Raw genomic sequence first — 144,179 nt, forward strand, 5'->3', positions numbered from 1 at the left:
CAGGAACCAAGATGCTAAACTCCTAGACATTACCAGGTCATTAGTCTTTATATAGCCATGTATTAATTACAACAATGGCTTCTGTGCGTGTACCAGCAAAGCAAAGTTCTATGCAGAAGCAGTGTACATCTGATCCTGCCCTCAGACACTTCTCCTGTGTTTCACAGATGTGTAAATGTTTACTGTAATTAACTAATCAGTCCTACAACTGATGTAGCATTGGTAAGTGCAAAAGATCAACATTTTCATTTACAGATTTTTATAAGACTTGCCTATCTACTTAAATGTTTGTGTTCTTTGGTCTTTTTGGTTTTGTGGAATTTTTTTCCCCTCTGGACAAGTTAACAATAACTGCCTTCCCATGTATAATAGTTTTTATAATTCTCCCCTTAAACCATCATCCATTTTGGGAACTCTATACAAGATCTTTGAGTGAAGATGAACAAAACACATTCAGGGACTACACCCATCCCCTCAGAGTAGCTCTTCACCCATATCTGGCCCTGAAGGTAAAGACAGGCACCTTTTGTTGTCTACAGAACCACAAGGGTCAGAATGGTCACCAAAGTGCCTTCATCGATTAGGGAAGAGGCCTCTGGGCTGCTCTACGCAAAAGCAAAATTCTTTACAGTGAGCTAAAATAGTCAGGTTTTATTATATACAGATTTTTAATCTTCAAAACCTCCATGAGCAGAACTTGAATCCACCTTGACAGCAAAAAAACGGTCAAACTTAACTTGTGTGGAATGAGTGAGTAACACAGCAAATACACCTAAACAGCCTAAATAGAGAAAACATGTGAAAACTAACATGCAGTGTTATGATATCCTGTAGTGTAGTTTCACGTCGATGCAAATTACCTATCAACTAAATCACTTGTATGCATTAATCATGAAATTAGCACTGGTCTTTGTACAACATACTTCTTTCCCACAGACTCAGCATCAGGTCTTGCCTGTAGATGCAGGGTGCACAATGGCCTACCACCCACTAGCAGCTATGAGTTCAAGTCACAGCTTAGTATAATGGGAATACTTTTGTATCGGCATAACAGTGCTTAAAAAGGCATTTTGATTATATCTTTCTGGAATGAAGGGTAGCCTGTTATGGTATTAACAAGAGATTGTGAAAGAACTGTTTAGCGTAAGTGCAACTATACAATATAATACCTCCAACTGAAGCAGTTTTACTGCTGTAAACCCCATGCGTGGATCAAGACAGATTTTCTAACTGTTCCATGAAAGAGAAGTATTTAGTATTTTAGAATAGAAAAATGCTGTACAAAGGCTAGAACAAGAGCTAAATATTGCATGATTTTTCTGTCTGCCCAAGAAATGTGTTACGTTCCTATCACAACACACACTGACTATGGTGAATCCCTTACTCACTTAGAATTAGACTGTCTTTCTATGTCATGTGCTTAACATGCCTGTGACGTGTATGATAGGCATTATATAAACTTTCTGTTGTGCATCTAAATTTTACTTGTTTTTCAGTCATTTATTATGTTGCAGTCTTGATGCCACACATTATGTCAGGAATTATTTTAACTCAAGTGTTTTGTATGCTCCTATTTATACAAATGACAGAAATGACAGAGACCATGATATTGGAGAGAACACTGTATTTTAGTAAATGTCGATTTCCAGTGAATTTTTGCTCTCTGTAATAAAGACATATTGTACTGATTAGGTATGTGACATCCAAAGCTGTCAAGCTATCTGTTTGCAAAAGTAACAAAATATAAAAATGATTTTGCAATTAACAGGGAAAAGAAGGCCTTCATCAAAATGACTCTGAGATAATGTCTTTTCATTTTGATTGTCTCAAGTTATGATGAAATTAGGTTCCAAACCCTTTAGATTTAGCTGGTGCCTTGACTGACAAGTGGTGCATATTGCTTTTACCCTTAACCATTTGTATTCCCTTCAGAAGAATCTTCAAAGTGTCCACAGCCCTCTCTTCCCCTGTTTCCCTATGAGACACTGGAAGGATAGACCTGACTCTAGAAACTACATTCATTTGCCTTTAACTGGGAGCTGGGGAGAAGCATTATATCTGGAGAATAAGAGAAGTCCATGTGGGAAACTGTGCAGCTACTATTAGTCTGCATGAAGACAGACACTTTTTCATATTCCTCCTTCATGCCAGCCCCATTCTAGTTTGTATGACTGAAATATGAAGGGTCACAGCTGGACTTTGGGAGGCAAAGGCCTCTCAATACCAACAGACACACGCTGTTGAAACAGCAGATATATTTAGGTCCCTATTATTTCCACTGGTTTAAACAATTTTGTTACAGACTGATGAAAAGATTCAGAAAAAGGAACGTCTATATTCCCAATATTTTTCTACAGATACATACAGTTGTTATAGACCACTCCAGAAAAGAAAAAGCCACATTTTAACAGGAGAATGGACATGATAAGTGCTGTAGTTCCAATACAACAGATATCAGGAAACACAGAGGCAGTCATAAGTTTTGCATGTTTTTTCTAATTCTGTGTAAAAAAATCAAGTATTTGGCAGACAGACTACAAGGCATTTTTTTCTTTTTTTACAATGATCATTAACATTTTACTATAACATTATTCAAAACTTAGAGAATATATTCACCATTCCATTAAAGTTGGTAATTTTATGAAAGCAGAATACAATTAGGCTTATAGTCACAGCCTGAGTTTAACTAACTGGAAACTACTTAGAGAGCCCTTAAAAATAAAAGAAAAAGAAAAAAAGTAAAATTGCAAGACAGTTATCAATTTATTCCATTTGGAAAGAAGCCTCCTTGTGAAATAAGCCCAGTTTGTAATTCACATTTAAATCTGCCTCATTGGTATTAGTTTCGGTGAAACCTAGCAAAAAAAAAGGAAAAAAAAAACCACAACTGTGTCATACAGATAAGATCTAGCAGTACAACCCACCATTCACTTCCACCTGTATCAACTGTATACCACCAAAGACTAGAGACACTGTACTTGCTTAACCTGCCATATTTGCAGTATGCCAGAGATAAAAACGACTACAACTAAATTTTCTGATGCAAGATTACGAGCTATGTGTGGTGCTAGTATCTAGACTCTAAACTGCATTTATTTTGAGATAGATTATTGGTGTAAGAATGCAAGGATATTAAACTTGGGAAGATGAACCTGCACATGCCCCCTACACAGTCTTCTGAGCACGAACAGTCAATCAAGTTTTGAAACATGCATGTTTGCAGGGGAAATGCAATCAAAGTTATGCATATACAATAAACACTCTGCAGCTACTGTGTATGGATACATTTGATGGGATTATTTGTTTGATGATGATATATTACAATATCAAATTTATATTTCTTATTTTTTAAAGTCTTTCTTCCAGTCACATTCAATTTTATTTGTTTAATGATTATATAGTTAATTAATTTCAATTTTGCTTTTCTTAAAAAAACTTGTATTTTTCCATTCACATTATTTTTTGTGTAAGGATACACTTATGTACTCTATTGTTTTAATTCATTCACTCACAAAATTCATTTAATGATATTATAAATGTACAACAGACCAAAAAAAAGTAAGCCTAAATAGGAAGGTCAATGAGGAAAGAAGGTGTAAATAGGAACAATACAGAGAAGACTTTGTAGAGCAGCAGTTGTTAGTATTTGCTTGAACTCTCACTCCAGGTCTACACAAACTCCTTGAGGAACAGGTCTCCACAGAAGATCCAAGCCTCTTTAATTATTTCCTGTTCTCAGGCCAATGCCCCAGGATGAAGATCAGAAATAACTTGTGATCTTACTCTTTCAGGATGAAAAACAGTTTTGTGGAAAACCTGGCCCCTAGTTGATTAATGTGTCCCATGGAAGCATCATCTACTGCATCCTCCTGCCTCCTTAACCCATCTTTTTCAGGTAACAGTACTCAAGAAGCTAACTCATGAAAGAATAACATATAAGTGCCTTTTCAAGCATTAGTGCCTCTTTTAGAGATATGGGGCTGTATTTTCTATACCATTTAGATTTCTATGTGATCTTTCCTCCAGCCACTGTGTATCATCATTTATAACCTCATGAAGATACCACATTGGAAAAGTTAGTTCTTGAAGACAGTGTTTACTGTATCACATGCTAATGGAAGTTTTTCAGTGGATGGCAACAATTAACTGATTTTTTTCAAAGTTGTGACTGAACTAGAAATAACAGGTACAGTGTATCAGCATTCCTGGATTAGTTCCAGAAAGGCTTCAACATTTGAGTCCAAGTTACTATGGCGCCTCACTTTGTTTGGGCCTAATTGCACCACAGCCAGGGATGGTTTCATTGAAACAAAGCTAAACACTGGAGGTTGAAGAAAGAAACACTAAAATCTGTGTTCTGAAAACAACAACAAAGGCAATTACTGGACAGACTTCTACTTTTTCTGATTATGTAGATTTCAGTACCATCAAAACATCAAGCGTTTCACATTTGATGAGCACATTACACTAAATGTGGTGTCTGCACATCTGATGCTAACAGCTGTCATTTGTGTGTACCACTATCCACCTCAGATGGGTCTGATGCCCATGAGCCTATTGTGCCATTAAGTCTGGCCAACATAATGGAAGTAGTGAGAGCCCAGCACCAATCAGAACTGGACCCAAATGCAACTTTTGCTCTAGCTAAAATGTGATTAAATAAGCAGAAAAAAATGCCACTGTAACAAAACGGATGGTTTGTGCTGGGAAAACAAGGAATAATCTTGTAGAAAGCATTTCAGGACCCCCTGAGTCTACAGCTTTGACTCACTAGAGTCAATCCAGTATTACCCTGCGCTAAGAGCACAGCATTTATAATGCAGACCACATTCACAGTGCATAGCTTCAGAGTTGCTACTTTCTTATGATACCTCCTAAGCAACACATTCTTAATACTATTTCTCTTACAGGAAGAACATCTTATCTTGGACGCTTCAAATACTTCGCTAATGTTGGACAGGTAGATGTTCTGGGAGGAGCTGTGCATGTCCTGTACATGGCCTCTCAACTGGCAAGAAGATGCCTGGGCTCTGGGGCTTGTTGAATCTGTGATTCCCAACCCGAAAATACTCTTTTCAGCTACACAAACAGACTTATGTTTATTTCATTGATTTTCTATGTAGTGAACATCCTTCAGGTTGTGATTCTGAATAAGGCAGAATTCTGTTAAGTCTGATTGAACTTAACAAGTAAGCAATAGCAAGCTACTGCTCAAAATTTTAAAATGAGACCCTAAAAAAAAAAAAAAAAAAAAAAAAAAAAAAAAGTGTGTTTGCTAAATTTATAAAAGTTGTTAACACCTATTTTTTTCATTTCGGAGACATGCAATCCACAATTCTAACATCAAATACATACATATATACTTGATACAAAAATCTCTTCTTAATGGTTTTTGAAGCAGGCGTGATTGATAAGCAAAAAAAAAAAAAAAAAAACAAAAACACAACATCCATTTAAAATCAACTTAATCTTGCAACAGCCTCAAAAGAAAATGTTCCTCAAAGGAAAATGTTCTTCCATAAAATAAAATCTATATCCTGTATCACTTTGAACTCAGTGGTTGTACTTGGACACACAATTCCTTTTTAAACATACACTAGCCTTTACAGATGCTTTTTCTATACTGCATTTTATCTTTAAAGAATATTTTGAAAAAAGCAAGCTTTAAGATTAAGGAAAAATAAAGGTTGTGGTGACTTATTTGTGACTTATCCTGATTATTTTTATAATTAAATACACCTGCAAAAGTATGTTCTGTCATGGTCTCATGAATGGTCAAAGGCAGTACAAGCCCAAACAGATTGCCTGCCAAGGTGATCTGTATGATAGGCTACAGCAAATCTTATTTAAGCATGCAAGATAAGCCAACATTTTGTCTTCACAGCACAGTAAAATAAAGAGCAGATTGTTTATTTTTTAAATTATGCCAGTCTATAATGAAGATTGTTGACTCTACATCATGTTTCCTTCAACATTTTGTTTTGTAAATGTTCTTTAGGAGATGTTTTTCCAAGTAAGTAAACAGGCTGTGAAATGGAATTGTATAGTCAAATGGGTCTCAAATACCACCATATAGCCTATAAAGTTCTCCTCTCCAAAGAGGATTTGTCTGCATGGAGTGAGGTAGTCACATATAAAAATACAGTCATCTCTTAAAAATCTCATTTCTAGTGAACACAGAGAGACATTTGTTTTAGTTCAGATCATACACTGTATCTACTGAAAAAAAGTTACTAGAAAAACAGGCCAGCTCCTCATTTTCCTCTGATTAGTTCTGTTTCAAACTAGGAAAATATATGATCCTGCTTTTACTGCGACAATACAATATCAGTAAAGCTCCTGTCACTGATATAAATAAACAAACACAAGATGTCTTATTCGGTGAACATAAAAAATCACAACTGTTACTCTTGCAAGAAAGCCTGAGGCAGAGTTTTGAGATGTAAAAAAAAAGAACTAAGGATGCTGCAGTCTGAATAACTGCCCATCACTGTGCTCAAATTCCTGTTTTCTGAAACTCAAAACTAAGTAAAGAACCTGCAGTTGTTTGCTGTATGTGAAACTCAGGCCATCAAGGGTCCAGTATTATTACACAACAGCAATCCAGTCTTCCTGTCAAAGATTTCAAAAGATTTGGTAAAGATTTCAGTGACAGCAGGACTAGGACACTATGGCCTGGAAACATTCTTTACAGGATGAGGGGGGAAAAAGAAAGAAAAGGCAAGTGTGCTTCCCTTCCACAGGTTTAATAAACAAATAATTGAGGTTCATGTCATGCTTTCAGCCTGCAGTGGTGTAGGGACTGCGGGCACTTTTGTAAGGAGCCATCAGTAAATCATGCTGACACATGCATGTGCTCTGGCAGAGGTACACGCTTTGCAAACAAGCATTGCTTTCCAAGCATTTATGCAAGACACTGCTTTCAAGACAAGTACATGTTAATGCATAAACCAAGAAGCATCTACATTTTTCATGCCCAGAGCTCGTGATTTCATGCATGACTGTGGCAGCAAAACAAAGCAGACTGTGCTGGAGTTTGCTTTCTGGAGAGCTAGGAAATGGTGCCTGTGACGGGTCCCTTCCTGACCTTAGACAGACATATCCCAGGGAGCCAGACAGTTCCAGTACCTCTCATCAACTCCTAACTTCAGGTTACACTAAAGATTTGAAGTTTATATCACTCCTTTGTAACATTTCCAGGAAAGCTCCAAGGAACAGTGGGTGGTGTTAATCTTTTCTTTGAACCTAATTGTCTTGCCCTATCATACCTGCTGCAAAGCTTAAGGCATAGCCCATTATTTTAACCATATCACTTCTTTCACTGAATTCTTTGTTTGCTTCTGCCTTTAGCATAGGCAGCTTGCCTTTACTTTGGGAAACACCACTTAATTGAATAGGTATCTCTAGGTTATCTCAACCAAAAAAACCCCAGATCCTTTCGAACCAGCAGGTTTGGAACAAATGCATAGTGTCTTCTGAGAACATAAGTCCTCCCCTGTAGTTTACATCTATTTAAATGCTTACTTAAACATTGCACCTTCAAATTAATCAAGAAGTTACTCCCCAAATTAAATACAAAAGAACAAAACAAAGTGACTGACTGTGATACATGCAAACCTACAAAGTTCAGTTTTATGTTTTATTTCTGGATGCTAGCTGCTTGACAGGCAGATCAGCCCAAGAAAAAAAAGTCCTGACACTATCAAAGTTCTAAAATACTGGAAATTTTTTACTAGATCAGAGTAAGAAGCTGAATGAATAATTTCATTTCCACACAGAACTGCTGGATATGGAAGGCTGTTTCCAATTTAAATAAAAAAATAACGACTTCCCTAAAATATTACATGGAAAGTTAGTAACCTAGTGTAGTTAGGTTCAGCAAAGCGATTCTGTAGCAGCTTCCTGCACTCTGCAGTTGCAGGCCACTAGTCTTAATCCAACATCTTTTTCTAGATAATTAAAGCTACTTTCAGCAGTGAAGAGACCTTTATTTTAAATATCTAAGGAGAAAAATACACAATCATATTTAGTTACCAGAAATGGTCTCTTATGGACACAGGAAATAAATGACATTTCACAGGTTCATTGCTCAGAAAGTTTATTTACTATCAAGAATATACTCAAAGTCTGAATAAAAAACTGTTGCATATACTAAATGCTCTGAAGTCTGTCAATTAGCTGCCATAACCATACCATGAAATTCTGTAAAAAGGAATATTTTACTTCATGACTAAATATTTCTGGACTGTTTTTATAGTATGGTTTGTACACTGTCATACTTGCTTGCCCTTGTCAAAGAAGGGTTGAACTGCCCCAAAAGACTTCACAACTGAAGAAAAAATTTTGAAATATTGATGTAGGGACAGGCCAAGAAAAAACTGTATTATCAGCCACCCATGCATTCAGTACACCCTGTAGAAGACAGGGGCTTGCTGGATTAATGCAGATCAAAAGTTCCATTTCTACAAGGCAGTCTTAGAGTAGTTCATTGATTGGCACTACTAAAACAGAGGGGACAATTGTAGTCGTTCCTGTCAAGAAGACTCACAACTCCATCTAAAGATGGCATGGAAACTTACCTACAGAGAGTTAAGCGAACTAACATATACAATGAAAAAATATATATTTATCCATCTCTCAGAGATGAATCAGCTCCCATATTCAAAGCATGGAAGTTTCCTTTCCACTTGTCTTTTTACTTTTAGTTATTTCTCCATCTTTCCTGGTTTTCCTAGCTTCTAATGCTTCTGACATCATCACACTATATCAGCCCCAAATTATCTTTCTTGTAAATCCCACAGTAATCTATTCAGTTCTCACCTATAAAGATGAAACTTACTTCAACTACAAGCCTTCATGTGATAAGTATTTGTGGAGAATATTTGTTCTGATCCCAAACTGTACTGGTTTGTAAAATTACTTACTGCGAAGTCACAGCCAGTGCTTTTCTTGATATCATCTACTGTCAGTCCTTCCCAGATTTCTATGAGGGTCAATCCCTTCTTCTTGTCCACATCAAACACTGCCTGTTCAATTCAACAAGCACATAATTATTTTATTATTAAAAGAGAAAATGAGGATATAAATGCAGTAACATACAAAATGGTGTGCTGAAGTAGATAGCACTCCTTCAGTAACATAAGATGCCACTTCTCACTTTCATGACTGACCAATATTCTGCTGCACTTATTTGTACCAAGAAAGAGAATCTAGAATATGTTAGAATATCTAGAATCTAGTATGTGTTCTTTTTGTGGGGAAAAATACAACTGTGCATCACTGCAGGAAATCTGGACTCTGCCTGCTGCTCCAATCTGGTGACAATGGGAGGTTCAAAGGAGAGAGTTGAGATGTTCTTTGCTGCAAGACAATGTCCACCAAGAGACCACAAAAGAAACAGGGTAAGAGAATGTCTTCTTCATTCTTTTGTACTGGCCATACTGGCCACTTAATGGCCAGTAGAGAGATCATCTTTGGCTGACTATAAGTTTCTCCAACAGCTACTGCATACCCAATGCAAATGCTAGAATTTTTAGAAGCTAGCAGTGAAAGACAAGATTCCCTGCAGTATTTTTAAAAGAAAGCCTGAGAGGAAGGGGCTGAATAAGCAAAGACTGTTCTATCTGATGTCTTCATAAGATATGTACTCCACCTCTGAGACTTAAAGTGCATCAAATAAAGATACCTGTAAAACAATGTGCACTTTAATAGTGCCTACCAGAGGGAGATACACAGGTTGCAAGCTAGTTGCCAGGGAAACCATAAGGTCTAAAGTAATTTTCCTCTAAAAATAAAAGTTTAGAAACAGAAGACCAGTGAAACTTGAATTCGAAATGGAAGTGAAGTCACAAGTTCATCACAGAAGTGTCCTGAAGTCTAGTTGTCCTTTGGGCACATGAAACTGCTTTTTATGGGACTGGAAGAGGACAGCTTCTTTAAGCCTTCAAAAGTGGGCATAAAGAACATTCCAGGATGCTACTGAGGAAAAAGAATTTGCAACACTATCTAAATTTTGTTGCACATTTGTATAATTTCCTAATAAAGCCACAAGACCTGGTAATTGATTAATATCAGAGACATTTCTACTTGTTTATTTTCTATTAGTTCTTGTTCCCTCTCATTTTCTTTGTACCTTACATTTGTATGTTGCCAGTTGGGAGAAGACTAATTAAAAAACCAGAAAACATCCAGATTTTAATATATTTTCCCCTTGTGAAGAAAAATTCTTTAAATGTAGCAATATCCCACCATGAGAAAGCGAATTCTTCATCAACACCTTTGATGCATTCTACTTGGCATGGTAGATAGCTCACAGAAAGACTACTCTAAGTCCTTAGAAATGTAAACATCAAAAATAAAATTATGAGTATGATTACAGCAAAAAACTTAAGTCACTTATCCCTTCCTGAAAAGATCGACTAATGTACTTTGAGAAGCAGCAGTATGAGATGCTCACATGTGCTTCCACTGGAGAATAAATTGCTTCACAAATGGAATCAAGTAAGGACAAAAGAACTGAAGCTCTGCTACAACCACAGGTTTCTTTGAAACAGTATGTAGCATACATGAAAGATGCCAATTCTCCAACCTATGTGTGCTCTGCTGGGAAAAAAGACTGAAACAAAACAAAAGGATAAAAGCAAACAAACAAACAGAAGAACCTACCAGAAGCAAACCCCTTTGCCTCCCAAGGTGTGGTTACAGCAGTGTTTGAAAATCTGTATGTCACAGCAAATTTTCAGAAATATTTCACAGGAAAACAAGGAGATACACATTTTTCATGTCTGTCATACGTGGCACCTTTGTTCTGAAGGCATCTAAGCATACAGTTCAGTATACTAGATGTCAAAACTTTAAAAGGGAAGAAATGAGTTCCAAGACTTCTGCACCTAAACTCCAAGGCCATCTTTTCCCTTCAGTGGTAACAGATGCTGAACATATTCTTCATTTTTACTAAGCTTCGCTATTGTTACTAGGGATAGAGGACAAAATTATTAACGAGGAGTCAAGAAAAATACTTTACCTTTTCTGTAATGATGCGGTCAACACATTGTTTCCCAGTAAGTGGTAAACTGCATTTTTCCAAGATTTTATGGACATTGCCCTGTGTTTAACGATATACAAATACCATTTTTTAAAAAACTCAAACATGTTCATGAAAATTACAGCTGTAGCCATTCAGTGTTATTTAAATATTCAGTGTGCTTAGAACACTTTTCAAATTCACTTCTGTGGCTGACTAGTAAGAATCTTACTGTACCACTGAGTGGACTCCTGAGTTTATAAGTCCTGCATATTGCTGCATAATAATCTGCCCTTCCTGCTACAGTGTGAGGACAAGAAATATGTGGAACCTCATTGATGACACAGGAAGGACAAAAATTAGGGAACAACATTATTGGCAATGTATTTCCCTGTCTTATCCTTTATCATAAATGGTATATGCAGGATCAGCCATACACACAGAGGAACTTCAAATCCCCAGAGTTCAAGTGAACAGTCATGCTCTCGAAACAGTAAATCCAGTTTATTTACCCATATTGTCTCTGGGGAAGTCCTTGTCTTTTTTTCCCTTCTTTTTCTTAATTTTTAAAAATAATAGTTCAAAAATGGCTCTAGATCATACTAAGTCAACGTAGGCTGCAAGAGCTCTGAAGCGATATAAGGCAGATGGATCATTACTTTTTTCATCAGTATTTATAAGTGTTTCACAGAAGTAGCATTAAGTACACACTTCTCCCATTACCTCATGCTTTTATTTTTTGTCTATTTTTCAATTTTCACTTATTTCAAAACTCTCAGAGTATAACAAGTCTCATTCAACCACTTAGAATCAGCAGTTTACCTTAAGGCTTAATCAGGGGCCATCTCACAGCCAGTTTGACTCCTGAGTGATAACAAAATGAGTAATCCATGTGCTTTTGATTCTATCTTTCCCTGTGAGGAAGTATTTCTTCATTCTAGTTACTTTCAATTGACCTACTTATACCTTGTTCAACTTGAGAATGTCCTTGTGCAATCTGCCTAAGAGCCAAGACTAATCTGTGCTATTTGTAATATCTTCAGTAACATATCGGATACAGTTTTCAGCCCTGTGAAATGTAGTGTCTGGTTGTGGTACCCAACTGAGACTGAAACACATGGACATACAGAGGTGATAGCTTGAATGGCTCCTGTGATCCTGAGAACTGATTCATTTGAGCTTCTTAACACTTGATCTGAAGATTATTGTATTACCAGCTAGCCTTAAAGATGAAATGCATTTCCTGATCTTTTCAAAGATCGGACTCAAAATGATCTTAGAAGCCTTTTTCAACCTAAATGATTCTATGACTTTTGGAAGACACCCATCAGGCCACTGTAAGAGAGCAATTTAAATGGAACCGCATGATTTTTACCATCTGAATTTATTCAGATTTATTCAGGATTTGTTCAGATAAAGAAAAAGGCTATTGTGTAGACACATAAAGCCTTAGGTGTTCCAGCCTGCTTTAAATAAAAAATTCTGTTGTTGAAGAACAAATGTCCTTAGTCTTCCACATCACATTAAAATCAGAACTTTTCACAGTATGAGAAAGGAGTTTTCAATTCAGTGCTCCATGTTTCAACCATGCCCAAATCAAGTACTTTAAACCACCATCATTCTGTTTTTCTGAACAGGGTAGACAACTCATTTCACAACATGGAACAATTACCAGCCCTTACTTTACTGTGTTTTACAAAACATGTCAATGATGGTATGGGGGTAAGAACTTGAATTTTAATTCTTTCACACAGTATTTAGCAAAATACACACAAATGCACAGGGACTGTTTCGACATTAAATATCAAGCTTATATTCTATTATTCTTTTATTTGTGGCTATGAAAGAAGAGGTAATTTAGCAAAAAATACATCAAGAAAAACTAATGAATTTGACATAAGGTCTATTTGCCAAGTGTCTCTCAGTATAGAAAAGCATATAGAAAATAAATTGAAATATCTTTCTGCAGGTGTGCTTTCTTGGTTCCTAATGTGCTGTAATGCACAGATTTCCTGAGGCAGAGACTGCTTTCAGGCAGCTGTATTTAATTGGCATTGATGAACTCAACCTCATAAAATAGTTTAGTCTCTTCTATATGAACTTAATTCCTTGAGATTTTTGCAACATTCTGCTATCATCCGCAGCTTCATTAGCTAGCTCTGGAAAGTGTTTCTTCTTGTTTCAACTAATTGCAGTCAGTTATCCCTACTTTGTTCATGAGGCAGTGGGAATTCTGCATCCACCTTCTCCAGCCGTCATCATTTTGTGCACTTGTCTGCTACCCTTCCTCAAGAGCAGTTCTTAAGCTGAAGATTCCTCTACAAAGCTCATTTCATGTTGTCTCATCTATCTTCTGTACCTTTTGGTATTCATTAGATGTGGAAACTTAAGTAATTAAAAATGTTATTAACCTGGGACTGAGCACATTTGTTTGTATTTGTAACATACTGCATATCAGAGTTTTAAAAAAGTTAAGTTCCTTGAGTATTTATTTGAGTGGTAAGACAGTTACTAGTTTCACCATCATAATTTAGTGTAAATTATATTCTGCCAGGGCTGCAAGGACTCAGGCTATTTCTATGTTTAAAAACTGCAACATGCATACTGAAAGGAGAAAAGCTGTTAAACTCTTAGAAAATTTACTTTAATGTTTAATAACCCATCACTATTATTAAAAGAAAACAAAAAAACAAACTTGAAAAGGATTAGAAGATCTGTCACAAGATCATAACTCAGACAAAACTAGCACAACAACTAACTCTTGCAGCACCTCTTGAACATGTCCATTGAAGGCACTACCCGTACCCCATTTCTTCCACTGTATTTCCATTCATCAGATCTTGACTGCTATTGATTTGCAGGAAATTTTAATGTCTGATGGTAGACTTATCTATTTGGAGAATATGATTACAGAAACGTCCCTTTGTTAAAGAGCCAGCAGACACAAAAGACTGTCTCAGTATATGTGGACCATTCTTTCACTCTGTAACACATTGGGCTTTGAGCAGGGTGAAGGACTACTCTGGTGAGACATTCAGATGCAGTAAGTTTTCGATAAAATATTTGGTGAAAAGAATTGAAAAGCCATGAATAGAAAATCAACTGTGGAAGATACAGTCACCGTCAGTTTTGATTCCTAAACACTAAATATCTACATGACATCATCTTCACATCTGACCAAGCAAGAAGCATTGATATGAAGACCCTAGAAAGTAACTAGGTAAGAGGAAAAAGTGTGATTTAAAACTAAGAATAAAATAAAAATACTATATATTGTTAATCTGGCAGTGCCTTCGCACAAATGCAGAAGAAATAGTTAATGAAAACATGTAACTGGCTCTCCAGAAGTGCACATCAGGTGCACCATGCACGAAAGTCCCCGAAGTAGGTATATATGTGCCAAAATAAATAATTCTATGCCTGACCTGCTCATAACAGTGAACCTATCTCTGCTTTAATTCTTTTCCTGTTTCAGTACTCCTACAGAAAAAAACCAAAACAACCCAGCAAACAAGTGCCAAATATTGTAGCAATATTACCTTTAGGAGAAAAACCAGATTAAATAATTATATTGTGTATGAAATCTAAGCCTCAACCAAATTCCACAGTAAGTAGACAGCATATATATTTATTCAGATCATACTAATACCTGAAGTGTGTGTTTGGGCAAATGGATAACTCCCTAAGTTACTACATTTTTTGGGAGGCTGTGTGATAGTGAAGCAAGTCATAAAAATGAATTCATTTTATACTTTCATTTATTTATTAACGCATATAAACATGAAAACTATCAGGTTAAACTGAGACCTGTTACTCAAAACATGCCCCTTGAGATCACAGTTTAGTTAAAGCTGTGAAACTAGTATATTTTTCAATATATATTTGTTCCTATTTTCAAGTGAAAATTATTTCTTCAAATCTCATTAAAAAACATACAGCTGTTAATATATTAACTCTCATATTTACATATTCACTATAGTTTGCCATGCAAATTCTGACAAGGGATATTAATTCTTGTTGCAGACATATAATAAATATGGAATAACAGAAACACAAAAATTAAACAAAAAAAAATTTTAAACATTCGGGATAGAAATTCTTCTCCTCCAGTAAATTTTTTCTCCTGCGTTAGAAGCTTCAAATGAAAAGCTTCCTATGGTCTTCTGGGGGGGACTTCTATCTATAGCATATACCTGCACCACTGCCCCCACCAAGAAGTCTCTAGATTAACTGCTTACACATAATGATGTAAGGCAGCCTGTGTCTCATAATGACAAAACCATATATTCTATTAAGCTGTCGGTACTAATTTGACTGGAAACTTCAAAGGTAAATATCTTACCATCATAACAAGTATTTAACCATGGGAAACCTCATTTTTCAAATTATTCTGAGGCAAAGAGTAGAGCAGCATCCACTACAGCTTTGTCAATGGCCACCCCATTAAATTTGCATGAAGTAGCTAAAAAATACGTGCAGCTTTTAAACATGAAGTTAATATTTCATTTTTTCCCCATGGTGAATGGTTCACTGACAAGAGCAAAGGAACCATATTAACCTGGCCTCCGGTTGCATCACCATAATAACTAACAGCAAAACTGTCAAATCCTCACAAAGTAGCAGAATGAATATGTCTTTTTTTCCTGTTTATTTTTGTCTTTTGTGCAGCACAAAACACTGATTTAGAAAGAAGTGGCAGAGCCTTACCTTGGCTGAGTGCTCCATGGTGACAACCACTTTGGTCTGCGCACTGGATACAAGGTCCATGGCACCCCCCATTCCTTTCACCATCTTACCCTAAAATTAATTTTTAAATGGAAATGTTATTATTATTATTATTATTATTATTATTATTATTATTATTATTATTATTATTATATATTGTGGCTGCAAGTGACAGCACAAGATAGTCAACTTTCCCTGCATCGAAAGCCCACCTATTTCATAACCATACTATTCAAACACCAACAGAGTGAAAAGAGCTGTCTCATTCTCAGCTCTATACAACACAAATAGGAGAAGAGTGATGAGTAGAATAAGGAGAAGCCACTGCCATGGCTGTTTCGCTGGGGTGTAACCGAAATCTGAGGTGTATCATTGCCTTAGCGGAAGCACTGACACTGAGGAGCAATGAATTTAGTTCCAGTAGTTTTGTCCCTTAAAAAGCAAAGTGTATATCCTCTGGTTGATGGAAATGTCACTGCTTCCCCAAAAGAAATCTCTACTTATGAAATGCAGCAACAAAAACATCTGAACACTGTACATCTATCTGACAGTTTAGAAAGTCTCTTGGCACTTCAGAAAGCCATACCTTGTATCACTATATCAACACAAATCAATCCTTTTTTTTCGATATTCCAGATGTCTGTAGAGGTCATTTCAGTGTATGGGCAAATATATAAATGTAGCTCAGTACTCACTTCTGTTTGTCCCTCAAAACAAGAAATGCTTTCAGCCTCTGGACTCATCCTTCTCCTTAAAGTGTGTTACAATTGCACATGCTATCACAGCAGGTGTCTTACAACTTCGTGTTCCGCTACCTCTATTTTTACTTTCCATAATGCTATGGCATTCAATCCTGCCTGCTTCCATTACCTTAAACTGGATGCATCTGATCTTGGAAAACAAAGAGGCCCAGACCAGAGACATTACTGACAGGAAATGATCAGAAGTACAAAGTTGTATTGAGTATGAGCAGAGCAATCACTCTTCAACAAGCACTAGACTCCAATAACCAAAGATGGCACATACCAATCCAGAGTTGCCAAACAGGAAAGAAAGGGGAGTGGAAGAGAGGTTACTAGGAAACATGACACAAGGAGGGTAATGAGGATGGTGAAGGGCCTTGAGGGGAAGCCATATGAGGAGTGGCTGAGATGAGGTCAGCCTGGAGAATAAGGGGGGAGACCTCACTGCAGTTACAGCTTCCTTCAAAAGGGGAAACGGAGGGGCAGGCACTGATGTCTTTTTTGCGGTGACCAGTGACAGGATCTGAGGGAAAGGCCTGAAGCTGTGTCAGGGGAGGTTTAGGTTGGATATAAGAAAAGAGTTTTTCAGCTGGAGGGTGCTTTTCACCCAGGGCACTTCAACAGGCTCCCCAGGGCAGTAGTAACAGCACCAGCCTGACAGAGCTCAAGAAGCATTTGGACAATGCTCTCAGGCACATACTGTGACTCCTGGGGGTGGTGCTGTGCAGAGCCAGGAGTTGGACTTTGATGATACTTGCAGGGCCCTTAGAACCCAGAATATTCAGATTCTGTGATTCTGTCAATTTTACGGATTAAAATAAATTAATTTCTGCCTCAAATGGTTTGCATTTGCTCTTGAGTGGTTATATAGATAGTAATACAACATTTACTACTACAGATTTAAAACCCAAAAGTTTATTATTAAATGCCTGAAAAACTTCCTAGTACAAAGGTTTTCTCTTGTGCTCCCTTTTATCAACTATGTGATCCAATACCTCACAAGTATCAGTAACTATGATCCATGATAAAAAATGTATGGCAGAGACTTGTATCATTAAACTGCCAGGCCAGCTACTTGTTAGTCTCTAGATCATTATGGTCTCTTATTAATGAAGGCAGTTGTATTGTTTTGGCACAGCCTCGTTTCTGGTATAAGTGGGGCCACAGATGTTGCTATGTGAGGAGCTGCTAGAAGCTTCCACCACGTCCAGCAGAGTCAAACCCTGATGGCTCTGGAGATGGACATGCTGCTGGCCAAAACTGGGCCGATGAGAGAGGCTGGTAGCGCCTCTGTCATGACATAGTTAGGAAGAAAATCAAAACAAAGCCAGAAGGTTTTGCTTCTTGTCCAAGGGAGAGGAGGTGAGAACATGTGAGGGGAAACGACATGGAGACACCAAGATCAGTGGAGAAGGAGGGGAAGGAGGTGCTCCACGCTCCAGAGCTGAAATTCCTCTGCAGGCCATGGTGAGACCATGGTGAAGCAGCTGTGCCCCTGCAGCCCCTGGGGATCCATGGGGGACGCAGAGATCCACCCACAGCTTGTGGGATCCATGGAGGATGCAGAGATCCACCCACAGCCCGTGGGGATCCAAAGGGGATGCAGAGATCCATTCACAGCCTGTGGAGATCCACAGGGGATGCAGAGATCCAGCCACAGCCTGTGGGGATCCATGGGGGATGCAGAGATCCATGGACAGACCGTGGGGATCCATGGGGGATGCAGAGATCCAGCCACAGCCCGTGGGGATCCAAAGGGGATGTAGAGATCCATGGACAGACCTGTGGGAGAGGTGCCCATGCTGGAGCCTGGTGGATGCCTGGAGGAGGCTGTGAGCCCATGGGAGACCCTGTGGAGTGAGGGGGCCCTGCTTCCAGGCTGGAGCAGCCTGTCCCTGGAGGACTGCACCCCCTGCGATGAGAGCCATGTAGGAGCAGTTTTGGGAGGGCTGTGTGGCCAGGGAGAGACTCACATTTGCAGCAGGTGTGGTTTGGCTGCTGCTTGTGAGAGTGGACCCACGCTGGAGAAGTTCACAGAGAGCTGTCTCCCGTGGGAGGGACCCCACGGCCTCACAGGAGAAGGACTCCTCTCCTGGAGCAGCAGAAGAAAATCTCAGTGGTGGACTGACCCAAACCCCCATGCCCTGTATCCCACTGTCAGTGGGAAGGAGGGAGGGGCTGGGGGGATTAAGTGTTTTAAGGGCCTATTTTACTTCTCATTATCCTCTGATTCTGTTAGTAACAAAATTTCACTTTCCAACTGAAGTTGAGCCTGTTATGCCCTTGAAATATTTCTCCCAGTCCTTGTCTCATTCATGAAGCATTTGTTAATTAATTTTTTTTGCCTTCTCCCTCCTCTGCCCAGCTGTAGCAGGGGAGGATGAGTGAGCAAGTCTTGTGGGTGCCTGGTGTTTGGCCAGTGTCAAGCCACAACAGCAGAATTCACATACACACACACACATACACAAATATTCCTATTTTCCTACTGTTGGCATAGTGAAGAATAAATTGCATCTTCCTAAATCTATAAACAAGCCCTTTGGCATTGTTCAGTCAGACTAATATTTAAAATTTACCACATAAATTATCATTACTACTAAATATTTCTTTGCAAATACAAATGTGAAGAGGATTTATCTCTGTCCTTAACTTCCTGGTACTGCCCAGATCATTCTCCATCCTGCCTGGAAAAACAGCTCTAACAGAGACTGCAGTGACCTGCTTGCCAGAGACTGCAGTGACCTGCCTGCCAGAAACTCCATGACAAGAAAACGCAGAGTAGCTCTAGATGACATATTATCTCCACAGTAACTCAGAATATGTTTGCATTGAGGATCAGGCTATCAATACATCTATCCTGATAATGCCATTAACTCATTTTCCAGGTCTTTTCATTCTATTAACTACAAAAGACCTGCGGGAACAAGTAAATTCCTGTGGAACTAAGTGCTGATGAAGATCATCAACAAATGTACTGCTGAAGAAACTGGCATACATAACTGAGAGAAGAGACATCACCCCTTTGTATGTGAAGAAAGAGGAAAATGCAAGCTGAAGAGAAGGACTTAGGGATTTTAAATTGCTTCATCTGCTCCTCCTCTTTAGGAAAACATATTCATCACTATAGGGTGGTGCCTTGTAAAGCAAATCAATTCAGCATTAAATGCAACTAGCCAAGTAACTACAAGCTTTTACTTTGAGGAATATCCAACGCATAAGAGACATTGCTCTCAGAGCACCTACCAAACTACCACAACTTGCATTTTCCCCTACACTATACTGGAAAAGGGGACAGCTGCATGCTAATTTGAATTAAAATATTCAAGATTAAAAGATGATACCAAAAAGAAATTTTTGCCCTACCCTTCATTTATTTGCTCCCTCATTTTATTTGCTCCCTCATTTTATTTGCTCCTTCATTTGCTCCCTTCATTTATTTATTTAAAATTATTTTTGTTAGTTCTTAATTACAATGGTGCCGCTAGCTTAAGAAACTTTTCAGAAGGAAAGATTTAGTGTGGTGGTGGAGCACTGGTAATTCGAAGCACTGTTATAAAAACCATTTCATTGGACAGAGCTTGAAGTAAGAATAAAAGATTTTTGAAATAGCCATGGGAGGTCCAGTGTTGGCAGTTATTTATCAAAGAGCTGCGTAGAGGACAGACATAAGCTTACAATTTCCTTGCAACTTCTCCGTTATAATACAAGGTGGGAATTATCCTTTTCCCACTGGGCTTTAATCAGCTGTTTTTTCTAAGTCTCAGTCCAAATAATACTGGAGTGCAAGACATGGAAATTTTGGACCTGATGCTTTAGGTTTTCTTAACTGAGATCATCAGCTCTCCTGCTTCTTTGTGTAGGTCATATACCTACACACTACTAGTGTAGTGAACTTCTTTGAATGAAGTTCATTCAAAGAAGTTCATTATGAACTTCTCATAATGCCTACTTATTGCAAAAGGAATTATTTCGTTATTATGGTAATGGGGCATCTTTAAGAAAAAATGATAGAAGAGTATGTATCTTCTGATCTAATGTGTCTATATCTGAACATTATTTGAGTGGTCAAAATACAACATGAAAGAGCCTGAGGAATTAATTTAGCTTCATAGTAATTCCTAAACAGGAAAGTTCATGTTTATTTGGTCACATGTGGCACCCAAGACAATCTGGCATTCCAGTGGAAACTTGTGAGTACTCCAGCGTGGGCCAGACAGTCAAGATATTTTTCAAGAGAATATGACATTTTGCCTAAGCAGTATTTCAAGCAAGCTAGAAAGGTGCTATAGCAAGCAGGAAACAATTTATAAGCAAATCCAAGCAGATAAACAGACAAAGAAGTGATAGCTGAGAAAAAAAGAGAAAAATTCAGGAGCCTTCTAACACTATTAGGGTCTTGAATCCATGCTGGTGCCTTAAAACCTTCCTCCATATTCCCAAGAGGAAGAACTTTTCTTCTGTAACTAACTGAATTTTATAACTATTCCAAACATCATACAAAAAAATGCACCTGAACTGTTCTGCTTCAGTTAAAATAACATGATCTTTTGAGATTAACGGGTATTGCATCAACAGTACAGCAGAGCTGATGCTAATGATAAGTTCAAGAAACAATGAGAACTTGTCAGTAGTAAATGCATCTTGAATTATTCCACTGAAAACTGAATATCAAAGCACAGGCAAGGTGAAAATATACACCTGCTTGGAAAGGAATCAAGTCACTTCCCTCCTAAGAGTCCTCGCCCATGTTCCCAGCTGCCCTAATACTGTATTAAAGAAATAGCATTCAGTCTAAAATTTCTCTCTTTTTCCATTAGATAAAAGAATACACATGCCTCACATTATGCTTAAAATTAGCGAAACTGCAGTTCCAAAAAGTCTTACAGAAGATAACAAGGGCTTCTACTTTAAACTGCAAACTTCCCATTCAACCTCAATTTCCAGGCATACCCCTGAAGACTGTGAACAAGATGCTAGCATGAGAGCAAAGAATTTAAAGATGCCAGCATTGTCTCTCATGGCCAAAGAAACAGATGAGGTGTCAGGTATGAAAGGAAAAATGGTATGAAAGATGTCCTTATGAAAGGAAATTATTGTATCATGCCACGAACAGACACTAAAATTCAGAGCAACTGGAACAGTATGAGCTTCATAGAAAAAAGCAGAAGCTAAGGTAATGCAGTGGATACAAGGTAATCCCATCACAACCATCAATGGTGCTAATGCTGCAGTCAAAAGGATAAACTGAGGGCCCCTTCAAAGGTCTCTGCTCTACCCCTTTCTGCAGTACTGCTAGCACACATCAGTCACACCTCTTCCTCTCTGTATAGACACTGCCACCACATGTGGGTCAGCATCAAACAGCACAGTATAATGAAGGAGATCATCAGATCCATACATAACAATCTCATTGGTTGCTGTGGGGTAACACCTGGTTGGTTTGGGAAAGTGCATATTAGCTCAAAACTTTGTTTTAGGACCGCCCCCTTCCCCCCCCCCCCCCCCAATAATGAGATAATATTTTAAAAATACAAATGCATAAAGCTACTCTAACTTCATAAAAACATAGATATGTCCTTTGCCCCTTGCTAACAGTCTTGTCCTGTATTTAAAGGACAGGTATATTTTTAGTTGATTCTAAAATGAAAGTCACAACTCTTCCAGAATTCACTTTCCATTTCCACTTTCCAGTGTAAAAGACTGAATGAAGATTGTATCAAAAAGGATGGATAAAGTTCAAGTATTCTGAACTGTACTTCCTTTTTCTATTTTACACTGATTTTATGTCCTTACATATGTCCCACTTACAGAATTATTGTAATTATACTGTCAACTAGGACAGCTAGATTAGATTTTACTCTGAGAAAAAAAAAAAAAAAGTGGGAAGTCATTAACAGGATTTTTCAATCAGGAGAGTGGGTAATGTAACAATACAACAAAAAGCTAATACTGGCAGAATACAACAAAACTCCACATGCACAACAGGGTAAATGTATTTTTTAAAATATACAAAAAATCCCTAGTTGTGTGGTTTAGCCATACAAGAAATGTTTTTGAAGAATGTGAATCAGGTATCTCCTAAGACACACACAAACACATAGAGAAAAGCAAAATTTAAAAGTAAGTCTAATACCTGAAAGAATGGAGTATAAGTTCTTGAATTACTTCTTTTTTTGGGGCAAAATCTAATAAGAACTTCCTTAAAATTTAACACACACAAATATGTTATATTTACATTTTTATTTTCCATAATCAGAAAATTAGGGCTGCATGAAACACATGCAAAGAAAGTTGGGCAAATTTCATTCCTTTATTCTCCCATGAGCCTAACTAGAAATAACCATTGGCAACACATTTGAATGACAGAGTAAAATTCAAATGAACACACTGAGAAGCTGTATCTCAAGAGCAATGCAAAACAGTCTGTAACATGCTTCATTGAAATGGATTTGCTTTACAGTGATGAATGTTATTTCAGTGTAATGGGACAATTAAGCTGTCCATTTACCTTTGCATACCATTTCCAAAACACACAGCATAGCATGCAATAATTAAATTTTACTGCCAACATAATACTAGTCTCACTTGAAAGTGATGGTTCCATATCGTAGTAACAGTTCTCACCACTAACCCACAGATCAGAAGTCCTTTGACATATGCTTCATATGCTTGTATTTTTGAGACAGGCAGAATTTCTTCAGCTGCTCTCATTATACAGAAAGCAGAGCTGCCACTTCCCACACTTAAAATTTAAAAGTATTAATAAAATACCAATAGGGAGCTCCTACATTCCTTCCATGCAGTCTGAACAGAAATAAACATGAAGAAAATTGATAGAAAAAGCCCTCAAAAAGGTGGAAGAAGTAGAGCCAACACAATACACTTAGTTTCCCCTCTTTGGCTGCAGGACTTTTGCAATAGTGATAATTTTGTCTTTCAAAGGTTCTGCAGGGCTTTCAGGCACAGGTTTCTTGGGAGATAAGCAGTAAGCTAATATATTACTGTAGGCAAAATTTCAAGATGTGTGTCTGGAAAAACGTAATACATCATACTAAACCAATGTCCCACTGAAAAGCAGATTTCCAAGAAGATTCTGGGTAACTACAAGTCCCATCCTTCTCCTCTGCTGAACTACTGATGTAGCCCTTCTCATGTCCTAGACATCAGACAACTTGACATTATTACTGAGAAAAACCCAGTCATTAAGCATATTTAACCTGCATATTTTCTATTTGCACAGATTTTAACCCATCTGTAGTCCTTCACACATTTTCTAGTTAATAGGTAAAATACTTCTATTGCAATGCTGTACAGCTTGAAACAAAACACTGAGTTTAATGCATTCAGTGCCACAGATATACTAGGAGAACTAGGAGAGTAACTAGACAATGTGCTTGGATTTAAAACGAAAATATGCCTTGCACAAAGACACTCCTACCCAAGCAAAGTGACAAACAGGTTGCAGTAGGGCTTCTCAGAGAAGACTTACAGCGCTCTCAGGCATTCAGGAATGCATTCAGGGATATATGTCCTTTCTTCCATCATTAAAAATTATAATTTTCAATAAGAATAACTCTTGGTGTGGAGACCTCCATTTCCAGGTTTGGCGCTACAAATAACTAAAGGCAAAAATAAAACAAAAACCCCTTATGGAGACACAGCATAGGCTGGTCTCTGCCAATTTACCTTTATGTTAAAAATGTTTTTACTAATGAGGTCAAAAGTATCCAAAACTGTGCAAAATATGGACTTTGAAGCCCTGTAGAAAAGCTACCAAAAATATATATAAAATTATATTTCCAATGCCTTAGGTTATACTAAACTCTACAGACTGTAAATTAAAAGACTTATTTTTGAATTTGAATGGGTTTCCGCATTTCTTCTTTTCATATAATCTTCTTTTATAAAGCATGGATTTATTTTTTTGTAATTTTATTTAAGTCTAAATGTTTTAATCCCTTAGGTTTGGCTAGTCCAAGCTAGAGCATTAAAATTGCAGGCTGCTGAATCTAAAACATAAGGATTTTTTTTTTTCAAGGAATGATACAGATTTCTGTATCCAAACTGCATCTCCTGCACAAATTACATCATACTCTTCTTCTCTAAGTGCTAACTGCACTATCTTAGCAATATAAATATGAATTTTAGACTCCATTTGAAGAATATACAAAGCTAAAGTTTATTTTCTAAGTTGCATTGTTTCTAGAGAATAGGGATGCTAAATCGTGTCAGGTCCTCTATCATCTCTGAGGCTGCTGCTTCTTAACTTCTGGACACTAGGCTTTGAGTCTACTGCCTTAGGAAATGGCCAGCTTCTATGGTACCTTTGGATGTATCCTGTCTGCCCTTGTGAACTTACACAAATCCAGTTTATTAATCCGTCCTCTTTGATGGTGGGTACTAAGTGCTATATCTACACATCTTCTAAATACCTCCAGGGATGCTGACTCCACCACTTCCCTGCAGAGTCTGGACCAATGCTTGACAACTTTTTTGGTGAGGAAAGTGCTCCTACTGTTCAATCTAAACCTGCCCTGAAAAAAATTGAGGCTGTTTCCTCTTGTACTATCAGTTATTGGGAGAAGAGGCTGAACCCCTGGCTACAACCTCCTTTCAGGGAGATGCAGAGAGTGGTAAGGTGTTCCCTGAGCCTCCTTTTCTCCAGGCTAAACACCCCCAACTCCCTCAGCTGCTTCTCACAGCACTTGTCCTACAGACCCTTCACCAGTTTTGTTGCTCTTTTGTGAACAAGCTCCAGCACTGCAAAGTTTTTCCTGGGCAGCTTTCCAGCCACTCTGCCCCAGCCTGTGGCCCTGCCTGGGGTTGTTGTGACCCAAGGGCAGGACCCAGCCCTGGGCCTTGTTGAACTTCAGATGACTGGTCTCAGCCCATGATCCAGCCTGTCCACATCCCTCTGCAGAGCCTTCCTGCCCTCCAGCAGATACCACCCAGCTCTCTGTCACCTGCAAACTGACTGAAGTACACTCAATGCCCTTGTCCAGACCATCAATAAAGATATTAATCAGGGTTGGCTCCCATACTGAGCCCTGAGGAACTCTACTGGTGACTGGCCCCAGATGGATTTAACTCCATTCAGCACCACTCCCTGGATCCAGCCATCCACAGTTCTTTACCCACCCAACTGTCCCCGCATCCAAGCCATGAGCAGCCAGTTTTTCCAGAACAGTGTTATGGGAAATGATGTCAAAAGCTTTACTGAAGTCCAGGCAGACAACATATACAGCCTTTCCCCCATTCACTAAGCCAGACACCTTGTCATGGAAGAAGATCAGGTTCTCAAGCAGGAACTGCCTTTCCTAAACCCATCTATCTGATCCCCTGTTTGTCCTGTATGCCCTGCATGATGGCACTCAGGATGAACTATTCCACGACCTTCCCTAACACTGAGGTCAGGCTCAGACCTGCAATTCCCCGGATATTCCTTCTGGTCCTTCACCTCCCAGATTAATCAGGTCTGCTGCAAAATGATGGAAAGTGTCTCAGTGAGCACATTCACCAGTTCCCTCAGTATCTTGGGGTGGCTCCCATCTGGTCCTACAGACTTGCATGTGTAAGTAGCGTGGCAGGTTGGTGACCAGTTCCCCCGAAATGTGGAGGCTTTATTCTGCTGCCTGTCCCCGTTTTCCAGCTCAGAGGGCTCAGTCCCTGGGGAAAAACTGGTGTTACAATAAAAGACTAAGGCAAAAAAGGTATTAGGTACTTCAGCCTTTTCCATGTCTTTTGTCACTGTGTTTCCCCCTGCATCCTGTAAGATCAGTCAGGATGTTGACTGGACGGTAAGAAGCAATCTCTCATGAGTCCAGGGCAGCTCTTGAAACATGAGGCCTATTGCTTAGGTTGTGGCTGCAAGAGCTCTGCTTAAGCTACCAAGCACAGCTATAAGCATGCCCGAAAGAGAGAGTGAGAGAGAGTGGGAGAGAGAATGGGATAGGGGGAGAGGGGGAGCAAGAGAAGGAGCTAAGAGAGAGGGGGTGTGCCAAGAGGGCAAGAGCAAGAGAGAGGGAGCAAAAGAGGGATAAGTTCTTGTTACAATACACTATATCTCTTTCTGTGGTGAATATTCTAATTTACACTAACCAACCACTACAAGACACAATCCTATAGAATCTACATACAGCCTGTAAGAACTAATACATTATCATGCTGTGTTACATTTTAAACTCTAAAAGCTATTCTTTAGACTATTTTCTTGTTGCATTGACCTTTGAATCTGTCAGCTAGCAGGAGGGTATTGTTCAATCAAAACGGATTCTCCTTCAGCTGGCTAGACTATTGTTTTCAGGTTATATAGTAACTAAAGCTCAGTATCCTACAACTCAAAGCTAGCTTTCATTTCTACTTCAATTATAGGTTTCATATTTTCAGAATCTTTTGCCAAGCAATCATATTTATAAGGTTTCCCTGTTTCATCTTCCCCAACAGCCTCCAATAAGGACGGAGAACTTCCCTAGCCCTTCTTTTGTTACTGATGTATTTATAGGAGCACTTCTTACTGTCTTCTATGGCAGTAGCTGAATTAAGCTGGCCTTTGGCTTTTCTGATACTCTCCCTACATAACCTCATGACATCCTTGTAGTCCTCTTGAGTACGTCATCATCTCATAAATTATTTACTACACAATTATATTTTTGACGTGTTAGATACATTTTGATATATATCTGATGTCATGGACATTTCATCCATTTTATGCTTTCAGATTCATCAACTTCCAGCTGCAGAGACCCTCCACTATTGTTTCAATACTTCTTCTGCTGGTACAGCATGTCAGCTGTATAAGTAGTCATATGAGGATTGTTTAATGTCATGGGTTGTTCAGAAATGCGTATTAAAAAGACAGAGGCCTTGGTGCCACAGGGCAACATGGCAGAAGTTCTGGTGTTTTGTTTTGACCTATGCCCAGCCTCTGATACACATCACAACAACCATCATAGTTATGTGCCTTCTCTTAGGAAGGATGGGGAAAATAAAGGACTGCTCTGTGCAAGCTGCAGCTGTAGTACTTTTTAGTAGATGTGGCCCTTGCATAAGGGCAGCAGAAACTGTTTCATAAAAGCTTCTATTATTAGGGTTTCTAAAAGACACTAGTTGAAAGGAACTGAAAGCAAGTACATGCAGAGATATGTGCAGCCAATCACACGTGTGACAACTAATGTTATTGCTCTGTACACGCTGGGAAGCTGCCCTGCTGGCAACAATTTCTGATACTAACTTCAGACACATAGATACGTTACAAATGTCCTGCACTCATTAAATGAAATGATGAAATGTGGCTCCATCCAGTAGCAACCAGCAGCCATGGGTTACCTGTTCTGGCCTATCTGCCCCACTCCATGGTCTTGACCTCTGTGCTTCTCTTCAACCTCTCTTGGCCAGCTTCTCACAACAGCATTCTCTTCCCAGGGGATACATAGAAATTTGCCTCCTTCTCCTTTCCCTCCTCAGAAACCCTCTTGTTAGTTGGAGAAATACCAAAGTAAGGAAGACAAAAGGCCACTAAGTTGTAGCACTTAATGGAACAAAATTACCAATAAATGTCAGTATTTAGGAAGTAACTTCTGGCTAAGCAAACAGCACTGTTTACTGCATGTGCTAAAATATTCACACTCTCTTCTTCTTTTACTCATGGGGTTTTTCTCTCCATTAAAAGTCAGGAGATAAGAGGAAAGAAAGGGCTGTAATTGCTGCAATGAGACTTCCTCAGCTCAGTTCCTAGTAATAAGTGCAAGTAAATACACACATGTACACACTAGGGCCCAAGTGTTATCAGGCTCTTATGGGACAGAAAGGACTGATTCATCATGGTACTTACTCAAAACATATAGAGCTATTACTTGCCTTTGAAATAATGGCTAATAACATCAATACAAGAATCCAAATGCTACAGTGTATAAGAAATATTTAACCGAAATGAAATGAAAAGTGAAAAATCTCAGAACAAAATACAGCTTGAAGTTTCCTTATGCTATAAGTTTTCAGCAAAGTCAATCTTTGTATCATCCACACACAAATCTTGTGACTAAAAAAGAAACACATCTTGGTCATAATTACATTAAATTGACAATATTGTATCATCTTATTTACAGGAAAAGCAGGAAGATCTGTATATCTATGGGCTGGTTAATAGCATTTAAAAAATCTGTACTGTAGAACAGTAGTAACACATCAATAAAGTAGATTAAGAATCATCCATCCAACAGATCTCCATAGAAGTAACCAAAGAGAAATTATTGCTGCTTGGAAAGGGTCCTGGCTGGATTTATGAAGTGTCATTGGCATATTTACTCATGAGTAAATACAAACTCACTGCAGAGGAAATCTGCAAACAGCCAAAGGTTAGTAAGAGTGGAAAATGACAACAGCAAAAAGTAACAAGGATCCATCTGATGCATACTGTAGTAATGTAGCGACAATGTACATGTCAAAGGTAACAAAAAGTCAAAGAGTATGGGAAGTCGTATTTTATACTTTCCTGTTTTGAAAACTGTGGAGGCCCAGGGACCTGCCACCAAGGTTATTGTGCCTCAGCCATGGAGGGGCTAATGCAGATGAGAAACAACCCTCGAGACTAGGGTGAGGGAAACCTTCCTCCCGTGGGCCTTTGCAGCCACGTTAATATCTCTTAGGTTTCATTGTTCTATTGGTTTTTTACGTTTATGTCACCCTGTTCAGCCCTCATTCACCAGACATGCACCCCTCCTAGAATGTTCTTCATTCCTTTGAACCACACTGGTTCTGCCTTGGCGCAGTACCCCACCCGTTACCCTGTTGGGTCCCCCTCCGGTTCCTGTTAACCCCCCTGTATCCCTACTGGACCTTGATCCTCAGATTCATCCCATTCATCTTGTTTATAACTTTGTGCCCTCAGCCCCCTCCTCATTCTCCTCCCTGATTCTGTTCGAAGCTGTTCTTGTCCCTGAACCTCTATTCTGCCTCCCTGGATGCCTTTGCTACTCCTGTCTGTGTTTCTGCATAAACAGATATTCAAATATCTGTTGAACAGATATTCAGATATTCAAACAGATATTCAGATATTCAAACAAGAATCCATCTTTGCCACTTTATCAGCACTATTACAGTTGTGCCCTTACAATCTGTTCTGGGTTCTGGGTTGAGCTGCCTCCTATCCCATACATCCATCCCATATCTTGGATATGTTGTTATGTCTCGCAGCTGAATCCCGCCCTCTTGGGCGGGAGCCTGCAGTTCCTGCCTCCTTTTTCCTTCTTGGCTGCTTTCGGCTCTTGCTTCAGCTGGCTCGGCTGCTTTTGCCTTCTTTGCTTCGCTTTGCTTCGCTCTGCTCTCCAGCTGCCCCTGCTGCCGTTTTTCTTCCCCCCCCCGCTGCTTCTGTTTGGTTTTTTTTCCCTCCTTCCTTTCTCCCCCCCGCCGCCCCCCCAAGGTCTGAACCGGCTCCGGACCTGACCTGACCTGAGAAGTTGGAGAAGACCTGGGCCAGACAGAGACGCGTCAGCACTCTCCCCATCGTCACAGTAACCCATCTTTTCCCACTATTCGGTGTTGGGGAGTGTATTTTTGTCAATAAACCGGTTTTTCCACTTTCCTCCGAGGTATTTTCCTTCCCGAACCCAGGGCTGGGGGGGGAAGGGGTGGTGGAGGTTTGGTTTAGGGGACTCCTTTTGGAGGTTCTTCCCTAATTTACTCCAAACCAGGACACAATCCCACAACCCCGGGTTCAGAGACACAAAGTCACTCTTTAGGACCCTGTGATTACCTGCATGCAGTAACAGAAAACATACCTGTCATTCATGTATTTGGGGTTGAACAGAACTGAGAGGCAACTTCATAGGTAAAATAAGCAATACCAGATATAAAAAATAATCTTCTCAATATATATGAATGAAAAACTAAAATCAGTTATCTTTTAGATAACATAAAGCACCGAGAGAAGAACATATAAATCTGCATCATTTTGAGAAAGATTACAATCCATCTTAGCTTCAATGTTTCATGAAATGCATGTGTAAATGGATCTTTTTATTAGTACAAAATGCTATCTTCATCTTTTGATAGTTCAGATCTTGAAAGGCACATTTCAATCTAGCCATAACCCTTCTCACTGCCCACAACTACTCACACAGACACCCGGACTAGCCCTTCACATAACCCTTTCTCCCACATCTACTTGTGTGGCTCCAGCGTCAGCCTGTCCCCTGTCAATTAAAGCTCGAGCCACTGCTCCATGACTTCTGTGCTCAAAGGTCTGCTGTAGGTCCCTCTGCTGGGTTGAACTAATGCTTCTCCAAGAGACAAGGACATTCATTTGGGTTTTTGTCCTCCTCTAATCATCTTCCAGTTTCCCAAGGCCTTTAACACTCCTCAGGCAGACAGAAATACATCTCATTACTTTAAACAAGGTTAATAAGAAAATTTGCTTCTAGACATCTCTGATACAAACCATATCTGAAAGTACTATATTGAAATCTATTGAAAATATCAAACTTGCCAACAGTATGAAAGTTACTAATGTTGTCTGATGTTAGAACATAAAGTTCAAAGAATGGCTTAATGTTATCAGCTGCTTAAATAATGCTGGAATTACCCTATATTTCTATCCTTGAAACCTGAAGGTGTGTTTGGCTAAATACAGTATTATTGCTTTTTTCTTAATGTATTTGAAAGGGTAATGCTGCAAACTTTTGACAGGAACACAGAAAAATAATGCAGACTTTTATTATAATTAACTACACACTGGTTTACACTTTCCTTCAACTTACTGCTCCAGGTAGAACCATACAAGAGTCATCACTGTCAAGAAAAAGCATGATTCCTCAGCCAAAAAAAAAAGAGTGTCATTTGAATGGCATGGATATAAAACGCAGGAAAAAGGCTTGCATAAAAAATGTTTTGCTTTTCATGATGTGCAATATACTTTAAGAAGGCTGACTTCTGATAACAGATTGCTTTGTGCCAGCAGTATGCAGGAAAAAATACACATATCTTCTATTTTAACACTTTTAGTTTCACAACCCCCATTGTACTTCTGCCCTTTTCTCCTTTGACTGGTCCTCAGCTATATTTGTGTTATCCTAAACACTGAGAGTAGTTCAAAAACCTACTTACAGGAATCATCCAGTTTGCCAGGTCACCGTACTTAGACACCTGCATAGCTCCAAGCATTGTCAAATCAACATGGCCTCTGGTAACAGAAAGTGTGTAATTAGCGTATCATGTTCAAGTAACGGCCCACAAATCTTAACAAGCTTTTATTCATTCTCATTACATCAATTTAAAAAATATGGCATATGAAAAAGGTAGAAACCATTTGTGACACATGTATTTGGGGTTTTTTCCCCCTCGATGTATCACTGATGCAAATGTTTTTTTTATGTCTATTGAGCCTCAAAAATGTTCCTACTTTTGTCTGGTTTGGTTAATTGCATGCACAGTCAATAATCTCTGAACTCATACTTTTTAGTGCACTCCTTAACATATTTACATGCACCCATTATCTTTTCAGAGCCATTAGGATTTAGTGTTTGTTTGCATCCAACCTGCTTTCTGAAAAATAAACAAAAAACAGGTGCAGACATTGAATTTCCATTAAGGAGGTGGAATAAGGATCACAGTTACAAGCTGAGCAAAGAAAATATACTGAGTGCAAGTACAGATTAGATACTTGGAAAGGACCAAAAAATAGTTGTTAAAACATCATTATAAATGTGTTTATAGATGGCCAGGTGGTGGTTGGCACAAACATCACCATGGTATCTGTTAGTTTAGTGGTTTTTTATTTCCAATAGCTAGATCTACCCTCTGTAAACCATCACTGATTAAGTCCATGATAATTTTACAGGTTGTTAAATGCTAACCCCATTTGGAAGAAATACTAATGAGTTCAGTCACTGACGCAGTTTATTCTTTTCCTGTTTCAAAAAGATCAGAATTTGTGTTGTTACATACCCTCTTATCATCGCAAATGATTCATCGCTAGAGAAATAGGAAGAACCTGGCAGAACAGTGACTGTCTCCTTACCTGTAAAAGAAATAAGCTACAGTATGCATTGTTTCTTTGACAAATGAAGTCACAGCTATTTACCAAGAAATAGGAGGTTTTTATCAAATTCCTTTGGATTCAGTACAACTACAGACCTGATTACAGTTGCTACATCACATGTAAAACTCATCTATCCTATTGAATTGTGAAGCAGTTTGTTAGAGTTTATAATGGTAGGATTGCCTGCCATTTGACCACCAGCACTTCCAGGCAAGCTATCACAAACATCAGACTGTATGAAATATCTATGGACTTTAGCTTTCTGCTCCACTCACAGAAAAAGCGAGAAGTAACTGTCTTTTTAAACAAAGAAAGATAAACAGAGAGACTGCGAAGAAAAGCAAGCAGATTGGATTGAACAGTTTATACTGCTAATGATGAAAAATACAAAAAATAAATGACAGGTGTAGCCTATTCGTGCTTTTTAAAAGGGCACAAGAAAATGTGCTGTACTGTTCTCTGAACAATGCTTGAGTCAAGCAATGAAGCACACCTGGAAGTGTTTTATCTTGACTTTGTTCAGGGCCCTTTACTTCCTCTTCTGCAAGCTCTTTGAATCAGTCTAAGCAACAAATATTTACACAGGCTGCCTCTGAAAAGGCAGAAGAAACACAGATGAAGATGAAATTATTAAAAAAAAATTGTAAACTTCAGAGAAAAAAACCCAAATCAAAATATTTTATCAATATGTGACATAGTGAAGAAACAGAGTAGCAACAAAGGGGAAGGGGAATGATGCATCACTACATGGTTTCCATGAAAACAGAGGAAAAAAGACAATGAGTTTAAATAAGAGAATGCAAAAAGGAAAAGAAACAGTGCATAAAACTTAAAATAGAAATCTAAGATGTGTGCTTTAATTATTGAACTCATCTGAGGTATATTTTATGCCATTTGTAGGGAAATTAAATAGAATAGTATAGAATTAATATCATACAAGTGCACCCTTCTCAAGAATTCACCATGCTAACACCCAGACCTGCTGAGATAGCATGAATAATCCTTCTCTACAGGGCACCCACCCAAGGCAGTGAGAGGGAAAACAGGGGTTGCATGCAGCAGCATGGAGAGAAACCTGGGATAAAGTAACAATGATGAGAAAAAAGACACACAGGCTTAGGACCACAGATTAGCGTAAATAGAGTATCACTTCTTAAAATGCTCTCAGGAGGTCAGTATTTCTATCTCTGCTGTATTACAGTAGTCTACCTTTCAGTCAAGATACACTTCAAGAGAGACATTAAGAAAACAGGACAAACAGAAAAACACATACAATATTTCAGAGCAATACAATTACATTTGCAGAAAGAAATTTGGTAAAAGCCCAAACCAGATATATGTTTTAAACTGGACTTCGAGGCTGATACTGGATCACTCCAGTTAATGAATGAGAACAAGATTAATTTCTATTCCTCTGCAATCCAGCTTCTGTTTTCTTGACATGATTTTACAAATTTGATTGGAAAGCACCTAGAATAGTCCTAATCCAACCTAATCAAATGACATGAATGTTTCAGCAATTATAGCAATAATTATTTTGGTTGTAGGTCTCATGTTTGTCTATCCCATGTCCTGTTTACTGCAGCTTCAGAGGACATGTGAAGCTTCTTAACACTGAATTAACAATACTACAATAATCTAATTTTCATGTTGCATTCTGACCTTTTATGTTAGCTTCATCCCTTTCAGATTAACTCTTAAAAATATTTATCAACTATAAACAACAATTCAAGATCATGTTGATTTTCATGTTAAAGTACGATTTTTTCAGAGAATTTATGAAGTTATTGGATTTTTTCACTGTCATTTTGTTAATATGTTCATTTTTCATACACACCAATAATAAAATTAAAGTTCTAGTGTGCATGCATATAATTTCTCTCATAGTATTTTTTCTTCTAAATATTTTTTTCTTCCAGTAACTCCCCTGACATATTCCTTCATGCAGTTCTCAAAGCAATTACATAAATACTGGTGAAATGCTGGACTCAATTTCTTAAATAATTTTTAATTTCAAATCAGAAAATGGCCTCAAATAACACCACATTTAAAATATAGTAATAATGGCAATTACACAGCACTGTGATAAGTATCATTTAGCTGAGCCAAGCAGCAAACATTTCAAGTCAGTGAACAATTTGTGGACTGAAAAATAAATTAAAATTATATGTCATTGGTTTATCTCTTTAACTTTTCAGAGTTTAACTGTACTTGCTAGCAGCTCCTGAGAAAGGTACTGTCTGTATAGATACATATGTAGACACCCATATATGTATTTGTATGTATGTATGTATGTGTATATTTGAATAAAAAATATGAAATGTGTATATTTTCCATATGAAAAAAGAAGTGTCAGGTCGATAACCTATACCATTAATATCAATAACAAAGTTAACAAGTCCTACTTCTGTTTATCACAATGCAATATTCAGGCGTATTTTTACATGGAGACAGAGAATGTACACAGGCACAACTTTTCCATGAAAAAACCAGAAATCAGACAGGTGCACTAAATCTTAAGAAACTTACATTTTTACATTGAATAGCATCTTCTGAGGTGAAATGCCCCAAAATAGCTGGGCAACAACAGTATGTGAAAACTTACATTCCCTGCTAAAAGTGGCAAAAGCAGCCACTCACAGCAGTGCCCTCAGTGTGCCAGGTCCCAGCTGGGCAGCTCTTTCCCCCTGCCTTGGTTACCACTCCCTCTCTGAATGCAAATGAGTATACTCCTGGCTAGGAATAAACGAGGCCATTATACACAGGATGTTTTAAAACATGTCCCAAGCATACTGAAAACAATTTTCTAGAAGACTCAAGGTGAAAAGCAGCAGAAAAACAAACCCATATTCCCCTACAGGCTGCACAAAACAATCTCACTTCTGAAAAGGATGATTTCACCATTTAGTGACGGGCCTGGAAGAGAGTCTCTCCCTGTAGAAGAAGACTGTCACTTAAAAAAAGGCAAATACATTAATATTTATTATGAAATAAAACATGACTCTAGGTTCAAATACTGAATCAAAAGAATTTTTTTAAATTAACATGGTTATTCATTTTCCATTAATTAAATTTAATTAAAGCATTTACCTGCATTAATCAGATCTGGATCTACTTCATTTTCAAGTGGATAAGGACCCTGACAACAATACAGATGTGTGTCAAGCTTTATAATAAAATACCTTTAAAATATAATTAATAATTGCCATATTATTTCTAACGCTTATTATCAAAACCAGACCATGGCAGACATGTATTTTTTAATCTTTTTTTTAACCAGAATTCTATTTTTTATCAGAAAAGATTCCTGACATTACAAGCCAGTTTATATCAAGTATAAATGGATAGCCTGATGGAATATTTTTCAAGGATGTTAAAATTATTAAACAACCATGAAGCAAGAGGTTTGTTTGAGTTTCTTTTTGTTCTTAACCAAAGTGACAGACTTTTTAAAAAAAAGGTTGTAACTGCAACTTCATAAAGCCATTCAGCAGTAAAAATAATATTCAGTTTAAGCTTTATTTAAAATTATGCTTGCTAAGGTTTACAGTGCTTGGTCTTGCAAATTCCTGAGGGTTTTGTGTCCAGAAACATATGTACTTAAGGACATCCTTAGCAAAGTAGCACCACAATCATAAAATGAGCATTTTCTTAAAAACTTCCCTGCAGCACAGTGAGAATTTTATGATGACATAATATAGCACATATATTTTTAGTAATATTATAATCAAGCTGGACCAGGAAATAAAACCCAGCAACAGGGAAAATAAAAACACTATAATGACTGACCAAGATATACTCTTACCAAACCCAGGACTCCATTTTCACTCTGTAAGTGAACAGTTATGTCTGGACTGATGAAGTTACTGGCCAATAGTGGGATTCCAATACCCAGATTAGCTGAAAAGAAGTGGTTAAGGCAGAAACACTTATTGCAAACTAGTAAATTTTAAAGAATTACTATTATAATAAGAGTAGATTAGAACTGTTCCCTTCACAAGCACATTTGTTCCTTCACAAGCACATTTGTTTTTACATAGATACCTCTTATTTGTGATGAATTATTTTGCCATTTGGACTGTCTAACTGCATTCTGTCCAATCCTTTACATGAAAAAAATTGACAGTGCAAATAAAACTTCTTTTCCAACTTTTTCAAGAAATTCTCTAACACATTCAACTGCTAACAGAGCCACCAGACATAAAAATCCCGAGTATTTTATGTCTTAGCATCCCCTCTATTTCAATTGCGTATTAATAAAATGAGAGAATCACAGGGTCTGCTAAAGACAATGAGCAGTTAATCAACCTGTTCTAAGCAAACCAGATGGGTTTCTTATTCTAGTCAGCAATCACTTTAACCTGTAGCACAGCTGAAGGATACCATACATGCCATCCTCAAACTCTAAAGCAGCCCGTTTGATGATCCTCTCCCTCACATTGTCTCCTTTTTTTTGTTTGGCTGTTGAGTCTCCAGGCTTTCGGATTGATAAGCGCTGCAAAATAAGAAGTAATCCTAAGTAAAGATTAGAATCCAGATTCTTGCTTCTCAAGACACAAAAGCTTGATTTGTGATTGCACTTGGTCTAAGAATAAAGTTATTTTTTCATCTTCGACAAAAAAATGACCTTTTATTTTATGCATTCAAGCTTAGCTAAGCAAATGGAGTCATCAAATACCGCCAACGACAGCCTTAGTGCAAAATATTATTTCTTTGTCTGTACTGCTAAGCCTGATACATAGAGAACTGGTGAAGAAGGCACCAAGCAGTAGTGCAAATACTAGCAAGCCTGAGATTCATTACCCCAGAATTACTTAAATAGATTTGTAAAATGTCAGCTAAAAATACAAATACTGCTCTCTTTCTGCATTCATCCAATTCAATGATCTATTCTAGATTGGTAAGGATGAGATAGACAAATGCCATTCATCTAAAAATACCAGGAGCTATAAATCAAAATTTTCAAACTTAACTCTATAATCTTGCACACCTCATGAAGTTGTTTCCTGGTATTTTCTCATCTTAAGTTCATGTTTTGTAAATCACGTGTATGTGAAAATGCCATGACATTCAAGAAGTTCGTAACATTTCTTTTAAATTATTGTCTACTTAGATTATGTTCTTTGCACATCTCTCCTATGCATATCAACTTCCTCTGGGCAACATCATGTCCTGCACGCCCATATGTCTTCATATCCTCTCCTTCTTCAGGCTACAATTAACACATCAGAAAAAATTATCCTGTTACTTTTCATCACCACAAAAGAATTTTTGCAGAGTCACTTTCCCCTTAGGCAGTCAGAAACAGTCAGTATCAATCCTCTTGAATTTCCCATCAATTTCCTTTTTATGCCTTGGCTATTTTCCCTAGAATTGCTTCACTTGTGGATGATGCATAAAGTAAGAAGAATTAGAGAGGGTTTCTACACAGCAAAGAGAAGGCTGGATAGAAATTATAGCTGGTGCTAGAAAGACCACTTCTCAGCCATATCAGGCAGGAACTGCTATTTAAAGCCAGTAAGAATTATGACAGACTAGCTTCTCTTTATTTCTTATATTCTTCATCTTCTCTCATCACTTACCATATTCAGTGCTTTTATGTGTACAGAAATTTATAAAATTTAACAGAAGAGTAAAGAAATCTGCCTTTTCCTTCCTGTACCTATACCTAGTGAGATGTGCCACTGCCAGAATTACAAAATTGCATAATAGAACTTAATCTCCACTAAAATTTTGCTTGGCAGTTTATAGTCACTTTCTCCCTCACCCTGCCCCACTTTTTTTCTGAAGTATTTAGGGAAGGAGGCAGATGACTAGGTGGGTATTCACCAGGTATTCAGGATTAAATAGGTGTTCACTTCTGCAGCTGAGATGCAGTAATAGTTTAATAAATTAAAAAAATATTTCTGTCATAAAAGGTAAAGAGCTTTTCTGGGAGATAATGCAGCCATTTAGAAGAAGAAAACAGGCCATTAATTGCAATCTAACCAACATAACCAGAGGAAAAGGAAAAAAAAAGGTTTGACACATCTGTTTGCAGTCAGTTACTCAACAACATGCAATATGCTTTTGCAGAATGAACAGATGGAATTAAAAAAAGGCCTCTTAACCTTAGAATTCATAGAAGAGAATGCTTGGAGAAAAGGCCTCGTACGACTTCCTAGGACTTTGAGACTTGATCTTAATAACAGAAGTTTAATTATTACAACTCCTTTCTGCACTTTTTTCTCACAGATTTTTTTTTTCCTTCTGTCATATATCTTCCCTTCTACCAGCTTTTCTGATGACATTTTGAACAATTCCCACCTCCAGAGCATGGAGACACAGAAGAAATAGAGACTTTTCAACTGCACTTCAAAAGCATTGTCACATCACCAAAATGAACATAGGTATGTAGTCTGAGTGTGGCAAAGCCACAGAAACAACAAAGAACAATTACATAATCATAATTTTCTTGCATGTTTTCAGTAGTGGAATGTTATTGCTGCAATTTCATTAGGTATTGACATTTATTCAGACCAGAAAGTCCACTTGTTAAAAAACTTCCTGATTAAAGAAAAGGGAAGAAAGGTTTCCAGGACCTTTGCAATATAACATAATTCAGTACATGGCACAAAAGGGACTGAGGCTGGCCCTATGTGCCCACATTAAAAGCTGTCCAGTGGAGAAGAACTTATCTACTTATCTAAGTCAGATCCTTGTCTAGGTGTTTCTTGTTGCATCTACAGCAGGTGAACAGAGAGAGGGAAGGAGAATTTAGTAGCATTTTCCACTAGATTTTCAACTGCAGTAAAGTCATTCAGGGCTACAGGCAGTTGACCTAAATTATTCAGGGACTGAACCATAGAGTCTGAGGTATAAGAAGGAAGGTTCAATCCTCAGGCCCCCACGTAACTACGTAAGTACCTACCTAAGCTCCAGGTTTTAGCAAAACTGGACAAGCCTGTTCCACACTATTTTTTTCATTGCTAAGATTTCATGGCTAGACTAAAAACCATGCAAATTTTAAATACACCCCAAGCTGAAGTATGTTGTGACTGACAAGTTCAACTACTTACTTCAATTCTCTTCTCGAACTTCTCTCCTTGTAACAGACGATCAACATAGATTTTGGGAACGTGAATGTCTTCTGGGGCAAATGCTCCTATATCAACAATTTCCTCTACCTACAGAATGAAAAGGAAAAGCGAAAATATTTAGAAAGAATAATTCAATGAGAGGTTTTAACACCAATGAAGTTTTGAATTGAAACATTAAATATATAGCAGATCATGTCAAGAAAACCAAGGAATGGACAAAATAGATAGTCTTTAAACCAGGTTAACTTAGGTGCTTATCTGTCCTCTTCTTTCAAAGTAAATTTCTTCATACAAATTGAGGATAATTTATGTTTTAACTGGCCCATTTTTTTGGCCAACTTGAAGAAATATAATGTGTACAGTTATATCAGAGTTGTCTGTAAATACAAAAAATTTCTCCCCAAACAGAGGAAAGCAATATGCTAGTAACAAAATACCAAAATATAAGGCAGAAGTATTAATTCAGAGGATAAAAACACAGAAAGTGAATCAAAAGTTTTACATAGTGTACCCAAAACAAAAATAGAAAACATTTCAACAGTAATAATGGCTTGCAAGAAAGAAGATAAAATACTAAGATCTAGAAGTCTTTATAGTTAGTGAAACAGAGATGTTTCTCAGCCGAAAATGACACTCATCCATACACAGTAGATTTGAAATGTCATCCATCAGGATGACCACAGACAATAGGGGTTTCTTTCTTTCCAGCCCTGATTTGAGAGTGATCTAGTTAGACCCCCTGCTATAGACAGGTATCTGCCCCACAGACTCTCAGCCACGGATGGTGCTTTCACAGCAAGTCAGAGATACACAGAGCATATCTCATTCTGCCACAAAACAGGCACTAATGTTAGTGTTGTTTGCAGTTGTATCCAATCACAGAGAAAACATATAATGTTAGAGCAACAGTCAAAGATAACATACAACAATCTACTACACAGGACATACCAATGCACTCAAAGATTAAAAGACAGTTTCCGAACTGCTTTATCACCAGGGATACGTTGCACTCTTAGGAATGTCCGAAGCCTAACCCCAAAACAAGACCAAGGTATGGTAAAGGTAAATCTCTTCACAGCTGCCACCAGTGAAGCAACATTGAAGAGTTTAAAACTCAATTTGACATCCTACTGGACAATATGATCAATACTAAAATCTATAGTACATGTGATAGACAATTACTTTCCTACTGTGCCTTGAAATGTGACAATAAACAAAGAAACCAACCAACCCACCTAAAAAGCAGGAGAAGGAGAAGAAAAATTTAAAAAATACCCTAAAGATCACAGGATCACAGGTTCAAATGATCCCTAAAAAAAAGCCCTGGGTTAAAGAGACAGAGGGGTTGTGAAATCTGCAAGGCAAACATCCTAAGCAAAAGGCAGTAACAGCTACAGCAACACCAGGCTCAGTGCTCATGGACAGTAGAGCCCCACAACCAGAAAGCCCTTACCCACAAGATAAGGAGAGGCAATCAATTCAGTATCTTGAAAATTCTGATTTGAGTATTCATGAAAAAGTGCTACATTTTCATTCATCTCACTTTCTAAATTTATACACTCATTTTAAGATTAATATGGAAACCAGGTCAAACACAGGGTAAAAAAAAAATCCTGAAGCTCACAGCTGAAACACTGCACTTTTCATGCAGTGACTATTGTCAGAACATCCTCAAAAGGGAGGAGAAGCAGGAGACAAGCTTTTCCAATGAAGCAACAGGCAAGCAGATTATTTGCTTGCTACCAGTAGAATTCCCAAATTCACCCTTTCTAATTAAATTTATCTTCACTTATCAGATGAAAAACTAGGCCTGGGGAATACTAATTGCTCCTGATTTGAACTTTCTTGCAGAATAACTACATTTATTTGCTGGAGCAGCTGAGATTATAAAACCAAAATCTTGGCACAATTCAACAAACTCAAACAGAATTATGCTGTCAGAAAACTTTGACACACTGAGCCTCTTCCCCCATGGAATACACAGAATAAATTATTCATCCAACAATAAATTGTTGGATTTTGTTATCAGTCATGCCATTCTGCTAATTGGTTTGTATTTTGCCTCTTGGGACACAGCAGTCAGCCTGATAGCTTTTCCTCTATTATTTCCAAACATCATCCTAAATGAACATAACACTGCAAACTGTATTTTGTCCTAGGGATTTCAGACAAGCCTAAGGATCCCCAACAACTGGAACACCTTTCCATGTTCTACCATTATGTGGAATAAGCATCAAATGTAACTAAAAATTAAATATGTCCAAATATCTCCACAGCAGTAAAGAGGAATTTTGAAAAAGGATTAAGAGTTTGCATGTGATGCATGAAAAACTAACAGTCTTCCAGTTCTGCAAGTGAAAGAATCAAGAAAAAGGGAGAATTCACACAGAGGAAGTACAAACACATCTGAGTGCTCCAGCCCTCTCACCCAGGGAACTGGATGATGAGGCACCATACATGGGCTGCCTGCCATCAGCACTGCCAGAGATGAAGTTGTGCCAGCTGAAGTGACACCAGGAAATCTTACAGCTATGGGAATCAGCACCTTAGTGCCTGTGGCCACCACAAGGCAATGCCTGAGTATCTTCCTAGACAAGAATGATATTGCAAATTTAATAGTCCCATCAATGAGCATATTAACTTCCCTTTCAGGTTTCCTATTTCTTTATGAGTCGGCTCGGCAACACCGAAGCCTCAAAGAGAAAGGCAGGAGTATATCCACATTAATAATTCAAAGGATATGTGTGAGTTTTTCTCCTGCTCTGCTCTCATTTTACCTATGCTTCTGTTCTTTCATTTCTGTACTCACCCCGCCTCAGGCTTTATTTTGTAATGTACAGAAGAATCTTTGTAAACATCAAAAATCATTATGTGTCATCCCACCCAAGAGACACCACGTCTGGCAAAGCATAGAGAGGGATAATCAGGGCAGACCACGTCCTGTACTCTTTCTAGTTAGAAAGTCAAAATCCTCTGGCACCTTTAAGATGGCCCTGATCACATGCATTCATCTTAAATCCTCATCAACATGCAAAAAGACAGAAAATATTTATATATTTGTTAAAAGTAGCTGCAGGAGACCATGAGGGCTGACTTCCCTCTTCAGGAAGGCTCTGAAGACTGACTCAAAAATCCTTTCAATTGTTTCAAGAGTTTTGCACTATTGGAGTTTTTTTCCTGGGGACAGCTTTCTTGCAAATCTTCTCTGATTGCTGACAATGGAAGGAGGATGAATTAATTCAGTCCTTTCTGAACACTAGTTTATCTCTAAGTACACGCAGAACATAAAAGCTGTTCTCCACTATGATTCACAAGAGCCTTCTGCCATTCCATGTGGTATCAGCACTCAACGAGGCAGTGGTCATTTGCTTCACAATATCACTTCCTTCTCTAATTTAGATTTACTTTTCCTTTGTAAAGCAATCTCAATTCCTTTCCTTACAGAAATTCAGCTATTCTTCTAGTTTAATTTCAGAATTTCTGAAGGCTTCCAGAGAGAAAAAGGGAACCTCGATAGTTATTGATTTCTAGTTAGAAAAATGAAAAACTATGGTTCCTTACCAAAATTTGTAAGAAAATAACAGTGACAAACTATTTATGCCAAAACAGTCAAAAATAAAAAGGCCTTTGATTCGCGTATGCTCTTTATATGTTTTTCTGCAGCCTAATTATGTATTTTATGAAATGTTAAATGTTTTCAGCTGGTTTAGTTTTAAATCTCAGTTTTCATAACTAGAATATAACTAGAAATTTCAATATAATTTCTTATTGCAGAAAAAAAAATCAAAAATGTGCACATGAAAGAAACAGAGGGAGGAGAATCAGAGCCTAACAAACCTATGCACTTTTAAGTAGCTTATTTTTACACTAACTTTATTAAATCTATCACTATTTTAATTATCTTAGGTCACTTCAGTTCTTCAAACTGAAATAATGATCATTCCTAGCAAAACGTAAGTAAAATAAAACATTACAATTGGTTAAATGTCCAAAACAACAAGAGGAATGAAATAAAATTTAGCCACTTAGATGCTCAAGAAAAACTCATCATTACACATTTTCAGTTCACTACTGTAAAAGTCAGAATGTCACATTCATTATAACATTTTTAAAATCTTAAAATTAAAAAACTTAAAATACCTAAGGGCTATAAGAATAAATTCTATGTGTCTGCATTCAAGATCACCATTCATTATGTTTAATGGCAAACAGGAGGGGGAAAAAAGTTAATATTATATGTTTAGACTGATTTTCACAAAAAGCTTTGATATTTTAAAACTATGAAATACACTCTGAAAACAGTTCACTAGAAATTAAAAACACACTATACAAACTTTCTTAATTACAGAAAAAGCAAAGCAGCATATTACTGAATTCTGCAAGCAGGGAGATAAAACAGAGGATCTTCTAAGTTCAGTTCTTTCCTTTTATAAGTTCAGACAGACCATGAAATTTCTACTCCTGTCAAAATCTGACAGTAATGGAATGACAGCCAGTCAATATCCATCCTGAAAGAGACTTTTATAACTTTAAAATCAAGCAACTACCAAACAGCCTTATAAAGGTACATCTTGTTCAACAATTATCACATAATGGTCACATCAGACTTCAAATACATGTTTTCATAAGCATACTGTGGGGCAGGGAACAGTAAAAACCTGTGAATTTCATACTTGTTTGAGAACCTTTCACACAATGTGCATACTCTGGAACCACACTGCAGATCCACTTAGCCAAATAGTCCTTTTTCTTATCAACAGGATCTCAAAAGGCAGTGTGGTACTTCTGGTTATAGTCTCCCAGCTGCTAGCGTTGTGTCAGTTGCAGGAAGGATGTCCTCAGTCAGAGGCTGGATATACACCACCTTCTTCATAGCTTCTGATGAGCCAGGAACTAATTGTTTTCTTAGAACTCAAGAGACTCTACTGATGCATTTCTTAAATTTAACTACTCTGAAAAACATTTCTTATTACCTCCTGTAATTTCACTGTGTGCTCCCTTCTCTGTGCCATACAGGAACAGCACACATCAGCTCTTTATTTGTCTGGTTCATGCTGTTGAAGATCTTATGTACTTTTAGGTGTTTTCTTTCTTTCTAGTAGATTGTTATCCTCTATCATCACCACAGAGAAAAGCAGTGAAATCTGTTGCCAGTAGGTTGTATCTGATGATTAGGAAAGCAAAACTGACATAAATCTCCTACATTTGTCTCCAGATTTTTTGTCACGTGGCTACAGATCCTCCTAAATCAGAAGCCCCTGCTAGAATATACTCAATTCACTTTTGTTTTCTCTGTTCTAAATCTCCTGAATTACCACCTCCACTTGTAGTTGCCTCAGGCATAATCTCCTTTCACACTTCTCTGCACCTGCTGCCTGTTTTCTTCAATGGCCCCTTTCCATTCCACACATTTGACATCTTCCTCCATGCTGACAGCAGAGGAGAAAACAGAGAGCAGTATATTACCTGCTCTAGGTACTCACACACAACAGCTCCAGGATAAATACCACAAAGAAAAGAGGATGCATACTTGATTATCTGCAAAAATTATGTATATGTAAAGCTGTGTGCATGCACGGAAGAATATGAAAAATGTAACCACCAGTCTCTGAGGAGGTTCTACCATATACATAGAACTACACTTCAGAAATTTTTAAGCTAGTCACATATTAGCACAGCAAGCATACACAATAGTCTTAAGTTTCAGGAATATGTTCGAAGTCTGAAGATACCAGCATTGCTCAAAGAAGTTCCTCCATTAAATTGATGGACTTACTTGTTTGATGACTTGCATTAGTATGTCTATATAATTCTGTATCCACTAAAAAGTGAAAGTGAAGATAGTTGTTTCATATCTCTTTGAATTCATTCCTTTGGATTTTACCCTATTATTTTAAGGTAAAATTACCTGAATTGAAAGCATGAGAGATTACTTTAAGATCCAGCAGTCCAGCAGCCCCAGCATTACCAATCAAACCAGCTTCCTAGAGCAGGCACACCTAGGGAGTGATTCCTTCTGAAACCCTGTGGTTGCTCTGATATAAGTCATCAGTGAACTCCTGCTGGCTGTGATCACATTTTGTGACTTCTGCTTTCTTGATGAAATGAGGTGATAAAGAATCCAATTTGTATTCAATACCTAGGTTCTTAACACAAAATAAAACATAACCATCCATGTGTGATTTATACTGAATCATCTCCTCACATCTGGATATGGAAATTTGGAAAAAAAAGTTTATTTAGATTACATGATGTAATTATTTTTAAACATAGAATTAAATAATGGGAGAAGAGCCAGAAGACAACAAACAAAACTCCCATAGCTAGTGAATATAGTCTTCATTTGCTAAGTTAATAGCAGAAAAAAAAGCAGTTCATAGCAGAAAATCCTGTTTAATCCGTACTGTGCTGAATAACGGGATTGATCACATCCCAAATGCTTCCACTCCAGAACAAAATAGCTGCTAAGAATATTATCTCCACTGGAATATAATTTAACATTTTTGCAAACAAAACATACCTTGCTTTAAATACATTATTGCTGAATTCTGTTACTTAATTTCAAATTGCTTTAGATTGAAAGCCTTTGAACTTATTAGAAGGCAATAATAAACAACTGACTTTTTAAATGAAAATTGTTCACATTTTACCAGCAATAATTAAACACACAAAAAACCCAAAACATAATCTCAACAAAGGATTTTATTTTCTTACTCACATCAGAGAAATGACAAATGAAAAGAGACTAGAAGACTTCTCATATCCTACGCATTCCAAGAAATGTAACTTAAAGGTCAGGAGATAAATTTAAACTTTACTCTCAAAAATTAACTAAATGGAATTTAAATACTGAAGTGAAAAGTAGAAAAATAAAATGAAAATTAAAAAAAATAAAAAAACCAAGCAACAAAACAACAGAGATTTAATTGCACAATTGCACTATCCAGGAGGTGATTTTTGTACTTTACAGTCTATCCAAGTGCAACAAACCATCCCTCAGATTCAAGGAATATCTCTAACTAAGGATCAGACCAGAACATGCTCAGCAGAAGATACATAGCAAGGTAGTGACAGTAAAACAATGTATTAGCAGCTGGTTTGTAGCCAATTAGGTTGCTGGTTCTCTCCGGTAAGAAAAAGAAATCCTGCAGGTATTTCAATAGGTATTTCAAAGGTATTGCAATAAAGGTAAATAAAAGGTAATTTCATCTCAAAATGGTATGTTCTATGCATACATCTGTTAGTTCTCCTTATTTCAGATGCTCCTTAGAGACAGTGGTAATTTACAAAAAGTTCTGAAAAATATTTGATGTGCTACCACTTTGTTTCTCAACAAGGAATTAGTATGGTCCATTTCACCTTCAGAATCATAGCAGATATCCCAAACCCCCAAAATATTCAAGATAAATAAATCTCTCCACAGTTTTGAGGAACAAGGTAGTCAGGGTACCTTTAAAGGAAAAGTTTGAAAGAAAGAAAATTGATGTGGCTTAAACACTTTCAACAGACCACAGAAATGTGGGTATAAAGAGATTGTCAGTAACAATTTTTAAGAAGAATTAAAGTTTTCTTGCACTTAATCATTATCCTTTCTAAATCTGCCTGGAAAAGACAGCAATAGACATATATGGAAATTAAACCCCAGGGAAAAAAACACCAAGAAAAAAGTGTTTTATAAAAGAACTTGATTATTATTGGAATATGGCACAAAAATTTGAATCAGTCCTTCAAACTATAAAAAGGGAATTTTTGGCTTATCATAGCCTAACAAGATTCACTAGAAATGCTGAAACATTGTCTTGAGCACAAGTGCTCCTTATCCCACTGTTTACACAGCCAGTTGTCTACATACATCCCTCATTCTAATTAGGATTATTTCACAGTATCATCTGAATTCGAAGGGACCCACAAGTATCATGGAACGAAACTCATAAGTAAGTGACCCATATGGGGATCAAACCAACAACTTTGGCATTACCAGCACCATGCTCTGACCAACTGAGGTAATCTGCTCATGCTTTTTGCCTTTCTCCACTCCTTTCAACATGAAGAAAACTGAAAAAAAAAACATTTGACTTATTCCAAAAGTTAACAGTAAGGAGGTGTGCTTGCATCTCTATAATAAAACAGAACAGGCAATATATGTTCAAATGTGAAGCTGCTTTAAGATCTGTTTAGTTACTGCCTTCTCCAGACGAATCAGAGGTAGAAAACTAAGGATCTGAGTATCTAATTCATGGGAATATAAAATGGGAGTGCATTTCTACACACTTTCTCACATATCCTCAGTGCGAGTTCTTTGTAACAGAATTTAAAAAAGTTTTGGGAACAGAACAAAACAAGAAAACAAACAAACAAAAAAGAAGACTAGGAAACTGTTTGGGACGCAGAAAAGGAAAACTACTTCGATGTCCTTGTTCATTCTTTCACCATTGTCTGCATGATTTACCAAAATCAGCATGATTTAAGTCAAATCAATCTTGGTATCTCAATCTATTCCTTCTCTTTAAATATTCACTTTTTTTACTGAGTAATTCAATCACATTTGCAGGGGAGGGATGCTACAAGAGCTAAAAGGATGCTGCTAAAATCTGAGCTACTAATTCAATTACTGAAAAAATTCCACTCCAGCAACAGTTACGAGGCTGCAGCTTTTCAAATCTCATATATTGCTCACCTGCAAAGATACATTTGCTTCATGTCAGAAGGTAATTTTTTAAAAGATTTTTTAGTTTGGATGTTAAATCTTTCTCATTCTATACTAAAAATCTTCATCAGAGATATTAATAGTGCAGAAAACAAATTCATGCTTTAAGATACCAGGATATATGCTTGTAAATTCCTAGAATCATGCCTAAAACTCCCATCTTTTCAGTGTTATATAATAATGCATGATTTTAAATGCAATGTCAGGTAAGTCATTGATTGATTTACACATCTTATACACAAACCAGAGCTGAAAAGTTAAATTTAGAGTATTGTAAATTTAATTTTCAAAATCTCATGACAGAAGACATGAGTACTATTAGTGAAATAAACTTCAAATGTACAGTCTATGAGGCTTTCTATAAAATGTTATGAAAATCCCTCTGAATTCAGTTTTAGGAGCAACTAGAGGCTCTCCATCAGTTTCTCCAGCACACGGACTTCCTGACAATCTGCAGTATCTACTGATCAATGATGAGCTTGCTTTTTCTTGTTCTTTTTCAATGTCATTTTTGTTCTTAACATATACGACAAAGATAAATGGAATTTTTTTCCTTGAAGAATATATTCACATCTGCAATGAACTTATAAAGCTGAATGCTGAGAAAACTCATGATATGCGCTCAAGAAAGTATCATTTAGAAAGTAATAAAAGAAAAGAGACAGTTAAAAAAAAAAACAAATTGAAATCTTCCAGCAGTATATTATGAGTAGGTAAAACTACCTGAACAGCTGTCAGCAACAATTTCATCTGCCATGAATTTTAACTACTTAATATTCACTATGTGAGCAATGAAGTTGCCAAATCTGAAGCCATTTAATTAGATGTTATATGTGAAAGAAAAGAAAGTGTAGGGAAAAACAAACAAACAACAAAAAAACCAAACAAGAACAACAACCAGGAAATAGAAGGACAACAGTAAAAAAAAAACAACAAAAACTCCCATCCAAACAAAAAACATCAACAACCCCCAGATAGCAAAATTAACTATTAAAGAAGTTTATTCCCCTGAAAAATCACAGAATAGAACAGAGTCACAGAATGGAATATGTTGTGTTGGAAAGGACCCATTAGGGTCATCAAGTCCAACTCCTGGCCTGGCAGAGGACACCCCAATAATCAAACTATGGATCAGAAGCATGTTAACTAAATACGACAAGAACTACCATATGAACTCTCTTCTAGCCCAGTACTACTTATATTCCAGTACTTTTCTAATAATTTTAAGGTGGTCTGCATCACAGCCATAGAAATGCTTTGGTTTTCTATTCTGTTTTTCATAAGCACATGCACACACAGAAGCAAGGAATCAGATACAATGAAGGGAAATAAAACCAAGAAAAGTGTATTCAAGTCTTGGGGTGGCATTCTTTTCAGGAAACTAAAATAATTGTGGCAATGGTATGAAAATGTTTCTAGGAGCTGCTTTTCCAAAACAATACTAGTAGTCCCTGAATTTCAACTCCAATCCTTCTCTGATGTGCTCCCTAACTTTCTGACTGGCATCATTATAGCCACCAAACTCGATGCTAACTTTGCTCAGTACTGTATGAGAAAAAGCATTAAACACTTCAGCCTTTGTTGTAATCTGCACTGACAATTTTAGTCCCTTCATTGAGTAGTGAAGTATTCTTTGTCTCCCAGTCCACTATATATATATTCTTAAAAAGATTTCCTGCTACTTTCAAGTAATCTTTATTTTTTTTCTGGGCTGGATATTTCTTAGAAGAAAGCTTTTTGGTTTGCTTTGGCTTTGTAATGCTTAGATTCAGACATCTGACCTAAGTTCTCACTTTCCATCATGTTTCTTTCCTGTGTTTGAGACTACAATGCTGATCAAGGTCAAACTCCTACTGCTCTTCCAATACTTCCTACATGTTGGAAAATTTTATTCTCAAGCTCATTAATGCAGTCTTTCCCTAACCTAATTTCTTCTTTCCCTTCTATACTTTCTAAGAATCATAAGCTTATATTTCAAAGTTGCTCTCCCGTAAGGGTTCAGTCAAATCTTTCAAGTAAGACCCTCTGGATAAAGTTATTTTAATGTCTATACACTATATTTGGGTTATCTAAATTCAGATCCATAGGTATCTCTGACTCAGGATTTAGCCAAGGCCTAGGCATGTAAATATACTTGTGCAGTCGAAAGCCCCAACTAACCATCTACATATTTAAGATACAAAGTTTTCTATACTTACTATACATATACATATATAAAAATGCATTATATAAGCATACTATGGCAACTAGAATTCTACCACTTGTGCCAAAAGCAGCTGGTACTATGGCAGGTCTAAGAAGTTCAGTGTCCATCCTGTAACAAATACAATTCTCAAAAAAAAGCCTTTCCCCTGCCGTAGATCCATGAGACACACCCTCACAGCCACTGCCTAAGCACACACAGACTCATGAGTGAGCAATTAAGTAATACCAACAAAAGCTACAGCAAAAACAAAAGCTCAGTGGCTACAGCATTTGCACAGAAGGACTCCGATTCTATGTCCTTCATCCTGATCTGAGGTTTCACAGAAACACACATTAATGTAAAGTCTCTGCCTGTCCCAAAGCCATCCTCTAGCAGGGGTCACTTTGGAGTTCAAGGCTGGAGCATCCAGGTGACAAAAAGATTCTATTAGATGATTGTTTCACTTTAAATTGGTACTTACAGGCTTTTTATAGTAAACTGTCACTATGTAAAAATCCTGAAGAATTCCTCAGAACAGAGATGTTTTGAGCAAAGTTTTGCCAGTTAAAGCATTTGGAGGAATAGACATACACACACAAAACCAGTTCATTTCCAGTTTCCTCAATAAAACCAAATGTCATGATTTAGCACAGATAACAGGATACAAATAGCTTATTTCAGTCTGATTCTGTCCCTTAGTGACACATAGTTCATTGTACCTGAGAAAATGGTGCTCACTGATGTGACTGTGTTGTTACTAGGCAACCAGAGATAAAATGCAGGCCTTAATGATTTTTATTTAATGCATTTTTATGAGAAAGTACACTCTCTTTTTTTCCCTCTCTTGATATTATTTGAGGTGTAAATGCTATTTACCCAGGGAGATATATTTAGCCATCTTCTGTGATCTGAACAAGGAAATTATTCAAACTGGATATTCAAACAGCCAGTCAATAAATATTTCTAAACATATTGACCATTACCACTACCAAACACTTTCATGGCAGCAGTGGCTGAGATCTCAAACCACTTCACCAGGGAAAAACCTTCACTAGGTCTCACAGCAGAGATTAACAAGAAAACAAATAAGAGCTCAGGGTCATTTGGGACATGTTACAGACATTTATGTACTCTTCTGCGGCAGAAAGCTAGAGCCCAAGCCTATATCACCTTTTCCCATGCTGTCATGACACCGATCTGGCAAGGTCACACCATGTTTTCTCCTGTGGCCTCGAGTAGCCCCAATTCCCTACAAAAAAGAGGTGTCATGACCAAAAGCCCCAGTGGGGCTCTGCTCAGAGGCATCTCTACAGGAAGATGCACATTTAAGAAGCACCCTGTTACCATGGCCCTTGCTCTAGGAGTCTAGGCACATATCCAAGAGGCCTCACTGCAACTCCTAGCTGCCTCGCAGTTCATTTCCTATCACAAAATTCAATGGCTCTGTTGAGGGTCCTGTAAGCAGTGACACCTCCTCAATTCAGCTTGACCATCACTGAATGGTGTTGGAAGTGTTACCACATCAGTACCACCACACAACCTCTCAAATTTCTTCACATGCTATGCTCTTCCTTTTAATCTTTACAAGGGCTCGTGGCTTGTATGTAACTTCTGACCATTGAGTTTCTTTTGTATCAGCCAATTTCTCAACTGTCCAATCTTTGCTACAGGAGCAGGAAAGTGTTTATAGATCTGAAAAAAACCTGAAAGCCTCAGGCTGAGTGTGTGCTTGAGAGCTCAGGTTCAAACAAAGCTACAGGTCTGACTTGCATGCTTAACTTATGCAAGCTGAAGTGAGGAGATGAACTCCCTGCATCACTTCGCCTTTATGTATAACTCCAAAATAACATTATTTAGTATTTGTCTCTGTAAAGGTTGACTTCCAAATAACAGGAATCATGCAATTCAGCTGAAAATTTGATTTTGACCTTTAATAATGGGTCACCTTCAAATTAGAAATTCCATTAGACTTGGCAAAGTTAGATTTCTACAGACAGTTATCTGTTCCTCGGATAACCCATCCTTATTATCTTCATAGCAGGTTCTACTCCCTCTCATGTAGACAAAAGAGATGCATACAAGAGTTCAAAAAATTTGTGCAGATTTTGTGCAGTAAGCACTTGTTGCATTTCATTAGAAGCTTACAATCAATGTGTTTCTGAACCCAAAATGAGTACTGAATGGCTACTTATGACCATTTCCTCATTCAAAATAAACAAGGCTGAAAACTTAATCTGATTTTAAAAATCAGTAATTCTTCACTGTGTGTCCCAAACATAACAGGTTTGGGAAAGTCTGACTTTCCTCCTTCTTCAGATCCCTCTATGCACAGTCATTCTCGCTTCTCACAATTCAGGACAATTTTTAAGCAAACAATAGCTATCAGTCTGTGAGTTTGAGAAGTGAGAGATTTTTATCTCATCTTTTTTTTTTTTTCTCTTATCCTTCACATCCACAAAATTTCTCTGCCTCTGAATGGTTACAATTATTAAGTGTCAGTCTGTACTTCAGATAAGAGTATGTAAAACACCACACAGACTAAAACTAGAGAACAGCAGCATTAAGTAAAGAAAAAAAGTCTTCCATTGTGTATGCATGCCAGATTTCACAGCTCCTCAGGTTAACTTAGCAAGACACGTTAACAAATGTAATTGATCTCCAGTTAACTTCCTATTTTCAACAAGTTCACAGATACATTGAGATTGGATTTCCAGTAGTTTTTATTTCCAGTATTTTTATTAGTATCTTACTATGCCAAATGCCACTCCATACTTCTATCAATGATCAGAAACTAAAGTAAATCTCAGAAAAGTGGGAAACAATCCTGAAAACCCCAGTTAATCACTTTATCTTTGAAGGCAAGCCTGACCTGTAGCTATTTTGATGAAAAGGAGTGGGGTTGGCTTCAAATCTCTACTCTCAGAGACTAAAACTGTCTGCTTAAATTCAATTAAATGTTCGGTCAGTGAAAAACAGAAACAGAGCCAGGAAAAAAAACACCAGAATTTAGAAATCACTGCTGCCAAGACAGTATGTGAATTATTACCCTAAACAAATCCCTGTAAATGGGATTGAGAATTTCAATCTTCAGCCTTGAACAACATTAACTAAGGAGTTAGGCAAAACTCAAATTTTTAGTTGCCTCAGTTCCCTATTGATGAGCTAAGACAGCTTATAGTGCTCAGTACAAAAGATGTACTAGACACCATATAGAGGTACCTCTTTCTGATTCCCTGGGTTTTAACTCTTAAACCCAAACACAGCATTCTGAATTCCACTTTGAAAGAATGGCATTTAGATGTTAAGTCAAGGATGGTTCAAAGTATTTGTCCTAAATCTCTGGGTTTGCATCTTCATCTAATTTGTCCACAAAAAAACAGAATTGTGAAGTAATATTAATAATACATTTTGCAAAAGATTTAGAGTTTTATAAATGGTATTGAAAATGCAGTAAGACTCAAAATGGACACAGTATACAGATCTACTAGCAACTGATAAATGGAATTACAGCAAAAACGATGTTGCATCAGTTGCTCACTGACAAGAAAATTCTACCCTATCATACATGGATAGAAGAGCAGAAAGAGAGAATGAGATGGAATGTAGGTGGAAGGCTTTGATCTACTTAAATTCTTTAAATGCCAGACTGAACAAGGTGTGAAGGACAAGTATCTAGAAGGAAAAATTCTTTATTTAATTTTTAAAGAGAAAAATACTTGAAACCTTTCTTAAAAACAAAACATGAAAATGTTTTGCTGTATTCTTATTGTAAGTCATGTGGCAAATACCATCGTATTTTTGTGATAGTTCTGTAAGGCACATAGAAATAACTGAAGTTCCCAAATGTATTATCCAGAGATGCTTATATAACAAATATATTTTCCAAATAACATCTTACAAACAAACAAACCCCAAAGCCAACCCCCAAACAAAATAAACAAAAAACCCTGAAGAAATGAAAGCCTCTTCTATAAACCATTTAGTAGAAATAGTCTAGAAGAGTTTGTCTTGATCTTACTGCCAAACTGTATTTAGCTTTTATTAGGCATATTAAAAAATTTACCAGAGTCAAAAAAACCCTAATAGAGCAGCCTATCTTTTATATATTACTATGCTTTAGCAACTCTCCAGGCACCAATATTTTTCTAGTGTAGGCTGCTTCATGTTTTTAAATATTATCATTTCAGACAAAGAAAAACGGCAAAAAGATTGGAAGAAAATTCTAGATCATCTAGTCCATCCTCTTTCTCAAGACACAGAAAAATATCTGTATCTCACTATGGACTGCTATTTATGTAATTTATTGAATTTTAGAGACACCAATTGTGGTAGCTCTATAGTTTGCCTAATCTATGTTGTTACATACTTGATTTTATTTTCAAGAAGTTTTGCATAAAGTCTTATGTGAATCTTCTCAAGCCCACCCTAAGCCTCTTTTTCTCTTTCATCCACACATTACTTTATTTAACAAATCTGAAGACTCTTGCTTTGTTTCCCTTTCAAAGGCTGATCACAGCGAACATGAAGTCCTAGTCAGCATCAGATGTACAGCAACAAAGGAATTAATCACCAAAGCAGAGCATAGTGTCAGGAGAAGGCAATCTAAGGAGAGAGGTTAGACCACTGTCCCTGATTTGAAATCCTGCAGTGATCTGTAATCCCCCCAGCCTGTCTCCAGAACACCATGTAAGATAAAGGGGTATGTTGACTGTATCAGTATAGGGCTTAATATTTTTCAATTTCCTACCTCTACTACAGTTGTCTTTGCAGCTTTGCACATAGGTTGGTTGAAGTTTCTTGCAGTTTTCCTGAAAAAAACAAAACGAAAATTAATAAATATTAAAGGCCGCAACAGTACAATGAAAGACTGTTCAGAGGTAAGCCAATAGAGGAATGTCTGTATTTTACGCATCACAAAGATTTTTGCCAAATACCTGGAGAACTAATTAAAAAAAAAGTACAAGAGAGAAAAAAGTATTATGGAATTACACAAGATGCATCTGAAATGAAATTATATTTTCTACATTAGAAAATATTTATCACAGCTCTTTTACTTTTAATCAGCACACTGTTTAATTGAAATTAGGTATGTTACTGATATCTTCATTTATTGGATCCAAAAGCAGCAGCAAGCTGGACTTTGTACAATGCCTTTATTTCACTGCACAAAGAATGAAATTAATCTCCACAGGGGACCAGCACCAAGCCTAACAATCTCTAAAGTACGCTTTCCTAACTCAGACTAGGACTTGGGATAGCACTTTACCCAGTAGTAAATGCAATCCAATTCTCTTAATTAAACATAAATAAATAAATAAATAGATAATAAATAAACAAAACCCCTATGTAAGTTTCGGCACTTAATGTAAGACTCTAGCATTCACCTTAAGCATTCCCACAAAGCATTTCTGTACCAAGGAAATAGAACTCCTAGAGAATAACAGCAACACTTGACTGTTGGGAACCTATGTATACTGCGTTGGGAACTGCACTAAGATCCTAACAGGCACAGGGGAAACAAGTGACCTGTGTCAGCCGCTCTACATATTTTTCAGAAACCCCCCAAAAAACTGTGTGGTACGTTTAATAATTAAGAAGTACTATGAAAGTTTAAGTGGTGTTCCACTGCTGGCTTTTCATGGTCTTTCTCTATTAAAAAGCAGAATTCTTGAAAATTTTTCATCAAAATCCATGAAACTAGGTTTCAAGGTAAGACCTCCTTTCCCACACCGTTTTTCCACAGAAGCATTTTTCCCCCTGACCATCCTTATTTCACAGACTCACAGAATCATTCAAGCTGGGAAAATTCTCTAAGACGATGGAGTCCAACAGCCGACCTGCAAGGTGCTCTCCCCTCTCCCTCCTTCCCTGGGCGCCGCAGCCGCTCCGAGCCTCGGGGCGCTGCTGCCACCGCGTGGACAAAGCCCGACACCAACAGGCAGCTCGGGCAGGACTCCGGGACACATACCGACACCATCAGAGCTACGCCCAAAGACGCCTATCTTGGGGAAACGCCGTTTTACTGGCAACATACAGAAGCTGTAAAGCCTTTGACAAAGGGTCAGCCCTGTCCTGGAGGCATCAGGCCCAGCACGGCCAGCCGGGCAAGGGAGGGATTGTCCTGCTCTGCACCGCACTGGGGCAGCTTCACCTGAGTGCTGGGGGCAGCTTTGGGTGCCACAACACAAAAAAGATACTAAACTATTAGAGATTGTCCAAGGAGGGTCTCAAGGATGATGAAGGGCATTAAGAGGAAGCCAAATCAGGAGCGGCTGTGGTGACTTGCTGCTCTGTTCAGCCTGAGGGAGACTTGGGGAAGACCACACTGCAGCTACTACTTCTTGAAAGGGAAAGAAGACGGGCAGGCACTGATCTCTTCTCTGTGGTGGCCAGTGACAGGACCCGAGGGAATGGCCTGAAGCTGCGTCAGGAGAGGTTTAAGCTGAACATCTGAAAAAGGTTTTTCACCCAGAGGGTGGCTGGGCACTGGAACAGGCTCCCCAGGGCAGTGGTCACAGCACCAAACATGACAGAGCTCAAGAAGCATTTGGACAATGGTCTCAGGCACATACTGTGACTCCTGGGAATGGTGCTGTGCAGGGCCAGGGGATGGACTTTGATGATCCTTGTGCGTCCCTTCCAACTCAACAAATTCTATGATTCTATTAATAACTTCTGCGCATGGGTCTTCTTGGTAGCTATACAAACCCAAAAGAAGCTTATAACAGTAAGAAATAAAAGAAAAACACTCCAGAACATGAATTTATGCTCTCCTGTGAGAGACGAATATAACACAAGTTAATAGTGATTCAGGAAAAGCTACCCTAAATTAGGCAGAGTAGCAAATGAGATGAAAAACAAGAGTTATAAAAGCAGAAATAAAATAGCTGAGAAATGGATAGCTGAGAAAGGAAGATGACAAAACTAACAATTCAATATTGTATCCCATGTAACTACTTTTCTGACCCAAAGACTTTCCCAAGACTGTAGCGGCTACTCTGCCAGTAAAAAAACCTGAAATAAAATTATTTTTACATAAGGAAAAAACTACCAGAAAGCATTTCAATGCTAATTTGACATTAAGAAGAGCTAATGGTCTCTAATCTGACACAATTTATAAAAGCTTCTGCCATTTGAACTGTTGAGTTAGTAAAGTTGTTTCAGAAGCAGCAGTCTTTTACAGGATCAAAGGCTTTATTTCTAAAGAACACACCACCCGGAAGTTTTACAGGATCAAAGGCCTTATTTCTAAAAAGCAAATCATCTAAAAGGAAAAAAAACCCAGAAGCATTACATTTCTTTTCCAACACAGAATAATGTTAAGGGGTTAGCATCAGGAAATTCAAAAATTTGCTAGACATTTTTATTTTATTAGCTTTTTTATTTTAAGAAATTTTCCTGAGACCTAGACTCAGCTCCACAAAGTTCTACTGTTCCACTGGATTTCTAAGCTGACTGAAAGGCATGACATCTTTTCTCCCAGAGGCAAAAGATACCAAACTAGTTCATAGGAGACTAAACCAACAAACTACATCCACTACGTACCTAATGATACGAAGGTGCAGAGACATCTCAGGTATGAACTGAATGTATGTTTTGCAGAACCAGTTGAAGCATGAAGAGATGAACTGACATGACTGTGACAGAAGAGGTTCCGACTCAAGTTATCCCTTCAACATTTCTGTTTCTTTGTCAATAGTCTATTTTCATCAGCAACAAGCCACATATTTGCTTGTAAAGTCAAAGTACACTGGGCTGGAACAACCAGCAGAATGGTACCAGATGAAAAGGGCAGGGAGCCAAAGGAGGCAGACAAATCACTCTCCATGATATTTGAAAAGTCATGGCAGTCAGGTGAAGTACCAGGTGACTGGAAAGAGGGAAAGATGGTTCTCATCTTTAAAAATTATATAAACGAGGGTCCCAGGAACTACTGACCTGTCAGCCTCACTTCTCTGCTTGGAAATATCATGGCGCACACTCCTGGAAGATGTGTGAAGTCACAGGGAGGACAGGGAGGTGATTCAGGATAGCCAGCAAAACTTCACATTGGTTAGGCAAGTCCTGCCTAGCCAATATAGTAGTCTTCTGTGATGGAGTGACTACATCAGTGGATGGGAAATAGCTATAGATGTCATTTCTCTGCACTTCTGTAAAGCCTTTCACATGGCTTTGCAGCCCCACAACATTATTGTCTCTAATTTGGAGATGGATTTGATTGCATAGACTGGTAGATGAGGAATTGGTTCAACAGTCACATACAAAGGTTAATGTTCAATGGCTCAGAGTCTCAACGGATATCAATGACAAATTATGTCCCTCAGGGGTCTGTACTGAGTGTTGTTGTTATCTTCATTAATGACATAAATGAAAGAATCAAGTGCACCCTCAGCAAATTACAGATGACACCAAGCTGAGTGGTTGAGTGTTGACACTTCTGAAGGGTAGGATGCCATCCAGAGAGACTTGGACAAGCTCAAGAAGTGACCCTTGGGAATCTGATGAGGTTTAACAAGGCCAAGTGCTGGTGCTGCACCTGGGTAGGGAGAACTCCTGGTGTCAGCACAGGCTGGGCATGAAGAGCCAGAGCAGCCCTGCCCAGAAGGACTTGGGGGTGCTGGTGGGTGAGAGGCTGGACATGCCCCGGCCATGGCACTGACAGCCCAGAGAGCCAAACGTGTCCTGGGCTGCATCCAGAGCCCCGTGGGCAGCAGGGGAGGAAGGGGATTCTGCCCCTCTGCTCTGCTCTGGTGACATCCACCTGGAGCTCTGCACCCAGAGCTGGGGTCCCAGCATATGGGAAGGACATGGACCTGTTGCAGCCAGTCCAGAGGCTACCAAGATGATCAGAGGTCTGTAGAACCTCTCCTACAAGGAAAGGCTGAGAGAATTTGAATTGTAAAGCCTGGAAAAGAGAAGACTTTAGCGTGACCAAATTACAACCTTCCAGTACCTGAAGGGAGTACTCAACATAGATGGACTTTGCACAAGGGCATGTGGTGACAAAACAAGGGAGAATGGCTTCAAATTGAAAGAGAGGAGGTTTAGATTTGATATTAGGGAGAAGTTCTTTACTGAGGGTGGTGAGGAACTGAAACAGGTTGACAAGAGAAGTTTTGAATGCCCTATCCCCAAAAGCGTTCAAGGCCAGGCTGGATGGAGCTCTAAACAACCCAACCCAGTGAAGGGTGTTCCTGCCCACAGCCAGAGGCTAGAACAGGATGATATTTACATTCCCTTCCAAACCAGCCCATTCTGGGATTCTCTGACTATCCACAGAAGCAGCGGCACTCCCTGATGCTGTCAATAATGAGCAAAGTTCCAAGGGAGGTTAAGATCTTTGTTAGACAAAAGCTCACCACTGCGAAGTGGCACAGAATAGTCCACTGAGCATGAAGATGCCTAACATGAAAGCCACCACAACATGCTGTATGGAACAAAAGATCTAAGGCTCATGAAGTATAACTTTTAAAAAACCAAAACAGTTTTAAAAACAGCTTTCTGAAGAAGTTGGTGCCATTCTGAATTCCATGAAAACAGTATAGCTTGATGCATGAGAATAGGGAAAAAAAAAAAAAAAGCCTGTGGTCCAACTATGTGTACCTAAAATACATCCTCTAAATTTATAAAAACTCTTAGCTTGAGGGTGATTAACATCTTGGCAGACACCTACACCATTGCTACTGGCTTCAGAGAGTCACAGGAAACACACTATAAATAGTACCACACTGCTGTGAAGTGGTAGCAGATGGCAAGTTATAAGATGACCCTATGTTTCTCTGTTCTGTGTTATCAGATAATCATGTCTCATCCAGAAACAGAATAGGTCACTGCTTATCATAAGTGAAATCCTTTGAACTAGCAATATTCTATATGGTGTAGGACACCAGATGATGATTAGCTTCCATCTTCAATCAGTAACAGTTGAAGGGAGGAGTCAAAATTTTTAGGTCTTCACCCCAGATGGAAGTAGTATCTGTTATCAGCTGCATTTTTGTGAATGTAGGAGACATAATGAAGACTTCTGAAAGGAACAGAAAGAAGGAAAGGCATAGAGAACAACAGGACATAAAGGAAGAGGGTAAAAGGAGAACACAACCAGTCTGTTTCTGTGGAGAATGAAAACTTTTGAGAGATATCTACTATGCATCACTAGAAAGATACAGGATAAAAGCTCAGGATCAAACAAAGACAAGGCCAAGGGGGAAGAGTGTTTCCTGTATTCAATGTACCAGAGCCTAAGGAAGAGCAGTTTAGCAGCCATCAAATTCATCTGCACACACACAAAGAAGTTAAGCTTTTAACCAGAAACCATACTGTCTTACCAGTAGACAAGTCAGGATGTCAAGAATTGGGCAAAATAAAAACTTATTTCTTACTTTTCAAGTATTTTAATTTAGTATTAATTATGTGGATATATAAATATATATACACATGCACACACATACATACATACATAAAGAAAAGTGTTACTTTACAGGTATTATTTTATACACATATTTTTCAGTTGCTTTTCCAACTCCTTGTTTGTTCTAATACAAAGACTCTCAGTCAGCATGTGCTTGAAATAAACTGGAAGTGATAACTGCAACACTTACCTTTTCATCTGATAGCCATAAGACAAACAAATAAAAACCAGGCATTAAACATAAGCAAACCTCTCTCCTGCTTCAGTTCAGAACTAACCAGAACACAAACACAGCAACTTGTATAAAAGATTTTCTCAGTAGTGCAACATGAAATTTTTCATTGCAAAGATGTTTAAATTCATATGATGCCTTTCCCTACACCACTGAGATGAAACCAACTTTAAACACAGTTTTCTCTACACAGAATCAGTTTTCCTATCACTGACTGGCCAGAAGACTGGCTCAATTCCCTTCTGTTGTACATGGACCTGTACTTCTTGGGTCAGCCTTTAATTGCTCAAGAAAAAGGACACAAACAAACATGAAAATTGAAAGAAAGAGAGTGTCATTAAATTTCTCAACAGTCGTCATAACAAGTCTGTTGTGTCTCATTTTTAACTATGAGTGCTTTATTTCATAGCTATGTTTGAATTCTCAAAAGTCATTAGAAAAAGCAATTATATTTTGGTGTTTTATAGCAGTGTAATTTGACAGTAGGGAAAGGCAATATGAAAGAATGTGAAATCAGTAAAACATTATTTTGCCATAACACAGGAGACAGGATTCTTCTCAGTCATCACCTAAACTGTAAAATAATCTTTCCCACCAGTAAACAAGCCATACCTGAAAATTATGTTTCCTGCACGATCAGCCTTCCATGCCTTCACAAGAGCAAAATCTCCTGTAATCGATTTTTCCAGAATGAAATGACGGCCATCGAACTCCCTCACCTACAGGAAAAAGTAAAAAATTGAGATTTAGGTTTCTTCCAACAGATTTCATGTGTAATACTTATTTTAGGGGTCAATTTTGAAGGCTATTATATTTCAATTTCTTTCTGTACTCCATAAAATTTTAACTGAAAAACTGTATGACAACAGAGAGGCACAGAAAGCCATATAAACCCTAGTTTTATCATAGTGTCACGGTGAAACATCATGAGAATCTATATTCCTCCTGCTCCATCTACTGAAATGAGACATGCTTTGTCCTGCACATCTACCAGCTAACCAAAAACCAAAGTGCTAAACTAGAATTACTGAAAAAGTTCATAAGACCTGCCCATCATCAGAAACCCCAAATCCAAAATGAAGTCAATTCAAGACAAACTACTCAAATTATGTCATCTAACACACTGCCTTTTCATTTGGTTTTCCATGCATTTTTGATCAGTATTTGGAATGAGTGATACTGTGCCTAAAGCCGCATTATGGAACAGGGACAGAGCTAGTCTTTTAATACAGTAAAGAGAGATGAAAGATCGCCTATCTTTGCAATGTAGCAGGTAAGAGTATACACAAATATTACTTGGGAGCTTTTTAAAATTGCTGAAAGCGGAAGGAAGTATGAGAAAAGTGTATCAGACGTCACTTTGCCAGTACCATAAAAGGAGATCTGATCCTTTAAAAAATGATGCTTCTATGCAAAATGGATGTGGAGAATGGAATCGAACAAATCATGCTAGTCATGTTATTAGCACCCCACAGTTAATACACGGCGGAGAGTAAGAGAGATTTTCCCACAAATGTCAAAAGAAAAACAAACGAAGAAAAATGTTATTAAATTATAAGCTTGTTAATGAACAAAACATTCCTCCAAGTGGTAAAACATCATAATGCAGTAAAAAAAATTAAGGGAATATAAAATACTAAGACAATGTCTAGGTACTGCAAATAGTAATGTATAAAATACATGAAAACCATAGGTTAGGGTGGAATTATCTTTACCCCAGAAATGTTCTTGAGGTGAAAGTTTATGTTGTATGCAGCATAACTGGAATACACAATATTAGCCCCACCCATTTCTTCAAGAAAAATTATGGTAGCAAGATATCTCTTCCCTTTCCTACAACCAATTTCAAAATGAAACCCTTGTTTCTCCCTTGAAAGCCACAGTCTTTTTATTTCTTCACAGTTTTAAAAACTGAAACTAAAATGCATTTCAAATGTAGAGAAATGCATTTCCTGAAATTTGTGACAATTGAGCTCTTCCCAGTTTTACATGAGAATGCCCCATTTCTTCTAAGGCTGAAGCTCATGTACAGCTGCAGGGCTGCTTACTGCATAGTAATATATTTAAAGAGCACCTGCCCCACTAACACAAGATAGCTCTATGTTCTACAGTGGCATGGTACAAAATTTTGTTTGAATACACAGCAAACATGGGCAAAGAATGGTCAAGTGAAGAGTAACTCAGCAAGGCAGGCTTTCCTTTGGACCAGGTCTTGATGCTAAATCACTCTAGAACTGTAAAAACTTTACATCACCGAAGACAGCAGTAAGCAGTGGAAGCAAAGCTAATGTGTCTGGTACCACAGACATCTAGTCAACTGAATACAGTGAAGTTAAACTTAACTCCTTCTTAAACTCCTGTTTGTCTTGTAAATATTTTAGAAATTAATTTTTCAATAGCGAAGGCTTCCTAATGGCAATCAGACCTCTTACCTCTCTTGGCTGGCTGGCAATGGCAATGGTGCCATCTGTGTTGTACTTGATGGGTGCACCTCCTTCTTGCACCAGCGTCCCATAGCCAGTACTGGTGTAAAATGCTGGGATTCCTGCTCCTCCTGCTCTAATACGTTCAGCAAGAGTACCCTATGGGAAAACACATTTAAGAAATCATCATCTGGGAACAACAAATCCAACTTTCGATGAATGGCTTGCATTAACTTTATTTTATATCCTGTAATTTGTAGCTTTTCCTTCTGTACACAGTAGACAGATGTGATAATCTATTTCTTCCTCACATTTTAACTTTCCTGTATGGGACTACTACTGGATATGGCAAGAAATGCTTGACACACAGCAATTAACTGCTCAAGATGACACTGTCATACACCTACCTGCTGAATACCAGGGCCCAGCACTTGGCTACTTCTCCTCTCCTTCAGTTTCCCAACCCATTATTCTTGAGAACAGCAGAGTTCTTTTTTCTTTCCCACCTGGCTACGTACACTAGAAGGCTTTTCTTCTCTGACAGTCCTGAACATTGACATTCATTCTTCAACATTCTAAGAAAAACTTCAGAACCCACTCCTAGTTGAAACAGCCAAGCATGGCATATGGACAAAGGAAGACAGAGTCCAGTTATCTGGGTTGCCTGTGCCAAGAATACCAAAAAGCTAACAGAGCAGGTTTTATACTCTCTTTGACCACCCTGTCTGCACTTTTCCCCATGTCCAGCTATAGTGCAGGATAATAACCACAAAAATTCCTCATTCGCCTTAATTATGGACTTTTGGACAAAGACGTGTGTTTGCTTTTCATTATTGTCATTTCCGGGATTTTTTTTAATGTTCTCCTCTATTCAAAGCAACACAAGAACATCATGGTAAATCATCTAGTTTAACAGCCTCTAGAACACAGATTTGATTTTCCCCAGTTATCCTGGAAGTAGCACAATGGCTTCTGGTTTTCAAAATGGTAGCAAGAAGCAGATGCAAACCATGCAACAATACAGAGTCCTGTGTTCCAAGAAGCCTTAGCATTTCAAGATCTCACTGTAGCCTCTTCCTTACTGTGGAACAATAATACAAAAGTCTCCCACTTTGCGTAAGGTTATACCAAACTATTTTAGGAAAGACTATTTTTCTTGACACAAATATTTCAAATCCCCACATCCCCTAGCTAGTAATTAATTCACCTTACTGTTTCCCATTATATACTGTAGACCATTATTTCCATGCTGAATCTACATAGCTCATCTGTAATCCACAGAGCCAACTACATGTCTAAGGAGTTCATGGTCCTCTAGGTGAAAGGACTGAACATTAGCTAGGAAGGAAAAAATGCATTGTGAGATTTGTGACATTTGAGACATCAGACATGACAAGTGTCTGGCTATTTTCAGGTCTGCTGGCTGGCCATAAAAGGAACTTTTCCGCTCACATCTGTAATTCTAAGAAATATTCTCTCACAGCATCCTCATAGGCAAGCTCAGGAAGAGTGGACTGTATGAGATGGTAGTGAGATGGATTGAGAACCGTCTGAATGGCAGGTCTCAGAGGGCTGTAATCAGTGGCACAGGATGTAGTTAGAGGCCTGTCACCAGTGGTGCCCTCCAGGGGTCAATACCAGGCCCAGTATTGTTTAACTTATTCATCAGTGGCTTGGAGGAAGGGCAGATGCCTCCTCAGCACACTCACTGGTGACACCAAGCTGGGAGCAGTGGCTGATACCCGAGAGAGCTGTGTCCCCCTTCAGAGGGACCTTGGCAGGCTGGAGTGGTGGGCAAAGAAAAATCCGAAATTCATCAAGGGAAAAACCAGGGTCCTGCAGAGAAGCAATGATCCCTTGCACCTGTACAGGGACTGACCTGCTGGGAAGCTGCTTGGTGAGGAAGGAGCTGGGGGTCCTAGTGGGCAACAATCTGACCATGTGTCGTTGAAGCCAAGGCCAGCGGTATCCTGGAGTGCATCAGGAAGAACATCTACAACAGGTTCATGGGAGCTAACCCTGCCCCTCAACTGAGCCCTGATGAAGCCATGTCTGGACTGCTGTGTCCAGTTCTGGGCTCCTCAGGACAAGGAAGACATGGAACTCCTGGAGTGAGTCCTGGAGTGAAAAGTAACAAAGATGCTTAAGGAATGGGAGCATGTCTCTTACAAGGAAAGGCTGAGGGAGTGGACCTGTTCAGCCTTGAGCAGCAGTGACTGAGACGGGACCTTATCAATGCCTGTAAGTGTCTGAAGAAGTGGTGCCAAGACGAGACAGTTGGACTCTGTCCAGGGGTCCTGAGCAACAGGACAAGAGGCAATGGGCAGAAACTGATGCACAGAAGTTTCACTTGAACATAACGAAGAACTCCTTTACTGTGACACTGGCCACACACTGGAACAGGCTGCCCAGAGAGGTTGTGGAGTGTCCCTCACTGGAGATAACCAAGCACCATCTGGACACAATCCGCTGCCATGTGCTCTGGGATGACCCTGCTTGAGCAAAGAGGTTGGACCAGATGACCCACTGTGGCTCCTTCCAACCTGACCCATACTGTGACTCTGTGACTCACAATAGAGGGAGCTCAAGATACTATTCTTAAAAACTTAACACAGTCGTTTTTCCCAGAAACTTATATAAATATCTGGTTAAAGCTCAAATTTTATATGTCACTTCTGAAAATGGCGCACGCTAACATGCTATAGGCTTTAAAGTTGGAGCACCAACTTCAGAGAAGTTGATCTCAATAGAACATAACTGATACCGGGATTTTAGGATCCAATTGCATTCATGCTATTTGGGTAGCTTGGCAGTGCTAAAATAATTAAAAATACAGTGCTAAAAGGTCAAGCTTTAAATTTGCTCTTAACAGTATCCACAGATTAATTTTGTTAAGTTAATGAACAAGCCCAAAAAGGTTTTGTCTCACAATGAACAAAATCTCCGAATTTGATTCCTCCCCACTAGATAGCAGGCAATGCACATGCAATGTCCCCAAAACCCGCCACCAAGATGGGAAGAGAGCCGATCCTTGACTTCCTTCCCTTTTTATAAAGGGCCACAGTATACTTTAACTACTACTCTTCTGCCTTATGCAACTGAGAATGCTTTAAGCATTTTTCTACCGTCTTCAAAAAATAGTCTTCCGATTAATACAATCTGTTATTAATTAATAATTTTATTAAAAGAATTCACACAAATAACAGTCAGTTCTTAACAGATGCATGGCCCTAAGATGTATTGGCTTTACAAGGTTTTGGTAGCTAGAGGGGTGGTTTCTGTGAGAATATGCCAGAAGCTCCCCAGTGTCCACAGAACAAGCGCCAGCTGGTTCCAAGGCCGAGCACATCAGCAACAGTGGTAGTGCCTTTGGGACAGCATATTGAAGAAGGACAGCCTCCTTCCTGCACAGACGTAAGTGCATCCAAAGCAGAGAGGAGTGAGAACATGTGAGAGGAATAGCTCTGCAGACACCAAGGTCAGTGAAGGAGGAGGGGGAGGACATGCTCCAGGTGGCAGAGCAGAGATTCCCCTGCAGCCCATGGCAAGAACATAGTGAGGCAGCTGTATCCCTGCAGCCCATGGTGGGCCACGTGGGAGCATGAATCCATCTCCAGTCCCTGGAGGACCCAAGCCCAAGCAGGTAAATGCCTCAAAGAAAGCTGTGACAACATGGGAAGCCTGTGCTGGAGCAGGCTCCTGGCAGGACATATGGCCCCATGGAAAGAGGAGCCTACACTGGAGCCTGTTTGCTGGCAGGACTTGAGACCCCACAAGGGATCTACGCTGGAGCAGCCTGCTCCTGATGGACTGCACTCTGTGGAAGGCACCTGTGCTGAAGCAGTCTGACCCTGTGTAAGGAACCCACACTGGATGGCAGAAGAGCATGAAGGGTCCTCCTGAACAGAAAGGAGCCACACAACATGTGATGGACCACAACCCTCTATTCCCTCCTCCCCCTGTGCCACTAGTAGGGAGTAGGTAAACTGTGAATAAAGTTACAGCCAGGAAGAAGGGAGGGTTGGGGTAAAGTGTGTATAGGGGAAGGGGGTGTTAAGATTTGGTTTTACTTCTCTTAGCCTACTCCAATTTGATTGGTATAAACTAAATTAAGTTCCCCAAGCTGAGTCTATGGTGTCCATGATCATAACTGGTGAGTGATCTCTCCCTTTACTTATTTCAGTAAGTCTTTTGTTATATTTTCTCTCTCCTGTCCAGCTGACGGGAGTTGAGAGTGAGGCTTTGGTGGGCACCTACAGTCCAGTCAGGGTCAGTCCATTACGGATGGCAAGTGCCTTTTGCACACAAGCAAAACATTTGGATTGCAAAACAATTTTATAAATGCACTTAAGCATCTTAGAGACACTCCTTACCTGTGGTGTAAGTTCAACTTCAAGCTCACCAGACAAATACTGGCGTTCAAATTCAGCGTTCTCTCCAACATACGATGACACCATGCGTTTTATCTGCTTTGTCTGAAGCAGAAGACCAAGTCCAAAATTGTCGACACTGCATAGAAAATCCCAAAAAATAGTTTTGTTGTAAACAAAGGACTTGATAAGCTGTAATGACTTAACAAGAAGAAATAAAGTTATCTCCCCCTCACATAAGGATTTCAAGACAAAAATGAAATTTCAGCTTTTACAGGGTAAAGCATCAAAGGTACAATTGAAATTTAAGATTTCAGTGTTCAGACCTCATCTCTTCCAAGGCACAGAATACATCCAAAACTTCCATTTAAAGTCATTTCACATGTTACCAGCTAAAAATACCAGCTTGACAAGTGGCTTTATTTTACATATCTGCTCTTTTAAAAAGTCTTACCAAATTAATAAAAAGTCAGGCATGGCTTTGTAAATGAAGTCATATTTTTGTTCACACTCCTGTTCACTGGGAAAATGACAAGTAATTGCTTAGCAGCCCAAGGAGAAAGGTACATTGATATTTATAATACTAGCTTACTAAATACAGAATGTATTTAAATTTTCTTATTGTAGTAAATAATTTCACCTCTTACTAAATAATTGCCTACTCCAACAAAGGATTTTGGCACTACAAACAAGATTTTCTTTTCTATTTCAGCTGAAACCAAATGCCAGAGATGTTATACAATCTTCTTCTTGTGCCAGTGCTTCTAGAATTCTAATATTCTTCATGATATTTGTCATGCTATATTGTGTACTATTGGATTAGGAACATTTTTCAGGAGTTTCTGCAACCAAGGTTGCTCTGTAAAAAATGCTACTTCAATTCAAAGAAATATGAGGTCAATAAATAAATATGGAAATAAACATAGATGATATTATAAAGACGTTTCTTTCACGTTTACAGCACATTATGCAAGATGTCAGCAGACTGGTATATGTGCGTGAAGCTTCTCCACATTTGTGTTGGTCTCTGCATCATATAAGCAGAGAACTCAGACCTTTCAGTCCCTCTGCAAAAAAGATGCCATGATCCAGAACTCCCTCACAAAAAATTATGTATATCTGCCATGAGTTAGCTCAATTCAATATGACTTAATTATCCCCACAATGGCTTATCCTGAAATTTCAGGATAAGAATTACAAAAAATGTTAAAATACTCCTTTAAGATATCAATCACTCAGCACTTCGTAATTAACACACATGCTTACAATATATGAATCCTGTTAAAAACACTCTTCCTGAAGAAAAGCTCCAAAAAAATACCAGATTAAAAGGCTTCACTATTATGCAATATTAATTTTCAAATATAAAAGTGATAATGCTTGCCAATCATAGCACAAGCTCTTCATCTCCACCCACAACACTCTGAGCATGGCATGGACAGACATGCAGTCCCAATGCCTTTGCAACTGCTTGCATCATGAGCACTATTTTAAGGTCAGGAATATTTTAAGGAGATGGCCCACTTCAGTGCATACTCAAGCATTTTGGAAACTGGATGAGAGGAAGTGAAACAAGCTTCTCTGATCTGGTTCTCTGAATTTATTCCATGTTCTCTGGATACAAAAGAATGTGAATTATTATAAAAGCTTGCTCCACTCTCCAACTATGACCCATTAAAAAAGTGATGCAACTTCCAAAGTGTTCTGATGCCAATGCCTTAGGACTAAAATATGTGTTACCTAGAAACAACCCATGTTTCTAATTCCCCACAAGAAAAAATCCTCCCGTTACAAACTAGAAAAGCTGAAAATAGAGAAGAAGAGTCTTCTGGGCAAAAGAGATTACAAAAGGAATTTCCTGTATAGATTAATTCAAAGCAGGGCAATTCCTCTCACATGAAAACCATCAAACCTGGACCTCTCAGTATAAAAGGCAGCAAACAAATGTAAAAGACGGGCCAACATCTCCTGGCAATTAAACAGGTTGGTGTAACTATGTACTGTGTGGCAGAAGTACAGAATTTAAACAAAACTGTGCAGTGCTTTCTAGTGCAAGAACAACAGGAAGCTTTCTGAACTGCTTGCAAACCAGAATTTGCAATTTCTGTGTATCATTCAGGTGGATAATATTGTTCTTATCATTACAAAACTTGGAAGTTAGCAAATAGAAACAATCACTTCTGCATGAAGACAACTAAATACTGTGTGTATTGATGTAAGAAAGGACGGCAAGTCAGGAGCAGATTTGTAATGGTTAAAGAAATTTCTGCTTCATTTCACTAAGATCCATAATTCTTCCTCCTACATTCTCAGAAGCAGCTACTGAAGCGTATTGTCCTTAACAGGATTTTGCATATCATCCTGCAGGGTTCCATGCAGATACACTTGATTCCCTGATCTACTACTGTGAGGTATCTTCTATGAAATGTAACTTAGCAGTTACAAAGAAATTTAGCAGAAAGTTTCACAAAGGTTATTCTGCAAAGTTGTTCTTCACTTCTTAAGTCACTCTTCCTTTCTCTTCTCCTCAAATGTAGCCAATTTGTTCAAAAACAAAATTGTTGTGAGGATCTGTTACTGAGCAGACAAGTCACACACATTATATAAGAACAGGAATTTCACCTTTCAAAAGTCATGCACCAGGAGGCTCTACCAGCCTGGAAACACAAAATTACTTCAACTACCCCATGCATTTAATCTTCAGAGCAGATAATAAAATCCTGCTTCCATTACTCATATAGGGTTTTTCAGATTTACATTTCCTTAAAGAAAATACAGTGTCATCCATCTCTTTTCAGGATGCAATCTGTATTCAGGTTTCCAGCTAAAATACCCTTTTGCTTTCACATGCATCAGTTTTCATTTCCCTCCAAAAATCTATTTTGAGCACTTCAGCCTATTTTATGTTTCCTGTGTTTTCCTCTTACATATCAGTGTCTCAAGAAACACGCATTTCACACAGAAAACTCTGTTCTCACTCCTATTTTCTCTACCCTTTTATTTTCATGTGAATCTCTATCCCAGATTACAAATTTCAAAACCTGTCTGGTTTATTGAGATTTCTTTTAATATAACAGTTCTACGGCAATTTTAAGTTATTAATTCTCCCTTTCTGTATTTTTATTTGTTTTCTCGATTGTTTTGTTTTAAGCACAAGTGCCTTTTGAACTTTTCAGATTTAATTATGTTTACCCTCAAAATGTTACCCATAAAATATTTGCCTTGCAGGCAATGCTCCACCTATCAAACAGCAACCATAAAAAGAAAAAAAGAACCCTTACTGAGTGCATGAAAAGAACATACCCCATACACCTTTTTCAAAAGCTGGACCCAGTGCTTCAAAAATTAAAACAAAGTTATGCAATAAAAATATGTTGCCCTAGATAGGAAGAAAGAAGGTGGCAGAAGTTGATATATTTGTTATGTGTGCAGTCAGAAAAGGAAAAGTACACATTAGTGGTAGACAGTGAATGCATTCTTTTACCCTCAGAAGTGTTTGGACTTCTAGAAGTTTCCTCATTATGTATTAAGATGAAAAATAAATCAACAGAATACATTAAACACATATAGGAAAAGAGATCTAACTAGGCATTCATGAAGGACATTGGTGACCCCAGATCCCCAAGCTGTTGATGCAGACAAGAAAAATTAAGGATCTCTGATTGTCTAGCAATGCATATATTCCTGTTTTGTCCCTCTCAGACCTACAGAAACTTACTGCCAAAAACTATGTCTGCCTTTTCTAATTTAAAATAATTAGCCAAATATGACTGGCAGGCAGATCTAGCCCACATGCCTCCAGTACACCAGAAGTAGTCAAAGGCAACATGTCAGTATTTCACTGCAGATAAACTATAATCTGCTGGTCTCAGCCCTTCTCCTTTGGTGGCACATTCTACAGCATCATAGGGAAGAAAAGATTACCTAAATTTCCAAACTGATAAAAGCCTCACACACTAACAAGCCCTACAAAGCCTGATGAAACAGGAAATAGAAAATTTGCATTCTTATGCAGAAAAAACCGGCTACTTGGAATGTCACACACTTTGGCATAAAACATACAATGCCTTATTGTTGGGGAGGGGTGGGGTTAAAGGAGACATCACAAGACAATTACAACTCTCCTCTCTCTCTGCCTTTGTAAAGATAATTATTTGTTTCTAAAAAATGTGGGTGTGGTCAGAACAGACTGGCTGCCCTTACTGGATGGAAAGCTGCATCAATTACAGTGAGAGTCTCCTCCTAGATTTCTTAAAGAGATTCCTCTACTAATTGTTCAAAGCTGATACTCCTGGGAGATTACAGATGACCAGAAATCATTACTTATGCAATATTAACATGAATATCTTGAGTTTTGTAGAATTAAAACATGTTGGCCAAGGAGCTAACATAATACACCAGCTGATCTTTCTCCTCTAATAGTTTGGGGACTGGAAAAATATGAGGGTAAAACTACATCACCTCTGAAAACTACAGATTGAGAAGGAAAAGCATGCAATAAGAATGCTGGGGCAAGGCTCCACCTCAGGCAGAAGCTAAAGCTTCTACAACTAGCTGCTGCTGCAAAAAAAATGCACATAAATGGTTGGTTCTACTCCTGGAAAACATTTTATGTGAAGACACCAGTCAGCTTCTGGAGATAGACAAGCAGCCTTTTTAGGCATCCATCAGCTCCAAGTGTTACATAACAAAGCATGAAACCTGGTAACAGATGGACTTGTTCTAGAGCTAGAAATTTTCTTGCCAACAGGCTAGGAGTGGGAAAAGTAAACTATTTCCTCTGAATTCCTCTGCAAGTCTCCATGTAGACAGAGGCCGATTTTATTTGCAACATCAGCTTTTCAGTCTTCAAAATTATTTGCTCCAAGTTACATGCAATTATGCCTTCTGACAGATCCATAATTCCTAAGGAAGACCAGATATGCTTCCCAGCTAAAAGGAATGCATCAACACTACCTGTGCGCCATTTCTTAGAAGCAGAGATCTAAGCTTTCAGGCTCACCAGGGTGTACAAAAGTACAGGCACACCCAGGGCAAAATTAATGTAGATGGTCATATAACAGTTCTGTATAACTCATCTTCCCCAGTCTTACAGCTGGCTTATAACAAGACTAAGTCCCACATTAATTTCCCCATGTGTTACACTGTAACATTACTAAAGAGCCAGCTCAGATGATACTGTGTTTCTCCTTCTCTGTCTCTCACTTCCAGAAGAGTACCAAGAATGTGAGAACAGGGGAGGGGAGGGGAGGGGAGGGGAGGGGAGGGGAGGGGAGGGGAGGGGAGGGGAGGGGAGGGGAGGGGAGGGGAGGGGAGGGGAGGGGAGGGGAGGGGAGGGGAGGGGAGGGGAGGGGAGGGGAGGGGAGGGGAGGGGATAAGCACTTAAGATCTTCACTGTGACTTTTCTATTTTTAGTGCAAGTGAAAACCTTTTGTTCAACACTACTGCATTCAACCGTGGGAGGAAGCCTATGGTTGTGGAAAATCACAGAAGATTGTGTGCAAACTGGTGTTCATGAGCCCTCCTCTCCCTCTACTCCTTCTCTGCAGTGTCTGCACTTGTCCTTCTGCTACTGAAATATTCTCACAGGAACTCTGGCATCCCTGCTCTCATAACTTTATCAAGAGTCTCACAGCAAAATGGAAGCACTGCTCCTCCACCATCCTCCTCCAAAAATGATGCTCTTGTCCTGTCACAATAAGGGGTGCAGGCATGTCACAATGATGGTCACAGTTTCTGAAGAGAAGAAATACTGTACATTGCATGGTTACATCAGCAGCAAAGTCTCCTCTCTTCACGTTCCTTTCTGGTACGGAATGGTGTTCTGTGTTTTTATAACAAGTAAAACAACTCTATTCAGAACTTTTTAAATGTACCATATTTTTTCTTCACAGAGAAGTTATATGGTACAGAAGTAATCTGATAAATGTTAATTTCATCATGAATGCATCACACTTCTAAAGTCACCCAGCCAAAAGGTATGTTTAACTTCCATTGTTGCTTTTCTATAACCAATTCCTCAGTCATGGTGCGTTCTTTATCTATTTTTTTCTCCCTTGTCATCACAACCAGAAAGTTATCTCCACAGCTGATTTCTCAATAGTTCCGTGTAGTACAAAGTTAGTACAATTTGCCCTTCCAAAATCCTAAATGACCTCCACACTAAAATTAGCTAGATGACCTTAGGCAGATTTTCAGGGATTTGCAGTTCACAGTGCCAGCAATTTAACAGCTGTAATAAAGCATCTGATTAGATTATTTATTAAAAAATGTAGACAAATTAAAAATATCAAATTCAAATAACAAAATCACTGAAAATATATAATCTCCCAATTTTGGCAATTTGCCATGTGTAGTATTTTACATAACTCCGTTCTTTTCTCTCTACCAAGAGAGCTAAGAGTCACTGGTGACCTTGTTTTTCATTTCTGAAAGTGTATTTAATTTGGGATATTTGAAGAATATACAAAAATTACACACATGATGTAAGACACTCTGAGAGTCACCTTGATCCCATCTCTATGTACATAGAAGCCTCCACGCCAGTACCTCAGACATTTTAAGTTACATTTTAACTTCCTGAATCAAAAGATTATCAAATTCATTCCACTAAAACCACTTAATACCTAATACTACATGGAAAAACTTCACAACCTTCCGTAAATTTAAAATGCAATTTCCACATAATAGGTTTTTTTAATATACACATTCACATTTGAATGCGTTTTTAGTAAGTGTAAGTAATATAGACAGACAGATATTTTAATAACAATAACAGTGCAATTAAGCCATATGAGTTACATGCAAGAAAAAACAGGGAATCTATAGCAAAGGTAGCAGACAAATTCTGGTTTTAACAGAAACATACCATTCAAAGAAATTACTGAAAAATTAGATAACCTTCAACTTTAACTTACAGAACATTTATTGAACAGAAACATACCATTCAAAGAAATTACTGAAAAATTAGATAACCTTCAACTTTAACTTACAGAACATTTATTGAACACATTTTAAATCCGAATTATTTTATTGCTAAGAATATAAAGATACATTTTGTGCTTTAGAATATGGGGTGCAGTGAATTTACCACTGCATCTGATCCCATAGAGTACTGCCTTTTGAGGACTTGGGAACTACAAATAGCCAAACCCATCAGGAAAACAAGAGTATTATGCTTAACAGAGCTAAGTAATGGCACTCAGTCATTATGCCTAGAAGTGCAAATGCTTATCTCAAAGTCACATTCTCCTTCCCAATGTATAACATTGTAACATTAAAAGACCTTCAAAAAGAATACAGAGACCAAAGGTTCAAAGAGCTGGTTATGTCTTATAAGAACAGAGTCTGAACCAGTGATAATCTGACAGATGCTGTCAATCTCCTTTCAGATGACCACCCAGGTGATAAGCAATTAAGATCTTCACTGTGACTTCTCTATTTTTAGTGCAAATGAAAACCTTTTGTTCAACACTACTGCATTCAAAAAGGATGCATTTTTAAACCTCAAAAGTAGACAAACCCCCAATTCAATAAAACAATCAGACCACACACAAATAATGGGCTTCATTCTCACTCTGCAAAATTCACCCTATTCAGCTGGTAGATACAATGAAAATGTTGATTTCAGTATGTGATTACAGACAAAATTATTTATCCATATTATTAAGCACAATTAATTAAAAATAATAATTTCATGCAGATTTTTTAAACTTTTTTTTTAAATATTTGGCTATGTTGATAGTTTTTGTTGCAATACAGGTCCTGAAACAACATGTAGCCTGCATTAGGAAAGTCTTAGCATAGGCTGAGCCAAAACATCCAAGTACCAAGTAACTTGAAATTAGTTTGCAACAGAATACCGTGAAGTTACATGGGGAAGAGTAAACAGCTAAAAAGGTACAGTATACTAATCCTAGCTATGTTGGGAATTTACTGAATTGATGTTTAAAACAAGACTTTGAATTTTTATTTATTGATTGATTCATTAATTCATTTTCATTTGATTTTTATGCACTTTTATCAATTTTAATACTGGCAAACGTAGAACGAACCAAATTAAAACAAGAATGAAGAAAATCTGTAATAAAATGGATTTTGGTAGCCAAGACAGAATACTGTCAATTTAAAGGGCTTACAAAAACAGTGTAAATGAAGTGTTTACGGTATGAACAATGTAAGCCAAACAAGTTATAAGAGAAAGTATGAAAGACTGTTTTAGAAGCATACCTATCTATCGCAGTTATCTTGCACTATTGCCCTGGTTCACAAGCTTCAGCTTCCTCTGCAGCAAGTTGTGTAAATACCAGAGGTACTGGGTATTTGAACTGCTTCACTTTCAAACACTTTGCCTTGTTTAGCTTGGCAAAAGAGTAACTGCTCTTAAAGGTGCTGTTTCACTGGCTAGCACACAGCATGAGCACGAGCACAGTGTGCAGCAGCAGACAGTAAGGTGAGCAGTGTGACAAAGAGCACCCCATGCACTACTGTACAAGCTGTCATTGAAAAGCCTTAAACAGGTCGAAAGCAGGACTTCACCTGCCAGCAATTACATGATTTGAACAAATTTTTGCAGAAGAAATCTCCTGCCAATTACACTGCAGCACAGAACAGTAAGTAGGATGTGAACTTGTGAACATCCTAGCCAAGTTGTTTCCAGAGACTGCCAAGCATTTCTAGGCTCTGCTGAAGCTTGTTTCCAGCTAGAAATGTTGGCAAGAATGCTTCACGACTTTCTAATCACTGCTTTCCCGTAGATGTAAGTGAAACGCTGTCTCCGTTGCTATTTTTGCTACAAACAGACAGCTCTGTAACATTCAGTGGCTCTGCATATTGAAAAACATGTGACTTAATCCATGTAGCTGCACTGCTCTCCAGAATAGGCTGTCTGTGCACTTGGCTCCTTTGCTCCAATTACAAGATGCCTGCTAACCCCCACAGAAGGAGAAAACCTGACCACAGCTAATTATCTCCTACTTGCTGAAAGAGCTGGAGAAAAAAAAGCAACTGCACTCAAGAAACTGAAACACATCCAGGCATCAACTGCAGCAGAAGGTAACCACAGAAAAGCACACTAAACCTAATGGCAATTCGAAAGTGGCAAATTACTCATCCCACAAAGTGCCTGACACCTCAACATTACAGGAACAACTCACCCTTTGAATGCAACTGCTGTAGGGTATATGATTGCTGTGATACTTCAATTGTAAAGGCATTTATTAGTGTTGAAATATTTGATAAAACCACTGTATTTTGGATATGGTATTAGAAGATGCTAAGAAGATGCATGGTACTATAAGAGCATGCTTTTTGACAGGCTAATTATAAGATTTGGAACTGTATCAGTTGCTGTGATGAGAATTCTGACTTTATTTCTGATGACAGATGTGTTTTAACCTGGTTCCCAAACACTACTAAGCAGGCTAAGTTCCACACAGTAATAATACAGTAAATAAAAAGAGAGATGAAACAGTTATTTTATTAATTTAATTTCAAAATTAATCACAAGAGTAAAACTTGTATTTTTACAAACTAGACTTTTAGGAAAAAACTCTAGATGCCCTTGGGCATTTTCAAATTGTTACACTGTTCTGTGAGGAACTCTCCAGGCTTCAATTAATGTTCATGAAAAACTAGTTTCAAGAAAACACGCATTAAATTTTGCTTTCCTGCCAGCAGCCTAAAGTTTTACAGAAATCACTTCCGCCTCAAAATCCAAAGAACTTGCAGGAAAGTTAACATTATTTCAACAAAAATTAATTCTAACCTATAACAATCACCAACGATACTCAGAATACAATACAAAATGTCTTCTTTTTCATCCCATTCCACAGTGCTCCTCTTTCTACTTTTTCTCATATTCAGACTTTAACCTGCCCTTCAGGAACACCTGTGCCATCTCTCTATCTGCAAATACATGTGTGTTATTCAAAAATAAGACTATGAGGAAAGTTTATGATCTCTACTCTAGTGCTTGATCTTTCCACTCAAAATTATTTCTGTCTCTTTCTTTCTCCTTTTTATCATCCAGCAGAAATTGTTTCTAAGATTCTCAAGATTCTAAGGAGCTTAAGTTTGACTGTGTATGTACCAAATACCAATACAAATCATCTGTTATCCAATGAATGTGCAAATAATATTTTGCGTATTACTATTTTTATTTAATTTCATTTATATTTTTATCAATGCACCTCAACAGAAGTGATTGTAATTATTTCTCTATATGGAGATCATTAGGTATTGCAGAGTTTACCACAGTGAACAGTTTGTGTAAAAATCAGCCTGAATGAGAATATGAGAAACGTACATGAAAGAACTATTCTCTGTTTCAACCCTATATGAATTTCTAAAGGGGCAAACATTTAAAAAAGTAAATCAAAAATCTGAAGACCTATTAAAAAGACTCCATTCTTTAACCTTAGACATTCTGCAATGCTTTTGAGTTGCTTTGAGTTTTTTTAAAGTAATGGAAATACAGTAAGAGGGTCAGAAAGCACCAAACTGAGTTTAAAAAATATATCCCTATTTGGAACTTCACAAAACCACACACATATTCACAAAATCACTGATACTACATTTAAAGCCTCTAAGTTAGACTTTCCAGCTACAGTCAACGAGTTAAATATACATCAATTTAAATATAAATATTTATAGCAATATAATTGCAACTCTCTACAGCATGACAATTGGTCTCTGACAAAGTCGAGTACACATATAGTACTGAACTTCCTGGGGTCTTTCCAAAAATAACACTTTCAAACCAAGCTGTCTAGTTAATATGAAAATTATGTTGGTGAAAACAAAGATTTTTTTCATATATATCTCCATTTTCACATAATTGGAATCTTTAGCGTGTACTTATTAAACCATGGACATATGAATACCTACCCTGCATTGTTACTGACTGCTGTTATTCCTTTTACTCCAGTCTTCAGTAAACCCCCAATGAGGTTTTCAGGAATCCCACACAAACCAAAACCTACACAAAAAAAGAGAAAACTGATTATGTAACAAGTGTTTGAAAGAACATAAAATGTTCAGAAGTATGGGAATTAAAAAATCTGTTCTGAGTAGATCAAGCTCCTTAGTCAACTAAATAAATCAACATTTCCAGAAATAGTTGCCCCCTAGTACTAGGCTCTCTCACTTACTAGACACTTCCCAGTTTGGATGAAAGCTCTTTACCCATCAGAGTGGGCCTTTAGGGATGCACAAGAGCCATGCCTCTTGTTATGTGTGTCCTCAATCCTGTACTCATTATTCCTCCTTCTCTTTCTACCCACTTAACCTTCCTATCTTTGCTGCACATCCCATAGCTTAGCCTGTAATTAGGTGATAAAACTCTGTGAGTCTGAACACTCTTGGGAGGATATCTGTCTGGAATCACAGTAATCTAGATCTCCACCAAGGCACAAGAGCCTCACACTCTCACCTATTATGCAAGATCCCAGTGCATCTAAAATAAAATACCCTATCACACTAAAACAACCTTTTCACAGACACACAGAGTCAATTAAGTTCTAAAAGACCCCTGAGATCATCAAGGCCAAGGTATCTCACGCTCAAATATTATTATCTTCACGAAATACTAACAACAAGAACAAACAAACAAACAAAATTCCTGCAAAAGGAATTTTGCCTCATTACATATCTCCATAGAAATGTTATACATTACATCCATTACTTCTGCAATATTAAAACAACCTAAGAAACAAATAAATCACTTTTTGTTTAAATGCAGATTGAACAGCAAGAAACTGTGGAAAGCATCTACAATATCCAAAAGCTCAAGTCCCAGTGAAAGTATGATGCAACTTCTTGACTCTTCTGGAAATGCCACACATAAGCATTAAGAGTAACACAGGTAAGTGTTATCTTCACTTCCTAGCACAGAAACTGGTTGGGCAATTTGTTCAAGGTCACAAGGACCGAGAGACAAGGCAAACAAAGGATATAGAGAATGCTAACATAAACTAATCAAACCAAATTTTATTTATTCACCATGTGAAATAACAATGCCATCTTGAAAATTCCCAAGCTCATTTTCTGGATTCAAAACAGATAGTCTAATTTTCGCTAGAGGGGAAAAGAACCTATTTTTCTGAGGTTCCCCTTTTTCCCCTTCCCCATGACACAACCTGGATTTTCTCACTGAAAAAGTATGCCTCTCATGAGCAGAGTAGAAAAGCACTTGTTTAAAAAATCATGCAATTCCATGGATACTCAAATTAGTCAATAGTAAAAGAAACAAGGTAAATGAGTAAAAAGCATCTCATTAAAATAACATTATTACATCCATAAAGAATTTAAATATTTACCACCAACAAGTATAGTTGCCCCATTGGGTATATCTTTTACAGCTTCAACAGGATCAGTGTAAAATTTGGTGTTGCGATGATAGCTGGTAGAAAAATAGCATCCACAAACCTGCAACAATAAAAGAAAGAAGTGAATGAATAAAAGGCATTATACAATAGCTTTGTAATGAAGACCATGCCTCTGGCTAGATAGGGGGGAAAATAAAAACAAAAATATATTGCTACTGTAAATACTAAACAGGGGGGAGGGGGTACGGGACAGCAGGAGGGGAGGAGGGAGGGAAGTACAGTGCAGGTCTCCAAAATAAAGAGAATTCCATCCTGAATTACTGACAAATTCTGAGAACAGATTTACAAATGTAATTCCTCAGCACAAGCTGGAGCCATCCACAAACTTCTTTAACATATATATTGCTACATGAGCTTCAAAGACATCCGAACACTAAACATAAACAGAAACTGCTTAAAGAAGGACAACACCACCACAAAATTTGAGTGGAAGCCATGGAACATTAAGAAGGACAGCACTGTACTGGCAGTATGTTAAGCAGGGACCCCCCTTCCACAGAGCAAACCCTCCCCCAGTCTCCTTGTGCAGTCTTAGAGCTTTCTAACACAGCCTTAGAGATCCTTACGTTGTTGAAGAACAGCCCAGAATCAAGGAGACTCCAGGAAATATGTGAAATATTGAAGCCAAGAGGGAAGCCAATACAAATCCTACCCCAAACCTGGACCTCACAGTGTAAAGCCATTACACAGTATTCATCCTAACTTATGTATGTACTGTTATACACTTAGATCACAGTCACCTTTTTTCTCTTTTTCTCTTTTTTTCTCTCTTCAAGTATTCACCACTAATACCACACATTAATACTACACAAGTATTTGTTCAGGCACCAGAAGAAAAATTGATACCTAAGTCACTATGTTGAAACAGTCTCAATAAATTCAGAAAATCTGGAAGCTAAAGTACTACCTATTGATGTTTCAAGTTCTAGCTTGATAGCAAGAGAGAAAAAATTTATAATGTGAAAGAGGGAGAAAAATTACTAAATAAACATTGAAGACAATAGTCCAGTCCTTCCCTAAAGAGCTACCTTAAGAGTTACCTACAGTTACAACCAGGACAACAAATTTTAGACTAGTTTCAATATTACACAAGCTGTTCTCTTTGTATAATTAAAGCTGCAAGAATTCATACTGAACATTAAGAAAATCTTTCTGAATGGAAGCTTACCTCCTTCCCAGTGGAGACACTGTTTCTCTGCTTCGATGGGCTCAATAAAAAAATCAGTATGTGGGTCATAAGAAACAATGTCATGTGAGAAAAACTACAAAAGCCTTCTGCATGCCAAATTATACCATGATTGTTTCTCCACTGATCCATGCTACTTGAAAAGTCATGGAGTCAGGTAGAGTCCCTCTAGACTTCCCTGAGGGAAACATTGTGCCCATCTTTAAAAAGGGAAAAAAAGGAGGACCCCAGGAACTACTGACCTGTCAACCTCACATCTGTGTCATTGTGTGCATGGCATGGCACAGGTCCTCCTGGAAGCGTGCTAAGGCACTCGGAGGACAGGGAGATAATTCAGGACAGCCAGCACAGCTTCACTGAGGCTACCTGATCATCATCATTAAGCCCTGCCTGATCAGACTAGTGATCTTCTGTAATGGAGTGACCACATCAGTGGATGGGGGAAGGGCTATGGATTCATCTGCACCTCTGTAAAGCCCTTTGCACAGTCCCCCACAACATCCTTGTCTCTATTTGGAGAGAAATGGACTTGATTGCATGGATTTGGTGGATGAGGAATTGGCTGGATGGCCACATCCAGAGGGAAGTAGCCAGTGGCTCAGGGTCCTGACAGATATTGTGATGCATGGTGTTTCTCAGGGGTTGGTACTGGAACCAAGATTGTTTAATATCTGCATCAAAGACAAAGAGAGATCAACTACATGCTCATCAAGTTTGTAAGTAACACCAAGAAGTTGGTCCATGGGAATCTTATAGGGTTCCACAAGGCCAAATGCTGGTGTTGCATATGCATCAGGGAAATCCCAGGCCCGAGTACCAACTGGGAGAGGAATTCATTGACTAATTGGTGATGCTGGTGGGTGAGAGGCTGGACATGCCCCGGTCATGGCACTCACAGCCCAGAGAGCCAAACGTGTCCTGGGCTGCATCCAGAGCCCCGTGGGCAGCAGGGGAGGGAGGGGATTCTGCCCCTCTGCTCTGCTCTGGTGAGACCCACCCGGAGCTCTGCATCCAGAGCTGCGGTCCCAGCACAGGAGGGACAGGGACCTGTCAGAGCAGGTCCAGAGGAGTATTAAGTGCTGGCAGCCTTGAGAATCACTTGCAGGACTGCAAGAAGGCTCAAGGGCCAGGCTTGGAGAGAGGCCAGGCCTCTGCTGTGTCCTCATACCCCGCATAGGAAAGTATTTCAGAGGCCACGTGGTACCTTCTCTTCAATCTTCCCGACTGTGTGCAACAGTGGTGAACAGAGCAGCGTGTGTTTCACTAGTGTGCATTTGCAGGTTGGATGACCCTAATAAGCATATCTTCTCTTCTGATCTTGTATCCTAAATACGTTCTTGTCCTAGTCCTTTTCCTACTCATCGTATTGTTTCAGAGCAATGAGCTTTCAGGGACCTGAGCCCCCAGGGATCAGCTATGCCTCCCTGAACACCGAGGCAGGAAGACCTCAGGAACTGGCAGCAATTCTGGCAGGTTTAAGAAAATAACATGGGGACAGATAAGCTCCTTCCTAGAATAATTAGCAGAATTTAAATATCTGGTGAAGCAAAATTGTGACTTACTAAAACAAAACATGGAAGTGCTAAGATTTGTTCATAAGGATATGAAGAGTAATAAACACAGGCATGAGAAGGTGAGCTTTTTCAACTAAAATAAATTAAGAAAAGCCACATAGACACTTCTGGCTGAAGAGACAAAAAATAATAACTTTGCTATGGTTACGTGTGGGCTGGAAACCATTTGATCTGCGAGGTTTGGGAGAAGCTTCCCATAGGAAGGGAGCTGCACGGCTGCACAGCACACGTTTATAGACAGCAGTAGATGGCGGGCCTGCCAGCGAGCAGAGCACACCTGCTGCCCACCTCCGGGAGAGGAGGCGGTGGGAGCAACGTGGGAATACACAGTAACACACTGCAACTGTGCTGCCTTTTGAAATGATGGGAAATTTAATAAATAATAATAATAATAATAAATTCGATATAAAAACAAGATTAAAAAATCTCAAAGCCATCCCTCTGCGTCAGCCTCTCAAGGTCACCGCATCCCCACCCTCCGCCAGGCCCGGGCCTGCGGCGGGGCCGCGCCGTGCCCTCTCTCCTCCCCGCCGCCCGCGGGGCTGCCGCGGGACCAGACCCCTCCGAACAAAGCCATCGTCCCCCCGCGGGGCGGCCGCCCACCCCGGGGCTCGGCTACTCCCCGCCACACACGCCCATGCCAGCGCGGGCGGCTGCGAGCGGGGTCCCCGTCAAGGTCACCCGGCGGGCAGGGCGAGACGGAGGGGCTCGGACCCGCCTTCCCCACCGCCCCTCGCCCTTACCTCAGCCCTGCGTGCGGCGGGGAGGAGGATGCGGCGGCCGAGAGACGGCAGGAGGAACTTGAAGGCCGCCATCTTCGCGCTGCGTCGCTGTCGGGGAGCGGAGAGGGGTCGGGGTCCGGGCCGGGCTGGGGCGGCGGCTGCGGGAGCCCAAGGCGGGACGCGGGGAGCGGGAGCGGCGGGACAGCGGGACCCGCGGCGGACGGAGGGCGAGGGGCTCGGCCCGGACGCGCGCTGACGTCGGTGCGCACGAGGCGGGGCCGCCCACTTGGGGGGCCCGAGCGCGGAGCGCCGCCGGTCTCCCCTCGGCCGCCGGCTCCGGCAGGCGCCCGGGAGAGCTGTCCAGCCACCCCGCCGCTGCCCGGCACAGCCGGCCGTCTCGGGCGCTGTCCCACGGCAGGGAGCAGCCCCACTCCTGTAGCTTCCACTGGTACCTCCGCTCCGTCGTCAGCGGGTTTGTTCACAAAACCCATCAGAACCCGCGCAAAACACAGGTGGGCAAACCGTCAACCACCGGCACAGCGGTGTCACAATGTTAGAGTCTCTTCAGAAAACAAGACCTTTTCCTGGTTTTCTTTGTCTTTTCCTGTTTTCCTTTCCACGATTTCCACAGATGTGTAACTCAGATGTACCATGTCAGCTGTTTTCCCCGTGAAGTTAAGGTGGCTTAAATTTCTGTGTTGCCTACTTTATGACCAAGGACTAGCAGCACAAGAATTAAGCAAAGGACAGAGACTAAGTGGTTAAGTTTCCAGTGCTTAGTCCTCCGGGTGACCCAGACTCAAAAAAGCACATGGTCTCCACAGAGAGCCGGGATGCTATGTTTGGGTGGGAAAATGTTACTAGAATAGATGCATGCTTTTGAAGTGGCAGCCACATGATGTGAACTGCAGTCTCTTTTGCTGCTGCTAAAAAGGAAATTTTAAAGTATGCCTCTGCTATTATTGACACTTCCTAAAAAATACCCCAGATGATTAGTGCATGCCCTAACAATGCCCAATGCAACAGAAGCATTCACAGAAAAAAAATGTGAGAAGCTGTTTAGAGGCAGGAAAAGAGAAATTCTCCTCATGCACATGACAGGAGGTCACACTTCTGGCAGGTCATGCTGACCCTTGTTTCCAGGCAGTTTCCAATGCAGCTGCCAGCCTCACTGTAATTTGCCATTGTGGTAATCAACATGCAGAAGGATAAGTTACAAGGAAAACTAGGTCTTCAGAGTGTGCTGATGGCCTGTGAAGTGTTTCTGCAGAACCCACCCATTTTATTCAGAACACTAGCCCTGCCTTGCTGGTGGCGCTCTGTGGCGCATGTCACTCTCTTATATAAGCATTTTGAAAAGTGCTGGTTCCTGTACTTACAGTTCACATAACAGCCACACCTTGCAGATACCAGTGAAATGTGGTAGGAACACCTTCACTATTGTGAAAGGGTTTTAGTAATCTTTTGTTTTCTAGTTATTCACCATATGTATCTAGTCAGTTAAGTCTGGGATAGTTCTGGGTGAAAAAAAGCTACAAATTACAAGGGCATAATGAACTAAACCCAAAATAACAACACAGTTTGTATTCTTCTGGGACTACACACTAGCATAAAAGTTCCACTGGATTTCTGAACCTTAGTTCTACCTAAATTTCATATAAAAAAGTAAATTCCTTAAGTAATGTTTCCCTTCATGACAAAATTTCCTTAAGCATAGAAAAACTTGTGTAAAGAAAGTTTATTCTCTTCAGTTCAGTAAGTTATCTTCCTTTAAACCAACAGTGTGCACTCTAGAATTTATCAAAGTGTTCAGGATTGAGTATTTGTTATATACCCAGCTAGCATTTATTTTACTTGGAGTTTGCACTATTTGGGATTCAAACAATTTTCCTCCTTGCAGACTGAAGGAAGGGGGCTAACTGCATGCAGTAGGTATAGTGATGAGTATTAATACCTCCTTGGAACATCTATTACACAAAACTGGTTACTCTACTTACAAGAATTAGTTTATGAACTAAATTATCCTTATCAGGCGCTACAGATTATGTTAACCCAATTTAAAAAAAATTGCCACATTCACATGCATCAGACTGCAAGCATTTCATTTTGGCTCAGAAAAGCTTGAAACGTGACTGGAAGAGCAGATAAAATAATTTGTTCTGGAGTAGCTTAGAAAGGACAGTAGATCATCAACTTATTTTAAAGATGTCTGAAAGCTCTTCACACAATGAGAACATCTAAGCAGCCAGTGTGAAACAACTCTCTAAAATGATGAATTTTTCAATATATTATTTTTTTTTAGTGAACTAAATCACATGGCAGCAGTAAATGTGCGTCAAAACATGTTCCAAATTCAACACCGTTTACAAATGAGGAGAATTTTGAGCCCTTGGTGCCTGAAACAAGTCAGCAGGTAGACATTCTGGAGCTACCACAGGTTAATCATTATATATGCTGTATAACACCAGCTTGCTTATACTACTACCAAACATAAGATGTCGAAGTCAGCACACCAATGCAGTGAAATAATATTGTCCAAAGACACCATCAGGGAGTTAGCAGGTAGTTTGGAGGTTTGATTTACCTGCACAGGTGGAAGAACAGGAATTCTGAGGTAAATTATTTCATTTCTCAATTTTTTTTTCTTAATTTATACTTGACCCAGCTTTAACTAATTAAAATTCAGCAGTTTACCTTTTTTTCAGACCCACTGGAACTGGGGAAGAAAATTCAGTTAGCGAGGCATGAAAACCATATACGGATCCACAGAGAAAGGAAAACTCATTTAACTATACAGCAACTAGAACACACAGACAACAGCTGAATTTATCTTCAACAAGTTAATACGTCCCAGTTCTGAAACAAGAGTTTGGTGTTTCAGTACTTTTGATTATTACTCAAAATACTAAAGTATTATTTATATTATTTATTTAAGAGCACTTGCAACTAATCTTTGAAAAGTGCAATGAACCTGATTCTCTGGATGTGGGATGGCAAGCCAAAGAAAATTGAAACATTGTTTCATGGCATCCTCATATTCCTATAAGAATGGAGTGCCACAGGGAAAACAAACAGAGGATACAACACTTGTGATACTGACCTAAAATCATTAAATAATTACAAATATGATGAGAATATGAAAATACTTATGAGCTCTGTGCAATACATTCAACGGTTTTAAGATCAACTCATAGCACTTACAGGATATATAACCAGGGGAAGACAAAAGGACTGCCAGCTGTATGACTAATGATCACAGTAGGAAGCCACGGGAGCTTAAATATTCAACTTATTAACAAGATTTTGGTGAAAGGAACGTCATTACAAAGAAAAATTAATATTTACAAGTTTAATTAAAACTGTATATGTTAAAAGTCAACAGGGATTAAACAAATAAAACTTCAAACATAATTGAATATAAATACCAAAGAAAAAATTGGAAAACAAACATTAACAAAACCTCCCAAACACTAAAAGCCATTTTCTAGATTGTTAAGCAAATGAGAGAAGTACAGAGACAAAGTTTTTGAAGGAAACAACACTTGAACCTTTTGAGAAATCACTTTGCTAACTTTTATAGTCCTAAGCTTAGGGTAAAGAGGGATACCAAACTATGAAATGGTTGTGAAGCTACATAATAAGGAAGAATAACACCCTTTCGGCAAGAGCAGTTCTTTATCCCTGAAGAACTTCTTGAGAAAATAATATTAAGTCCTCAAATATTTTTTTACAGTGAATATTGCAGTAGAATACTAGAGCTCATCTCATTAAGAACTTCTTTTAAAAATGTAAAATATTTAACATAAAACTAAAAAAATAATCCAAACCAACCAAACAAAAACCCCCACTTACTTGATGAGGAGTTCTATACAATGAAAAACAATCTTTAAGGGTTTGGGGTTTTTTTGTTGGTTTCATACTAGTCCAGTTTTCCTTATACCAGACTCATACTTTAGGTAAAATGGCCTGCTTTCATATAAATTATACAGAAGCTTCTACATCTTGTCAGACTATCATATCATTATTACAAGCTAAGATAAGCAACTACTGCAGATTTTCTTAGAAACCACTGAATATTTCATACTCAGTAAAATTTGAGAATTAAAGTTATCGCAGCAAATTATTGACCTTGACAGCACTTGAGAAGTAGCCACTGAAATATCAGCAGTTAAATCAACAGTTAAGTAGTTACTGCAATTTGGTAGTCTTAAAAAAAAAAAAAAAAAAAAAAAAAAAGAACTTCAGACTCTCCCCACTGCAAATGCTGCATCTCAATTCAAAACCACAGTACTTACAAGGTCTAATTATACAGCACCTAAAATTGACGTGTTATTTTTCTTTAAATAGAACCACAGAGTCTGTTATTCAGCATGATCCTTGGCACTTCTATTCATTACTATATATTGGTCATTTAGTAATTTGTGTTAGTATTGTCTAAATAAGTTGAGTGCAGTAACCTTTGACAGTGACAGTCAGTATGCCTAACAGTTCTGGAAAAAGGATAAGTGACTTATCATTCCTTTACAGCAGGAGTAAGGAAACCCCGAAATGTCTATTCAGCAGATATATGCAGACATCAGCTGCACAAGTTAGGTATCTTTGTGTATTGATATATATGGTGGACGGTATAAATGCCTAATCAGAAAATGCTACTACCCTCTGACTCCTCACATTTGCCAGGAATTTTCTGCTGCAAGAATGAAACAGAAATGGAAAGTCTTTCCCCCCACACCCTCTGGTCAAATTGAAAGAATGGGGTTTTTTACACTCCATACCAATGGTGCTGTAAAGGTAAGAATAGCAAAACAGGCTACAGAAACAAGAAACTGTAAACAGGAATCCTGAGCAGCTGTCAAAGGGCAAGTCAATTCATGTTTGGTTACAGCAGTACTGTAACAGGCTTGCTTGTCTGGATTTTGCAATGCAATGTTACATTATTAAGATGCAGATTGTTCTTTCAAATAAAACTCTAAAGCAAGAGAATGTACCATAAAAACAGAACTGAGGAAGACTTTGTAAAACTGCTTGTGAACCAATTTTATTCATTCCATTTGATACACAACATATAAAAAGAATACAGAGCCTTAATAAGATTACGCGGGTGTTCTTTTGCAGAGGTTGTACATAGTAAACAGATCACATGCACACACCCTATCCCACGCCTCACTGGTGCTGTACAATAAGTCTACAGGGCCAATCTGCCAGAGCTGTAAATGAAGAAAGGCAACACCTGCCTGGTCAGCAGGTCGCCTACAACTGTGACTTCCTCATTGAAACTTGGACTTTGCCATCTATTTAATGAACGTGGAGCTTAATTAGAAAGCACTATTTCATGTCTACAAGAATCTAGTATGCAAACTCATGCATGTAATCTAAGACTTTGTAATTACTTTGTCATCTACTGACGAGGGAGACAATTCCATGCATGCACCAAAAGACCCAAGTGCCAATCCATCTTCAGACTGGTTTGGATGCTAATTGTTTTGCCTAATTCTTCCAGTCCATCCAACTGCAGAAGGAGCAGTTGTTTGGAGCTCAGAACAGCTTTTCCCTTACAGTTGGCAGCTTATCAATGGCTTCGTTAGTATTCTTAACAGTCCAAAACTTGCATGTCTAAAAGCAGACAGTCCTTTACAGTGACATTTCTTTTCTCAGTCACAAGCAAATTAACAGAATTAGTAAGGAATATAACAACTTGTACACAAGATATATGGCAAAATAGGAAACTTTTGCTGTTAATTCATTTGGATGGTGATTTAAAATGGACTCCTACAATTCACTCCTCCATCCTTTTAAAAGGCCTCTTAGCATCCATTAGTCTTAGAGTATCATGCTTTCCTTCAGCTATCCCCTGGATTTGGTAAAGTAAATCTTCCTGATTTTAAAACTAGCTCTACAAATACACATACAGAAGGAGCTCTGAAGCCTGCTACGCCTAAGCAGCAGATTCCCTGCATTTACAAGCACACAGTTGCTTGTTGCAAAGCTCTTGGGTTTCTTCCTCTCAATTTCAGCATATGCCATCAGAGATATTGATAGTTTGTTTCAAGGGCCAGTTTGATGAAGACATCCATGCTCTGGTTTTGGAGTTTTTAGGTTTAAGTAAACTCAATCATTTCACATTGACATCACTTCTGTGAAATGTCCTGGTTAAAAGCTAGACTGTACTGAGCACATTGGTGACACCCCGTGGCATCCTGCTGAACTCTCTAACACAAAATTCTTTGAGGTCTTTGACGAATGTCTTCTCAGCACCAATGTGTCTCCTCACTTAAGTCTACCAGGCAGCAGTGAAGTGCTATGTCTGTAAAAAGTTTGTCACAGAGAACATTAAGTAGCAATGGTAACCAGTAACACTGGATTGAAACTAGTTGCTATGGAAATAGCAAAAATGTCTCAAGACTCCCACATAATTTTAGAATGTATAATTCACATGACTAGATCATTTATTCAAGCGATAAACATGATAGTTTCTGCTTGTAGCACATTTATATCATTAACAAGTTCAAGCAATCACTTGAATAATTTCCCTTAGCTTGCAAATTATGCACAACAGGAATCAGAAAATTTGTCAACAATCTTGAATTTTTTTGTTTACCTCACAGGGTAAAACCTTGATTTTCATTATCACAGTACGCCACTTCAACAGTTGTACACTGTAACAGAGGGATTACCTGTGACAAGATTAAGTCATCAAACTCAGTATGTTTATATTTATTTTCTTACTACTTTAAAAGATGACGTATTTAGTTGAACAGAGGCTCAAGAGGATACTCTTGTCAGTCACACTCACAAGTAGCAGATTTCCAGCAAATCAGCCAGAACATCACAGACATTTTACATCCTCCTCTACACCTAATGTACAACAAACACAGACTTCTTGCTCAAGCAAGCACAGTGCATTGATTTGCATAGCTGAACATCCAACTGTAGTACTGGAGAAGGGGTCAGGAGGCTTTTAACACAGATCAGACTTCCAGCCACACTAATCTGAAAGCTGCAATCATGTTAGCACAACTTTAAAGTCAGTATCACAGACCAGAGTAGCTGATTAAACTGATTTTCTTCGAAGAGTAAGGCCAGACTAAGACATGACACCTGTTTTGTGTACACCTCAGGCAGACATTTATTCTTACCCATTGCATGATCCTTTCAAAAATGATTAGTTGGTTTGGGCTTTTTTCCCTCATGACAAACTCCAGAACAAGAAGTAAGTTTTAGTGCTGAGTGCTACGTAGATTAATATAATACCCTAATTAGTGGATTTAATTTTGCTGTGATCTGAGGGAATTAATTATAAAACCTCTTACAGAGGCAAAAAACTTCAGTAAAAGCCAAATAAAGATTCTTTCTGGAGATGCTACACATAAGAGTTTTCAGAAGGAAGCTACAGTCTCATTTTACAGATAATAAGATCACCTTGATGATTCAGCTGCATACTAGGTGTGTGCAAGAAATGGGCAGCATTCAGTCAAACGAGAGCTGATGTTGAGAACCAAACTATCACACAACTCTAGAATTAATACAATTACAGATGCAGCAACTGACAGGAGTCTGTTTGACCAAAGAACATCACTTCTATGTTTGCTGTAAGTCAACTGTCAAATAATACCATAAATTACAGTGATCTGTAACATCTGGAAATTATGAAGAAGACTGATGTAAGCAAGTTCTCCCAGACCAACACTGAGAAGGCAATAAATGCAATGTGGCAGGCACAGCATTCCTCTGGATGAAGGCATACCGTGTACACGCCATTCTTTCTTCATTAACTGTCACCGACTGCCCAGGTCCCTGGCGGGGGTCTTCTGGGTGCTGTGACCTACCTGAGTGAGTCGCTCAATGAGAGATGGCCTCAACCCAGGCAGCACAGACACTCCTATAGAGTGACCAGCTCAATTGTGAGATCACCGAGGCAATCAGGCCTGTCAGCTCTTGCCAGGCCTTAGCTGCCCGAGCAGCTTCTTCTTAGGCAGGGGTTTTCCCAGGTGTTGCAGGAGAAACCACAGGAGACAGGGGTCTTCTTCAGGAGCCTTCTTTATTCTCTGATGACTCTCCAAAGAAGAACCTTGAAGGTCCCGAGAGCCAGATTTTTATTCTTAACCCAGGGAGTGGGGTCTACTGAAACAACCAATAGGAAAGCGGATTGAGAACTTAACCAGTCAGGGAAGGGATACAAAAAGAACCAATCAGGGTACAGAACTAAGGGGAAAACACTGCAACCAATCAGAGATAGGGTAATTAACATACCAGGAAGTAATTTTAACTGCGAACTTCAAACAACAGAGGACTGGCTGACTATGTTAGGGGAGTTCAAGGGCTAGACACTCTCCATGGAAGTGCTGGGAGCATTGCTCTTTTCACATTGCCCTTAGGAGCCTCCACAACTCCCCCTTCTTTATTATAAAAACCTTCCTTGAGAATTTCTCCAGGTACTTCAGCACGCATGCAAAAGTGACTAAAACAATCAGGATAATAACCAGAACCCATACCAACCCATTGAGGAGGGATGCCACCTATCCTTTCAGTCCCCAGTTTTTAAAAGGGTTGTCAAACCATTTTGCAGTCCTTTCCACCTTAAGTTCTTTAACGGTACTCTGGATTGCCTTGATCTTGGCATAGATGCTTTCTCCGTGGGATGATAGGTTGAAACAGCACAGTCCTTCAAATTCCTCACATCCATGTCCATGGTTTAGTAGTAAAAAGTCAATCGCTGCTCTATTCTGGACGGTGGCTTTCCGGATTGTCTCCTCGTCTTCAAGGAGGTCACTGAGCATGGCAGATGTCAAATTCACTTGTTTGCCCATCCAGCACTCTAGGTGTGATAGCTCACTTAATGCTTTTGCTGCAGCTACCCATGGCAGGAAAATCGACATGAATATCTGTTTTTGTTGGGACCAATCGGTAATTTGGCTGTCACAGTCTTCATGAAAGGTTTCCAAATCTCTTTTTTTACGGGCCGAATCCTACTCTTTGTTTTGCCAATCATGGAGTAGCATAATATTTGGGGCCAAAATGGTGAGCTTACCTGGAGTGCAGGGGCCTCCCTAAAGGCGAGCAGGGACCCCTGCCCACACCCTATCCCCACAAATCAGGAATACCCCTTTTGGCAACACTCTGGGGTTTCGAGTGGACATAGAAGGTATGTTAGCGGTATAATTGCACCAACCTTTTCTTCTATAAGTTTTGTTATTTGGGGACACATCTTTTCGAAACACCAATCTACACTGTTCCTTTAATGCCCAATCCTTTTTATTTCGTCCATAACAAAAATTTACATAGTAGGTGGCTGGGGAAGACCCCAGAAGGTCCAATTCTTGGGGTTCTTCTGGTGCATGTGGTAGGATTCCTGCCCACTCATCCCAAGTGTCCACCGGGCTGGGTGTTTTTCCGGTAAAGGAGTACTCACGTGGCAGTAGTGGAATCCCTACAAAGCAGGTGGGTAGGGGATCGTGAGCATTGCCCATGGACAGGCACATACTCTACTGTTGAAGGGACTTGCGAGGGTAACCCAAACATTCTCTTGTGGCTGTTTGACGATCCAGGTCTGGCTAAGCATGATCCAGATTACGAAGAGCATCCATGTAACGGCTGCTCAATGGTCCATTTTTTGTCCTGGACTGGTTTCTACACTCTTTCTTCAATGTTGCTTGTGATCTCATAACAGGGCAGTGTGCCATCTTTTGTATTTGGAGTCTCCTTTTCTCTACCAAGCCACTGTCTTTTGAAGCTCTGGTGTCCCTGTGGGCAGCTCAATAACACATTATTGTCAGTACTATCTTTCTCTGTTGATCCTATGTACGGTTTGATGTTTTTGGCTGGGAGCCACCTCTGACCTGATGGGGTCGACACACATGCATACCCTCTCCCCCAGGTAAACAATTGATGAGGCCCAAATATCTGGTGGGACTCTGGGTCCTTGATCAACACAGGTGGCTTCTCATCAAGCTCTGCTTGGGCCGAATTTGAGATGTGCCTGATTATGGGGGGATTAGGCTCTGCACTAGAACAGTTTAGGAAATTAATTACATATAGAGCCTTGCCCAGTCTCTCAATGGGAGATAGTGTCTCTGTTCCCCCCTGCTGTGGATGAAGAACTCTTTTAATTGTTTGATGAGTCCTTTCAACAACTGATTGCCCAGTTGGACAATATGGTATGCCCATATCATGTTGGATTCCTCATTCCTGAAAGAATGTTTTTAGCTGCTTAGACACATATGCGGGTCCATTATCAGTTTTCATTTTCTGTGGCACTCCCAGAGTTGCAAATGCTAGTAGAAAATGTTTCTTGACAAAAGCGATGTTTTCACCAGCATGCGCTGATGCAAAGACTGCCGCTGAGAATGTATCCACAGACACATGGACATATTTCAGTCGTCCGAAAGATGGGACATGGGTAACATCAGTTTGCCATTGCTCCTTGCTATTTAGTCCCCTTGGATTGACTCCTCTTTTGAGGGATGGGACTTGGTAGGACTAGCACTGCGGACACGATCCCACCACTGCTTTGGCTTGTTCTAGTGTCGGGTGGAACATCTTGACCAAAGCATGTACATTTTGGTGGTAAAATTGGTGGGAAAGTTTTGCCTGCTGGAAGGTGTCAGGCAAGTTAGGAATTTGTGCTGACATTGCCAAGGTATCTGCTCTCCTATTCCCTTCCATGATAGCTCCTGAAGGTCAGTGTGTGATCTGACATGCCCGGTAATGGTATGGTTGCTTTCTGTGGGAGATGAGAAAGACCAGCTTAGAAAGCAAGGAGTACAAATTTTTGTTGGACACCTCCTTCAAAAAAGCGTGTTCTGCTCTCATTACTACTCCAGCCACATAGGCCAAATCTGTAACTAGATTAAGACGTTGGTTTTTGAATTTCTCAAAGGCTCTGACAACAGCTGCAAGTTCCACAATTTGTGGGGATCCTTTCACCACTCGGACATCAGCCTTCCACTTCTGAGTCCCAGGATCTCTCCAAGTCATAACTGACTTATGAGAAGATCCTGAGCCATTGGTAGAAACTGTCACAGCTTTGAGAGGAATTTTACTTTGAACAAATTTTGGAATCAGATTGAAATTGGTTTTGAACAATTTGTGGCCAGATAATGGATTGAGATTTTGCTGGGTAGCTATCGAGAGAGAACTGGAGGTTCTCTCCTTTTTCCAGAGAGAACTGGAGATTACTTTCTTTGGAGCAGGAACTCCAGCTCCTCAGTGGTTGCCAATGGGACATATATGCATTTGAAATCACACCCTGCAAGAGAGCAGATGCATGTCCTACCTTTGCGGATGACCACAGCTATGGCTTCTTGGGGGGTGGTTACAGTCTTCTGTAGTTGGGCATGGAGAAAAATCCATTCAAGGATCAGCAAAGGATCTTTCAGCTCAGGGTCCCATTGGAAAAGCAGTCCATAAAGATGAGGAGTACTACCTAGAACAGCCAAGAAGAATGCTAAACTCAGCTCATACCTGTGTGCTTGCCGAGCAGACAGAGCCTCCTGCACTCGGGTAACAGCATCCTGTGCCTCCAGTGTCATAGGTCTGGGCGAATTGAGTGCGCTGTCTCCTCTCAGCAGGTTGAACAGCGGGGCCAGGTCCTTGGAGGAGATTCTCAGGAGAGGCCTCATCCAGTTGATGGAGCCACAAAGTTGCTGCACCTCACTGAGTGTTCGGGGGTTGGTATTGATGATTACTTGCTGCGGTGTCACTGTCCGCTTGTGTACACGCAGGACCAGGTAGGTCCAGAGACTGGTGAGCTGGATCTTCTCTGGCTGGATCTCAAAGCCCTCCTCCTCAATGGCGTCCATGGTGGCTTTAAGAATGCAGTCCAAGTCTATCTGATCTTTAGCATATAGGAGTACATCATCCACGTAGTGCAGGTAATGCCGTCTGGGAACCTTTCTCTCACTGGAAATAGAGTTGCGGCAACATGCCACTGACATATCGATGGACTGTTCTTCAACCCCTGGGGGGAGAACCAGCCAATGGTAGCACGTAGCACCTCAATGGAGCTTGCTGGTTTAGGGATGAGACAGAAAATGCAAATCGGGGGGCATCTGCTGGGTGAAGCAGGATGTTGAAACAACAGTCTTTGATGTCGATGACTGCAAGTGGCCAGTTTCTGGGCAACATCATAGGGGAGGGCATCCCTGGGGGTAAGGGCCCAAAGTCTTCGATCACCTCATTAACCCTCCTAAGGTCTTGTAACAGTCTCCACTTGTCTTTCCTAGGTTTTTTGATTACAAAAACGGGTATTCCAGAGGCTGTTGGGGGGAACAATATGCCCCTTGGACAACTGTTCCTCCACCAAAGTCTCCAGTATGCACAATTTTTCTTCAGGTAAGGGCCACTGATCCAAACTGGATGGTCTTGCTTCCAGTTGAGCCGGGGGGTATCTAAGGTGCACTCTTCAGTGACCCCTACTAAAAATCCCTGGAGTTAATAGTAAGGGTAACGCCCCACTGGGATAAGACATCTCTCTCCCACAAGGTGATTGGGGCCCTGACCACCAAAGGCCTTATGGTTGCCACTTTGCCTTCCAGGCCACTGATGACAACATTCTTCTTTGCCCTCCACGATGTTACTACCCTTCTGATACCAGAAATGAACCTGAAACTGGCTCCAACTCCCAGTCAGGCCATTCAGATTTTGCTGTGAGGGTAACATCGGCCCCAGTGTCCATCATCCCCAACCTTTTGATCTTTTCTGCCCTGGAGAATAAAGTGCATTTGACTATAGGCTTTCTTGTTCCCATTAACTGAACCCATAAAACAGTTGGGTTTTATGGCACGGTGTCTGGCAAGTCTTTTGGCAGTAGGAACGCTTGAGTGAGAGGGACTCCTGCTGGCAAGAAATAAGGGTAGTCCAAACAATTAACAGAAATAAAAATCTTTTCCCCCAGCTCTACAGTCTGCACCTCTGCGATTACCGCCAATTCAGCCAGTTTATGGATAGGATCTCCTATAATTAAGATGTCAAATGGTCCTCTCAGAGGTGCGCATTTGCCTATGGCAATCCTATAAACAGAGTCACATTCAAACTGAATCGATAAGTCACCAGCTCACCAGCTCACGTCAGGTTCCCACCTGTATCTTGGCATAAATTGATTGCTCTTCATCTAGACGGTAACTTCCGACGCTGGTGTCTTCTTCCCATGCGGGAACTGGTTCTTACTGTCCTATTCTTCTAGGCGAGGGTTGCGACCCAGTGGAGCCAGCTGAGCATTTGGTGTAGTCGCGCAGCATCGACCTGCGCTCGACTTGGCATTTCCAGACTTTCACCACCTGCTGGGATTGCTTTTTAGCCAGTGATGATCACATCGGTGTTCTACTGCTTCCTTCTCAGGATAGTCCGCAATAAACTGTCCAAACTGTCCACAATTGAAACATCTTGGGTTATCTTTAGACGCTATAACGGTAAAAGCTCCTGACATGCCACGTGCAATGCCCTATGTGACTGCCTGTGCAACAGTATTTTCAGTAGAACTGTGCTTCACACATGCTTCAATCATTTGATCTATAGTTGGTTCAGGGTCAAGGGGTAGGGCTCGGAGGATAGGTTTTGTGATCAAATTAGCATTCAGCAAAGCCATTTTCACTAGCATGTCTCTCCTAGCGTCAGCACTCTCAAGCTGTTTCTCCAAAGCCGCTTTTAATCTGTCTACAAATTTCATAAATGATTAATCTACTCCTTGCTTAATGACGGTGAAGCTTTGGACTGGCACATTTTCGTCAGGCACCAAGAGGAGAGATGCCTTTGCTGCACATGAAATTTCCCTTAAGGCTGAATCTGGAATATCGAATTGTTCAGTAGGATTTAAACAATTTCCTTCCCCAGCAATTTGTTCTAATATCAAATTTGGTTTATCAAGGTCATTTTGGTACTCTGTTACCAACGTAGCCAATTGCTTTTTCCAATTTCTTTCCCACAATAAATATTCTGCTGGTGTTAATACTAACATCCAATTATATTCCAGATGTCATGTGGCAACAGCATATGCACAGCAAAAGTGGCTTCCAATAAGTGCCTGAAGTAGTGTGAGCCGCGACCATGTTCCTTTGAGGCTTTATTGAGTTCTTTCAACTCATTAAAGGGCATCACCTGCCAGGTTACTTTTCAGGCTTGCCTTTTGCCCTGCCTAACCATTATCGGGAAAGCCGTTATCTTGTTGGCAATGTCCCAGTCTTGGTCTCTTATTGCCTCCTCTCTGGTTTTCACCCAGTGATCCTCATATTCAATGTCTGACAGTGAGGACTCACTGCTTTCATCCTCTGATGAGGAGGGAGAGGGTTTGATGTATTGATGACGTTGCTTTTTTACTATGCATGAAGGGGACGTCTTGCCATGGGTAGTAGCCGAAGCCAAGATGGCTTCCTTCCGGCGTCTACTACTCTCACTTCCGTTTTTTAGGTGAGGGGGATTGGGAGTGTGTCTTTGTCCAGTGGGCGTGGCTTGAGAAGTGGGCGTGACAAGGGGCAGGGACTGAGGTCAAACCTGCTTGGGAGGTGTGGCAGGGTCTGTGCAGGGGGTGTACTTGGGGGTGGGATCTATAATACACTGTGTGGTGGGCGTGGTCATGATACCAGAGGAGGGCCTGCAGTGGTTACACCCAGCGACACACCAGGGAAGGCAATAGGAACAAGGGATGACATCACAGGTTTGTGGCCATTTTGTGGGTTTAGGGCGGGAAATCTTGGAAATGGAGGAAGTAAAATGGTGGGGCTTGCCATCTTGAACCGTGTTAGAACCAGAGAATTGCGAACCTGGAATTTTTGGAGAGGGTAAAACTGGGTAGGTAGGCATGGGAAGGAGGTTGCATGGAAGGCCCAAGGCAGTGTGACCAGCACTGTCCTGGAAAGGGTAGAGACGGAGTTGGGGAGCAGGCGAGAGGCGGTTGCTACTCGGTGCAGTACTGCAGGATGCACTTGCCAACCCACCCTCTGATGGGCAGAAGAGTTTAGGGACATGGGGTGATGGAGGAGGAGTAGGGGTTTTTAACTGAGGTTCCCAAACATTCCCCAATTTCCCTCCTAAACTGATTCCCTCTAATGCCTTTATTATCAACTTAAACAAAGGAAAAAACTTTGCTACCAAAAGGTCCCCTTCCAACTGAACAACCATTAAATTGGTCACCACAGCATCCCAAAACTGGTTAGACTTAAATGAGGTTAACTTAACATTGGGAAAAGACTGAAAAATGCACAGAACGAAACCCTTCAAAACCCCCCTTTGAAACTTAAAATCTGCCCCAACAAGGATAGCTTTAACTTGGTTATAGAACTCCTGCTCTGATGAGGTGAGCGATGGACAGCTCAGCTTATTTCCCATCCTGTCTCCACTCCCTCCTCTACGGTAAAAAGGAAATACAAAAGCAGAAAGCCCAACAAACTCACAACTTTTCTTTGCCTGATGGTGCGGGCCAAACGAAAACCAACAGGGGGTGGCCGCCTGGCTTGATTGGCTGCTGTCCGATGTTCTTAGCAGGTCCTGACTGATGCCTCCTCGGTACCTTCTGCTAAAACACAGAAGGGTTGATACTGCCCTTTATACTGTCATGAATAATGACATTATGAATAATCCCATGACATTATTCCATATGATTCTAGGTTGTGGAAATCATTTCATACTCCTTAATCCCACAAAGATGAAGGAAATCTTTGGTAACGATCTTCCACTTTCTTAGCATTATTCTGGGTAAATTCCAGTTCCACTCCCTTTCCTGGTAATTGCAAAGCCATGAAGTGAAAGGCAGAACATATATCTCCTTTTCTGAACTTGAATAGTGTCTGAAAGGTGATTACCATACTATTGACCATCAGATATTATTACAGATACTATTAGCTTCAACAAACACATGAAGCTCACATAAAATAAATAAAGATCTCTGATTCATATTTTCTGGGCATAAATACAAATATTTATTTTGCTTATATTCAAGAGCAGACATATCCACTTCAAATAACACAGTGATGAAAGACAGGCAGAGAACCAAATATTCTGCAACAGATTTTAATAAATTTAGCTTTAGTCAAGTATTTTTAAAACCAATTCTTGTACTCCTAAACTAATTATTCATGCTTGAAAAATAAGGGGAAATATTTATGATTGAAATCATAGTAATTCAGTTGCTAAGATGCTGTACCAAATAAAGTCTTATAACTTCTTGCAGTTTCTATGGGACTTGAAGCATGCTAGACTGCTTTATTTGCTACAAATCCAAATCCAACAAATCCAATGTTAATACATCTGTATTAACATCCATGATACCCTCCTTCTTAGTTTTAAACACAAACTTTCACCACAGACCCTAAAACTGCTAGGAATCTGCTAGATAAGGGATAAATCTAACAATTTTTGAATATTTTCTGATCAGGTCTGATCTCATCTATTTATCTCTTTAATTCCATTAATTTTCTCCATTACTAACTACTTCCACCTCCATATAACTTTTTTTTTTTTTCCCCAAACATTAGGAGTCAATTCATAACCAAAACAATCAGTAAGAAATCCAGTGATCATCAGGCTTCGCGTAACCTCTGGTCAGAGGACTAATCTGCTGGAAGCAAATTAGCTTTCTTTCTAGAGATCAAAATGGCCAGCAGTCAGAAGGCTGAGGGGTGACCTCACAAGAATCCACACCCTTCTAACCAGGTGCAGGGAGACAGAGGAGGGAAAGGTACTAATCTCCTCTATGAGAAAATAGAATGATGCTACATCAGGGGAAGTTCAGGCTGGACATCAAGGAGTTGGATTTGCTGATCCTTTTGGGTCCCTTCCAGCCTGAAGTATTTTGTGATTCTATGAACATATACAGTTCACTTGAACCCACCAAAATTCCTCTCTTGGCTACTTTACACAAGAATTAGTATGAGGTTATTATAAATATTACCTATTTGAAGTGTCACAGTCTAAGAAAACTTGCATAATTCAAAAGGTCTTGAAGCTGCTCCTAATAATAAAAATTTATCAATCACTGCTGTGCAAATCTGCATTTCTTAGGCAATACTGTATTTTTAATTAAAGACATTTCCCTAGTTTAAATAATATTAAATACACAAAGGAACAACTCTCTCATGTGCAATCACTCTTTCTTTAACTTTCAATATAAATAATATATGTCCCAGGGCTACTAAAGCTGAGTAACTATATATATGCAATTACTTATTCTAGTATGTTTCAAGTTTTAAGGTACTTGGAGATATTGGGCTAGACCAGTTTCACAGTTACATATATCAGGGCAGTTAGCAAGTGCTGATGGAATACCACAGGACAAAAAATAATCCCCAAGTCTATCATTACAACCAGCCTGTTCTCTAGCAGCATACACATTTACATACACATGCCAGCAGGACAAGAAGAGTATGTGGTTTGCAAGGAAAGAAGCAATGGAATCCAATGCAGTAATCTACAGAATCTACTTTACGTTTGCACCATGTATACATACATGCACATATACACAGAGATACATCAATATACAAACCCAAAATATCAGGAGAGCTGTAGTGGCAATGCCTCTGAAGGAAAGAATAATATTACCTTTCCCTCTTCCATCAAATGCACTGTTGACACACAAGAACAGTCTTCCTGTTATTCTCCCATCAACTGAGGAACAGAGCATGTCTAAACAGCAAATGTCTCACCCCATTGTCCTGGGGTGACTATAATGCTTGTATCCCCAACCGTCTGTTCTGTGTGTGCTGTATGTTGTGTTCTATACCTTTAAGACTGGTTCTGAGAGTGAAGCAGGGAAAGAACAGGCGCGTATTTTATTTTGAAAAACAGTGCTCACTCCTCTACATTCTTCTTCTCTTTTTTGGGGCTGTGTGTTCGTTGGATGCACGGGCAGCGGCCAGAGAGAGGGGTTTTTTTCCTTCCAGTTAGTTTAGGTAGCTGAGGCAAAGAAGCTTCCTGGACTGGGTTTTTTTTTTTTTCCCCCTTTTTCTTGAGATTGTTCAAATCTGCTCTGGACTAAAAACCCAGAGGACTGGGATCTTGCACCTGCAGCCCACCGGGTCCTGGACCTTGGCATTTTCCAGCACCGAAGGGACTGGGACTGATAAGAGACTGATAGAGCCAACTCCTGACAAGGACTTCCTCAGTTTTGCCATCTCTCTTTGGAGCAGTGAGAGGTTTTATTGTTTCATATTATTTCATCTGTCATGCTTGTGGGCATTTTGTTTGTTAAATAAATACTTTTTTTCCATTTTTCTCTGAGGAAGTTCTTTTTCCCAGACTGTCTGGGGGGGGAGGGGGCTGTTTCGGTTTGCTCTCCAGAGGAACCCCATTCGGAGGTTTCCTCTCAGATTTGCCCTAAACCAGGACACCCATCCATATTGGTAACAGTAGCCTAAAAAACACATAGTGCTAGGCACTGAAAGAACACAAATCCCACCTGAATCCCTAAAGCTGGTGTCCCTTTCTAGAGGTTGGGTTGAGTTACGACATCCACACCGAGGCTGTGGTTGATGCCGCACTCCCGTTTATTTTTTTTCTCTTCATATTTATTCTCTTGTGACTTCATTGACATTACGAGGCACTTAAAAAATGTACACACTTGCTGCCTTAAGGAGGCTTCCATATTAACACTATAAAACTACATATGAACACCCGTTAGAACCTGGAACACCTTAAGGGAGAGAGGTGAATTTTTTTTCTGCGCCACAACCTGAATTTTTGCTGCATCACAAAGGCCCACCAGTTCTGCAGGCCAAGGGCCCAGTCTGGAATTGCTCACCTTATTCCAAATATTTCTGCAACAAATTCCCTGACCAGAGATCATTTTATCATAACTGTTCCCTAGAACATGAAATGAAACAATTTTTTGCTTCAACAAAAAAACTTATGGTGTCACTCAGAAAGAATTTATTTTTAAGCATGAAAATATTCAGAAAAATATTTGATGCACCTTCCTGTGAAGCTCTAGAAATTTCAATGCTATGTTTCTCAAGCTCTGAGAAGAATGATGAGAGGTAGCAAACCCCGAACCAGTCCATTCCCCTTGAAATATCTGACAGGGATTTCATTCAAACAGGTTCTAAGCAAAACAAAAATAAAGCAATTGAGGTCACCATTCCCTCAAATAATCAGACACTCTGTCTTTTACCCATCTTCAGACCAAAGCATTTTGCAAGGTGTGAGGAAAAGACTAGCAGAGCAGCTCCATGAACTACAAAACAGCTTGGGGGTTTAGGGCTCAAGGGAATACAGCGTGGGGAAGGGATGGGCACAAGGCCGTTCAGAGCCCAATCCAGGCAGGAGGGAGTCAGAGGCTGCCTGGGGTGAGGGCTTGCCAACTACAGTGAGGAGGCAGCACCCCAGATGGTTCAGCCCAGGCCCTCTTCCAGGCTCTGCAGTCCCTCAGTTACTTGCCCAGAAGTCCTGTCATCTCTTTTCCTCACAAACCAGCTTCCAGCTGGGAGTATGCAGGGTATGAGAGAAACAAATGCCAAGAAAAATGCCACTGGAGATGTCTTCTGCCCCATCACACATTTCATGATAGGGGAAATAAAAAAGCCAAACACTACAAAAATTTCAAGAGAAGCATGTGTCACTACCTTTTTTAATCTTTGCAGCAGCTTCTATTTTACCAGCTTGGTATTAACAGCAACACACCTCTTATATTTCAGCAACTGATAAAGTCAAAACCAATTCCACTGGATATTTGCAGAAGGAATGGATAACAATTTCTGGGAAATAACCAGTCACTGCATATACATGAAGCTCTTAAAATGGATACAACTAAAATAAGCTGCAACAGTGCCTGAAGCAGAAGAAGAAAAAATACCACTTCCTATATCAGATGAGTCAACATACAACCATGGTGCTTTGTTCTGTTTAGGTTGTATGGGGCTCTTTAAATTTTAAATTTTTTTACAGGAGACATCTTGAAGGCTTGGTGACATCTCCTTTACTATTAAGGGCTGACACACCTGCCCACTTGACTAGGTATGAAAAAAAGCAACACTTAATCATAGCTGAGGATTGAAGAGGAGAAGTAAGGACCAAGAAAGCAAAGAATCTGAAGAAGGGCATGCCAATCTCACCAGCCTTTTTCAGTCCCAAAGCTGACTACATGGAAAGTGTCGTATTTCACTTTAGCTATGAAGCACCATCTCCTCCACTCACAGGTTAGCTGCCAGAATATTTCTGGTATCCTTAATATGGCCATTCCTTTGACAAAAAATTGTATCTGAATATCAACTATGCAGGAATGAACAACAATCCATTATCCAATCAAAACACTAATTTCTTCTATGAATCAAACCATTTTAAGAAGAAAACACATTTTTTTTCTTTTTAGGTTCTACTTTCTTTGTTGTATTAAATCTGTTTGGCAAGTCTTTCATAAGACTTTAGACAGACAACAGCAAAAATAATTCTGCCTGTCTGCAGCCAGCTTTTCCATTCTAAAGTACCCCAGTAAATGACACTTTTTTGGGGGTGGGAAGCAGGAAGGAGGAAGCTTGGTGAGGTTTTTGGTTGGTTGGTTGTTTTTTTTTTAGGTTCTTTGGTGGAACACAGGCAATGACAGAATGAACAGCATATGACCTCAAAATTGGAAAATATCTTTAGTCAATCATTCTTTCAAAATATTCAAGTTGACAAAATTCTGAATATTGTGTGAGTTTGTTTTACATTATTACAATAAGCACTGAGGTATTAGCTTTTTCCAGGCAGGTAAAGACATATCTTTATGAGAAGGCTAGGGAAACAATATAGTGAAATGTAGCACTTTTATAACTAGACAACACAAAGTATTTAATGATTGACTGTCAGATAGTAGCTAGGTTTCGTTAAAAATAAAAGGAAAACTTACCATTTTCCCCTCATAATGGAAATCTTTTATCATTTATGAAGTTTATGAAGGTTATTACTTAAAGCTGGACAAAATGTTGGAGCAAGTGCCTTATTACTCTAAACAAAGGTGAGTAGTTTCAGGATGATTTAATGTATTTTCACAGCTGTACTTCTGGATATTAAGTAATTAAATACTAAAATGTAGTTTAATAAAAACCTCTTGATTGAAAAGTAAGTGTGAGTTTGATCCTTGCTGTCTTTGTTTCAGTTTGTTTTTTTGGGCAACAGCTATTTTGCAGTGAAGGTGGAAAGTAATATTTGATGGGAGAAAAACCCAAATCAAATCTTTGCAGCAGAAAAGAACCTGGGGGTGCTGGTGACAGCAGCTGAACATGAGCCAGGGTGTGCCCAGGGGGCCAAGAAGGTGGCCAAGAAGGCCAGTGGATCAGGACTGGTGTGGGCAGCAGGAGCAGGGCAGGGATTGTCCCCCTGTGCTGGGCACTGCTGAGGCCACACCTCGAGTGCTGTGTCCAGTTCTGGGCCCTCACTGCAAGACAGACACTGAGGGGCTGGAGAGAGTCCAGAGAAGGGCAATGGAGCTGGGGAAGGGTCTGGAGCAGCAGTGCTGTGAGGAGCAGCTGAGGGAGCTGGGGGTGTTTATCCTGCCAGAAAAGAAGGCTCAGAGGAGACCTTATCACTGCCTACAGCTGCCCAAAAGGAGGCTGTGGGCAGGTGGGGTTGGCCTCTTCTCCAGGCAACCAGTGACAGGAAGAGAGGAAAGAGTCTCAAACTGTGCCATGGGAGGTCTAGGTTGGACATAATACTGTTTCACGAAATATTTCACAAAATACTTCACAAAACATAATTTCAATTTGCTTCACGGGGAGGGTGATTATATCTCGGAATGGGCTGGCTGTCCGGCGAGGCGGTGGAGCCACCGTCCCTGGAGATGTGTTGAAGACTGGACATGGCACTCAGTACCATGGTGTGGTCAGCCTGGTGATATTCCGTCATAGGCTAAAACCAGAGGTATTTTACAACTTGCAAATTGATTCCGTAAATTCTGTAAACACAGGGTCGCGCTAGGGACTCTCGCCGGGAAGGGATAGGGCACTGTCACAGTAACAGCCACACACGTCTGTTATGAAAGAGCTTTCACACCCACACAAGCCCAGAACCGCAGGCTCAGCAGTCAAGGGGCGCAGGGCGACCCAGGCGGCGGTGTCGGGGGCCGAGTGTCTCGGCGTGGTCGGGCGGCAGCACCAGCGGCAGGGCCGGGCCCCGCTTCCCGCTTCCCGCTTCCCGCTTCCCGCTCCCGCGGAGCCGCGGCCGGCGCCGCTCCGCCCCCTGGCCCCGCGCCGCCGCGCCTGCGCGGAGGCAGCGCGGGCCGGCCATGGCGGTGGCGGCGCTGCGGCCGCGGGTGGCGGCGCTGGGCCGGCGGCTCGGGGAGCGCGGGGCCCGCGGTGAGCGGCGCGGCGGGGGCGGCGGGGCGGCCCCGAGGGCGGCTCCGCAAGCGGCGTGTGCGCTCGGGAGCGTCAGAGCCTGGCCGCGGGTGGCCCTAATTTAGTCTTCAAAGCTGTGGTCTGACGGGATGACTGGCCTGCTCAAGTGCTGTGTTATTCAGCCGCTCTTGTAGATGCCCCAAGGACGGATGATAAAGCCATGTGGAAAAGGAGAGTGAGTAAGGCTCCTGCTGGATGCTCATCGGTGCTAAGGCAGCGTTGTGTTCTTTCCTCAGATACCTTCCTAGCGAAAGGCTCTGCTAATCTGGACAAGTTGAAGGAGCTCTGCAACGAAGGGAAAGAACATCCTTCAACGCTTTTTCAGCTCTATACCCAGGTACTTTGTTATGGACATCAAACTCCCTTTCAAGAAAATGTGCGTAGGGTGTGGAGACGGTTTGCAGTAAAAAAGGATGGTGGGGCAGAAAGGCGTCTCTATTGCTTGGGGGTGTGTGGTGAGCGGCTGTGAAGCACAGAACTGATTTTGACTGGGATAACTTGGAGTCGTTTGTGCTGTTTTTAGGGACAGGAGGGGGTTTGGCTTTACATTCACCATCACCAATCCTTCAGTACTTCTAACTTGCATGTTTTGTAAACTAAATGTTAAAAAATACGTTCAAATTGTAATGTTTTGTAAACTAACGAGTTTTCTGTGTTACTACACACTGCCATTTAATTGCTTTGACAGTAGCATTTCTACTTTGTATATGTTCTTGTTTTCACAGGCTGTCCTAGATATTACATATTTTGAGGAAAACCAGCTTGTGGATGAAGATTTTCCAGAAGAATCTTCCTTGCAAAAACTTAAAGAACTTATTTGTATTCTTTCAGAACCAGAAGACCTAGTGAGGGAATGCAGCATAAAAGAAGAAGTGAGTAGCCAGAGGGTGAATTATTTCATTAGTTAAAACCAAAAGATCTGAAATGGGACAGTAGTGTCTTATTTTTGATGGGCAGAATTTAAAGTATTTTGAAACATTTTCAAGTCTTTTTGTTATTTAAAGAGTGATTCCTGAAATTACTGTTTCAAATGCCCTTTTGTGTGCTTAGAACTTCTCTTGCTAAGATTTCATGATTCCACAGGCAGTTAACAATTCTATTTGACTACAGTGTTAGGTTAGACAAGGCTTCTCTCTCTGAATGTTTTTGTCAAACACAGGCCCTGAAGTAAGAAATTCAAACAGTGTTTGTATATGTGACAGTGCATATTAGTAGTTCAGATTTATTTTTGTGTTAGACCAGTTTGCTGGATTTTATTTCAGCCCATCAACATCCTCGGTGCAGAGTTGTTGGAATGTCTTTACTGGAGAAAAGGAGCCCTGCTTTACATGTATTGCCACACAGCAAAAGAAAGGAGTGAATGGCTACAAGAAAACATTGCCACATTTAAAAAGGTAAAGAAGATGAAAATGTTGTATGAGCTTGTGAATACGGCTTTAAAGTTTGACTCACCACTTTTAAAATATGGCTGGGTTTTTTATTTTGATTTTTTTTTAAATTAGGATTTTGGGGACTTCATAGTAGAAAGTATTTCTGCCTGTCATTAATTTAACAAGAACTTACTTTTTCCTCATTTTTAACTGTACTTAGTGTCTTAATGATGGAGTTCATTACTTGATGAAGATGCTTAGCTTTAGATGCCCTCTTCAGCTAGATGAAGATGTTTCACTTCAAGATAAAGACACAGCTAGATTACTCAGTGAAGGTAAAAAAACCAAAAAACAACTCCAAAAATCTTTCTAACCCACTCCTCTTAAAAACTTATTCACTTTATGAAATGCTTTTCTGCGTGTTTTTTATTGTTTGACCTAATTTATGTTCAAGACCTGACACTTTTTAGAACAAAAAGATAATAAATGAAGCAAATAAGCAGACAACAGTGCTCCCCTTTCTTTTCTGACTCATGAATTTTAGGAGGTGTCAATGCTCAGTTTCCTGGTGTTTTATGAGTGCACTGCAGGGAGGTGAACTGAGACAATGAACGTTTGATGCACAGTAGTGTTTGACACTGGCAGTGTTTATACACAGTATTTTACAACTATCCAGGTCACAACTGACAGATGTTTAAGGCGCAAATGTGACTGCAGAGGGTGCCAGAGGGTCACATGTTGGTGTTCCTTTTTAGCTCTAGGACAGCACAGGTACAACAAACACAGTTACAGATTTCACACAGGTAAAACTATTTGCAGAATTGGTTAGATTTCTCTGTCACCACTTTATGTAGCATTATGTAAGCATCAGTGTGATGCAGGTAGGGTGATAGAGCAGGAGGGGGATTTGTATAGTAAAACAGCTGAGCACTCTCCAAAACAGCTGTACTCTGACTGTGGCAGAATGCAAGTACCTTCTTGTTACATTTCATCTGAAAGGAGCATTGCTGCTATATAGCTCCATAATGCAAAGTCAAGTTGTGGAGTTATTTAGCAGGATTTTTCTTTTTGTGGAAACAAAAGTATTTGAATTCAAGTAACAAAACTGCTGCTGGTTAACCTGAGTTAAGATGACCTTAAACAGTATCTTTTAGGCTTAAAGTGTGGGAGGCACAGAAATACTCTAAAGTAAATATGTACAGGCATGCTTGTTTTAAAGTGGCTGTAAAGAAACACTGAAGTTCTATGAGATAATTAGGCAAACAAAATAATGGAAATAATATTTATATGGCAGTCTTAGAAGTTTTTAACATTATGGAGGGCCTGGACTGGACAGAGAAATGAGCATGGTCTTGATCCAGGTTTCTTCTGGGCATTATATGTTTATGTAATTATGTACTTACACTGTCCTTTTGGAACTTTTTTCCCCAGGTGTTACTGAAAAACGCTGCATACTTGCTTATAGCAGAACAATAAAGTACTCGATCTAAATTATTTTTGCAGGTATATTTAGTGACACTCACTTACTGGCAATGATGTACGGTGGAGAAATGTGCTACTGGGGACTGAAACACTGTGGACAAGAGAAGCAGGAACGCCTTGAGTCAATAGATGCTGTGTCTAACAGTGACCTGGGCAGCAGTTCACAGAGCATATCGGTGCATTTCCAAGAAACAGGGAGAAACATGCTAACAAAGTACGTTGCCATATGTGAAGGACCGTTAAAAGGTCAAGGGTGGAACACAACAGCTGCAAAACAAATGCTGGATTACTTCGTGGAGTCACACAACTAAGATCTGCTGCGTTGTCCGTACTAGAAGAAAACTTGTGTCATAAGAGCACACTCTTCTGTGACTGACTTCTTTCCTTTTTCTTTTTTCCAACCGAAATGTATACTTGTGTTGCATTAAAAAGGCGCATTCCGAGGAGGCGCGGCCTGCGGTGCAGAGTGCAGCGCGGTGTTGGGCGCGGTGCCCCGGCGGGGCCGGAGCGTGCGCTGCTGCGCGGGGCGGCGCCATGGCGGCGGCAGCGGAGCACGGCCTGGAGGCCGCGGTGCGGGGCGGGCTGCGCGTCCTCCGGGACCGCTGGCTGCGGGGCACCCGCCAGAGCGGCGGCAGCGCGCCCAACCCGCTCCCGGCGGCCCCGGACGGTGCGGAGGAAGGGAGCACCCTGCAGACGCTGCCGGTGAGCGGGGCCCTGTCGCACAGGGCGGGAGGGGGGGATGGCAAAGCGCTGCGTCCCACCGCATCCTTCTTCCCTGCTGGATTCGTGTGTCGTTAAACCGCTGCTCTCAATGGTTTTCAGATCGACGTGCAGCTGAACATCATGTCCTTCCTTTCGCCCCAAGATGTGTGCCGCTTAGGAAGCACGAATTGTTACTGGAGGGCAGCTGTGCAAGATCCGCTGCTGTGGAGGTATTTTCTCCTGCGGGATCTCCCCTCTTGGACATCTGTTGATTGGAAATCTCTTCCAGATGAGGAAATTTTTAATAAATCCTTTTCAGAGGTCAGCGACAATGCACTGTACGATTACATGGCAGCGTAAGTATCTCCATATTATCTTACATGACTTCAAGTGTGACTACAGCAGTAATACTCAGTCCATAAGCATGTTTCATATTTACAGAAATAAAGCTCTGCTGTAAGCTGCTGTTTAAATTTTTATGTGTCTCAAATCCATCATTTCTTTTGGAAATACAGTTTGCCGTTCTTCCATGGTCTGGTCAGCTCTTTCTGTTCGGTACTCAACAAGAATGTAAAATACTGTAAAAAGAGAGCACTAATGCTATAAATAATTAAAGCTTTTTGTAAACTATGTCTGCTGTGGCACAGTAATACTGCGTACTGATGATCTTGATAAAGAAGTGTTCTTTGCTCTCAGTGCCACGGCAAGTATTTTCATAACAGTACAAAGAAGTCTTCGAACTACAGGAAGTGAAATTAATTTTTTTTTCCCTCTTATTTGAAATATCTAATAATAAAGTGTAGAGAATGTGCATGGAATAATACTTTGTATTGTTTTAGCTCTGATTGTCAAAGTCTGTAAGACAAAGACTGGTTTCAGCTAGTATAGTTAAAAAGCATAGCAACACAATAAATATGTTTGGATGACTCTTAAAACAAGTAGATTATTTTGTGATGATTTCTTTTCTAAACTTCATTCAGTTCTCTTAATTTGCCGTAGTGGTCTGTGGATTTTTGTGAGATTTTTGATTTATTTGCAGTTATAGTTTCCAAAGGTGGTCCTTAACACATTGTGTAAATGCACTAACTTCTGCAATCTCTATGCCCTTCATCCCCTCTTAACAGATGGGAACAGTACACCCAGAATTTGATGTGCAAATTAAGTACTGATTTTGAAATTGGATTTAAATCTGTTTAGGTGTAAATCATCTATTTGAAACCACTTGTCACTGATTTCCATTGTGTGCGTGTGCACTTAGTGGTTTCGCTGATCTCACCTGAAACATTTCAGTGTGGGTGTAAAGGAGCCCACGTTGATGTTTCCTTGAAGAGGCTTTTCCAGCAGCAGCCTACCATGACTCCAGAAGCAGACTGAAGTTGTTGCTCTAAGATGTCTGTCTGACTGTTATTCTTCTCCTCGATTACCAGTATTTCCATGCCTTCTAGCATCCGCACCAAACAAACATACAGGTTTGCAGACAACACTTGTCTCCTTCCGCAGCTTGCATATACTCTGTACCTACAGGGAGAATGGTTTTTTCAGGTGGTTAGTTGTTATAAACACAAAAGCAGTCTAATGAATGTTTAAAATGCACAAGGCTCATTTTTTAAATCTTACTTTTAATGTGACTCTTCTGCTTTGGTGTTATTTTACCTATATTGTGTATTCAGTGACGATGTGGTATATGTGATTTTTATTTTGTTTTTAAATAAACTGAAAGATCTGTAGATAGAAGTATACTAAGGTCCCGAAAGTCAGTATTTGGATTTCAAAGGAACTGATGCTTTTGCCTGCTTTGTACTGGTGCTTGAGACCATCAGTTTGGAACTTTATAATTTTTGACCTATGCTTTGAGTTGTAACATAGCAAAGCATAAGAAGCATGGGACCTAAATTAATTTGTTTGATTAATACCTCTTCTGTATTTTGTGTTTAATTTCTAGTTGCATCTATTTTACACAGATATAAAAGGAGCTGTCCTCAGGGTAGAAGAAGTTTGAAATCGAGCCGTCCCCGGTATGGGGCTGTGACTTCCTTTTTGCAATCACTGGTCACTCAGGCAGAACCTCGCTTTGCTATGTTTGGGCCAGGTTTGGAAGAGCTGGACAACTCCTTAGTACAAAAGATGATGACATGCCCAGAAATTCTGCTGGTAGCTGGCCTACCTCATAGACAGATTCATGGTAATGACAGTTTTGGCTTTTCGCCTTCTTATTTTTGGAAATAGATGTAACAAAAAATTTCAAGGAAGAAATGAAGAAAAGGAATGATTTTTTTGTATCCTTAGAATTCAGTAGAATCATGGTAAAAACAGACAGTTTTCTCTCTGATTTGTTCAGAAGGATAAATGCAGTGAACATTTGGGACAAACTAGTAGCTTCAGTGAATTTACCATTTGGACATTGTCAGAAGAATCATTTTGCTTCTTGTGCTTCTATTTTCATCCAAAAGTCCATAACACTGCTGCAGTTGTAATTGATAAATGCAGACAGGCCTTTCTTTCAGTACTGCTTGCAGTAAGTGGCTAAAAAACACGTTTGTGATTTTACACAGGAACTCAAGGCTGATCACTTTATGATTCGGTATTCTGATATCAAATGATGTAAATTTTACTTAAAAGAGTCACCAGTGCAGGTGAAGGAATTTGTTTTTGTGTCTAAAAGACTAGCTTTGAAAGTAAAATCAGACTTCAGTCCAAGCCAGAGACAAAAATGTGTTACTTTTTGACCAATGGTTACTTTAGCACAGCAGAACTCAAATAATTAAATTGTATTTATAAGAAGCATGACAATTATTTTTCCTGGGTTTTTATTTCTCCCATATGTTCTTCTCAATGCAGCTTGTCATAAGCAGACTGGAGCTTTTTCTATGCCAGTTTCAGCTAATAAACACAAGTCTGGCTCCTTTCTTATTTAGATTTCTTTTTTCAAGACTAATAATCAGAAATGCAGAGATGGTTTTAGTATCATTGACTTGATTTTCATGAAATTAAAAGTCTGATCAATTGGAGCATGTATAAAGTTTAATTGTAAAACAGTAAATTTGGTACCCCTAACAGCAATATCTAGGTTTGAATATATTCATTTTGTGGCACCACTGGAATTTTTGGAACTACCACTTAAATGTATTCAGTAGCTGTAATCTCATAGATTGATTTTTTTTTTTTCCCTGTAGGAATTGGATCAGGAGTCAGTTTTCAGTTTAACAACAATCAAAAATTCAATATTGTGACACTCTATTCCACCACGAGGTAAGATAAGATCTGTTCTCTGCCAAATAAAAAGTACAGTTTCTCATTTATTTCAGACTTTTCTTTATATTCATGTCATGTGACTTTCATCGGCACTTTTTCATGCATGGATATCCCTTAAAATTGAAGTTTCAGTGCATGCCTTTGCTTTTCATTTCTTTTTTCAACCACTCTGTTTTCACATGGAAGTAATAAAGCTTTTCCAAACAAGTATATGTACCAAATGTGTACGACAAATACATTACAGGTGCTTCTATCCTTCTTGATACCTTGTTTGAGTCCCTTTTGAAACACTCTATAAACTCATCCTGGAGTGTATTTTCATAAGCATCTTGCAGATTGCTAGCCGTCTCTCTATGTGCACATAGAAAAAAAGGAGGGCAGGAGGGGTCAGGGAGAAATGAAAACTTTTTCTGGCTCAGCCCTTTTTCCTGGCCCTTTCCTGTGCTGCCTAGACTTTCAAGAATCAGTTTTGGCATTCTCAGTTAACCTGACTACTGAAATATCTTTCAGTGTGGAAAGGAGGAGAGCAAGGGAGGAGCAAGCTGTTGCTGTGAATAAGATGTTTTACCAAGAGAGCAGCACAGTAGGGAATCAGCAAGCCATGCACTACAGTGTAATAGCTCAAGTGAGGAAAGTGTGCGAAGTAGTTGATGGATTCATATATGTTGCTAATGCAGAAGCTCATAGAGGTAAGAGGTTTCTTTTCATTTATATTTTGTGAATAACTAGCGTGTTGGATTACAAAGAATATGCAATACATCAAAATCAATGTTTTGATCCTTTCAAAATCTGCTATTTCTTCATGGTTTATCCTGTTGAAGAGGTCTCCTATCCTAGACATTCTCTCTCATCAGCCTTTAGGTGTTACGGTCCCTTGTTTTGTTTATGGCACATACTGGTATGGTTGCTATCTAAATTACATGTGGGAAATTATCAGGATTAAAACACAAAACAAAACAAAAAATAAATCAAAAACCTCAGGTATGTATAGGAGAAACTTGAAAATACATTGTTTGTCCTGTAGTAACCTGGAAACAACCTTCACCAGGAAAACAGTAAAAAATTCGATTCGTCTATATCAGTTTAGTCCTGTAAGATGACAATCCAAGTAACAAGGTAATTGTCTTTACATTCATCAGCTTTGAATGGAGGAAAAGGCTAGTTCAGAAAAGAGACAGGCAAAAAACCTCTGAAGACATAGACTAAGAGAAAAGTGTATTCAGTAGGGAAGAGCTGCTGACTGTGCAGTGTATGAGTATTTCTGAATGGCTTGTTGTAATTTTGATCTCTGCAGGGTACTCAGAAAACACTATGATGTTAAGACTGAAATAAGTTGCCTGCAGAATCTCTGGAGATCTTTAAATAACATCTAAATATCCTCAATATCTCTGTAACATAAAGGCAGATGAGTAGGTCTCGTGATAAGCAGAACAAGATCATTTGGCCCTTCCAGCCCTCTGTCTCATTGCCTCTGAAATTTAGAAACAAAAATAAAAAAAAAAAACACCAAAAAAAACAAACAAAAAAACCCCACCAAAACCAAACAAAAACCCAAAACCAACCAACCAAAAAACAAACCTCCCATTGTATTTGCATATACTTAAGACTCATATATTAAAAATTGTTTCTTAGAGCATGATCGTCAGGAGGAGCTGGCTCGGTTTTTGGCAATGATTGATCCAGCCCTTGGGCCTCCGAACAGACCTCTGCTGGTTTTGTCCTGTGTGTCTCACATTGGTGTGGAAAGAATTCCATGTGTTTACATGGCACATCAGTTGCAGCTAAATCTGCTTCATCAGCCCTGGATGGTACTTGCTCTTAAACATTTTCTGTTTCTCTGTGGTTTAAATTTAATTTAGGATCTCACGTTCTTTAACTATACCTACCTAAGCAACTGTACAGCTTTCAACACTAGTACATGAGCTTTCCATTGAAGTGAAGGATTTAGTTTCTCTGGTCCTCTAAGATGAATCATTAGCTTGTCTGCTCACAAGGAGCTAAGTGACTTGCCCAAAAGCATACAAGAGACTTCAGATAGAGCTAGTATGTGAGGAAGGACAAATTATGGTCTTGAAGGGAATAAGGAAACTTCAGTTCATTTAAATCTAGATTTCCTGAGTCACAACCTTGGACACAAGATAGACTTTTGGGACATTTTTAGAAGTTTACTGTCACTCACTTGGTGTGATGTCTTCAGTTTTGACAGATCAGCCTTTTACCCAGGATGTGAGGTCCTGAATATGTTTTTGTGTGCTTGTCAAGCACAGTATCTATGAGCATGGTTCAGCCACGCAGAATTAATTTTTGCTGATGTTGTGTAGCTGAGGAATAACTTAATCAGGAAAAAAACCTGATTTGTTTTCATAAGGAAAATGTTTATAGGCTTTTCACAAAACCACCATTTCTAATAGCCACTGAATGGGATATGACAAAATCTGAGTGTTACACATAGAAATCTAAAGCTAGCAGCATTTTTGCTTTAAGTGTTACAAGAAGAATGTTGAAGTAGATTGCTTTCTGTAAAGTAAGTGTAAGTAATGTTCTGGAACAGCGAATGCAACAATTGAAAAAAAATTCTCTCTGATACCAAGAGTGAGAGCCTTCCTAACATGAGGGGTTTCTTTGTTTTCTTATTCTTATAAAACCCTTTTTTGTTTAAGGGAGCTTTACACTAGTGATAAAAATTTAGATTTGATACAAGTATTTCTGACTTTACTGATAGACACAGAGTGATACTAAAATACTGTTGGATCCTGTTAGCTGTTATATCTAATATATTAACTTCTCTTTTAAACTTTCACAGATGCAGGACACTGTAGCTGCGACTTTAGATGGATTGCTAAATGGAATTGAGTGGCTCTTGGAAGAAGCAAGTTGTAAAAGTGCTCAGTAATAGAATTAGACTTTGTTGCATTGTATAAACGCTTTGATATTTTCCATTTCAGCTGAAATATGAATCTTGCCCTTCCTGCCAGAGTTGTGTCAGAAGGAAAACTAAAAGGCAAACCTGCATGTATTTCATTGCACATACTTAAGTTCTTAACATTTTTCCAACTACTGTCCTGAATTAGAAGTACAAGTAGGATTGTGTGGACTCCAGCTGCGATGAAGAAGTGATTTGGAGGGACAATCTGAGTGTTTTGTTTTGTTGTTTTTCTCTCCCTTCACCCAGAGGCCTTTAGAGTACAGTTTTCTCCAATATATCTGATGGTCTAATATCTTCTAAATGTAACACTATGTTAGTTTGTCAGCACAGGCCTATAACACATTTAGTAAATATATTCATTGGAGGTCTTTACAGTGACACTTCCTGACCAAAGAAAACATACTGTAGGTTGTACAGTAGGAGGCTGACAGAAAGACACTAACTCCTGATTTCGGAAAAGTGAGTTCCCCTGTATTTTTCTAGAAAAAATCCCTAGACAAAAAATAGTGGGGAGTTTTTCAGCCCAGACCAAATTTCTTAGAAGCCAACACACACTGCTGCATATGAATTGTTGTTTCTTCATTGTGATCGTACTTACTAACCAACCACGACAGACTTCAGCATATTTTGCTTGCTGTTGCCCTGAAATCATTAGTTTGAAATGCGTATGCCTCTGATGCATGAACAGATGTGAAATAGGATCATTCAGGACTTTATTGTACACATAGACTATCAGGTTTTCCAAATAGCTGTGGCCATTTGCAGATGTGAATTATACCTGTCTTGAAATTTTCTACACAGTTGCAAATAGTTTTATGAAAAGCAAAGCAACATTTTAAAGCTGGAATTGTGTTTTCCATATTGATGTCCTTGGGGATAGTCGAAATCTTCCACCTTTCCCTGTTTTTATCATTGGGTGAATGTTCAGAAACTTCACTTGGATTTCTTGCCTGGGCATTTATTTGCTTTATTCTGGGCACTTTTTTTAATTTCCTGATATCTTCATGGAAATTCAGTTGTCTCACTTTTTTTTTTTGGTACCTACATAAATGATTGTATGGCCCTCATACAGCTGTAACTGCCCTCAATATACAATACTTGAGTGATGATCAACACAGCTATGTCAAAAACATTGCATTTGAGAAGATGTTTGGGATTTTTTAATGAAGTAGAAAGTATCTCTTTTTCTTTTCATCTTTATGTGCAGTTGTCTTTCTAGATGCTTTTTTATGTGTCTTAATCAGGGTCACATGGGTGTTTCAAGAGAAAATCCAAAGGAATATGTACAATTAATGTTCTGTGGTTTTTATATAGATAGATAGATACAATTTTTTTAATTGTATATGTGTGTTTTTTCCTTTAAAATAGAGTAGACACAATGGATTTATAAGTGTTTGGGGTAAAATACCATGCTTTGTAACTGGGTTTAGGTGATTTTCCTCCTAATATAATTAATTTGATAGTGGTCTGTAGTAGGGGATTGAATGCAGCAATTGATTGTGTTAGCTACTACAAATATGGGGGGCTTATGGAAGATCCTCTTTATGCTTTCTTCATAAGAAATAAATAATTTTTTAAATAATATTTAGAGTCTTCCCATGTTTGTTAAGCCCCCCACACCCACATTGTATGTTAATTAAGATAAGTCACTGTCATTTCAAAAGGTCAGGATAATGTAGAGTATGTCATTTTCTTAAATAATGTCAGTTAGATTAATGTAAACCTAGGATACCTTTCAGGATTACGGGTTTTAAGGGTGCAGTCTAGAAAACAGTGGGAATGAGAAGTCTGTGCAGTCACAGAGCTCCATGATTAAATGCTGTGGTGGATCAGCACAGGCAAGGAAGATGAGCATGTACACTGTCCAAAAGAGAAGCTGAGCTGCACAGAGATGTGCTGTGGAAGAGGCAACCAACTTGCTGAGCATACATACAGCATATAGCTGCAGACATGCACTGCCTTTTGGATTTGACAGTTCCTACTATTTAAATTCCTGAGTCTGCTGAGTTTAGAAGCATAGAAATTATTTAAGCTTAGGACTGTCATTGTTAGAAATCCAAAGATAGTTTGGTATGGAATGTTAAAACATGACTTAAATGATTCTTTAAACTTTTTAATGTAAAAAGAAAACCACTTTTTAAAAATACCAAATTGATTTTGTATTTATCAGAGTAGATGCAACTGTGATGGATTTGTGGAAATTCAAACCAGGATCTGGATCCCAGGAATCTTGTTTTCCTAGGGATGAAGGATTCTAACAGCAGTAGAAAAAAACTGCTTTCCTGCTCACTGAGGCAGGATGTTTATCTAAACAGTGGTCACAAAATAAAAGGTTAAAATGACAATACATGTGATTTATAAGAAAACTCAGTTACTGAGGCTTCACCTGAGCAGCTTTCCAAAAAACAAAGTGGCTAAGGGGATGCTAATTTTCAAGTCTTTGAAACTTTGAATAACAAAAATGCTGACTGCCTGGGCAGTGCTCCAGAGCCCTGCGCCTGGGCACAGCTCCAGAGCAGTGCCTAGGGGCACTTGTCAGGCTCTCAGGACAGAGGCAGCACACTGTCACTGGTGATATGTCTTGCAGGTTAGGAGGAGGATGGAGCAGCTCTGGATCTAAGCAGGAGTGTCAGGACTCTTATAGCTGGAACTTCAGAGGGAAGCTCTGGCTCTCTGTGTCCTGCAGGATGGCACTGCTGATCTGCGTCAGCACTGATACTGATACTGTAGTGTCCCTACACCCTTTGCCATAATTGCTCCAAAGAATCAACTGCACTCCCTGCTCAGAGATGCAGCAAGCAGGTGCAGTTATAGAAAAACCTATGGGAAAATCGAAATGCTTTTCAAAGGCTTATAGATGGGGTATATGCTGCCTCTTAATCTAGTGGGTATTGTAAATATCACTTTGTACGGTAGCATGAATATCGCAGCTAAAAAGAATAGATGGAGTTGCCGTCAGGAAGATGTCAGGAAGTAACTGCTGGCATTATTGCAAAGTGATAGATGTCTGTGATTTAGTGTTTTTCACTAATGCCACTCTAGCATTAGTGTTTCTGGATAAATTATTTTCCTCAAATACATGAGTAGATAAATAACATTCTTTGTTCAGTTAGAGAAGGTGATATTATAGCTAGCACCTCTGCCTTAAACCTCAGAGGATGTCTGAACAAAGGCTGCCCTTAGTTGTCTTAGGAGGATGAAACTGCAATCAAGAATGTAGGTAGTAGGCATAGAGCAGAGACATAGCAAAGAAGAAAACAGGATGTATCTAGGTAAGGGGAATATTTAAGAACCAGTGTGTTGCAGAGACTCTGATTAATAGGAGGCTGGACAGAGCAAACGACACATCTCAACTAATGTGGCTACCATGTCAAACTCCCCTTTATTGTTTCCGGACAGCGAATTATATAGATTCACAACATAGTTTAAATTACAGGGCATACAAAGAATGCAAGCAAGCCTTACTTATCTTAATCTTAAGGTGGCTAAATTGTTAGTGCTACACTTCTACATTTTGAAACCCATTATTCCCTGGGACACCTTAATATGAAATGTGAATTTTCTACTGCCCCATAATCAGAGGCCCACAGGCCCTGCAGGCCAAAGGGTTCAGTCTGGAATTGGTCCCCCTCAGTCAATCCAAATATAAATCATATCTTCACTCTCTAAGAAATCCCAATATCAGTGAGACTAAATCTCTCCTGAACCAGCTTACTCCTGCTCCAGCATTACTGTGTCTGTGCTGAGCAGCCGTTCACACGTAGCAGCCAGGGTGTTACTGGCTGAGGTTCCTGGGCAGCCAGTCTCTTAGGGTTCCTTCCTCCAGCCTCTTAATAGTGACCCTTTCTGGTTTGTATTTCACATAGCATAGGCTTAAAACTGGACACCAAGATTCAGACCTACAAGTCCTGGGCAGAGGGGAATTGAGCGCTTGTCCTCAATGTAGCCTTTATCACTGTGTGGACATACTACTGAATGCAGGTTCCCTGGTCTACCAGAACCTCGGGTCCCCTTTGCAGAGCTGCTGCCAAACCAGTCACCTGTCTTGCACACATGCACAGAGTTGTGCTCCCTTATTGGAGACAGGACTTTGCATCAGGAGGTTTCTGAATCACCTGTTAGCCCACTGAACGGGCTAACAATATTCTCACTAGCAGTATTTCTGGCTGTCCTTGCACAAGGAGCCTACTGTCTCTGGGAGCACCAGCCTACACGTGACAGCAGGCAGATTCAGTCACCTAATGGGCAAAAAAAGGCATTTAGTCTTTTCCTGAAGCCTGAAATCAATCAAGCCATTTGCTCCATCAAAACAAAGTTGAACAATACTAGTGTTAGAGTCTCAAAATTAATTTCTCTGCAGTATGCAAACTATGGGTACACAAGAGCTGTAAGAACAACATTTTGATATAGTTCTAGAAATAGATTTCACCCAGCTCTGTGAAGTGTTTCACTGTGAAGTAATCCTGATGACAATCCAGAAAGACGTACTGTATTCATGATTTTTTTTTTTTTTTTGCTAATAATAAATCACATTTTTCTCACATAAAAATAAAGGAACTGATGTTACACAGTAGCTGAGGTCGGAGGGCTGTACTTCTTAATCCCTAGTGCTCTGTTGATAAAGGAATATCATTTTAGTGTGGCATCTCTAATGTCTTCCCCACAGACTTGAATTATGAATCCAGTTCATGTCTTATACCATGGGAGACACATTCCACAAATGTGAACATTAAAGGGCTACTCATAAAGAACAAAACCAAGCCTTTTTCTCTATTTAAATCAAACCATGTTTTGTAGAAGCTTTTTACAAAAGCTTCCTAAATAAAACTTGAAACACCAGTTGCTTAGAACTTTCTTTTGTAAAACTGATGGTGTTAACAGCCAGTTCCCTTAGAAATTCAGCTGGCTTCATCTTAACTTTTGTGAAGATTTAAAATAGTGTCCATACCTTTAGTTCATATTAAAGAAGTTTGTTAAACTTGATCTGCATATGTGCTATACATTAAATTTGGTGGGATAAATTAAATTTTTTCTTGAATCTGAATAATGAGGATTGAAATAAATTAGTTACCTGAGAATCGTGTTAAGACTATAACCTTCACACGTCAGACATCTTGACCTTGGGCGGTATAGCATAAGGATGAACTGACATCCTTATACTATACATTAAGCTTCTTTGAAAATCCACGAGCTATTTGCAAGAAATACATGCAGATTACAAGTTTAACTAACAAATAATATTAAAAGAACCTTATGGATTTTTTTTTTCCAAATTTAGAGACTCAAATTTTGTTAAAATGTGTATTATAGAACGCAAAGAACCGAGTTACCTGATTACTGCTACATTCATCTAAAACAAGAAAGGAAACAGTATGATCAATACATGGCTGAATTGGGGATACAAGCATCAAAAAGTCACCCCAGGAAAATTATGTACTTGAATTCAAGTATTTTTCAGTCTTTTGCTGAAAAGAATAGCTGCTAAGCCAATACCATTATCCTTCTTTTCAGCTAAGACTTGAACTGCTTTTAGACTCACAAGAACAAACAAAAATTTGTACCAAATATTTATGTTTTCCAACTTGATTTTTACCACAGGAACTGAGTTGATATAAACCAGCTGGTGTACATACAGACATTTTGAAACCCCCATTATTCTCTGATCACTTGTTCTAGTCACAAGTAGCTAATAACAGAACTAAACTGAAATGACTGAAAGAACACATTGCTGTAAAGATTTTTTTGGGTGTATTCATATGCCTGAAGTGTTAAATAGTTTGAGGGCCCCAGCAGAAAAGGAGGCATTGGAAACTGCTGCCACAGTACTGAACAAGATTCATGGCAGGCAATTACAATCAACAACCATGAAAAATTCTGGCTAACATTCAATAACTTGATATTGATATTTCCACAATGTCTTTAGGTGTCTCTACTGCCACTGAGTGATGTGCTCAAGCCTACATGCTGAGCCAGCTCCTGTCTTCCTTCTCTCCCAGCGGTACCTTCTCTAGTCTCTAAGCATTCCAGCACAGGAGTTTCCTTCCTGCTCTCTAGTCTGTGCACTAGAATAAATTCATTGATCTGATTGGTAATTTGCTGAGCAGATGATTGTGAAGTCAGAGGTGGGAAAGAATGCAAAGCTGCGCTTCAGCTGGACTATGTGAGAGTCTGCACTCAGATGTGCAGCCAGGAATCCTATCCTAATTCTAATACTTTCTGGGTATATAAATTTATGTCATATTTGAGCACACAGAGTTGCATACACCAGGAGAAATGAAGGTCTTGGAATGTTTGAAACACATCCACAAAATTTTGAGGGTTCTGGCAAGGTGTTGGTCAAGGATCCAGAGACCCATCAAGTATCAGGTCTTCAACGACTGATTACCTGGGATAAGGGGGTATGCCTGAGATTCTACCTCATCAGGGCCTAGATGGGTACCTGGAAAATATATTAAACCCTACCGAGGTCCCCTAGTCAAAACTAATGATGTCCAAGTTCCTTCTGACCCAGAGACAGATGGACCAAATGATCAACGTACTGTAGCATGGAGGAGATGCCTGAGAAAGTTGAGATCCTCAGCTCCCATCCATTGGCCAGCTACCTGAGCATTTTCAAGAAAACAACTTACTGAAAGATCGACTGCTTTCACATCTTAGTCTTTAATATCTTTATTTCCAATTTCCTCATCCTTGTTGTTTCCCTAAACCCTCTTCCCCCAGCCATTTTCCCTTACCCCAACTACAGCTGAATCAAAGAAAAAAAAAAAAAAGGGGGGGGGGGGGCGGTGTGAAGACAAAATAGGTCACTCTTAAGTAACATTCTTAATAAGTATGATCTTGCAGAGAAAGCCCAACCCTGAGATGCAGCATCTTCTGATGATCTTGGCTGTCCTAATCCTAGGATGCCTCACCACAAAAGCATGGCGTGTCACAACCGAAAGAGAACATCTGGGTGACACTAGCCAAAGCGCTCCAGCAGGGTAACATCTATGTCTGTGTGCAGCGTGGATGGTCCACTCATAACATGTTTGGTAGGGATCCCCCTGAGAGCCAATGACTATCCCTTTGCAGGAAAATACCCAAATCTGGTAGACCCTTGGGATGAATGGACGGAGGTTTTGCCACATGTACCAGAGGAGCCCCAAGAACTGGAGTTGTTGGGGTCCTCAAAGGCAACATATTGCATTCATTTCACCTACAAAAGAGTCACTTACAGCATAAGCAAATCAATTTATGCCAAAGATGTATCCCCAGAAAGGAAAATTTATCAAGCCCATAATTACATCTCTCTAACACCATCTAAGTTTACTCCACACCCCAGAGTTCTACCGTGAGGCGTGTTTTTGATCTGTGGGGATAGAGTTTGGGCAGAGATCCCTTCCCAACTGGAAGGAGGTCCTTGACCTTTGGTAAACTTGCCGTGCTAACACGCAACACTACACAGATTGAGGACTGGGGATCTCGTAAGACTCAGCTGACATACCAAAAAAGGAACCTTATTGAGTTAGATGAAAATTGCAACAGCCAAATTACAGACTGGCCACATAATAAAGGGATTCTGGTGTCCATTTTTTTTTTTTTTTTTTTTTTGCCATGGGTCTCAGCAGCAAATGCCCTTGGGGAAACTTCCAATCTAGAAAGTTGGCTTAGCAAGAATGCCAATTTAACATCTTCTTCAAGAAGACAAGACCACCCGACACAGGACCTTGCAGGACTGTGCAGCAATTGACTATCTTTTATTAGCCCATGGACACAGCTGTAAGGAATCTGATGGACTCTACTGTTTTAACACACCAGCACACGGTGAGAGCATCCATGCCAAAATCCAAAAACTACAAGAGATTGTTCAGAAACTGAAAATCGAACAAAACCCAGAATGGTTTGAGAATTTGTTCAAGCACCTAGGACTCAAAGGGTGGGCTGCCTCTTCATTAAACGCCCTAGTTTTGTATTGTCATTATAATCTTTATAGTCTTAAGTACAGTTGTTCTCTTGTTAAAATGTTATAAGAAGGCAATAGGGGGAAGTGTTTTTTATAAATAAAGAGGGAGTTGTGGTAGCCCCCCAGGCTGCCACAGAGAAGACCACTCTTCCTTGGAAAGGAAAACATGAACTGTTCATGAAATATGAACTGTTTTCAAGGTGGCAGGCCTTGCCCTCTGGGAGGTCTCTCTAAGTGACTCCCCTGTGACTTGTGGCAAGGTAACTGAAACACCCCCATGAGTCTTTGTTGCAGAACGCTGATTGTTCTCCCCTAATTTGTCATTTCTATAGTTCCTAATTTCTCTCTTCTCCTATTGGTTTATTTTAGATCCATTCATTGATTGGTTTTTTTCCTAATCCATGCCCTGATTGGTCTAAATTCTTGTCCCCGCCCTCAGACAAGTGTATAAATGTCTTCTCCCCTGAGCATCTGGGTTGTTTGGACGCCAGGAGCTCCTATATAAAGAAGACCCTAGGAGAAGAACAACCTGTCTCACTTCCTGGAGTCGCCTGACCTTCCCCTGGACCAAGGCTGCCTTGGCAGCCCTTCACAAGAGAGCTGAATCACTCTCCCCAAACCCGAGAGTGCCTGTGCACCTGGCATATAGAGTGCCTTGTTAAAGGTGCTTCTGCCAGGGACTGCTGCGGCACCTGAAGGCCCACTAGGCTCACTAGGCCACAGCATGCAGTAAAATCCATGAAGTCTGATCTTGTATTCTTAGTGAAAATGCTTCTTGGAAACTTCTGTGTATTTATATGTTGCTAATTTGGTTTTGTTTTATGCAAAGTGGAATAAAGATAACAGGATAGATATTGGAATATCAATGTTGTCATAGTATTCCTTGCAATCCCCAGAAAGCTCAGGTTGCCCCCATGTGGGACTTGCAACATACTCAGAGGTTGTAAAGCTTTGTATTATCTGAGTGCAGGCAGAAGTTGGCACAACAATTAGGGCATTACTCCTCAGAACAGATACAATTTTCCTGACACCTCTGAAATACATAACCAGACTGCCTACATTTGAAAGTTGTCTCCAATTAGATACTGAATTCAGAAAAAATCAGCTAATCTTGAAAACCTGTAAGAAGGTCCAGCCTTATTCCAAAGTAAGAGCACTTTGTTAATTTGAAGTGGGTCAAACTATGCTAGAAGGACATAGCCCTTTTCTGGGAAAAAAGCACCAGCACACTGGTGTGGATGCCTGTGAGCCTGCTAGGAGACTTCCTGGGGCTATGCCTTGGAAGAATGTCCCCTAGACTTTAACCTCTCCTATGGACACCCTGTTTTAATTACAATGTCCTGTAAGATAAACAAATACTGTACTTCCAAAACGGAGACGCAATTAGTTAAATCTTTAAATTATATCTTTTTATTTCTTCCTAGATCATTGTTTGACACAATGTGACCACAAGACCTCTATTAAACACACATCCTGGCCTCAGCAAGCTGTGGGCCTTGCTTGCACAGTACTTTAGTTGCAGGTCATCCCCAAAAGATGCACTAGGGCAATGTTTGTACCTTTACAGCACTGTATGGTTACAGCTCACACTGTTCATCCCAGCTGGCAGCAAGCCATAGCAAGGAGTGTGTAACAATGCAGCCTCATCTCCTCTGAAGTTCCAGAGCACTAGACCCACCAAAATCCTGAAATTTACTCCCAGTTACACTGATAAAGAGCCAGAACCAGCTCCTAAATAGAGCACAGATGTAGCCTGAATCCACTAAAATATGTTCCTGTTGTTATAAATTAATAAAGTCTGAATCTTGGGGGTATAAAACTTAACTGAAATGTTGATGTGTATTATTGAGTTAATGAATTAATACACTTAACTGATAAATGTAACAACATATAATGAGGTAAGAGGTTAGACTTTTTTTTTTTTCCATATTATTTATTTTTAATTCTGAGCCTTGTTTATAACACTTTCAGCTCACACTGACCATCCCAGCTGGCAGCAAGCCATAGCAATGAGTGTGAAACAATGCAGCCTCATCTCCTCTGAGGTTCCAGAGCACTGGATCCCCTCATATCCTGAAATTTACTCCCAGTAACATTGATAGAGAGCCAGAACCAGCTCCTAAATAGAATACAGATGTAGCTTGAATCCACTAAAATATGTTCCTGCTGTCTCAAGTCAAGAGAGGACTGGGATCCTCTGACTCACTTATGTAGATCAAGGAATTGCTAAAAAGTCCCCTCTGTATTTGTTCCAAGGTTTCTAAAGACAGATTTTCATTGCACAACTATTCAAGGATACTTAAGTAGGATGTTGTTGAGAGTATCTAGAGACTCAAAGTCCCTATACAGAGTACAAAAGAGAGATCACCAGAGAGCATTTTAGAGATTTTGTGCTACTTTCGCACATTGCAATACCACTGCTCCTAAGAATTTGGTTTATAATATTTAATTATTTTGTTAGTTTTAGCTCTTTGAGACAGACTGAAAGACTTGTGTAAATAATTGCTCCGTTTATACTCCCAGTTTATACTCTGCCTTTGTATGGATACTGGCAATATTCTCTTCTGCTTGTTGCTGCAAGTTACCCACAGAGGTCACAGTGCTGTCTCCTTGGCAAACTGCCCCACAGTTTGGAGAACAGTAAGAGGTTCCTGTACAGACTGTTTATTTTAAAGTTTAGGAAACAAGAGTGCATTTCTGCAAAAGATATAATAAAGCCAGTATTATTAATCCTTTAATATGCCTATATGTTGCAGATTCTGACTACAAATTCAGACCCTTCAAGTACCATGTGTTTGAGAAGGATCATCTAACTCAGTAGTACTCACATGCCTGAAATTTAGCATGTGAGCCTTTGCCAAATGAGTCTTCCTTTAGAAATTATAAAATATATATATATATGTGTGTGTGTGTCTGTGTGTGTAGATATAATCATTCACTAAATTTGTTTCTTATTCAGTTGAAGTATTCTAGTAAATCTGATGCTGAAGCTCTAGGTTTGATTGTATGGACAACTGACTATGGCTGATTTTAATGTCAACTGAGGACTGAAATTCATCTAATACTGCGCTCACCTCCCCTCTGGATAGAAAAAGAAACACCCTTTGCTTACTTTGGGGCTGGTGCAGTGATTTTCCCTCTGACTAATTGCTACAAGGCTGCGATCCACCTATTAGCATAACTCGATCTACAGCATAGTGAAGAATATCCCTAACCAAGGCAATCTAGAAGAACTTGATTTCATAATTAAACAAAAATGAATGACCAGTATAATTTTCAGTCAAAAAAAAAAAAAAAAAAAAAAAACAAACACCAATCAATACCAGTGACAGGGGGAAAGGCTGCTATTTACTTTATTTACTCTGTTTACCTTGATTCAGGAACCAAATGCATTTTTATTGATCTACACATGGACACCTCTTCCAGATACTGTCATTCTCTTCTTCCTTACTTCCAACCCTGCTTGCAAGGGGTTTGACCAGAATGAAGAGAGGCATATCTCAAATTCTTCATATCCTAGTTGTTCTCCAGTTCTGACAGTTGCATTTTTCTCACTTTTTCCCATTACCTGTACTTCTCAAAGTTGCACCTTCCCTGGGTGTTCCAGACTTTCCAATCTCCTTTCCCTTCTCTGACTGCTCATCATATCTCTGTTTCTTCAGTATTGAGATAAACAAAGTCCAGAAAACTCCTGTTGGGTTGTTGTTACGCATGAGTTAATATGTTAAAGCCATGCTAAACCTGTTATTTGAAGGAATTGTATCAGCTGTTAAGAATGTTTGTCCCCCCATTTTTCCCAACACCCTGTTTTTCCCAGTTTGTAAGTCCCTCAGTCTTGTATTCCAAGTTACATACCCCTTTTTCCTGAATCCTTCCTGTCTTTCCGTCGGGCTAGGCCTCCGCTGCTCCCCTGCCTGCTCGTCAAACTGCTGACCACGCCTAATGCTCCCCTGCCTGCTCGTCAAACTGCTGACCACGCCTAATGCTCCCCTGCCTGCTCGTCACACTGTTGCCCCCGCCTAATATGAAAATCAGAAGACTACCATGATGCCTAGCGCAGTCTTTACCTCCTCGCCATGACCTAAAGAGCGAAGGACAAAAGTAACACCCCTAGACGACGCGAGCCAAGTGACTTCCTGGGGACTCCCGTGAGGCAGGAATCCCGACTCTGCGGCGAGAGCAGCAGATTCGCCTTGGACCTCCTCCTCAGCGGCGACCCGAGAGCTAGGGAGCAGCGGCGGCGCAGGCGACCCCTCGAGACTCCCCTTAAAGAGCTGAAAATTCAATAAAGGCCTTTTTAAGGGAGCAGGTCTCCTGGCCCATTTTTCTCAGCTGGGGACTCGTCCGGGATAAGCCACGCCCAGAAGAGGACTCCGGGACGGGAAGGCGCCACCCGACCTCGGACCTCCGGGACCGCTGGCCATCCGGACCCAGAAGGCAGCGCCCGCTAGCATCGAGGGACGCCACTAGGGAGCATCGGTGAGCAACCGGTGGCGGGAGTGGAGGCGGACGAGTGTGGAGTGAATGAGGGGGGGGGCTGGCAGCTCAGACCCCCCGAGCGAGTGAGCAAGTGACCACTGAGCGAGTGAGGCGCCTCCAGGGGCGTAGTGGGCCCCCCTCCGGACGTGCGGAGGAAAGCTAGGGAGTGAGTGGCACGTCTTAGGGTGGATGAGAGTATAGGCCTCCCCATTCTAAACACCAACGGGGGTAGGCTGCTCAAGCCAATCCAAACGTGCGGAGAGGCTTGAGCTGTGTGAAGCACGTACCACACTGGCTGAGGTTAGAGCGCTGGCTAAGGTAGTGGCTGAAACCCTAAGGGCGGGTTACCCAGGCTACCTTCGGGGCTTATAACTGCCGGGGTGTGGGGAGAGTAAGAGGGCACTGGCTGAGGCTACAGTCCGGGGTGTCCAGGTACTGGCTGGGGTAGCAAAGCTGGCTGAAGTATTGGCTGGAACCCTAAGGGCGGGTTGCCCAGGATACTTTCGGGGCTTGTAAGGCTGCTTTCGGGGTGCTGCACTGGCTGGAGTAGCTGTCGGGGTGCTGGAATAGAAGGGCTGCATTGGCTGAGGCTATAGTCCGGAGTAGCTGTCAGGGTGCAGGGAGTGAGAGTCAGGAAAAGTCTCAGAGCACAGGAGATCTGTGGATAGGGGGGGAGAGAGTGAGCTGTGCACTGTATGTCCAAGTGCTGGCTGTGGTAGTGGCTGGAGCCCTGAGGGCGGGCTGCCCAGGCTACTTTCGGGGGCTTGTGGCATGCAGGGAGTGAGTGAGAGCTGGCTGTAGTAGTGGCCGGAACCCTGAGGGCGGGTTGCCCGGGCTACTTACGGGGCTTGTGAGTGAGGGTACTGGCTGAAGTAGTGAGGGCTGGCTGGGGTAGTGGCTGAGGCCCAGACTACCTTCGGGGCCTAAGCTACTTTCGGGGTACCGGAGCGCGTGTGGCTTTAAATCTTGAGTAGCCCGTCTGTTAAATTTGAGTTCGAGTAGGGGCACATTAAGGAGATTTAATTTAAGATAAGGGTCGAAAGTTTATAAATTTGTGTTGCTCTGTCTTAAAGTTTCTGTTTGGGTAAGAGCACCTTATGCCTTTTTAGTTAAGACCCAGCGAGAGTGAGAGTGAAAGAGTAGACCCAATTTTTGAGAAAACCAATTTTTAAAGAGGAAACTAATTTTTGAGCAGTTTTTGGGGTGGTAGTCAGTTTCCTGACCCAAGATGGGTTCGTGTTTAAGCAAACCTAGACCAGGTGAGAAAGGAAAGACCGAGATAAAGAATATCCCATCAGAAAGTCCACTAGGACAAATGTTAGAAAAATGGGATGTAGACGGAAGAACAAAAGAATTGGATCAAGTTAGAATGATCCATTATTGTATAGAGGTTTGGCCAACTTTAGCTCTCCCTGAAAGATGGCCATGGTGCGGTACTAGTGACCGGTGGATGTGTTCGCAACTAAACCAACACCTCAGAGCCCAAGGGAACGCAGAACAGCTGCCATATGCCGCATGCTGGCTTAAACCATCAGCCAAAACAGAAACAGCAAAAATTTGTAAGCTCCAGGGAAAAGAGCAGAACAAAGAGCAAGAAAAAGAAACCCCAAAAGAAACCCACCGTAAGTGGGATCCCTTAGATCACCTACCTCCTCCCCCAGTTTATCCCGAGGTCCCTAGACCCATTCCTACTAACTCCTCAACTCTACCCATAAATCCGTTTCCAGCCTGTCCTACACCATCCTCGACGACTACACCCCAAACTAACACGGATATCTCGAAGGGTAACCCCTTTTACTCTCCAAGGCCCACTAATGATGGCCTAGTTTCTTCCCCCTCACCATCTATAGTTCCTGCCCCTCCACCCAATTGGGAGTTGGATTCACCACTTCCTGAGTCATCCCAGATGGTAGAAGCCCCAGAGAGACCCCACTATAATACAAGATCAAAAGCGAGGCTTTTTCCCTTAAGAGAGGTCCCGATGGGTGGGGTAGCTGGAGGAATAGGTTTTGTGAATGCCCCCTTAACGGCCACAGAAGTAAGAAGTTTTAAGAAGGAGCTAGGAAACCTGATAGAAAACCCGGTTAAGGTTGCTGACCAACTGGATCAGTTCCTGGGTCCTAACATCTACACCTGGGGAGAATTACACTCTATATTGAATATCTTGTTCAACCCTGAGGAAGTGCGGTTGATCAGGACTGCAGGGATGAGAGTTTGGGAAAGAGAAAATCGAATGGGTCCTCCCGGTGACCAAAAACTGCCCATAGTAGATCCAGGGTGGGATCCGAATAGGGCAGAGGGGAGGAGAAATATGGAAGACTATAGAAGTCTGGTGGTAAGGGGCATAAAGGAAGCTGTGCCCAGGAGTACAAACACTAAATTAGCGTTTGATAGAGCCCAAGAGAAAGACGAAACCCCTGCAGCCTGGTTAAACCGGCTCAGAGAAAATTTTCAACAATATTCTAGTGTGGATCCAGATAGTCATGAGGGCCAGATGCTATTAAAAATGCAGTTTGTCACCAAAGCCTGGCCAGATATTAGAAGAAAGATTGAAAAGATAGAGGACTGGCAAGAGAGGGAAATGAATGAGCTATTAAGGGAAGCCCTGAGAGTATATCTCAGAAGAGAAGAAGAGAAAACAAAGGCCAAAACCAAAATTATGGTGGCAGTGGCCAGAGAAAGTGTGAAAGACCTCAAAAATAATACCAACTCCCCAGATGGGAAGAATACTAACCCTTTACCGGGAAAGGGAAGAAGGAGAAGTCTACCACCTTGGAGTACTCCTCAAATGCCAGGAGAGACCCGAACGTGTTATTATTGTGGGGAAACAGGCCACTTAAAGAAACATTGCAAAAAGATATCATTTGATGAAGCCATCGTGAAAGAGCAGGAAGCATTGGAGAGGTTACTGAAGGGGGAAAACAATGAGGATTAGGGGTGTCATGGGCTCTATCCAGTAGGGGACCCAATGAAACATCAAGAAGGGCCCATAGTAAATTTTGAAGTGGGTCCCCATCATGAGGAATTTGAATTTTTAGTTGACACCGGTGCAGACCGGTCGTGCATCAACAAACTCCCCCTAGGAATAACAATTGGGGAACAAACATGTGAAATTTTAGGAGCAGAGGGAAGACCCTTCAAAGCTTCCATTATACCAAAGGTAGAAATAAAAGGAAATTCAAAAAGGTGTATAGTGGATCTTATCTATCTACCCAAAATAGATAGCAACCTATTGGGAAGGGATCTACAGGTCCAACTGGGAGTAGGAATCCTCCCAAAGGAAGGAAGGATGGTAGTACAAATAATGACATTGACAATACAGGACCTTAACGAGATAAGGCCGGGGGTGTGGGCTGAAGAAGGGAAATATGGATATTTAGATATCCCGCCTATAGAGATAAAAATGCAAGAAAAGACACCCCCTATAAGAGTCAGACAATATCCTCTTTCCATCGAGGGTAAGAAAGGGTTAGCACCAATCATAACACATCTACTATCAGAGGGAATATTAGAGCCTTGTATGTCCCCACATAACACTCCCATTTTGGCAATAAAGAAAACCGAGAATAAATTTAGGCTAGTGCAAGACCTCAGGGAAATAAATAAGAGAACAATTACTAGATACCCGGTGGTACAAAATCCCTACACTCTTCTAAGCAGGATCCCTAGGGAACATTCCTGGTTTACTGTAGTAGACCTGAAAGATGCTTTCTGGGCCTGTCCTTTGGCTGAACAGAGCCGGGACTGGTTTGCTTTTGAGTGGGAATGTCCCGAAACAAAGAGGAAACAGCAATTAAGATGGACGCGCCTTCCCCAAGGGTTTACAGAGAGTCCAAACATTTTTGGACAAGCTTTAGAAGAATTATTAAAACAATTCATTCCTAGAGGCGAGGTGCAAATCCTGCAGTATGTAGATGACCTCCTAATATCAGGAGAAGAGCAGGATGAAGTGAGAAAAGCCAGTATTGACCTCCTAAATTTCCTAGGAGAAAAAGGCCTCAGGGTGTCGAAAAATAAACTGCAATTTGTAGAATCACAAGTCACCTATCTTGGACACCTCATTGGGGAAGGGTGCAAGAAATTGAGCCCAGAAAGAATTTCAGGTATCCTCTCAATCCCAGCACCAGCGACAAAAAGAGATATAAGGAAATTATTAGGGCTATTTGGCTACTGCAAATTGTGGATAGAAAGGTATTCACAAAGTGTTAAATTTTTGTATGAGAAACTAGTCCAACCTGAACCTGTGAAATGGACTGCTACAGATGAGGAACAATTGGAGACTTTAAAGACCAAATTATCTACAGCCCCAGTTTTAAGCCTCCCAAACCTTAAGAAGAAATTTGACTTATTTATCAATACCGAAGAGGGAATTGCTTATGGTGTATTAACCCAGGAGTGGGGAGGGCATAGGAAACCTGTTGCATATCTTTCCAAGCTTCTAGACCCAGTCGCAAGGGGATGGCCAGCTTGTCTCCAAGCTGTAGCAGCCACAGCAGTCCTGGTGGAGGAAGCCCAAAAGCTAACATTGCAAGGAAAAATCGTTGCACATACACCCCATGATCTAAGGACAGTATTAAGTCAAAAGGCCCAACAATGGTTAACAGATTCCAGAATCTTGAAATATGAAGTAATTCTGACAGAAACCAGTGACCTAGAGTTAACCACCTCAAAAAGCTTAAATCCTGCACAATTTCTCTCAGGGGAACCTATACCTGATTTAGAACACAATTGTTTGGAAATTATAGATTTGCAAACAAAAATGAGGGAAGACCTCGAAGATATACCCTTGCCATATGGGAGAGTATTGTTTATTGATGGGTCATCCCGGGTGGTGGAAGGGAAAAGAGTCTCAGGCTATGCTGTGATTGAAAGGACCGGGGTGAGCAACTTAGAGGTAACGGAAAAAGGGAGGTTACCCCCAAATTGGTCAGCCCAATGCTGTGAGATCTATGCTCTTAAAAGAGGATTAGATCTGTTAGAGTCGGACCAAGGAACCATCTATACCGACTCTAAGTATGCATTCGGGATAGTCCATACCTTCGGGAAGATCTGGGAGGAGAGGGGATATCTAAATTCTAAAGGAAAAGATTTGGTGCATAAAGAACTGATCAAATTAGTATTGGAATCACTTATGAAACCTCAAGAAATTGCGGTGGTACATATAAAAGGACATCAAAAGGGGGACAATGTTGAAAAGAGAGGTAACCACTTGGCAGACCAGGCTGCCAAAGCAGCTGCCCAAAACACCAAAGATCCAATAAGAGTCTTTGCTATACATGAGGTACCAGCCCAAGAAGGAGCGAAACCTATATACACCAAAGATGAATTAAAAGAAATAAAGAAGCTAGGGTTGCAGCAGGGAAAGCAAGGGGAATGGTTAACCCCAGATGGAAGGAAATTTTTGAATAAGGCCCTTGCACGACAAATGTTAGAAGAAATACACCATTTGACCCACTGGGGTACCCAAGGATTAGCCGACCACTTTTTGAAAGAACATGTCTGTCTGGGAATATATAGTTTGGCAAAATCAATAACAGAAGGCTGTTTACTATGCCAAAAAGTCAACCAAAAAGTAATGAGGAAACCTACACCAGGGGGAAGACCACTAGCCCTGAGACCCTTCCAAAACATTCAAGTAGATTTTACTGAGATGCCTTCGGTTCAAGGGTACAAACATGTGCTAGTAATTGTTGACCACCTGACCCACTGGGTAGAGGCTTTCCCAACAAAAACCGAGACGGCTCAAACAGTAGTAAAGATATTGCTGGAGCAAATTATTCCCAGGTATGGCTTAGTAAATAACATTGATTCAGATCGGGGACCTCATTTTGTAGCCCAAGTGCTACAAGATGTTGTCAAGGCCCTGGGAATCAAGTGGCGGCTACACACACCCTGGCACCCCCAGAGTTCAGGGAGAGTTGAGAGGATGAATAAAACCCTGAAAAATGTATTAACCAAATTGATCGCTGAAACTGGACTTAATTGGCTAAGGTGTCTGCCCCTGGCTCTATTACGAATTCGGACCCGACCACGATCAGATATAGGGGCATCACCATATGAGATGATATTTGGACTCCCCTTCTTGCTAACACCATATAGCACCGGTAATTATTTAGAAGGGGAGGCAGCGACCAAAGAATACATAAGAACAATTGGCAAAACATTGGCAAATCTTAAACAAAAAGGGTATCTTCCTCAAACCTCTCCCTTGGACACAGACATACATCAAATAAAGTCAGGGGACTGGGTACTGATTAAGTCCTGGAATACCACCCCATTGACCCCTAAGTTTGAAGGTCCCTTTCAGGTCCTGCTCACCACCCACACTGCCGTGCTGACCCAGGAAAAAGGCTGGACTCATGTATCGAGGATAAAAGGACCTGTAGCACCTGCAAGCGATCCATCCAGTGTGCACCCTAATCCTCCTTCTCAATGGACTGTGATCCCACATCCCGACACGATCAAAGTGACTCTTAGAAAACAGCCAAAAGCAGACTGAGATCTCACAAGACTACACTTTGTCGTGAAAAGTTCCCATCGTTGTTGAGGAGTTTCTAGTGTTGTGTTGTTAAAAAGGTTTCTAAGGTTATATAATTGAACCATTCTTGTGAAAATTAGTATAAGGAGAAAATATCTCTCATAGGACATAACCCCGAAAGACGATCCAAAAGTTAGGAGAAAAGGTGAAGACACATTGGGGGACCGGATTAATACCACCAAATAACTCCCCTACCCCAAGAGGCAAGACCGGGTGAGACCGAGATGGTTCATACCGGACTCTTGGGAGGACTGGTGACAGTCCTGATAATCAGCAAGGTCGCTGAAGGAGCATGTTCCAAATGTTATCAGCCAGTCTACGATGGGGAGAACCTACAATCTCTCGTACAGGTCCATACCCATGTGAAACCCACCTGTTATGACAAATCCCAGGTCTCCTCTTGTCAAGAGGATGGGAAGAGGTATTGGATTGCCAGGAGCACTGCCAATTTTAGGCAACGTCTGACTGGAGAATGTCCTATCAGAGAATGGTTCTGTTTTGAAAACTTGGATAACCCAGAGGGAGTTGCGGATTTGATAAAGGAAAGAACATTGGTGATGAAAAAGAATGAAATAGATGAACCCCTTAATAAAAACTTATATATTGACTTGATAGAAAAGATCAGTCAAGAACTGAATATAACAAATTGCTGGATATGTGGAAGTACGCAGATGTCAGACGTGTGGCCCTGGGAGGGGACAAGCTTAGCACCATTAGACATTTTAAGATGGAAATTAATGAAACAGGAGCCTCCTAACCGTCAGGAGAGAAGAAAAGAGCAATGGGAATTAAAATCTAAAATAATTGGGGAGGAGTGCATACAGAGAACAGGGAAACGGTATCAAACCTTTGTTGGAAAAATGGCCTGTAAAAGGTACCTAATTATAAAGGACTTACAACAAAAGTGGGTTCCCCAGGAACCAAATAGATACTGGTCTATGGGAAAGAAACAAACAGGGTGTATCCACCACGAAGGGTATAACTTGTATGAGTGTGCAGAAAAGGGCATAAACCCCTTTTGGGGAGTAAGAGGGATATCTAAGTATTGGGAGTGCCCCTTTGACCTCGGGGACGACTCATGGAAAGCCCCTGAACATCTGTTTTGGATTTGTGGGGATACCGCTTACACCCACCTGCCAGGAGATTGGGCTGGGAGCTGTACCATTGGAGTAATAAAACCGGCTTTCTTTCTGCTCCCCCGGGAATCAGGGAACCACCTTGGTGTGCCTTTATATGATAATCTGAAAAAGACCATTCGAAGAAGAAGAACTATCATAGATCTAGGCAGCAACCAAAATTGGAAGGGAACAATTTGGACCCCAGAACAAATTATAAAAACTTATGGGCCAGCGACCTGGGCACAAGACGGATCTTGGGGATATAGAACTCCCATCTATATGCTCAATAGGATCATTCGGCTACAAGCCGTACTAGAAGTCATCTCAAACAAAACAGCCCTGGCACTGGACCATATAAGCGATCAATTGGCTCAAACCAGAGCAGTGGTTTATCAAATTCGATTAGCTGTTGATTATCTATTAGCCAATGAAGGTGGCATTTGTGGAAAATTTAATTCGTCAGAATGCTGCCTAGAAATTGACGATAAAAGTGAAGTGATCAGGAACATCTCAAAAGAAATTAGGAAAGTGGCTTATGTAGGCACCCAAGAGTGGAAACCCCTGATTTCCACAGACTGGTGGGACAATTTCTGGTCACTAAAAGGAGCCTGGTGGAAAAAGATAGTGTTCATTGCAATCAGTGCCCTGGCTAGCCTTTTACTCCTCCCTTGTATACTTCCCTGCCTAATTCGAGCAGTAACTGCCACAGTCCAAGCAAGTCTCCAACTTCCTGAGATAAACTCTCAGAGACCCACCAATATAATGAGAGTAGAACACCAAACTGAAGAACTAAATGAAGCAAAAAGAATATACAACCAATATCAAAAATTGAAGAAAATATACTCCCAAGAACCAGAAACAACAAATTGATGCGGGCGAAGGCCCGATCAAAGAAATAGAGGGGGGACTGAGATAAACAAAGTCCAGAAAACTCCTGTTGGGTTGTTGTTACGCATGAGTTAATATGTTAAAGCCATGCTAAACCTGTTATTTGAAGGAATTGTATCAGCTGTTAAGAATGTTTGTCCCCCCATTTTTCCCAACACCCTGTTTTTCCCAGTTTGTAAGTCCCTCAGTCTTGTATTCCAAGTTACATACCCCTTTTTCCTGAATCCTTCCTGTCTTTCCGTCGGGCTAGGCCTCCGCTGCTCCCCTGCCTGCTCGTCAAACTGCTGACCACGCCTAATGCTCCCCTGCCTGCTCGTCAAACTGCTGACCACGCCTAATGCTCCCCTGCCTGCTCGTCAAACTGCTGCCCCCGCCTAATATGAAAATCAGAAGACTACCATGATGCCTAGCGCAGTCTTTACCTCCTCGCCATGACCTAAAGAGCGAAGGACAAAAGTAACACCCCTAGACGACGCGAGCCAAGTGACTTCCTGGGGACTCCCGTGAGGCAGGAATCCCGACTCTGCGGCGAGAGCAGCAGATTCGCCTTGGACCTCCTCCTCAGCGGCGACCCGAGAGCTAGGGAGCAGTGGCGGCGCAGGCGACCCCTCGAGACTCCCCTTAAAGAGCTGAAAATTCAATAAAGGCCTTTTTAAGGGAGCAGGTCTCCTGGCCCAATTTTTCTCAAGTATCAGTCATTTATATTAGGTCTTTGGATTGACCATGATTGCTTGGTGTACCATCTCTAGCAGACAGATGTACCATCTACAGTAACTGGACAAGAAATATATTTTCCTGGCCCATAACATACTTGTTTTTCAGGCATTCTGAAACAGTCATGATATCTTTGCATTTATTAACACTAATAATTTCTTCTCCTTGTCCTTTTTTGTGTGGTTGTCTCTTCTCTTTTTGCACATTTTTAAAACCCAGCTCATCTATCATCTCTTCATGTAGATGAATCTTGGCTTCTCTGTATCAAATTCTCTTTATTCAGATTTTTTTTTTTTAATTTCTGCAGTACCTACTGTTCTCAGCCAGAGGCATGGGAGTAAATTGAGCAAGGTACTATTCAAACAAAAAACAGGAAGACAGATTTTACTTTAGTGCAATTATTTAACTTTAAGGTAAGAAACACAAATACATAAAAGTAAGTGGGGGTGCTTGGATTGGATGAGGGTGGATGACTGCACAGTAACAGAGGCATCACAGTAAAACAAAACTTTTCAGAGATTTTTCAGTATTTACTTGGTTCCTTTCTAATGTTGCTATAGGTAAATGGTGATCTTTCCTGTGTCTCAGGATTGTCCATTCCTTCCTATCCTCAAGGTGGGGCTTCTTTCATTTCTCTAACAAAAACAGATTGTGTCAATTCTCACTGCTGTTTCTTTCATTTTATTATGAAGAATCAAAGACTTTTTCCTATTACATCACTAAATCATGAGAAGTGAAAGAAAGCTGGAAAATCCATCACGTGAAAATATAATTTACTTAAGTCTGGTACCTGAAAAATGTATTTAGAAATGTTCTACCTGAATAGCTCTATTACAAATTCTAGGTCCCACTCTTTTGATGATTATCAGCTTCATACACTTTGAAGAATCTTCTGCCCTTGAAAAGAGTTTGTGAGTTTCTGGGCCATGCAATAGTTCTGCTGGCTAATAGGAAATAATAAAAACTGAAGCTGAAACCTAAAATGAAAACAGGAGCTGGAGACTGGGAGAGAAACTGGATGGTCTAAACATGTTTTTGTGGTGCTTCTCTCACAACAACTGAATTAGTGGAATTTAAAAAGGAAACAAATCAGATGTATTTCAATGCATGTCTGAGTCTCTGAGTTCAGAATCAGCTCTCATAAAAATATGAGAATGACAGTCTCACTGTTTGGTGCATAGCTAAAAAGTCAGGAAATTAATTCTCATTTCCAGAATGTGAGCTATTTTTAAAAACCATATCCTTCTTACAAGTAAACACCCAACAATTTCTTCTGGGATTCTGGGGTGGTTTTTTCCTATTTATTCTGTGAAATTCAGAAAAAGACTGAATGAGTGGGTTTGGTTTTGATCATTTCCCTCAAAACAAACCAAATGGGACTAGAGTGCAAAATATCCTGGAAAATAATTTTACATTTGTGGTAAGAGAAATTTTGCAAGAACACTATCCCCAGGAAGAAACCTCCAATATGAAACTCTTGAAATAATGAAAGGATTTTTGAATCAGAACCTTCCCAGAAGAGGGGAAGTCAGCCCTCATGGTACCCCGTAACTACTTTTTCCACAGACGTAAGTATTTTCTGGATTTTTGCACATTAAAGAAATGAAGATTTAAGATGATCGAGAAAATCTAAAAATTAGCAGAAGACTTTAATTTTCTAATTACAAAGTGCAACTTCTTACAGAGTGCAGCTTCTCAAGTTGCTACGTGGAGAACTGTGCCAATGTCCTAAGGTGACTTTTTGATATTTGTATCCCCAATTGTCTGTTTAGGCTGTGTGTTAAGTTCTCTGCCCTTAAGACTGGCTCTGAGAGTAAAGCACGGAGAAGGAGAAGCATGGAGTTTGTTTTGAGAAACTGCTCTGACTCCTACCCATTCTGGCTCCAGGATGGTGTCCATCTGAAGCATGGACAGACAGCAGGACAGAGATAAGTTTTTTGCTTTTAGTTAGTTTAGCTAGCTAAGGCAGAGAAGTTCCTCCACTGTTTTTGGTTTTTTTCTTTTTCTTGAGACTGCTTAAACCTTTCCTGGACTGAAAAACCCAGAAGAGCACCTGGATCTCACGCCTGTGGCCTACTGGGGCCCAGGATGGCGTTTTCCAGCACTGGAGGGACTGATAGGAGACTGAGTGAGCCGAGCTGCACCCCACGGCAAGGACTTTCCCAATTTGCCATCTCTCTTCAGAGCGGTGAGATATTTTGCTGTTTCATATTATTAATTTTTTATGCTTGTGGGCACTTTGTTTGTTGAATAAACAGTTTCTTCCACTTGTCTCTAAGGAGGTTTCTCCCCGTACCAGTTGTGGGAGGGGCCATTTGGGTTTGCTTTTCCAGAGGGACCCCATTCAGAGGTTTCCTCCCAAATTTGCCCTAAACAAGGACAGCCAAGCAATCCCATCCAGAGCCTGGAAAGAAACAAAAGAGTGCCTGTGTGTGTTTATTCCCTCTTCTCCAAGGGCAAAACACACAAGTTCCATTAAGCAGGGTTTTGGGTCTTAAAAACACAGTGACACAGACGGCACAGACTGCACAGACTGACATACAGAAAATATTATATTATATTATATTATATTATATTATATTATATTATATTATATTATATTATATTATATTATATATAAAGGCATATAAAAAACAGCTAGGTCACGAAGAACACCTGTGAAAAGGCAGCATTAGACAAATGGCACCTGCGAGATGCAGGCAGAGGTGAGCAGGTCTGCACTAATGGTCTTGAACAGTTGGGTGAGCTCTGCCACAGAGACTTCTGGTGACAGGCAGCAGCTGTTAAACTTGTTCAGCTCTCTTCATCCTCTCCTGGGCATTCTCCTCACTCTGTTTTACCTTTAATTTTACTCTAATCTCTCCTGTTCCAAAACAGTGTAAGTGTTGGATTGTGTTGATGCTTCTTTGTCTCCCTGAATCCTCCTGTAGAAATAGATTTCCAAGTGGACTCCTCAGATATGAGATAAATGCACAGTAAAATGCACAGTTTAAGCATGGTGGAGGTTTCTGCACAGCTCTGCCAGAAGCTGACTTGGCACTCCAGCATGGTGCAAACACTTCACTGCTCACACAAGCAATAAATAACTCAAGGGAAAGGCGAACTCACGTGTCTCTCTTCAGCAGCTGATACATGACTATATACCCAACCATTGCTGCAAAAAGCAGCACAGCCGAGACTGCTATAGACACTAGGATGTAGTTCTTGCTGACATCCCACTGTCCAGCAGTCTCAGCTCTTTGCTCAGGTGCTGACCCTGGCAGGAGAAAAGACAATGGAAGAGACAATGTTCATACTCGGCACTAAGGATAATCTCACAGAGCAGTTCACATGCCCAAAGATTCTTCTCTTTAGAGATTGGTCCCTCTGGCTCTGGTCTTGTAGCAACAAGGACCAAGAGGGATCTCCTAAAGTTCTGATGGAGAAGAGTCCAGTGTGTGCCAGGTAGCAGCACTGCCCCTGTCTGCTCCTCCAAGCTGCAGACCAGGGCTCTGTGCTGGGCACCTGCAATTCATCCATGGACAGCACTACAGGGATAAAGCTGAAATGCTGCTCTTTTCCCAAGACAGCATCTCCCAAGCACTCACTTCCTGAATGTCTTTCATGTTGAACAAGTGGGCTGGTATCCATTACTGCTTCTATTTCTTTATCTGAGCCTGACAGACTGTCCCTTTCTCCCATAGGAAAGATCTCGTTCTGCACAATTGCATGATCTCTCTCTAGAAAAAGAACATGAGATATTTAAAATAGAAGTCAGAAGTCCATTATGAGGAGCATGGTACCATGGCCTGAGCACTTTGACAAGCAACAGTGAGAAGCCTGCTGTCCCCAATGACAAGAGGAATCCACAGATTTTATACTATACATCCAAAAATGCAGACCCAAAACCACCCAAGACTTAATCAACCAAATCCCACACAAGGAATCCCTTCAGGTTCCCCCTCACACTTGGGGTCCAGCTCCAACCCATCCCTGACCTTGAGGTTTGGCAAGGGCGGCCAAGATTTCAAGGAATATAATTTCTGCCTCTGTGCTGTGCTGAGTGTGGGGTGAACACAAATTCAGCACAGTCCTTTTCCTGGCATCTGGATGCCAATGTCTGCACACAGCAGCTCTGCCCACTAATGGTACAACTGCAGCAGCAGCAGCAGCAGATGTTCCTCCTGGCAGTCATCTGGAAGCACAACTGGGAGCAGACGCTGTGTTGGACACTCTCTATGGTTCACCCTATGAGGTATGGAGTGGAGTGTCCCTGCAGCAAGACTCTGACTGAGCGCTTCTGGCCATCCAGGATACAGCACATCCCTCCAGAAACCAAAAGCTCAGCTTCCCAGGTCCCAGGGTTAACAGAATGGGATATACTAACCAGATGCAGCTTTCACCAATGCTCTTAAAAGTCCCTTTGGAACCACAGGTATCCTCTGGGAATCCTTCCCTATTTTAGATGTAGAAAAGAGCATTTACATATGAAAGTACCTTTCCCATGAATAGCACAAGGAAAAGGAGTGCCTGATCAACAAAGTTGACCAAATACAGACTGACTACTCACGTTTGAGATACCAGCTTGGAATCAGCATGGAGACTGCTTGAGGAGCTGGAGGAGAACTCTCTCTGGCCTCAGCTACAATCAAACACCCAAAAGAAGTTACCATCACAAGCACTGATCTCATGGTCATACTTCAAGACCTGGATATGGAAGATACTGACAAAGCAGGCACAGGCAGGTCTGTATTCTCACAGCTGTAGGAGGCTCTGGCTGGCCTTGGGACACTGATCTGGCAACTCTCACATGAAGTGAAAAGCCATCGTGTGCCCACGCAACCTATGAGCAGGTCAGCCCAGGAGCCTGGTCCGGAGGCTGGATAACCAGTGCTGGGTGGTGGGTAACTCAGTGTTGGATGGTGGATAACTCAGTGCTAGATGGCAGATAACTCAGTGCTGCGTGATGGCTAACCAAAGTTGAATGATGGCTAACCAGTGCTGAGTGACAGATAACTCAGTGCTGAGGTTCTGGGCCTGAACTGCCCCTCCCCACCTCCCTGCCCCTTAGGAATCTCTCTCCATGCTGCACCCTGAAGCAGCTGCAGCCCCTCACACTGCCCCTGGTGTGTCTGCCCCACAGCCAGCACTGTGATGGCTTCCTGGCTCAGCCAGCTCTAGCCCTGGCCCCACTGCTGCCAGCCAGGGCTGTGTGCTGGCCCCTGCCTGCCTACCTGCTCCCTGCCCAGGTATTGGAGCACTCTGGGCATTCTGGGCTTGCAGGACCAGGAGAAAAAGGAGCAGGAGGTAATGGGTCAGGACAATGACCACCCCTGCTCGCAGCATTCTGCCTCCACTGCCACTGCTCCAGTGTTGCCCAGAGCAGCACCGAAGTGGCACAGTGGGGCTCTAGAACCTCACATCAAATGGGGCTCTGTGATGTCATAACAAAATGGTGTCTGTGAACTCCCCAATTTATGCCTGTGTTGCCTGTGAATTCATGCACCTTCTCTTTATTAAATTTCCTTATTCTGCACAAGCCTGCAAGAAGCACAAGTAGAGAAGGGGGGATGTATTCTGGGAGGCAGCACTGTGAATACAAATGCAGAGGCACTCTTATTCCTCAGAAATCCCTATCAAAAGCCCTGTGTGAAGACTGCATTAAAAAACCCAACTACAAGTCCCTTTCTTTGGTACTACTTTTGTCTTGACAGCATTCAGGCAAGAAACCAGCCTCTCCCAATATTTCTGCTACAGTTCCATGACCTTTGAAGGCAGCACTTTTCCCTTCTCCCACTCTAATACTACAGTGGGTGTGCAGTTCTCAGGCTTCTCCCAAGTGAGCCTGGTTTATTCCCTTTCCTCTTCCAATCCTGATTAAAACTCTCTCAAAGAGCCCCACTAACTCCTGAGCAAAGATCCCTTTTCCCTCCACAGCAGGTGTAGCCCATGTGCCACCATCAGACCTGGTGTCCTGCAGAGCAAGCCCCAGTCAAACCCCCACACCTCTGCGGAGAACAGCAGGGTGCCAGGCACTCACCTCTACAACCTTCCCGTGTCTGGTTAACTGCAAGTGGCAGAATACTACGTGATATGAATAAAAGGTAAGAGATTCCCATTTTCTTACACAGTCTGTCATTTGTTAAAAAGTTGTACTGTTTCAAATATTATGCCAGTTGTAAACCGGTCTGTTAAGCTGTTTGTACCAAAGTTTGTACCCTCAAACATCTTATTCCAAGTTGTTTACCCCCTCTAAAACCCCGGGTTCCCTTCCCCTTCCGTCGGGCTAGGCTGTCCCCATTCCCCACCAGCTCCTCGAACTGCCGGCCCCGCCTAATAGGAAAATCCAAGGACTTCCATGGTGCACCGCTCCAAAACCGAAGTACAGTTGCCGGCAAACGGACCCAAAAGCCGCGACCCAGCACCAAATCCAGGTAAAAAGGGAGGCACTACAACACCGAGAAGACCCTCAGCTACCTAAAGACTGAATTCTGCTTCTGCCGCCTCGCCACGACCACAAAGGGACTGGGAAGAAGTGACACCCCTAGACCACACGAGCCCAGTTGGGTTGCCGGGAATTCCCGCGAGACCGGAACCCCCGACTCTGCTGCGGCGAGAGCAGAAGGTCCAACTGACACCTGATCCTCAGCGGCGACAGGAGCGAGGGCGGCGACAGGAGCAGCGGCGGCGCAGGCGACCCCTCG

General features: G+C 40.2%; 3 protein-coding genes across 4 annotated transcripts; 2 read left to right on the top strand and 1 right to left on the bottom strand.

Moving 5' to 3' along the window:
• Positions 1-610: 610 nt before the first annotated feature.
• On the bottom strand, positions 611-83,953 carry OXCT1 (3-oxoacid CoA-transferase 1). The gene is made up of 17 exons (XM_066339379.1): positions 83,818-83,953; positions 80,246-80,354; positions 78,816-78,906; positions 67,932-68,067; positions 63,568-63,717; positions 61,748-61,854; positions 55,243-55,303; positions 39,583-39,690; positions 36,908-37,019; positions 36,330-36,424; positions 35,615-35,663; positions 32,431-32,503; positions 31,591-31,666; positions 15,731-15,820; positions 11,024-11,104; positions 8,925-9,026; positions 611-2,855 (listed from the first exon to the last, which is right to left on the bottom strand). The coding sequence occupies exons 1-17, from the start codon at positions 83,887-83,889 to the stop codon at positions 2,820-2,822; spliced, it is 1,548 nt and encodes a 515-aa protein (XP_066195476.1). The 5' UTR covers positions 83,890-83,953; the 3' UTR covers positions 611-2,819.
• Positions 83,954-105,934: 21,981 nt separating this feature from the next.
• RIMOC1 (RAB7A interacting MON1-CCZ1 complex subunit 1) lies at positions 105,935-109,309 on the top strand. 2 transcript variants are annotated; one of them, XM_066339873.1, is made up of 6 exons: positions 105,935-106,046; positions 106,322-106,422; positions 106,811-106,957; positions 107,348-107,479; positions 107,676-107,790; positions 108,959-109,309. In XM_066339873.1, exons 1-6 carry the CDS (start codon positions 105,977-105,979, stop codon positions 109,246-109,248), a joined length of 855 nt encoding a protein of 284 aa, XP_066195970.1. In that variant the 5' UTR covers positions 105,935-105,976; the 3' UTR covers positions 109,249-109,309. The 2 variants fall into 2 exon arrangements, with proteins under 2 accessions (XP_066195970.1, XP_066195969.1); XM_066339872.1 differs by lacking the exon at positions 105,935-106,046 and having other exon boundaries at positions 106,079-106,422.
• Positions 109,310-109,456: 147 nt separating this feature from the next.
• On the top strand, positions 109,457-117,400 carry FBXO4 (F-box protein 4). Its single transcript, XM_066339875.1, has 7 exons — positions 109,457-109,639; positions 109,760-109,995; positions 111,601-111,821; positions 112,813-112,888; positions 113,402-113,580; positions 114,524-114,699; positions 115,695-117,400. Exons 1-7 carry the CDS (start codon positions 109,472-109,474, stop codon positions 115,782-115,784), a joined length of 1,146 nt encoding a protein of 381 aa, XP_066195972.1. The 5' UTR covers positions 109,457-109,471; the 3' UTR covers positions 115,785-117,400.
• The last annotated feature ends 26,779 nt before the right edge of the window (positions 117,401-144,179 follow it).

This window comes from Sylvia atricapilla, chromosome Z (genome assembly GCF_009819655.1).
Source record: "Sylvia atricapilla isolate bSylAtr1 chromosome Z, bSylAtr1.pri, whole genome shotgun sequence".
In the NCBI taxonomy this organism is placed as follows: Eukaryota; Metazoa; Chordata; class Aves; order Passeriformes; family Sylviidae; genus Sylvia; species Sylvia atricapilla.

Bases quoted from the DNA above. Each gene is read 5' to 3' on its own strand.
- OXCT1 (XM_066339379.1), bottom strand. From the start codon at position 83,889: ATGGCGGCCTTCAAGTTCCTCCTGCCGTCTCTCGGCCGCCGCATCCTC. The intron at 63,718-67,931 runs GTAAGGAGTGTC...GTTTTCCCATAG, and splicing joins AAGTTGAACTTACACCACAG to GGTACTCTTGCTGAACGTAT. The intron at 36,425-36,907 runs GTATCCTTCAGC...ACTTCTTTTCAG, and splicing joins GTTTGAGGATGGCATGTATG to CTAATCTGGGTATTGGAATC.
- RIMOC1 (XM_066339872.1), top strand. From the start codon at position 106,246: ATGTGGAAAAGGAGAGTGAGTAAGGCTCCTGCTGGATGCTCATCGGTG. The intron at 106,423-106,810 runs GTACTTTGTTAT...TTGTTTTCACAG, and splicing joins TTTTTCAGCTCTATACCCAG to GCTGTCCTAGATATTACATA. The intron at 106,958-107,347 runs GTGAGTAGCCAG...ATTTTATTTCAG, and splicing joins AATGCAGCATAAAAGAAGAA to CCCATCAACATCCTCGGTGC.
- FBXO4 (XM_066339875.1), top strand. From the start codon at position 109,472: ATGGCGGCGGCAGCGGAGCACGGCCTGGAGGCCGCGGTGCGGGGCGGG. The intron at 112,889-113,401 runs GTAAGATAAGAT...AATATCTTTCAG, and splicing joins ACACTCTATTCCACCACGAG to TGTGGAAAGGAGGAGAGCAA. The intron at 113,581-114,523 runs GTAAGAGGTTTC...ATTGTTTCTTAG, and splicing joins TAATGCAGAAGCTCATAGAG to AGCATGATCGTCAGGAGGAG.